At 40.5% G+C, this 143,445-nt stretch overlaps 5 protein-coding genes and 1 long non-coding RNA gene across 12 annotated transcripts; 1 reads left to right on the top strand and 5 right to left on the bottom strand.

Moving 5' to 3' along the window:
• Positions 1-34,914: 34,914 nt before the first annotated feature.
• LOC120757167 (uncharacterized) lies at positions 34,915-39,762 on the bottom strand. 2 transcript variants are annotated; one of them, XR_005702405.1, is made up of 5 exons: positions 39,657-39,762; positions 38,880-38,975; positions 36,961-37,109; positions 35,085-35,176; positions 34,915-34,988 (listed from the first exon to the last, which is right to left on the bottom strand). It is a non-coding gene; the product is annotated as an uncharacterized LOC120757167 (long non-coding RNA). The 2 variants fall into 2 exon arrangements; XR_005702404.1 differs by lacking the exon at positions 39,657-39,762 and having other exon boundaries at positions 38,880-39,007.
• A 2,316-nt stretch (positions 39,763-42,078) lies between these two features.
• MRPS22 (mitochondrial ribosomal protein S22) lies at positions 42,079-49,527 on the top strand. Of its 5 annotated transcripts, none has more exons than XM_040073859.2 (8): positions 42,079-42,099; positions 43,295-43,455; positions 44,183-44,347; positions 46,149-46,292; positions 46,745-46,828; positions 47,777-47,922; positions 48,998-49,106; positions 49,358-49,527. In XM_040073859.2, exons 2-8 carry the CDS (start codon positions 43,360-43,362, stop codon positions 49,442-49,444), a joined length of 831 nt encoding a protein of 276 aa, XP_039929793.1. In that variant the 5' UTR covers positions 42,079-42,099; positions 43,295-43,359; the 3' UTR covers positions 49,445-49,527. The 5 variants fall into 5 exon arrangements, with proteins under 5 accessions (XP_039929793.1, XP_039929790.1, XP_039929791.1 ...); XM_040073856.2 differs by lacking the exon at positions 42,079-42,099 and adding an exon at positions 42,292-42,687; XM_040073857.2 differs by lacking the exon at positions 42,079-42,099 and adding an exon at positions 42,658-42,798.
• Positions 49,528-50,022: 495 nt separating this feature from the next.
• COPB2 (COPI coat complex subunit beta 2) lies at positions 50,023-63,535 on the bottom strand. Its single transcript, XM_040073854.2, has 22 exons — positions 63,429-63,535; positions 62,141-62,278; positions 61,796-61,882; positions 60,800-60,926; positions 60,100-60,248; positions 58,862-59,008; positions 57,840-57,939; positions 57,578-57,720; positions 57,159-57,358; positions 56,757-56,867; positions 56,420-56,508; positions 56,237-56,343; positions 55,828-55,971; positions 55,037-55,167; positions 54,536-54,743; positions 54,226-54,336; positions 53,202-53,416; positions 52,840-52,932; positions 52,580-52,760; positions 52,383-52,451; positions 50,785-50,877; positions 50,023-50,383 (listed from the first exon to the last, which is right to left on the bottom strand). Exons 1-22 carry the CDS (start codon positions 63,429-63,431, stop codon positions 50,288-50,290), a joined length of 2,742 nt encoding a protein of 913 aa, XP_039929788.1. The 5' UTR covers positions 63,432-63,535; the 3' UTR covers positions 50,023-50,287.
• An 18,707-nt stretch (positions 63,536-82,242) lies between these two features.
• RBP2 (retinol binding protein 2) lies at positions 82,243-90,075 on the bottom strand. The gene is made up of 4 exons (XM_040074462.2): positions 90,003-90,075; positions 87,157-87,335; positions 84,018-84,119; positions 82,243-82,296 (listed from the first exon to the last, which is right to left on the bottom strand). Exons 1-4 carry the CDS (start codon positions 90,073-90,075, stop codon positions 82,243-82,245), a joined length of 408 nt encoding a protein of 135 aa, XP_039930396.1.
• A 16,791-nt stretch (positions 90,076-106,866) lies between these two features.
• On the bottom strand, positions 106,867-123,739 carry RBP1 (retinol binding protein 1). Its single transcript, XM_040074015.1, has 4 exons — positions 122,594-123,739; positions 121,811-121,989; positions 110,313-110,414; positions 106,867-107,139 (listed from the first exon to the last, which is right to left on the bottom strand). Exons 1-4 carry the CDS (start codon positions 122,664-122,666, stop codon positions 107,086-107,088), a joined length of 408 nt encoding a protein of 135 aa, XP_039929949.1. The 5' UTR covers positions 122,667-123,739; the 3' UTR covers positions 106,867-107,085.
• A 141-nt stretch (positions 123,740-123,880) lies between these two features.
• Positions 123,881-143,022, bottom strand: NMNAT3 (nicotinamide nucleotide adenylyltransferase 3). Of its 2 annotated transcripts, XM_040074013.2 has the most exons (7): positions 139,726-142,275; positions 138,833-138,873; positions 137,276-137,352; positions 135,184-135,320; positions 129,261-129,444; positions 125,343-125,449; positions 123,881-124,585 (listed from the first exon to the last, which is right to left on the bottom strand). In XM_040074013.2, exons 4-7 carry the CDS (start codon positions 135,290-135,292, stop codon positions 124,176-124,178), a joined length of 810 nt encoding a protein of 269 aa, XP_039929947.1. In that variant the 5' UTR covers positions 135,293-135,320; positions 137,276-137,352; positions 138,833-138,873; positions 139,726-142,275; the 3' UTR covers positions 123,881-124,175. The 2 variants fall into 2 exon arrangements, with proteins under 2 accessions (XP_039929947.1, XP_039929948.1); XM_040074014.2 differs by lacking the exons at positions 137,276-137,352; positions 138,833-138,873; positions 139,726-142,275 and adding an exon at positions 142,916-143,022.
• Positions 143,023-143,445: the final 423 nt, after the last annotated feature.

The following is a 143,445-nucleotide window of genomic DNA, read 5'->3' as shown; positions in this document are numbered from 1 at the left end:
GCAGCTTCACTTCCCATCCAGTTTCCCTGAGACTGGCCGGAGGGAGTTGAAGTTTAGCCCTTTGCTCCAGAATGCCAGTATGCAACAAGCAGTGATCCTGTCACCAATGCCCAGAGACATTGCAGACACACTGTGACTCTTTCCTGGTAATGATTCCGTCCGTGCCAATGCCAAAATAAGCTTTATTTCAGCACTGGAACTTCCTGGTGGCACTGAAAGTGTGGTGTAGGGACACGTCCAGGTCACAAGGGTTGCTGAGATCTGTGCAAGGAGGGATGATGCACGCTTTGATTTGAAGTGCACCTACCCGAGGGCACACCCACCCCAACAGGTGGGACTTATGGCATTATTTCTGCAGTAGCTGCTTAGCAGGATCCCAGCTGCAAAGCATTCCAAAGAGAGAACACTGCTGCTGTGCAGTGCAGGAACCGCTCAAGCTGACAAAAGCTTGATCCACACGGCACTGGCCCCCAGGGATCATTACTGGGCTTCCCCTAATTCCCACTGCAGACAAGCTCTTACTCAATGAAGGGTCTCTCTCCTGTCTCTCATTTCACACTCAGGGAGGTCCTTTCAATCTCTTCCACGAGCTGAGTGCCAAGGAAGGGGTCAGCCGTTTGCCAAAATGTCATCAAGCCCTGCTTTTTGGATTTGGGAGAAAGAAGGGCAGTGGGATAAGAACGAAGTGGAAAAGGAAGCAGAGTAGAACAGGAGAACAATCACTGAGCAGTTCTAGCAGGAGAGGGAACACCTGATGTGTATTACTCTCTGCAGCAAGTCATAGGAGTGGTTTTTAAATGGTGTTTATAGCCAAGGAGGCGAAAGAAGATGAAGAGAGGCTGCCAATAGACATGCACAGAATTCCTCAGTGCAGGGGCTGCAAACCTCCTCCGGTGGATGGACAGGGGGCAAGCCCTGGGAACACTTGGTATGAAAATCCGAATTAGCACAGCTTGATCATCCTGCCTTGCAAGAGATTGGAGTCTTTTCCCAGTCTGCTCTGAGAGCCGAGCCTGATGTACAACACAAAAGTGGTAAGTGCAGAGAGCAGCAGCTCTGCCTGAGAAATGATCCTGCCCAATCCTGGTAAATGGACCTTGTCAGCTCTAACACACATTGCAGCACTTTCTAACAGCTATGAAAATCTATTTATTACTAGGAGTAGCCACAAAGAAATATGCAAGTATTTTCCATGTGACAGTATTACATTTTATTTATTGATTTTCTTTTTTTTTTAATTTAAGGTTTTGGCTTTGTTTTATGGCACCTAACAATATTTTTTTTCTTTTTAAAAGGAGAACCACACCAGAGTCATGCGGATCCTCAAAGACAATTTGCATATGGTATAAAAAGCAGAAATCCTTTTATTGATTAATCATAAATTTAATATTGTAGGTTTCTGCCCAAAAAGAGCTCAACATACCCAGAGGTCAGAAAAAAAATCTGAAAAAAAGGAAAGTATGGAAAAAAGGCATACGTATATCTATATATCGATATGTCTATATGTCTATATATATATATATACACACAGATCTATAGATCTATAGATTTATTTCTATTTATCAATCAGTCTATCTATCTATCTATCTATCTATCTATCTATCTATCTATCTATCTATCTATCTATCTATCTATCTCCCCATGACCAGTTAGGGAATACAGTGGGTGTTTAAAACCAATTGTCCATTAGAAAGCCAAACGTTCATAATTCAGTAGAAAAGTCCAAAATGGATAATTGTTATGGGACCATACAATGGTATTTGATCAACTGTATTATCTCATATGACACCATCCTGAGGCTTTTAAAACAATATTTATCTGGTCATGAGCACCTTTAGGTGAAGCCCTGAAAAAGCACCAGGTTGCTACAGGGCTCATCCCATTCTGACACCAAGCAGTTCTTGTTACCTGAGCTGGTTCTTGTAACCTGTTTGTGGCTAACTCCTTAACAGAACATTTCTGTGTGATGCCAGAACTGGCTCTGCTGAGCTCCCCACGCTGCCTTATCTGCTCATGAGGTGTTGAAATGTATTTTAAAAAGAAAAATGTAAATTGCACACACCACACCGAGCCACAGCATCTCACTCGCGTTCTTTCTAGTCTCTAACTACTCTGCTGATGTTTCCTTCACGTTTTAGCTGTAAGGCCTCTGGGACTAGGAGCAGGGAATGCTTTATCATAGTGATCCTGAGCAATGAATCATGAATGCTCTGCTCCTAAAAATAATTAGCATTTCTTGTAACAAATGAGAGCTCTTCTATCGATTTCAGCAGAGCCCGTCTCTGCCTCTCCTCAGCCTCACTGTGCACTCCTGTCTGAATACCTGATTGACTGATGCTCCACATATCCCTCCCCACTGGCATTTCGTACTACAAGAAAGAAACACAGATTTTCAAACTAAAAATACGCAGATGAGAACAGCTTTGCCTCAGTCTGCTCAGATTGCTCAGGTCTCCTTTTTTTGTGGCAGCCCATATTTTTTTTTTCTGGGGAGCGTAAAGCTGCAAAACTTCTTTGCAGCACTATTGCAATAAAAACAAATAACATGACAATTGACATAGCAATTCTGGCAACAATCTCTCCTGCCCTGTTAAGTATAGAATTAAGCACTTTGTGCCACAAGTGGGACAGGCCTTCAAATAGGCAGATGGCAGAGGACCAAAATTATTCTTTCCTGCTTGACAAATTGTTTGCTTACACAGGCATCAGTTGTTGTGCTGGAAGCTCTTTAAGGGGAGTGCTGAACAAGTGTCTGCTTCTCCCCAAAGGCTGAGCAAGGCTGCATTCCACACTGGGAAAAAAGCACTTGAGTGTGTTCCCTAGTGGCACAGACAGGGACATTTCCAGCTCTGTAAGCTGTGGTTCTGAGAAAGGGTTTGCCCAAAGAAGCCTGTGGTAGCCCAGTGGACCCCTCAGGTGCATGCAAACAAGCTGAATTGCACTTCCACGTCCCCCTTGGGAGGTTCTTCGCTCACTGTGGTTGACAGAGCCCAGATTCTCTGAAAATCCCCTCCTACGCTGCGTTCAGGTAAGCTTCGTGCATAATCATAGAATGTCCTAGCAGAAACAAGTAAACCAATGAAAATACACATCCCTACTCCATCTGGGAGATTTTTATTTCAGCTCTTACAGACATGATGAAACTTGTAATTATGTACTGAATTTAGCCTATACATTTCTTTACTGAGGCAATATTTACATAATTGCTGAACAGTATTTGTATCAGTGGCACAGAAGGACAAGGGGATATTTCCACAAACTTGTATTTCTGATCGCCCAGAGCCTGCATTTCCACTGCTGATAATCATGGGATTTCACTTTGGTAATTCAATATAAGTGTAAAAGACCCTTTTTCTCTGAATGAAGCCTTATATATCTACACGAACCCTCTACAGAAGTGCTCTTGTGACTAAAATTAGGCACACACAGTGTTAGAAGCTGTTTACACATTTAGTAAATTGCTGAAATATGTTTATTTTGGAATTCTTGACTGCACAGTTCACAAGACAGGGAAAGCAGAGGATGAAAAGGGTGCTTATATCCTCTGTTTGCTCAGCTGATTTAGCAAAAAAGAATTTGGTTGTATCAAAGGTAGCTCATGACAGACATGCTTAAATTTGTTGTAATTATTACAATGAATTCTGCTGCAAAAAGTTAGATTAATATAATTATTGAAAGTAACCTCAGTGAGGATTGAATTTGATTAAAATGCATGGCTATCATTTCAATAGTCACCTTACCCATGAGAGATGGACACAAGAAAATAATTTTTGTAGCATAAATCCCATTTGTGAGGATACTTTAAGTCTTCAGGCCACTTGTGGTTGTCCGTGGGGATAGAAATCGACTTTAATGCCTGGCTCCCAGCACTGCTGAGGAATGTGGGCCAGGAAGATCTCACTGTCACAGAGCAGCCAGCTGTTCTTGGCTGAATCTGAGTTTGTGATTGAAATCTAAGCAGTTTGGAAAATGGTCTTTAGAAAAGGGAGAACTTTTAAGAGGGCTTGGTAGACAGCAATGTTCAGTCTATCTGATCAGAGATAGTCACAATCTGAAAATTTAGGCTTTTGATTGTTTGCAGTATAAAGAGGCATGGGAAGCCTGTGAAGAAGAAAAAAGTCTAAACTCCTCTCTGGAAATCCTACATCAACATCAGCCCTGTGGGATGAGGAAAGACCTCTAATCTTCACCACACCCCATGGAGATGGGGAAGTTAAGGTGTGCATGGGCTTCATTAAGTCAGTAGGAATGGATTGCAAAATACTTGGCTGTCATGGGTTGGCGCAGTTTTGTTTCTAGTCATAGAGAAATGTGGAATGTTTTTCTCTGCCATGACCTTAGAGTTGCTTTGGGGGGGAGGACAGGGACCTATCAAAAAGCTAGCCAAGGTATTGGCAGCCAGCTTAAACAGTAAAGATGCCAAATGAGACTTTGGGAAGGACACATTTAAAAAGGGTGGACCTGGATGAGACCGGGGGTGGAAGAAAAGACTTCTACCAGTTTTCCTATCGGCACAGCTTTGTATCTCTACAGCCCTGCAGCCCGGAGCAGAGAGCACATGGACACTGCAGGCCTGGGTGGATTTAACCCTTTCCTAGCAACATGGAGTTTTAAAGCACAACTCTTCCTTAAGAGAAAGAAGAAAGAAAACAGAGGGTACGTAGAACAGACACCACATGAAGTCAGTGGATTAGAAGTGAAAGAACTGATAATATTGGAATAGGATTGAAGAAGTGGACATTTTTAACTGAACTTCTCTGGGTAAACTTTGGAGAAATGGACTGTTCTTTCTAGCATCTTAGTGTTGTTGGGGAGAATGCTAATTCTGATCAAAACTGAGGACTGATGTGATTGAGATTTAATTGAGAACTTTAAAGCCCTCGCTCCTGGGTTAAAAGGAGGACTCAGCCTTTGAGACAAAGATGATTTTGGACTAGAAGAAGTATTCGTAAATAGCACCCCAGATACACTGAGAAGATTTGCTGATAGGACATCACAGTCTGCAAAAACTCTGGGTTGCAGCAGATGTGTGACATTGAGAGCACTGGACTATTTTGTCTTGCAGCAAACATCTCCATAAAACACCCTAGAGAGACTCTTCTCCTAAAATAATGAGTAATTATGTTTAAATAGCGAAACTGACTGAAAATCACAAGTTGTGTCTTTCTATGTTGTTTTATAAGAAAGTTGATAGTTTGTAGGGGGGAGGAAGAGTATTTTGAAGTTTCATTCTGTTTAAGTTTGTGTTTTCTTTCTCCCAAATTTCTTTTTTTTCCATTCTTTTAGTGTGTGTTAATAAAACTGTTTTGTTCATTTTTTAAGCTTGAGCCTGCTTTGCTTTTTCTCCTAATCTCTCTCCCACAGAAAAAAGAATTAAACACTAAATTTGGCAACCAGAATTTAGCAAATGTAAAACCACTGCATTAATTGGTGTTTCTGCCTGGTTTCATGAAATTAAAACCTTTACATTGATTTTTTTCCCTTTGAAAGGATATAAGAAAACCCCACACCAAAGGCTGTTGGTGGGAAAAAACAAACCCAGAAGTGCACATGCTGTCCCAGTTTTCTGAAGCCAAGAAGTAACAGCATATTTCCTGGTCCAGCCCCTAAACAGCACCAGCATCAGCATGGGATCCTGTTCAAAAAGGTTGCTGGAGTCCAACAAACATGAAAGTGATGATTTCCTTCACCCCAGCAGAGCAGAGCATTACAGACTCTCTTCAATGCAGACATCACATAAATTCTGAGAACATCAAAATGGAATTCTCCGTGCACTATTATGAAATGTGAGAATAGCAACAGGGAAGTGTTACATTTTTGTTGTGCAGAGCTTAAGTGAATGCTTATAAAATAAACCCTGGAGTTTCTACCGTCATATGTCTGTGTATGAACTTGTCGTTTTCATAAAGTTTCTTGTCTGAAGTTTCTGACAAACTCTGCCTCTAATGCCACTTTAGGCATAAATGTGAATATTTTTATTGAATTGCTTTCATTGCTTCTCCCCCACATCTGCTGGAATACTTTAATGGACTCATGGCTATGTGGTAATGAAAGGTCTTAAAGTTCTGTTGTATTTATTTTTAACACTTTTGCTGCCAATGTAATTATTGTAGCTGCATACCTGTGGATTTCACTGCTGGATTAAGGAGTGCTCTGTATCCACACACTGAGACAAGTTTCTTTATCAGAAATGGGGGGAATTTATGGATTTTTAAAATGCAGAGAAATATCTTTCTTCCACAAATATCCCACGTTTACTCCTTAGCCAGAACAGCTTTGGAAATGAAGCAATCATACTCAGCCATTTTTAGTCTCCAGTTCCGCTCACCTGAGGTAGGTCCTTGGACCAGATGAGTTCTCTGGCTATTTCTCTGCACTGATTGTAGGAAAACCCCAGACATAAGAGGGAAGCACAGCCAAATGGAGCAGCCCCCCACACCGCCCGCTCCTATGTCCTCACACTGCTCAGATGAGCCCCCCTCCGCAGCACATCACATCACTAATTCCACTTCTCCATGAGGTGCTGAGGGGCAGAACTCTGCGTGAGGTGGATGTGGAGCTCAGCCAGTGCTCGCAGCACAGAGGGGCTCAGGGGCAGCAATCTGACTGTGCATTCACACGTTATTGCACAGCAGACCTTGAGTGCCCAAAATTTGACTCCAAACACCCATCCTGGCTCCGGCAGGGACCTTGGGACAGTGAAGTCTGAGATTAAAATATTGATATTTTTTAAGTGTTACAGGTATATGCCACTGGTCCCATCCCTGAAGGATTTGAGATCAGATTCAGTCCTGCTGAAATTTTTTTGAGTCATTGTATTAATTACAACAGGATTTTAGGGGCAGCACCGGCAAAACCATCCAAGACATTGATTTTGTACTTTTTATGTACTAACATGGGCGTGTAAAAAATCCATGACTGAAAGAGCTTTACGTGATTTAAAAATCCATGCCCTCTGCAGTGCTTCCAGTCTGTGCTTCTTTACACTAGGTATTGCACAGCTTTAGAATTAAGACCTAGAAATAATTCAAAAGAAGAAAATTGAAAAAAAAAAACCAAACCTGGAGAGAATGGCTCCAAAAGCAGTCTGTGTGGTCTTTGCTGTCAGAGACGGGATTGCAGATACAAACACGCAGCCCAACACATTTCTGAATTACATGTTCCTGTGAATGCATTTTAAAAACACACATTTAAAAAAGCCACTCAGAATGATTCTCTTTTTCTCTTTCACAATAACTTTGCAAACAGGAGAAAGAAGTATTCATGACCAATTGTATTGCTAATTGTTCAGTGTCTAGCTGTATCTTTATTGCCCTTTGTTTCAGATCTAGTTAACTGCATGTTTTCCAAATGAGTGGGTGGATTGGATTCAAGCAAATATTTTAATGTCTTGTCACAGGTCATTTTTGCTCTCTCTTTTTTAATCCTGCATCTATTACTTTCCACAAGAAACTCTTCACAGAAAGAAAAAAATTCTTTTCAATGAAAAAGGTTTATTTTATTTACTACTTGTTATTTTATTCTGCATGGCAAGAACTGGAGATTTCGGTCCTCCAAAGAAGCCAGTTGGAGTTGCATTCCAGCTCATGAGGCAATTATGGCTAAGTGGAGAGGAAGTTAATAGCAATGTTATATTTGGGGTGGCTCCAAGCATGCTTTCACAGCTTTGAGAGCTGACACAGAGATGGTCATTTTATGCAAGACAAAATCCATTTACCACTGAAGTTCCCTTGCCAGATTTTTCACACCGTCTCTGGTAATAAGCGAATGTATAAAAGAACGCCGTTATTAACTAATAAGCCCTGATTAAATCCGTGTATTCTCCAGCAGAAAGCACATGGTTCTTGTCCTGTGCTGGTGCCTCTGAGCCAGTGTCACCCCCAAGGCCCTGTCAGGCAGAGCTGCTCCTCCCCACTCGTGCCTGGAATGCCCAGCTGAGCAGAGGGAGCATTGGGGTGCTGCTGCCAGCAGCATCGTCCTTCAAGACACTCCAACAGATTGCAGTCAAATAGGATGGACTTTGAATTAGGATCAAAAAGCTTTGTAACCTATAATACCTGGGAAAGTTGCAAGGCACCAGTCTGAGCGTTGGTTCTGGGGTCATTTTCACTGGGATGAAATCCCTCACTGCAGTGAATCCTTACATATGGTTGCCTCTACTGCTCCTACTGATCCTCTTTCCCATGCACTCACTGACCCCTCTGACTTTCTGAATAAATCTAATAGTGAGACTGTCCAAAGATATCCTTGGAAACTTACAATCTAGTGACACCAGAGGGATATGTTTCCAAATACTGAGACAGTTATCCCCAAGGATACTTCCTACTGCAGGCCTGGCAAGTGTGGAAGCTGCTGTGGTCTTATTTTATGCTCAAAAAATGGCCAAGAAGTGAAGGAACTGGGGCCAAAAATATGCCTTAGAAATCAGAGGATGACAGAGCTAATAATAAGTTTCTGAGCTGGTGAAAAAACCAGCTGAGATTCTGTTGCTCAGTGTGATGGTTAGAATGTCAATTGGTGGATCACAAGAAAATTTGAAAACACACCTGAAAGATTTTCAATGTCCGCCTAAATTCAGACTCTTGGTCACCAAGAGAACGGAGTTTGACAAACCAGGCATGAGAATCTCCCTTATTCTCTATGTAAGACTAACTCTAGGAAAAAGTAATTTTAACTGATAAGTATACACTCAAACCAAAGCAGTTTTTCTCTTCTTTCTGTCAGTTGCTAAACTTGCTCCAAACACAACGGGGGGTGGGGGGCAGATCAGTAGATGGAGAGATGAAGGGAAACTGAGGCACAGAGCAGGGATGTGATTTCTCATGAAGTCACAGGGAACCAGTGGCCAAGTACTTGAACTGACCAGTTACCCATGACGCTTAACCAGGAACATAATTTAAACTGATTTGTTATGGAAAGTTATTTTCCAAAGTTAACATCTGTGGACTTGCATGAGTTTTAACACCAGTGGGGCAAAAGACGTCAAACAAACTTGCAGCAAGATGTTGCAAGTTTAATAGAGTGTCACACTGAAAAGTGACAGAGGCTGAGATGTCTAATCTAATAATTTTTCAGGCAACTTCAAAAACAGCCCCACAAAGACACAGAGCATTTGTCTCCGAGTTCCTGTCCTATGAAATACCACACTGGAGCCAAGAATATTAAATAATTCCTAAGAACATGTCAAAAAGGATCGAGTTTTTGTGAAGGCGTGTTTCTGTAATTTGCAAGAACAGGAAGAGGATGAATCACTTTCAGACCAAAAATAAAGCTGAAGCTTTCCTGGAGTTCCACTTGTAAAAAGCTGATTTGTGTGTGGGTGCAGTCTGGGATCTCTTGGGCTGGTCAGATAGCTCTTGCCCCTCCCAGGTGTTCACCCCTGGGCCAATACCTCTCATTTTTTGGTCACAAAGTTACCTGTGAACAAGGATGTCTTCATACTGTGATGGGCAATCCTCAACACCGAGAAGCCCCTGCACAGCTGGGAACCCTGAAGGTGTTCTTGCCATGACAATGACAAGCAAAATGCATCTGCATACACTCAGTACAACTCAGATGCTGCTCCAGGGAAAAGTCTGCATATGGATACAGGATTCCCCTTAAATATAATTCCAATGGCTTTGTTTCAGAGCAGGAACATGATATATTTCCTGTGCAAAGGTAACCTCTAGTAGACATGTATCAGCTTTAGCCAGAGCCTGACCCATTATGTAATTCTAAGTTCACCCCACCACCTTTTTTTCATGTGATAGACCATGCTTGGAATCTGGTCCATGCTTAAACAGGTATTCAAGCTGGGTCAGAGCTCTAGGCTTTACCTAATCACACCACTTATAAATAAAATTTAAAAAGGAGAAATTTAATTTAAAAAAAAGGAAGGGAAAAAAAAAAGTTCATTGTGATGTCCATTGCACAAGAAAACATAATATTTGAGGAATATCTGGTACGATCTGTATTTTTAGTAATTTGACATATATAGTTTGGTCTAATAAGCCCACTTTTAAATGGCCAAGCTATGCTTCCTCTGAAAATCAGAAAATTGAAACTACCTTGCAGAAGTTTATGAAAAATAGAAACTGTTTTGACTCTGTTTCACAAGAAAAGAATTTAATGCACCAAGCTGTCAGTCACTAACATTGAGCCACTCAATTTTCCTGCAAAAAAAATGCACAAATGGCTTTCATTATATTTAGCTGCAGCTTTAAGAAAATTTAATCAACTTAAACTGTTTAGTCTTTTTCCCTGATGAGAATCATAAAGTCAAATTCACATTTCAACCTGTTTAAACTGAAGCTCCTGTCAGCACCTCTGTTTGTATTAAAACTCTCGGCATGAAATGCATTAAAATAAGAATAATGATATAATGTCTTAAGTGTATAATGTTAAAATAGGTCCCAGACAGAAAAGTGGGACAGACAGGCTGAGCATTGTAAATTAATTTTCAATGTGTTATATTTATAGCTGTCAACTTTTCTAAATGGTTGCTCTTGTAGCTTTTACACATTCTCCTTGTCCATCTATCTCTGTTACTCAGTGTCTGTCCTCTACCATCAGTATTTCGGAAAGAATTGCTATTTCCACGTTTTCAGAAGGGGCTGGTACAGCAGATATTGAGCTCTCCTGGTGCTTGCTTTCAGAAACAATAACAGTTACCCAGAAAGGGAAACCCAGGCCCTAAAAAGCAATGCCAGTGCTCCTCCAACTCCTCAATAGCTAGGGAATCTATAAAAACCCAAGGTAATAAAAAGGGGGAAACTGCTAGGCAAATACTGGAATTTGTGTCTAGTCCATTTTTCTTATGAGGTTCCATCTGACTGATTTCATGAATTTCCATCTGATCAGGAATAAACTTGGTTTTGTGTCCATATTTCATGCTCCACTAAAATACCGTAAGATTAAAACCCAGAGTCCAGAAAACTTTAACAACTCTATCTTCCCAAACTCCCACTGGTAATGTTGGGGCCATTTTTTGGGGCATTCCGGTCCCATTTTCAGTTCCTGAGTCAGTGGCTCAGGCTGTCTGGAGTGGCTCTGCCCAGCAGGTCCCAGGGTGAGCACAGTTTCTGCTGATGTGGATATTGAAACGTGCTGCTTCTGGACACTGGCTGAGAACTGGGCTTAGCATGTCACACGAAGCAACCAAAAGGGCTCTTTGTGCTTGAAAACTGAGGACAGAACAGTGGAAGTCAATTGGCCAACTACTGCATTCCAGATGTGTCCAGCTTTCGCAGTGACTTTGCAAAAAAACTGTTTTGGAAGAGCAGGAACCCAGCTTTACATCTATATCCACAGGATCACAGCGATGCTTCCTGGAATTTGGAGCCCTGAATGCTACCAAAGCTCAGTATTTTATAAACCTTGTGATAAAGGAGACTGGTTTTGAGTTAAATAATAGAGGTGCCCTGAAATCATGCTAAAGAAACCAAAAACCTATTTCCTCCCTTGCTGTACAAAGCGAGAAGGGTCAAACATCAGGATCCATGAGATAAAAGTTCATGTTTCTCACACAGTCCATTTGTGGGAGCAAAAAATGCAATCAGTTCATCTATTTCTTTTCCCAATTATTCACTGGTCACAGTAGGTTTGCTGGGTTCTGATGACTTCTCTGGTCTGAAAAGAGCTTTGCATTTCTTTCTGCAGAAGAAAAAAATACACTGGCTGTGTTTAAAGAGGGCTCTGAAGCAGACAATATAAACCTTAGTTCTTAATTTTGTTTTCAGGTCCATTCATGAGAGGTGCACTTTGAACTCCATACAGTGATACTCAGAATATCATGAATATTCTATGATTTAGCAAGGCTTGCATTTAAGTAACTTATCTCCTATAACATGAAGATTAGAGGATTTTTTTGTCAATCTTCCTAGTGTAGCAAATCAGGACAGCACTTCACACTACATTTAATAATTTCAAATTGGAAAGCAAAAGTAGGTGAGGAACTTGTGTTGTAGGATCATACTTGAGATTCCAGAAATCCTCCCATGTGAAACTGAGACAGAAATTTGAGTTATTATATGAAGATTTAAAATAATTTTGATTGAAAATATTAGCTGTGAGAACAATTTCAAGCTAAAAAGAATGCTACTGGGTTTAGGAAATATCAAAATAGGCCTTTGCGAGATCTTTTAATTGAGAAGCAAATTTACAATTTATTATTTTTGATGTCTCTGTGTAGGCACACACGCTGTTGTTGGTGTGTACACGCCAGTTTTGATCTAACATGGAAATTCACTCAAATTTCAAACACGTGAACTTCTCCATGAACTAAGACCAGTATGAAGTGTTGTTTTCTGGATACAGAGTGTTCATTATCAGACCCTGGGAAGGTACACAGTTTGTAATGAAGATTATAAAACCTCTCATATAAGATAAATTGTTCTGAAAGTGAAGCTCCCCTAGCTTTGCTTTTTGTTAAAATGCTCCCCATAAACTTCTGACTGAAAATCCAAGCTTAGATCTCTGAGGCCACATAAACTAAGAGTGGCCAAAGAATCAGTCTCAAAGAACTTTAGCATTGATGTTAAAGTGATGTATTTATGTCTCTAAACTTTTATGTTTGTTTACAAATGACTCATTATGATTGCGGCTAACAAAAATTTCATTTTGCATTCTCTATATACCTTCTGTTAACAAACGAAGCAGAAGTGAATTACACATTTGAATAATATTAAAATGCAGCAAACTTAATTCCCCAATCACTGCAAAAGGCTTTATTACTCCCATGTTATGTCAGTAACTCCACAGCTATGGAATCAGCCATCACACACTCATTTGATTGACAGTATTATCACTCTGATGGCTTTCTGTGCTACACATACTATAGTTTTCCCCTTTTTTCCAGCAAGTTTTCTATTTTGGGATTTATATTAGAAACTGGATTTGTCTTCCAACCCATGCTACTTTCTCCTCTCAATTGACAACACATTCTCTGGAAAATTCCCATTTTCTTACACAGCCTGCCAATGTGACCACTAATGTGCTTAAACTTTTTCTCTGGTCTTCAAGTAAGGTTTTTTTGTGCATGCTAAATTCCCTTCTCAATGGGACCAGATGTGATTCTTCAGTTAACTACTCCTGAAACACAGAATGCCACCTCTTGAGTGTCCTTTCCCATTTTACACTCTCCTTAGTCCCTGTGAATCTTGGATTATTTTCCTGCTCCCTTCAGTGCCTACCACCTTGGTGGACCAGGCTATCAACCAAATATACATATATTTAAATACATGTAAATCATGGGAAAAGGAGTGATTTTATCCGTGCCCCCAGATTTACAGTTCAATGTACAAGGCACTTCATTCCAGCAAAACTACAGAAAAAAGAGAGAGATAGAGAGGTGAAGCAGAACCTTACAGTATTGATTACTGTGACACAATCAATAATCTGTGATCTGCCACAGCCTGTGATTTCACACACTTGCAAAATTGTCAGCTGGTTCAGTGGGGGGTTGAAAACACAGTAGAAAGGCCCAGTTTTGAGGAATCTATTTTCTCCATTTGAACTCCCTGCTTATTTCCAAAAGAAGTAAATACTGCCCACACTACTAACTCAACCAGCTCATCTTCCACATTCTACCACAGCATCTACAATACAATTCTCAAGTCTGTTTTGTTCTCCCTTGCCTCCAGTAAATAGAAGGGAAAAAAAGATATCAAAGCAGTTCAGCTTTCTGGAAGAGACAAGGAGGCAAGTCCATGGCACATCAGTGCTATCAGAATTCCAAAGAGGAAAGTTTTTCTCTTTTTCCTGCATTATCAGTTGCTAACTCATGCCTTTTAGATTCACACAGGACTTTGGTCCAGGTTATATGCTGTGAATCTGACCTGCCCCAACTGCAATTTAGTTATCTCTTTTCAGTTTTTTATTTTTTTCTTTTTTTTTTTTTTTCTTTTTCTTTTTTCCCCCAATACAGTCTAATCTTCACTGTTTGCATTTTAATTGCCTGGCAGTGCCAAGTTGTTTTGGTTCGGCGGAATCACGGAGGCGCGACGTTTATCATCACTAGCGTTACACTGCGAGCCCAGTCCGGTTCTCACCAAAAAGAACTGTTACTCCCATCAGCGACTCTTTGTTCTGAAAACAAGGCTACTGATTTGGCTGAAGGAAACAAAACAGCCTTTCCCACCCTGAGATAGCGGCAAAACTCTCATTTCAGCAGTGCCGTGGAGGGGAGGTGCCACAGAACCAAGGATATTGTGGTTTCTGGAGGACCAGGTACTGATAGAGAGGCTAAATCACAGAGAAGGATGCTTCCTTTTTCAAGCACTCCCTGTGGATAAAAAATTCAAAGTCATTTCCATGCAGGTGTTGGCCAGACTAAGCAAGTGTGAGAGAGATACTGGTATTTTTGAGAAGGCAAAATTCCATCAGTTCTCAGATCACCCTGTACTACCTGTCCTGGTCAATGACACTGGGAGCCTCCATCAGTTTGTCTTGCTCCTTAGCACAGTCAGGCCACAGCAGTCACCACAGCTAATTAATCAAACACCTGGATTATTTCAATAAATGTCGAAGAGTTTACTTCAGTTTCCTCTCACCTTACAGGAAGGGGAAGTACAGACGCTGTGTGCCGATCCTTAGCGGTGCCTTCCAACCTGAGCTGTGCTGGGATTTGGTATGTGAAGAGCTGCAGGAGGATTTGCTCAGAGCAGCTGTGTTCTTCCCCAAGGTACGGGGACCAAAACTGAGCAATTTTGGAGCTAGAGGACTCCTTGATTAACATAATGATATGCAAAGATGTGTACCCATCTCTGAAACTCGGCTGAGCAGCAGTGAACAATGGTTTAAAGCCAGCAACTAAGAACATCAGAGGAAACAATGCTGGAGGAGGATTAAAGGGAGGTAGCATGTAATTATCCCAGTTGGAACACAGCCTAGAGCTGCATTTCAAACGGCTTTTCCTTTTTCAAGAATAATTACTATGAAAACACTTAACCAACACTGTCAAAACAGATGTCAATATTCCATTCAAAGTATGTTGGAGCTTTTCATTATTAAAAGGGAGCAATTGGGAACATCAGAAGTTACAGACTTCACGCGTCTCTTGTCTGTCAGTTTGTCAAATGCAAGAAGTAAAGGTAGTGCTCAGATTAGCTGGTTAGAAGGAAGAGGTTAAAGGCAGCTGTTAAAGAGGAAGAGGTTAAAGGCAGAAATTTAAAAAATCTGAATAATGTGTGTTTATTCCTAAACAGAGCTCTTTGGCACCACTCAAGGCCTGGCTGTGCCCTTTGACACAACTGAGGGAGCAGCAATTGTGTCATGGAACAAACTGCCAGAGGTGAAGGAATAGGAGAAATTTCACCTCTGTCACTGACAATATTGTGCTTGCCTGGACCACTTCTAGAGACTCTGAAATCCCCCACTGTGCTGAAAACCAAGGGAATGGGAGGTTACAGGTGAGGTGCTCGGTCTCTTTCAGCTCGAGAGGCGCTGACCATGCATAGCACATTATAGACAGGAGGATCTGCTGAGAAGTTAGTGTCCTCCAAGAGTTTATAGAAGCACTACAAAAGGTTTTTCATGTTCCTTTCAAGTAAAAGAGCAGCTCTGATAACATCTACTCCTATTGAACTTTTTATTCATTCCAAACTTTCTTTTGTTCTGCAGGGTTGTTTTTTTTCTTGGCAAACACAGGGAATTTATTTGGGTACAGAAGTACATCTTGACCAAGTATTTTGCAGTTAAACTATTTCTCTCTTTGTTGGACGGAATAAAAACCCCACTGTGGCATTTCGCTATCCCAAAATTATTTCTACCATTTCCAAAGTTCTTCTATGCCAGGATGGTAAATAAAACATACTGGATTTAGGGCATAGGAGGGGAGATGTATTTTATTTTATTTTATTTTATTTTATTTTATTTTATTTTATTTTATTTTATTTTATTTTATTTAGCAATGAGGTAAACATTAGTCACAGCAAATAGGAAGAAAAATTTATCATAAACATCACCAATGTCTGTGTGTCTAAAGTAACCATATAAATGTCTTTCAAGTAACCATATAAACATAATTTCTGACCCACCTACTGGTAGGCTGGCACACACAAAGTTATTTATAAAGGGATAGTTCAAAAGTTCGCTCAAATTTGCACCAGTGGAAATTTCTTGCCATCAGCAGAGCTTGCCCCAGTACAAATTTGGCTTTAGAATCCTGAGTTTTTCCCGAAATAGTTTTCCAAACAGAACTAAATGAAAGAGCTGGATGCAGAATGAACTCTTGGAAAGCCATCTTGATTGGCTGAAAGCTGAAACCAGAGAAGCAGCCTTCACAATTAATGTAATACTGATCCAAAGGCAATTAATTTTAACTTTGGATGAATGAGGACAAAATTTACAAGCTTGCCTTTTCCCATCCTGCCTGCTTTCCTCTGTGTAACTGACACCATGCAATTTGTCTCACATGAAAGCCTGGATAGATATTATGGCACATTAGAAGAACTTTTACAGTTTGCTATCTATGAAAGAAAAGAGAACAGCTCTTCTTTGGCCTCCTCTGGATGAAATATAGCTGTTTTCTACTGCTGAAATTCCATGACTCAAGAAGTCCCTAGCTCATTTGAGTGCTCAAACTGCCCACCTGTGATGAATGGATTTTTAAACCTCAAACTTCCTTTCTATGTCATTAGGAAGTTCCTTTTACATTGCCAGATGAGCCAGGTGTGAGTTCTGCATGCAAAAGAGGGAGCTGCCTTGCAAAGGAGCTGCAGGTAGCAGCAGGAACAGCTCCTGTGGGGAGCTGAGGGCAATAATGCAGTGCCCAGCCAACCTAGCAGTGCCAGCAGCACCCTCACAGCATCTCCAGAAATCAGCAATCCTAAACTCCATTTCAATGAGCAGGCATATTCTAGTTGCCCAAGCACAGGATTCACATTATACAAAGGAAAGTCATGGTTAAATGCATAAATTTCCCTCACCTCCGCTCCAAAAGCAAGATTAGCTTTATAATATCAAGGTACTTTCTTCTAGAACAAATGAAATGTCTTTATTACCCCTACCTTCACCCTGTTCTGGAGAAGGGAAAATATTATTTTGAACTATTTGATAAGCAATTTTAGGGAATCACCAAGCAGTAGTAGCCACTGGCATGGCAATGAGTATATTTGTGTGCATTCTTAAATTGCCCCAAGCTTACCTGAACGCTTCCTAAACTTTTATCTGACAACTGAAAAAAGGAGAATCAATGATCACTTCCTCTGGCTGTCGGATTAAAACATTCAGCAAGGCTTAATTCCTTTTAGTTCAATTCTAATCCAGTACAATTCAGCTGCTCTGGTGAATCTTAATTTGCCAGTTTGTAGCCTTGCAAATTGCAAGCTCAGGAACAGCTGGAGGCCAGGCAGGCTCCAGTTCTTGAAACATGGGCACAATTCCTTCCTCTTATCAGTCTGCAACTGCATCATGCAGATGAGATAATGACAATCAAAATACGGGGTGAGTCAGAGTGAGTGTTGGGAAGGGTATTTGGGGTCTTTTTACTTAAGGGTGGCAGATGTAAGAAGAATGCTCAATACCTGCTGATGAACCCTGACTTTTTCTGTACAGGTTTTTATAGATTTTTTTTTTTTTTTTTTTTTTTTTTTTACACAGAATATAAATAGAAGGGATATTGTCATATTAGTCTCATATGAGATAAACTTTTTATTATCTTCATTTGCTTAAATAATTGCCATTTTTTCATTCAACTTCCGCTTTTTTCCGCTCAGTGAGAATAGAATTCAACTGACATTAAAGTGAAAAATTGTGTGTGGAAGAATATTATAGACCAGGTTAGTGACTCTGTTCAGTGATCCTCTCTTTATATTATAGTTAGTCACTTCTGAAAAACTACACCTGCTTTCTTCTTCTTGCTCATGTGACTGTCAATATTTGCAGTTACAGAAGCTTTAAAATTTTACCTGTTTATCTGTACACCAGAAAGACATAATCCTGAAAAGTTTTTACCCTAGTATTGTCTGATGTGTTGACACTGAGTTTATATGATCTGGCATCGAACTTGCTCTCAATGAAATCTGTGGCAGACATTGTTTAAAAGTCCACCTGGGACACACAATACTTATATCCAGACTGAAAATGTGTGAGTCAGTTATTTGACTTAATCACAGTATAAGGTCTTCCTTGTTTAGTCCCTCTTACCAACTGCCAAACTAAGTAAAATTAAAAATAATGAAAATAGGAATCTTGACCAAGTAGTACTGACAAATCCAGTTACTAAATACTTAAGTACTTAGGGGTATGCTACAGGGAGTAAATATTAGGCAGGATTTCACTTTTCTCAGTTATCTGCTGAGAACTGTTCTCAGTACATTTGGTTCTCCAGTCGGCTCCTCTGCAGGCACAGAGATAGCAGTTAATTGCTTCCCTTGATTAGAATTCACAGCTGCAGCAAGAAGGGTCCTTCTGAAATTAACTGAGCTATCAATCAACAGAATAATTTGCTAGAGTGAAAAGCAACTGGTCAGCTGTGCACTTATCAACAAAAACAGCAAAGTTTCTCTGGGAAAACTCCTAATGTTTGATAAAACAATCATATGCTTCTCTCCAGCCTTAAACATAATATAAATCATTGCTTTCTGCACTTTAACTGTTCTCAACACTTTTGCCAGCTCTCTTGTCTGTGTGCTGCTGTGTTTACAGAAGAAATCCTTGCAGGTTTCTCTAATGTATTTTAACATGCAGCACCTATCATATGCAAGGCATCCAGGGGCTGATGAAATTTTCTGATCCCATTTCTCAATGACTTGCTCAACAGAACTTTATCCATGCTGATGTTCTCTTTGGGAATTAGGCAAATCCTAAGTTAACAAGAACCTTGCCATGTCTTACAGTAACTACTAACAAAGTTCATGTTCCAAAGAAAGCAAGCATAAAAAATTACCTGCTCTGAATATTTTGGAAGAAAAATTAACAACTTACTACACTAATTGTTTCAGCCATTGCAGCCCATGGTGTACTTTGAGATTTTTTAATCTCCTGCCACACAGCACAGGTAGTCATTGAGGCCAAAGTTATTTTTTAAGAGGAAAATCAAGATTTTTGCTGCTATAGGAAGCCTTGTATCTAACTACATAGGCTGTGGTAACTCCTTCTGTTCAAATCCCAGCCTTCAAATAGACGTTCATCAGTTTTGCCTTGTTTATATTTGTTAATTCTGAACTAAGCTTCTTGATGCTTAATTATGATCACTGACAGGCTCTTCCCCCCACTCGACTTGTACACAGAAAAAATGAGTGAAACTCTTTTCTGTGGAAAAGCAGGTACTCATTGCCTCTCATGCCTTTCTGACCTTGGTGCCATAAGAGTAACTGCAAGAACATTTGTCACGCTTGTGTTTCTGCTCATTTTCTAAAACCCATGCCCCTAATGGCTGCTATTCTCTGGATTATGCCCAGCAGGTAATATTTCACAGGCTCTGTTTCTGAAGTACTTTCATCTAGAGGATAGCTGACCTGTGCACCAAGATCTTTGCAGTGATGTCTGAAGCTGAGTTACTGAAACTGCTTATCAAGCTCACAAAGCTGACGAACACTTGCAACACAGAATCCCTGCCAAAAGCTCTTCTTCACATCCCAAGGTCTCAGCTTTACAGCTTTACTATCCATTTAAACCTTAAACTGGTATTATTCAAATACCTATTAAACTGCTAGATTTAGTAGTAAAAGAGCAAATATATATTCACAGATGTTTTTATCTCACTTTATGTGATGACTCAGTAGCATCACTAATGTTTTCTATTTATGCACTTTGAAGGTACCCAGGACTTTGCACAAGAAAAAACGCTGATATTCAAGCATCTAAAAAGGACTGAGTTGTGCCATCCAGTAATAATATGTCAATAATTTCTCCATGTCATACTGCATAAATATTAGGCATGGGTTCAAGCTTTTGCAGCAGAGCAGGAGTTGGCCCAACATGATGTAGTGATTTTCTGGTGTCCAGCATGTGGTTGGCAAGTGGGCAGATGAAATTCCTGCAACAGAGAACAGAGACAGAATTTTCCTAGGATATCCCCTAAGTGTCAGGAGCTCCAGGTTCAGTCACAACTTCTCTCAGCAGGAACATCACTGCCCTTCAAACTTTGGGATGGGGAGGCATTTTATTAACTGCAATTAGAAGAGAGTTAAGCCAGAGATGAGTACACTAGAAACCTCCCAAGTGTCTTCCTGTAAATAACTTAGACATTTTTATGCCCCAGTCATATTTTATACATTATTTCTTGAGGTTACAAAGCACTTCCTGCCACACAAATGAATGCATACAATGCATAGTGAGTATGCTTGTTGTAAGTCATGTCTGTCAATTAAGAACAAAATATCAGTCATCAGATTAATTTGTTTTAGCAATTACAACTTTTAGTGTGTTAGAAGTCATTGTCTCAGCAGGGACCTTCAGGGTCTTCATGGTGGAATTTAGAGTTCACAGAATAGACACTGTGCTAGAAGACTGAAATGCTGAAGTGCTTGTGCTTCAAGGAAATAGGAAAATGGAAGTGTAATTTCCTTTTTTTAGTGAAAGATTAACACTGTATTTCCAGCAGCTGAGAAGTCTGGCACCCTATAGGCCAATTTCCTTATTATCAGCTTATTCCAAGACACAGCAATAAAACCGGACTGCATTAAATGGGTTTAAGGTGGAGAGCAAGGTCAGCTTCATCGTTAAGATTATCAAGAAGCAGAACCAATCACAGAGAAAATGTCAGCTCAGTCTATTTTGTACTAATATTTGTATGTTTCAATCAAGCCCATTAATTCTTGAACAAAGTAATTGGGTGATGTTATGAAATACAAATGTATTTTAAATTTTAGTTTTCTAAATTGCTTTCTGATCTGTCTTTCCTGTCACAGGGCAGAAAATTCTGGTGCCACTATTCTCAGAAATACTTCTGTATTCCAGTTAAAGCAGATTTGGAATTACTGGATTTAAGGCAGATACTATAATTAGAAAGCTGCATGCATATAGGCTTGCATATTTTCGGACTGAAAATATACATCTCAATCTGCTCAAAATCTATTTTTAGAGGTAAGAGAACCAAAAGAAATACATGTGCTCTTTACAGGGCCACTGTAGCACCAGTAAACTGATTTTAATGTTACTGCAAACTGTGTGTGCTGTATGTTTCAACATTCCCCCAAAAGCTGGAAGAATTTCCAAGAAGCTGCTGGACACCGCAGCAGCTCGGGGCTGGCAGGACAGGAATGACTGCAGAAAACATGCTGTGCTGTGAATTTATTGTGATCAGACAGCCCACCAGGCTCTTTATGAACTTTGCAGCGCTACCAATATAAATTTTAATCCTTGGTATTTTTTAGAATCAAAAATTTTAGCGAAAATCAATTTAAAAACACAGCATTGAATAAAATATGACGTCTGCCTATAGCTCCGTCTAGATGTTCATCAGGTTAAAAGCAGTTGTTTGGGGTTTTAATTCTCATGGCTTTTATTTGCACTCATTTTTTCCTGTGTTCCTACACTAATTAAAGTTTTAGGAATGCTTTTTGGGAGCTCTGATCCAGCATCTCTGAGCACAGTACGAGAGAGCTTCCTGTAGGGTACTAACCCCTAACTGTGAACAGATGTGCTGCTTTGAGGAGAGGTTACAGATGTTCTGCTGCCAGAAGAGCAATGCTGTTATTTCAGTGAAGCAAGAGCAGCCCAGAGCACCTTGACCCATCCAAGGAACACCTTACCCTTTGCTTTACTGTGCTGCCAGGTTTTGCTTCTCCTCATACAACGTCGTGATGAAGATTTCATGTGTGGGAGACAAGGCTATTGCTGTTTATCAGGCCCTTTGAAATGTCCAAACGCATTGCCAGGACTGGGAAGCACAAGTTTTATTGAACTGACTCTGCAATGAACTCTCTACACCAGGGTATTTTTACTTCCCCCCCTCCAGCCCCTCCCCACCCTCCCCCGCCCCCAGTTGGTTTTCTAACAAAGCAGTTGACTCAGCAGATATGCCCTGCTCTTTTCATTATCATTTTAGGAAGCTTGGAGGACAGGGGTGCTGTAGAAAGCAGCTTTTCCAGTAAAGGGAAGTGATGGTTTTGGGGAAAGAATATCTTAAAAATTTACTTTTTAGTAGCTTTGACTCGCTCCTGATCTAGCTCCTCCTTCACCCTGAGAAGGCAGCAATGACAGCACCGAAGGGCAGAAGGAGGACCAAGGGGTGACCCTCTCTGTTACTCACAGCTGCAATTCCCATGGATATTCCCTGGGAATACTGATTTTTAAGCCTACACAAATTCTGAGCTGGGTTCTAGACCAAGAAACTTTCAGGAAGATCTTTAAGATGGGGTCAGTCAGCTAGAAACAACAAACCTTGCCAAGAGAAAATAGCCACGGGAACAAAACTAAAAATGCTTTTTTGTGATTCCAAAGCATCAAGGCAAGCATGACAGTATTTCCTTTAAAGCTGCAAATTAGGAAAAAGAAAAAAAAGAAAAAAAAAAAAGCCACGACTTTTTTCTTACCTATTTCAGACATGTAGTAGGGCTGCTGCTTCCACATCTGTGAAGATTAGAAAGAACTTAGGCTAAAAAGCTCTGCAAGAAAATTCATCTTCTGCTGTTGGTCTAAAGTATTTTGGGGTACACCTGGTAATCTAAGCAGTTCTACTCCATTTTTTACTGTCAAGTTCTACATTTATCTTTGCTCACCTTCTGAGAAAATAATTAAACAAAGTGGCAAAATAACAGATTATTCTAGAGGAAGAGTTATTTCCTTTCCAGAGAATACTGCACAATTGATTATCTGCATTAAAGCACTGACTATAGGTGGTTTGATAATAAATCCTTATAAAATCATTTAAGTGCAATAGTTAAAAATTCAACTTTAAGAATAATTAGACAAAATAAATAAAAATTATCAGCAACCAAGGGATGTTTGTACATGTTAGCTTTTAACTGAGTAAAACCCACTTGTTTGAGGAAAAGCAATCCTGCCCACCAGCTTTGGATGATTGCTTTGCACGGGTGCAGAACAGCCTGGATTTTTTTTGGGGGGGAAATATCACTGCACGCCCATCCTGTCCATGCCATTAAGGATGTGAGGAATCTTAAACTGCAAGTGCTGACATATGAGCAACTTTGCAAACAAGGAAGCTCAACAGGAGGTGGAATATCAAACTTTCTGACAAAGCACTGCAGCTGCACTGCCTGAGCTCCTGCCTCTTGCTGCCACCACATCAGCTCAGAACCGCATCCCCCTGCAGACAGCAGAGCCTCTCTTGGGAGCTGCTGTTCTTCCCCAAGAGTTCTGCACACAGGGAAAGCTGCTCTGGCAAAGTGGGATGCACTTAGCCACAGTGGGGCTCTGCAGCCCCTGCTCGGTTTGTAAAGCTGGTGTGGCTTTGGGTACACAGCTCCTGGGGTGAGCACTTCATTCAGCTCGGGGATGGGTTTGTACTTACTGTGGAAACCTGTTATAAACCAGCTCCTTCTTGCCTGGCATAACTGGATTTGGAAACCAGGAAGGTGTTAAAATAGGTCTGTCCTTATCCCTGAAATAGGCACTGAATGCACACAAAGGACAGACAGGAATTAGGAGGAAAAAAAGAACCATCTTAGGCAGTTAGTTGAGAATGGCTGCTGTTACCACAGCTACCCAGGTGCTGTGGTACTTTCACAGACAACTACAATAAGAATTGAAGGTGGATGTTCTTCACCACTCATATAAAATTGAAATCCTGTGCCTGTGCTAAACATCACTGTTTACGTTTTTATTGTTTTAATTGGTACTATTTTATGATACACGTGAATACTGATTTATGCCTACGCTCCATACAAAGCAGATAAGATTTGAGTTTTTCTCAAATTTGCAAAGTGCATATAGCTACATGATGGTTATTTTTTTATCTTCAATCCTGAAAATCATCTCAGTTAAATTTCATTTGGAAAATTTAAGTGAATTTTAAAAATTTATTTGCATTTCAGACCAATGTAGAATGAAACAATAGAAACCAATGACTGTGATGAGATGAAGAAAGAAAATGTGGCTGCAGAACACTCCAGATGCAGCCAGCTGTTATTAGAGATATTCTAATCCTGCAATCAATCCTTAGTCTCATAGAACTAAACAGCTTTCTGACTGCAGAACTATGAGGTTTGTTGATTATGTCTTTGAACTCATAGACCAAGTACAAAACAGCTGTTTTTCACAAAGAAATCAGACTTACTAAAAACAGCAGCATGGAGAGACCTGATGGTTTCTGCTAACACCACTACTGCATGTAGCCTCATTAACCCGGCAGAGGCATTGTAGGTAACTGGATTAAAAGAAGAGTACATTATGGGAAAGATAGCCTATTCTAACTGAAGCTGGTTTATATTCTCTTTAACTTGCCTTATTCACAATCAAAATAATTACATAATTTGCTAATCACTTCATTTTGGATTTATAAAGCATTACAAAAGTAAGAACAACTCTGCAGCGACAGAGACCCGTAACTATTTCTAAACTACAAAGATAAAAAGGAGCAGTTCAAAAACAAATTAACATGGAGCAGCTCAGCACTGTGCTGGCAATGAAAGTCCTCTGTGTGTCTGACCCTTATCCATCTAGGGTGAGCAATATGTTACCCCCTGTCATTCCTGAGTACATTACAGGGTCTAAGAAGAAGCTGGCACTAATATGTGAAGCAATTCAGTGTGAGGAAGAGTAGCCCTGTGCTGATCATGAATAAGGAGTGAAGCCATGAGTCTCAGAATTCACTATTACGGGTGAGAAAAATTTGTTGGTATCATCTAACTCTGCAGCCTTGAAAAAGCCGTATCCTCAGTCATATGGCTCAGACATATAGAGTCAGCTTGTAAATATATTTCCATATTCAAAGTCTTAAGCTAAACACAAAGCACTATGAGACCAAAAGTGCTTGCCATGTATAATTAATTATTATTTTGCTCCCATTAATCTAGCTTGTTAATTCATGGTGATATCCCATGAATACAGTAATTTAGCAACTGTTCCATTCCTTGAATATAATTACTTGATTTAGAAAAATGAATGAAAACATGGGTGTAGGCAGAGATCAATGCAAGCCCAGAGCTCTGCTGGCTGGGCTGTCCAGGCTCTCTGGGGCATCAGCAGCTGGGGGAAAAACATCTGCTGTCATTTCGGGAGCTGCTCCTGGCAAGACTGGCCTTGCAGTCCTTGCAGTCCAAGGGCTGATTTTTGCCATGTACAGAGGGCATCCTTCTGAGTCTGAACCAGATCAGCCCTCCCATGCACACAGAGCTTGTTTGGGGGAATATTCTATATTTTTCTATTTTATATATAGTATTGTAAAAATAGTTATAAATCAGGGGTGAGAGAAGAAGGAAAGTAATTAGAAGTGGCAAGGGAAGCATCTTTCCTTCTCAGTACACAGTTTCTTAGTAATTTAGCAGATATCATGTTATCATATCCCTCACCCAACTACAGCCAGGAGTGAGGCTGGAAGCTCCTCACCAGAGCTACACACAGAGTTGTAAACTCTGCCTCCTTTCAGGCCTGACTTCCTAGATGCTGAAAGGCTGAGGTGGTTATTTCCATGCCCAGTAGGATTTAGACTGGTAGCTCATGCAGACTGGCATCTCCAGCTCAGAAAATGTGGAAAAATGTTTCAGAGACTGGGTGTCAGCTCACACAAACATTATTTGAAGTCCACTGTGAGCTACCAGCCTCCTTTATACAACATGAGTATCAAATACTGGGATCAGTCTACAGCTCTCTCTAGGAGATGACAGGTGGGATATCTACAGATTTCTCTTTTTTAAAATGAAAAATTAATTAAGAACCACAACATACTCTTTCTCAAAAGCATATTCAGACTGAATTTTTACCTTTTGAGTGATAACTCTCTTAATGCTTTGTTACAGTCAAAGAATTTGATAACCACCTGGGTTAAGACCCTTCCCCTCTACACTGATTTAAGCTATCATCCTTCCTCTTAAAACTGATTTACGTTCAGTATCTGGATCTGTGCAATGTCATTGTCATGTTCATTAAAGCTCTTTGAGGGAGACAGCATCCCCCTCACCATCATCCTCCAAATCTTCATCTTCATTATCCTTCTGCCTTGCAATGGGCTCAAGTGAGTGGTGCCATTCCTTAATTCAATGGTTTCTGTTTTATTTTGCAGGGCAGTGTGTTCAGAATCAGTACAGATGTTACAGTGGTAGCACCCACCCCAAAGAGTAACTCTTCCCACAAAACAAATAACTGATCTTACATGAAAACAATTGTAATCCAGCTGGCTGTCCATTATCCACTGAAATGGGAGCCAGGACAGTAAAGGGAAACCCACAGCTGAAATGGGAATGAGGAGGGTAAAGGGAAAGCCACAGCTGAAATGGGAATGAGGAGAGTAAAGCCACCACCATGGCTGAAATGAGAACGAGGACAGTAAAGGGAGCACCATGGCTGAAATTGTTACCAGCCTGCAGAGAGCTGTGTGGGGCCAGGCAAGGCCCACCAGGATAATGGTGAATGGGAGGGAACTCATCCCTGCAGAGGAAAGGATTTCTGCACATTGGTGCTCACTGCTCTTGGCTGGAGAAGGAACCAGGAGCTGTGGCAAAGCACCAGCCCTCTTGTGGACCCACATCTGCCCCATGGAAAAAGCTTCCTGGGCCCTGGAATGCTAGGGAGAGCTCACCAGGCAGCTCTCACTGTCCCTCCGGTCAGCACTGGTTGGGTTCCACTCTGAGCAGCTTCCTGCAGACTCATGAATCAGTTTCTGTTCTAGGCTGGAAGCTGGTTTTTAAACTTTGCTTTTAAACATGTGTAGAGCACAAACATCTCTACAAGAGCACAAACATCTCTACAACCAGAAGAATCCAAAAGCGTTACTCTGCTTATGAAATTTCCCACTGAAGTCTACAAAGGTTTTGCATTCAAAATAATTACACCTTTAATGAGTGATCTAAATGTCATCCTGTAAATAAGAAGAGGATGTTCAGCAAAGCTCATTTCTGTTCAGTTATTTAGCAAGCAGAAGATAGAATGGAATTCCATAGCTGCACTGCATTAGAAATGCCGTCAAGACTGGCTGAAGATTACTGATTCTGCTTTGGTTGGAATTTGTACAAGTAATGTTATCTAAAGAAGAACCATATGACGGCAAATTGAGAAGCACAGAATGAATACTATTTAAGTTTAACCTAGCGGCAAAGTATCTTAAAAAAAAAAAAAAAAAAAGACACATTCAGCAATCCATGTGAACATCTAAGGTACCCAAAGAGCAAACCAAATTCCTCCAGCTCTTCTTCATCAAGCTCTAGTAAAAGTCATAGTATCTTCAGAGCACCTCATTAATTTATAGATCCACAAGGGGTTGCTTTACCTTGATAATGCTGCATCTATTAATTTCTAATTAATTAAAGAGGACTGATGCTTGAGAACAACAGAATGTGCCAATTTTCCAAAGTACAAAGTGGCATATGCACAAAGGAAAATTACTTATTAAAATAATTTAACTCTATCAGTATGTATTATCTTAGCACAGGCAGTTATTATTTGATATATACCAAACCTGCTTCTATCAATGCTATTTAGATTAGAAGTATGAGCAGTTTAGTTCGAAGAGGGTGTCAGACAATAAATTGCCTTCACCTGCAAATACTCCCTTTTAATTGTGTTTTGCTTGCTTAAATGCTGGAGTAGTGGTACTCAGCATTTCCACTGCTCAGTGTACAACACTCATGCATGTTCCATAAAACACAACAACAACAAAAAAGAGTCATGGGGTGAAAAGTCACAGCCTAACATATGGCAGCAACTTGTGCAGTGAACTGAAGCAACAGTGTGGTGGTGCAGAACTGTTTTATTAGATTTTTGTAAGAAGTTTGTTATGGTTCGTTTCACTGTATCCCCAATTCTGTATCCCTTTTGTGTTGTCTGTATAATAAGGTGTTTTGTGTCAATCATCCCATACCTCACATGACATGTAACATCCCCTCTGCCCCAACCCCCCTCTCTGGGGCAGCTTGCCTATCACTCCCGGGGTCCCTCCCAGATTGTGAAATCTCCGGCAGAGGGCTTCATGTGATAGGTAGCCTGGGGGAAATTCCTTTGGCTCTGGATTTTAGTGGTCTGAAGCTTGGGGGTGGGCACACCTTGTTACCCCCTGAAACCCCTGATTTGTGGTCTTTTTTGTATCCTCCCTGGGACCCTCCCCCGCTTATAGGGGGTGGGAGGGAGGAGCAAACTCTCTCAGCCGCGGGGTTCTCAGCCTGGAAGCTCCGAGCCGCTCGCCTCGGAGCTTGGAGATCTCTGCTAATAAACATCCTTTAACCTGCTAAGCTGAGAGCCAGCCTTTTCTCTTCTGCTGCTGTTGACTGTCACCTTTGGGTCCAGCTGCCAAGCCGAGAAGCCAAAACGAACTGGAAACTTTGTGTCTGTGTTGACCCGAGCTAGCTGGGGGTTAGCTCCCACCCGGAGCGGGGACGCAACCGGACATACAACAGTAAACCAGAAAGACAATATTGGACAGCACTTTCCTCAGCTAAGAAATTCTGGGCCTTGTAGTTACAGCACAAGTGGAAGAGACAGGAAATCTGGGATTTATTCTGGGATCTGTCACAGATTTCCTGCATGGCTTTGAGAAAGTCCTGTGGTGTTAACTTCAGCCATGGGGTCTTGTTCCTTTGGGAGCAGCTTGTACCCGTATCTCCACCCTCCTTTACAGTGTTAGCTAATTAACACTAAGGGAGGTGGTACTGGTGCAACTTTTGTACAGAAGAAACAGCAGAGTCAGGTCTAATGCAGGTGAAACTGTATTAGACCTGGGCAGCCTGGGCAGTAATAGTCCAAACACCAAGGCAGGCAACACCCCCCTCCCCGGGAGCTGGCAGGGAGGGAGTAATAAGGACATGCACTCCGGCCAGTGAGAGCGCAGTTGTGACACTGCTGGAATCAGGAAACAGAAATTTATCTCCACTGGAAGCCAAGACTTCATTTCCCTACTTTCTTCCAAACCTAAAAACTAGAGGGGGACATACAGGGCTTGTAATTTCTTGAATGACACCTCCTTTTCAGTTTTCACACAGAGTACATTCTCCTTGTGCAATCCAGCTGTGGGAAACCAAGGCACTCATTCCTCTAAAAGAGACCTTCACATACTCAGCTAAGTTAGCCCAGAGTTTTCAGTTGCAGAAAGCAGTATGATAATTTCAACAGGTCACTTTTATTTCTCAGGCCTGAGTGGCTTAATGTCTCAGGTCTGAGCAAAACTGAGTAAATCCTACTTGCTCCTGTTGGGAGCTCATACCCTTTTGGGTTCTTCTGGCTGTAGAGATGGTTCCACTCATTCTCTGAGGACTACCCCAAAATGAAGATAACTAATCCCCAATAAACCACTTTATGTTTTAGGTCACTTGCCTGGTGCTCCTAGATGATCCATTTTTATCCCCTGTGTTCTGAGCTATTTTGTTTCTACTCAGTGTTACTACCTTCAAGGGAATAAAATCTAGAAGACAGCTCAGTGATGCTCTTGAGTTCAGGTAACAAGGATCTGGAACCAGGCATTACCAAACTGAATTTCCTACCCTCTAGCCAATAGGGTTATTAAATCACAGCAGGTGTTTCTACTTGTTTCATGATGTTAATAGATGCTTGGATGCTAACCGAGTTTGTAATGCATTTGAAACTTTTGGTTATTTATGGAAAATGCAGTCTATAAAAGCTTTATTTTGAATTTCATCTGTGCAAGTAATTTACCAAACTTATGTGGTGATTTTAGTATGTGCATCCAATCTTCAGCTGAAGAATGACTTGTCAGAACTTTCATCTTCAGAGAAAGATAAGACTGGAATTGGACACTTGGGTCATAAAATAATATTGCATCCTAATATCTTAGATCATCCTCAAGAAGAAAAGGGTGGCAACATAAAGCTGCGCACAAATAACCCTAAATCACAACTTTTGATACAAATTGTCTTTATAGACAATTGTGGGATTAAATTTCTAGGAGACCTGAAACCACATTTTACCACTGAAAATGAGGCACCTGGTTTCTCAAAGATATCCAGATCAACTGGATCTGGATTGTGAAAAACCAACCACTGGAAACAAGTGACTAGCGATCTTATTCAGTCCCACAGGCAGCACAGCTCTAGAAATAAAACAGGAAGCAGGATAACAGCTTCAGGCTCAGCTTTGAATTCAATTTGATTAGAGATGGAAATGCAAACCTTAAAATCAAAGCTGTAAAATAGAACAAAATGTTCAGGATACAGGGCCACAGGTTGTTTTTATCCACTGTATGTCTTCCCCTGGTGTGGAGGCAAATCCCATCCCTACAAACTCTTGCCCTGCATTGAAATGGTAGTGCCTGTCTGCTCAGACTCATCCTCTTCCTCCTCAGCCCCATGTGCAGCTTCACCTTCCAAGCAGTGTGCAGGAAGCAGAGTCACTGAGCAGATTCCAAATCAACATTCTCTTGATTTAGGGCCACTTATCAGCCCTCTTCTTCCTCACTAGCTCCTACAGAGACCTACAGGGATATTCCCAGTAACAGCTCTAATTATCCATCACAAGACATTAAGCATTCCACAGATCCCAAAGAGGTACAGCATTATATCACACCAAAGTAACTGACAGTGGGCTTTCCCCTTCCTAAGGGCTCTAAGGACACTAGAACAAAAATATTCTGGACATAATTTTTCTGTTTAAATCCACAGAGACTCTAAAGAGGTTGACAATGAAAAGATTTCTGTCCCGGGGTATAAAACCAACATCTTCCTAAAGTCTACAGGTTTAAGTTCTATGACTCTTGGACATAGCACAGGCCATGCAAATATCTGTCCTAGTAAAATGTATCTGATTGCTGCTTAACTGTTGCAATTATTTTTTTCCCCTGATGCTGTATCAGAATCTTAAGAATCTTCTCAGAAAGTTGAAAATTTAAGTTTATGGTAAAAATCTCTTCTGTGCTGAAGTTTAAGATGCAAGACAGTCAAATCTGCAGAAAAATTAAAGATTATGAAATATTTCTTCTGTATGAGATGCATTTTGTGTAAGTTTTTATATTCTCCTTTCCAGTATTTAAATCCATCTATCTACACAAACCCTGCTCACTTATATCAACATTTCCCAGTATGAGTTTTGCTCCTTGTCCCTATTTTGAGTGTGTGTTAAATGCAGTTATAATTACCTGGGGCTGCTCCTAATGGCCTACAAGTGGAATTCTCACAGTCACACAGCTTCAGGGCTCAGCTATTGCAGGTGATGGGGCACCACAGTGCTCCTCCTTCAGAGAAAACACTCCTCGCCCACACTCCATTATTTCCCAGGAACACCAAAACCAGGTTCCAATTTGGAAATACAAAATGAGAGAGACTTTTCACATCTTCATTTGAGATTAGAAAAACAAAAAGTCTTTACATTAGGGTAGTTCTAAGAATGACTCAAACTTTTGAAACAAAACCTTGAGTGCTGTTCTTTGATAGCCTTGGTCTGTCTAAAGCATCTTGGGAAGGCTTCTCCACACTGTGCTAACAGAAACAACAGAAAAGCCTGCCAGTTATGACTGCATCAAATTTGGGGCATGTCTTTTTCTCTGTGTTTGTGGGCTCTAATGCTGACAAATTTCTGAGAATACAGGACAACAAAAACATGAAAGAGAGGCTGAAGGTGATGCTGCAATTACGGTTGGGTCACCCTAAGCATGGGTCTGCTAATCCAGAAGGGATTAGCAGACCAGATTGTTTACCATATAAGAAAAAATGCAGAGAGTTTTTAATAAATATTTTTCATGCTGTTACTGCATTTTGACAACAATGTAATTTTGTTAAAATGTCTTAAGAACATGTCTTAAGAATGCTCTTCAGAGTATTCCTTCAAAATCGAAACTGAGTTCCACAGAATAGATCCAGATAAGTGACATCATAACAGTGCCCATCTGTTGTTCTTCCTAGAAAACTGGTACCTCAGAAATGAACTGAAATTAACAATCACAAACATCAAAAATAAAAAATCTTCTTCAAAAGAGGAAAATGTGTGAGCTAAAGACAACACAGTCAATGACTGGATAATACGTTATTACAGTCCTGTCTAAATTACAGTATTGTAACTGTTTTGTTCTCTTATATGTTACATTTCCAGATATTTTTATGTTATAGCAGACAGTACCTTTAAAATAAGTTTAATTTATTTTTTTTTTTCCCCATTTACTATGTCTTTATTGCCAGGAAGCAGGCCCTCAGCCAGAGTAGATTCTTGGAGATCATAAGCTTTAACATGGGTTTGTCTTTTTTTTGCTAGCATCTTACACTATACATTTAGGAAATTACTGAAAATCTTACATAGCTCTTCTGGGAAGCAGAGGAAAGCATAATTATCCATTTCCAATTATTGCACTTTGGCTTCCTTGGATTATTTGTTTAGCATGAAGATTTGTTTATGTTCACTGATACTTTGGTTAAGTTTATTCTTCATTTATTTTAATTTGATGTTCCAAGGATATTTTACTGTACACTACCTGTAAGACCTTCAGTTGTGGCCACCCACATCCTGAAATTTTCTCTCCACCTAATCCTGCCTTATGTCATAACACAGTTAATAAATATATATATACCTATATACAAAACTAATTTCTTCCAGCAAAACATACCAAGTATTTTGTATGTATTTTAGAAAGCTTGTGTAACATTGCACAGTGTGTGTGTGTGTACATAAATATGTGCACTTGCTAACCCCCCTAAGAACATGCACAGATCTATTGTTGAAAATTTTCATTAGAACTGTGTAAAGGAAGTCCATCTGCCACAGCTCAGGATGTCCTGTTTCTCTGAGGGGCTTCAGCTATTGCTTGGCCATTTTCTCACCGAAAACCTAAGTAGGAGACTTGAGGGCATTTAATCTGCTAATAAAACAAACTGATTTGGAAAGGGTGCTTTGAAGAGTTTTCCCTCAGCAGCTGAGAACCCTGAGACATGAAACACTCAGTTTTGTGTCCTCTGCACTGGTGTCATCAGTGGGAAGGATGGGAGGGAAAATTCCTTCTCTTTAGGAGGGGGTATAATCTGGTCATGGTGATAACCTCAAAGGACAGTTTTGTTCTCAAGCACTATCTGTGCCCTGCTTGTCTTTCAAGGCAAACCACAGCAGGGCCAGCCAGGCTCTGGGGGCTCCTGGCAATGGGGTGGGCTGCAGTTCCTGCCCTGCCCCAGCCCCTCAGCTCAGGTGGCCTCCCTGGCAGAGGGAAGGCATGGAGACCTTTAGCTTTTACACAATTTGGAGTCAGTATGTGCTCATGGCTATATAGCTGCTTGCTTTGAGACTGACTGCTTTGCAAGAGGATGGGGACAGCTCTGTGGCCAGTTTGGATGCCAATTTTATTTTGAATCTTTGAAAGAAAACCCCAAAAGTTCAAACCTCAGGAAAATTCTTTCATGATTCATTGGGTGTATCTTGTTTTACTTTTACTTTCCTCCTCTCCAAAATGTTCAGCTTTAATTTTACAGTTGATCAGTCCGCAGGAAGTCCCGAATCTCATTTCCACTAAACAAGGGCTTTCCTTGTTTGTGTTCCTCATTGAGAAATAAAAGATTGTAGCCATGAGAAGTTTACACTTACACACAGCAGTTATGAGTACCCAAACCAAAATGTTTTCAGTGGGGACTGGTGTCAGTCCCAGCCACCCAAAACCCAATGCCACAGGGATATGCCCTGTTATCAGGAAAAGAAGAGGAGGACAGAAAGAGACAATGGGTGGAAAAAAAGGAAGTGCATGAGCGGTCAAAAATGTCAAAATAAAGCATCAGTGGGGAACATGGAGCAGAGAGACCAACAGCATAAAAGAGACTGGAGGCAGAGAAGGGTCATTAATAAAGGCCATAAAGTCCTTAGTTTTCCCATTCAAGCTTCCTTTCCCAATGGAATGACTGCTGGTGTTTAGCATAAGACAGCATTGGATGCTGCACTAGGATGGAGAAGGCAACAGGGAGAAACTGGAAATGTCTGCTCTGGCCTCTGCCTTCCCTTTTGGGCACAGAAAGCATTTTTGCCTCTGAGAAAAGAAAGAAGGAGAGTGCTCCCTTCATACGACAATCCAACAGGAACCACAGGCCATGGATGGCCCTCCAATTCCATCAGAGCACAGCTGAAACAGCCTTTTCACACTCTTGTCCCAGAGGCAGACACGCCTGCAGACACAAACCCTTCCTGCCTTACAGAGAGCACTCCAGTGGCAGGAGCAATAGAACATTCTGGGGTGCCTTAGGCAGAATGCCCACCACTAACAGCCTTGGTGGGCCCTCACCATTCCATATTTCCCTCTGGTCGGAGCAGCAATAATACACTCCATGCAAAATTCCTCGAGAAATTATTTCTGCCTGCCTGTCTGCAAAGTGAGATCATTAAGCCTGACAAACATAGGGCATCAGTTTATCTGGATAAAAAGTGACCCACGCAGGCTGGTCACAAGAGGTAGACCTAAAGTAGTGGGACAGAGGTAGGATATGACATGGAAAAGGGGAAACACACCACGAGGGGTTCAGCTTCATTCCCAAAACACACACAGTCTTCCAGAGATCCTGTGCAGGATCAGGCCCTTCAACAATTTTCAGTCATGTAAAGTCAGTGGTTTTGAAGCCACTTCTTTCAAAGTCGTCCAAAAGCATTCAGACACTGACAGAATAACAGATGTTGTAGAGGTTGTCTTCAGGATGGCTCTGTAGCTTGAAACAGGGGTAATAAGGTGGCTGTTGCTACCTAACAACTTTGGCTTTTACCTGAGTTTTAAAATGTCCATTCTCATCATTGCCGTGACACCAAGTAAAAAGTTATTTGAGGAGAGAGGGGAGGGCAACATTCTATCATTCCTCCTTACTCTTTCATGGTAAGAAACACACTGATGATGCCAGGAACTGAAAATTCTACCTTTTGATAGATTGATCGAATTGAGAGCTTTACAGCAGACCAAAAAACCCATAAATGTTGTACTCACCACTCTAACTCATTAAGAAATGTTCCACGTGTAGTCATAATGCAGGAAAAAGAAAGTTTGTAAAGCTTTTAGACTGAAAAAAAAAAAATGGAGCATTTACACATTATAATTGTTTTCATAATAAAAAGGCAATATTACAAATATTTTTGAAACATGAGGATTCTCTCACGTGTTGAGACTTTTGCTACTGCCGTTCCCTGGATGTCACACAGCCACATTGCCATCTAGCGCCGGAGGCCACACCCGCAGCGACAAGGGGAACTTGGAAAGGATATTCCAAATTAGTTCACAATAACAAACACGGATCGCTTTTGTTTTTCACAAGTGAAGTACTATTTGATAAAACAATCGCATCTAAAAGACGATAAGGAAGATTTATTTTTTTTTTTCTTTGAGTAGGACTGAGGAAATTATGAGGAGAAAGCAACAGAATGTTTGGCTATAAGCAATGTTGAGCTATCATTAGTAGGAAATATAATTATGTTTAGAGAATATTGTACATTGTATGTATTGTATCAGCGTTTAGAAGAATTTTTATTGGGTCTACAATGAAAAAAAGAGAGAGGAAAGGAGCAGGGAAAAGAGTGAACAACTGATTCAAATGATGCTCTGCTTTAAGGGCAAATATTCAGTCCTTCAGGCAGAAGTGTGCATAAAAATTGCACAATTAATTTTGGAGTCTGTTACACAAAACCCTCCAAGCAATACCCTGCTAATTTTGTATGTATCAATCAAAACCTCCCCTGTGTCCTCACAAAATGAATGGTACTTGGTTGGAAGCAATTCTGCTGCAGTGGAGCACCCAGGAAAAGTGAAATTATCTCGGTGCTGCCAAACTCTCCGTAAGATACCCTTGGATTGGCTGCATCTCAGTAATACCTTGTAAGGTTTAGGAGAGGTCTGTGCTGCTGCAAAGGCTCAAGAGGGATGAAATCCAGTTTGCTTTTCCATGCAACATTTAAGCTCCCTTTCAGAGCCAGATCCTGAATTTCTGTGTCACAAACTACCATGCCTTTAACCAAAATTCACAAGAAAATTATCAATTCTGCTTAGTGACTGTTAAGGAGAACAAAATGTTTTTAGGGACATCTGGAACAGAGGGAACAGGAAAGTCTTAGATCAGTTTTGGGCAGATATAAAACTGCAACTTGAGGCTGCAATTACCTGAAAAGCTGTGACAATCTGGAGGTTTGCTGCTAACAAACTGGGAAGATTCTGCTTCCGTTTTTTCCTTCAGAGGGTCTGGAACTCAGTGAGTCCCTCTGTGACTTGACTCAGCTCAATAACCAAAAAGAAAATGGATTCATTGTTTCCACTTAGATAATGTACTGAAGGTGCTTATGAAAAGATAGAATGTGTGTATTTGGAGTGGGTATAAGGGGAGGAATCAGAGACAAGCCTGCCCAGAAAAGGGTAAATAAAAGGAAAGACCAAGACATTCCCTTTTCCTGTACTGTTGTAAAAAAAATTTAAATAATTAAATAATAATAATAAAATCTAACCAGACAAAAAACACTTGGACTTCAAGCAATTTTCACTTTTTACTTTAATCTTCAGTCTACTTGCTTGCTGTAGAGTTGTTTCTTATCCCCTTTCCCAACAATTAATGAATTCCCTGCTCTGTGTGCCACACTCATCCCTCTGACAATGGGGACACCATGCACCGGGCAGAGTGAAGCCTGTGTTTTATATTTTTGTCACTAATATTTCCCCTGCCATTCTAGGCTGTCTGCTGGCTTTTTTTTTTTTTTTTTTTTTTGGCATTAAGTAAAACCACAGCTAGATCCCTCCAGCTGCCCAGCTACATTGTTTATTAAGATATATGTCCCTTCACAAAATGCCACACTTGTTCTACCCCAGTGTACAAACCCTGACATCTGTTAGTGCCCATTCCATTTCTGCAGAATACCATGGGCAGCATGCAGGGCATGCAGCAGAAAGCCCAGGGTTCTGCCCATAAACACTCTCTGAAAACCCACAGAGGTATAAATGCAATTGCTTGCTCAGTGCACATGTTTAAAACAATTTATGAAAAATATACATACATATTTTGCCCCAAATACAGCAGGGATAGCACCAGCTGAATCATTCTTTATCGTGGCTCTTCTGGAGATCATCTGGTGAGTTCTTGTTCTCCAATCAGGCAGTTTGTCCAAAATGGATGGGAGCCTTCCTATTAGCTCCAGTGAGAAATCTAATAAATGTCAAGAGGTTTACTTGGAAATAAATGGGGAAAATAATCTGGTAACTATTTGACCAGATTAATTATATTTCTGTTTTGGTTTCTAGAATTTTCTTGTTTCCTTTCTACTTCAGCAAATCAGCTAGAACAAACACAACTGGAAAGTGTTCTTGTGAGATTGGCTGTTCACTAAAGAGCTGAATAACCATTTTTTCTTTGGACCTAAAGACAATCTTCATATCAAACAGATAAATAAAGCTGTTTGGTTAGCAAATGAAAATGCTTCTGCTTAAAATGAAAATGAAAAAAATGTTGGATTTTACAAGACTAACAGGAATGGCTAATATTTTAACTGACATGAAATTCTTTTGGCTCTGTTTCTGTGAGAGAAAAATATCTTTTACTTTCTGAGGCTCTTCTTTCACTTATTTGATCCTGAAGAAAAGATACTGTAGATTTACGTGTTGTTTGTCCTGGAGAGCACAGCTGGTTTAGCTTTTCTGTCAGACCCCCAGGATCCCGTTTTTAAAATGAGTTTTTAAATGCACAGTGGGTTTGCCTAAGCAAATTTAATTTGTATTACAGTCTGGATCCAAAGGAAAAAATAAGAAAAGACAGAAGGAAAAAACCAAACACACAAACACATTTCCCATTCCACCTTTAAAAGAGAGAGGATTCTGTTTTAAATAGTGCGATATTGGTATGAAATAGTTTAAAAAGTTGGCCTTATCATGCAGGCTATTTATATACATGATAGCAAGCCAAAGGTACACATTGCCTTTATCAACAACAACAAAGGAAAATAGAAAGTGCCGGCTGTTTAATAGCAAACTACAGGAGCTATTTCCACAAAAAAATTAATCTGGGGAAAGACAAAAGAAGAATCAAGGTGACAAAACAAATCCTAATAAATCCAGATGAATTCAAAAGAACATGAAGACAGGAAGGCTTAGGGGTACTATGAAGAACAATTAGGAGACTTAAAGAAAAATAATTGCATGAAAGGAGAAGTGCAATTGTAAAAGAATCCCAGACAGATGAGTCTCAGAGGGAAAAAGAACTTGAGAAGGGAATGGCATGCAGATAAGAGTGATTTCTTGGCATCACTAAGCAACACAATTGGTTGGTGTGAAGTTAACTGCTCTTTAAACTGGAAAAAAAATAAACAAACAAAATTACAAAAATGGGACCAGTTTTGGGGGAAAAATTAATGTATTTAACTGTCACAAGTCACAAGAAGACAAATATATTCACTTTCTGAAGCAATTGAAGAGTGAAGTGGCTGCCTGTTAATAAAATCAACTCTTATGAGAACAGGCTGGAAGAAACAAAACTTGGCAGTTACCATTGAGTGGTATTAAAACTGTTTATAACTAGGAGGATGTGCTTCTTTGACAGATAAATTAAATCATAAAAGAATTATATTAAAAAACAGAAAATGAGACAATAGCCCAAATGAAACTTGGATTAAAAAAAGCAGGAAAACCAGACCTCCAGGCTTCTTTGTGAAGATGACAAAACATGACAAAGTATAACTAGTGGACACATGGGATTTTGATTTTTATGAAACCTTTGATAACAGGCCATGCAATACACACAACACACATCTAGGTTTAATTTGGACAGTGTTGGTTTCAGAAGATTTTCTCAGGTGTCAGATAAAAGATAAAACAGATAAAAGTATAATTATGAGGACAAGGTATTGACTACTTGTGCTAGTAACAGGAGAGAAGGAAAATATTATAAATAATATTTATATAATTATAAAATATTATAACTAACCTTTGAATTGGTGGCTGCCATCTTCTCCTAATTTTCCTGTGCCTGAAGAACAAAATAAACCAAGAGTTCTGCCAGAATCATTGCTCTGTCCTTTTCCTGTGGAAACAAAGCGATCAGACACATCCCACCTGCCCACTCACAACAGTTTGTGCTGCACACCAGATTTAGTTCACGCCCTGGCAAATGCTTGGATTCAGAAGGACAGGACTTGAAATAGAGATGGAATGTGGGGGAGGTTAAAAATGATTAAGAATGCGAAAAATAACAGTTACTGAAACCATACATTACTTTGAATATTACTGAATGTGTATTTCTTTCCTTGATAACTATTTTTAAAAGATAAGTATTACAGGAGGAGAAAGGAATAATAATATTAACTTGAAAATAATTTTAAAATAAAATTAATTTTAAATAAATATTATATAAATAATAAATAATAAATAATAAATAATAAATAATAAATAATAAATAATAAATAAATTTAAAATTAATTTAAAATAAAATTATTTTGAAAAATAGGGACTCGTCATTCAGAGCCCACAGAAGTTAGGAAAGGACTTTAATGGGCTTTGGCTCAAGCCCTTAAAGTGTAGCAAAGAAAACAATATAAACTGAAGCGGGATTTATATCCCCACTATAAATAATGTATGTAATCTCAACTACTGGAGACAGTGTTTGTGTGTATCTAATTTATCATTATTAAAGTGAGATTATGGCAGCTTTATGCGAGACAGAGGCAAATGTGGGTCATTAATGAGCAGAGTTTATTTACATTACCCGCTGCAGCTCCTCAGGCACTTTCCTTGCTCTAAGCCCTCGCTCCTGCCCCGCCGTGGCCACAAAACACAGCACATGAGCTCAGGGCAAGCGTGGCTGAAAAACAAGACTGAAAACTGAAAATAAAGAGCAGGGATAACCCTTCCTGCTTTGTCATTTCCCCTTCGAATTGGAAACACAGATATAATAAGGTTTGTGTCATCTCTCTTATGTCAACACTCTATGCCTTCTCTGGAAAAAAAATAATTTATCTTTGGACTAATCATGCAGGTTTAGTAAAAAGAGCTTCTAACCTGGTCCATCTTGTCCTTCAGAAAAAATTTCCTCAGGATTGCCAGATTTTTTATTATCAGGAACAAGGGAACCAACCATTCATTTTAAAAAGATCTCATCATCAACTGCGAATACATGCACAGCCTAGCTGGATTCACTCTGTGCACTTCACATAAAAATTGGATGCACAGTTACCAAACCTGACATTCTGTATTTTTCTGTGTATTTTTCCAAGAAAGAATTCTTCCTTCCAAACAACTTCTCGCTACTAATTTGACATATTTATGGCTCAGGAAGTCTAGTAAACTACAGCCCCTTATTTTATCAATCAAATAGGCAAAGCAACAACACAAGCTCCTCATTTGTCTCCTCTTTCCCTGGGATATCAACCAAGGGGTGCATTCTCAGCAGCCATCTGATCCTTTCGCTCTCCTGAAACTGCCAATGAAAAGGAAATCAATGCCAACTGTACAAGTGATTTTGTATTGACACCTTCCCAATAGAATCCAGACTTCGACAACCAATGTGTTTCACTGGGGACATGCACCCATCATCAGATGTTGTAATTCTCCAAAAGCAGCTGTCCCAGGATGCATTGAAAATAATAACAAAAGCTCTGAAATATTCTTTATTTCGTTTTGATTTTTACACCACCGATGCATCAAGCTGGCGTTATGTTTTTAACTACATCAATATAAAATGTCCTACTTAAAGCTGTTACTTCAGTATAAATTTAAGCCACAATAAAATATAACCAACCTACCCATTATAAATGATCCTACTTTATAAATTATGTTAACCTGCTATACTTCCATCTACAGTTTAGTTAGTTAATATTTCCTTTCATCCCACCAGCCAAAAAGGTTAATCCTCACAGCAGCTGTTACTACTCCAGTACAGACTGAATGTGAATTTAACCTCTCCTGGATATTGCCCAATAAATTCTGTTGTTTTTCTAAGCACTTCTGTGAATTAAAATGGATGTTGGCTTGCCATCCAAACTCATGAACAGGTCTGAAGTGGCTTTTAGGCACATCGCCAAATAGCTTCCCAATTCCCTTATAGGGTATAGCTCTCACCCCAGAGATCTTCCATGCAAGAATTGAAAAACAACACCTTCTCCATTTAATCAAAATTATTTTTTCATTTTCTTAGCATTATTTAAATAATTTCTGCACAAAATTACATTAAAATAATATTAAGGGTTTCATTTACTCTCTGCAATACTCAGTAATTTCAACTTAGTTGTAGCAAGGTAAATATGAGAAGAACATATCCTCCTGCAACCTTCCTGACAAGGCCAGGATATTGAAAAGCCTGAATATTAAATTCAACCCAGACCATGTGTTTGGATATAAGGTTGAGAAAAACGAGTACTCCCCAGTACAAAAAAAGATCAAGTATAAGAAACAAATACATTTTTTAGTTGATACTTAACTTTATTCTAACTAAAACCAATATATGCTAAAAAGCCTTCATTTTCTCCCATACTTCAACCATCATTTTCAAAAGTAGAATAACTTAGACTTTGATCTGGCAAAGCAATGAACAACCCTCTAAAGTTTAAAACAACTGGAAATCTACAGAACATAAGCGCACTGCTTGTGTCGCCCCTCCTGGAGATGAAAACTCTCCTGTTTCAATGGGAAGTCATGAGCCAGCTTGCACTGATGGATGGCTTTGGACATTCTGGAACCTGAGGCATTCCGGGCTTTCGGACAGAGACTTGCCTGCTGATAAGAGAATCATAGAATAATCAAGATTGGAAGAGATCTTTAAGATCAAATTCTGTTTCACACCCCCCTAAGCACAGTCTGTACGATTGAAATTCACAACACAAGAGATACAGACCAAGTAGAATAAATAAACTTCAAGTCATAATAAACTTTCAACCTCCTGAAACATGCCCAGTTATAAGAAGTCAATACCCCCTCTTCACAGACATTAGAGCCGATACGTCGCAATTATTGAGTATAAAGCTAATTTTGGTTTTATAGTTACGTGCAGCTGTATACTTTCCTTCCTTTGCAAAAGCGTTAAAGCACCCCGAACACAAGGGCAGCAATTCCTCACCACCCGCGGCAGAGAAGCCGCTGACGAGGCCAGTGTCCCGCCCAGCACAGGTGCCTCGGGGCACCACGCAGGGCCGGAGTAGCACAGACAGAGACAGGTGGGGTTTAACCTGCGAATTCCCAGCGCGTTTCTCCCTCTGGGGAGGGGCCGGGAGCCGCCCCTCTCTGCGGGCAGCCGCCGGTGCGGCGCGCCCGCTGCCGCCCGCTGCCGCCCGCGCTTCTCCGGACTCGCGGCGCTCGCAGGTCAACGGCGCTTCAGTCCCGCACGGCGGCCTCAGTTCCCCCGTTTCCCCTGCTACGGAGACTCCCCGCTAAGGAAGGGAACCCGCAGCCCTGCTCCGTGCCCTGGGTGGCTGAGGGAGCCGGGCACCCCGCGCTCCTGCCGGAGCTGTGCCACAGCCGCAGAATGGGCTCCAGGCCCTCAGCAGCGCTTTAAAGGCATGAACGCGCTGGGAGCGCTTCGAGCAGCAGTGTTCTTGCCCTTTCCCTCGGGGAAAGTGACGGGTTACGGCGTGACTCCCCTACGCCGGGAGGAGGCTCAGCGGAGACCTCACAACAATCTACAGCTTCCTCATGACGGGAAGCGAGGGGCAGGCACTGATCTCTGGTCTCTGGCGACCGGCGACAGGACCCGAGGGAACGGCCTGAAGCTGTCAGGGGAGATTTAGGTTGGATGTCAAGAAAAGGTTTGTCACGCAGAGTGACTGGGTCCTGGAACAGGCTCCTGTAGGACAGTGTTCACAGCACCAAGCCCGAATGAGTTCAAGAAGTATTTGGACAACGCTTTCAGGCCCAGGGTGCGACTCTTGGCCCACGGTGTGACTCTCGGCACAGGGTGTGACTGCCGTGCAGGGCCGGGAGGAGTGGGACTGGCTGGTCCCGGCGGCTCCCTGCCCGCTCGGGCCATCCCGCGGCTCCGTGACTCCGTTTCCCGGCGCGCCGCGGGGCGGGAAGGGGCGGGAGGGAAGATGGCGGCGCTGGGGGCGCGGGGCTCGGCGGCGCTGCCCGCGCGGCTGCGGGCGCTGTGGGCGCTCCCCGCGCGGCGGGCGCTGGCGGCGGACGCGGGCGGTACGCGAGGGGGCGAGGGGGGACCCCAGAGCGCTCCCGGCTGCCCCGGCCTCGGCGTTCAGCCGCCCCGCGTGGCGGTGGTGGTGGGCGGCTGCGGTCCCCGTGGGGAGGGGTGCGGGTGTGGGGCGGCGGAGGGCCCGGCCGGGCGGGAGGAGCCGTGAGGGCAAGGGGTGACGGCGGCCGTCCCCGCAGCCCCCGGGTAACAGCGTGTGCCCCCTCCCGCAGAGGGAAAGGCCGCCCAGCCCAAGCCCGCCTTCACGGACGAAGCGGTTCAGACGCTGCTTTACAAAATGACGGGACTCGACCTGCACAAGGTGTTCCGGCCTGTGAAAAAGGGCCTCAAGCCGCCCCAATACAAGCTGATGACTGAAGCTCAGCTGGAAGAGGTAGGCTGCTCTGCTTCCTTTGGAAGTAAGTGTTGGATTTAGCAAAATGCCTGTAATAGCCCATATTTCTGCCTTCCTTACTGCTGCGTTTGAAAACATTCTGGTTTCTTTACTTCGTTTCAGATTATTCCCTAAATCAGTGTTTCTTCACTTGGAATAGCTTGGTTTGTCCAGTTTTGTGCGATTTTGATGGAATATGGAAGGAAATATGATCTCTTAAGTGACTGTTTCTCTTTATTGAAATGTTACGCTTTCTAACTCTGTCAAATACCTTAATCTGATACTAAGTTATAGCCCTGGGAATCCTTTGAGTACTTTTTTTTCCTCCTCTCCCCTCTGGTCTGAGTTCATTCAGGATGACAGAGGGACCTGACTTAAGCCAGTTCTGCTGTAGCCACAATTAAAGCTATATACAAAGTGCTGGTTGTGGTTTATGCTTTGGGGGAAATTTACCATGGAAAAACACCTGAAATAAACTTGGTGTTTGCAATAATTTGTCCGTTGTAGTTTTGTAACTTCCTCCAACATTTTGTCCAGGTTTTAGTAGTGGTAAATTGTTTATGTGAAATGCACCTACCAGTGGAACTGGTGTCTCATTTTTTCTCAGCCGTGGAAGGAAAAAAAAAGGCTTCTCTAAATGAAAATAGTTGTCCCCAGATTGTATGTTATTTTTCCAGTAGGATGTTTTTAATTGTAAAATTAAACTACTTTTTTTTTCCCCTACAAGGCCACAAGAAAAGCCATTGAGGAAGCTAAAACAAAACTAATCATGCCCCCTGTTTTGAATGAACGAGAGCCAATTGATGATGTCTTAGCAGAAGACAAAGTCCTTGAAGGAACTGAAACTGCAAAATATGTGTTTACAGATTTAAGTTATTCCATTCCACATCGTGTAAGTAACGTGATCAGCAGTTTTAATTTGCTCTCAAAATAAACTTTAATGAAAATGTAGATGGATCAGTTTGCAAAAGGGCTGAGGAGCTGAAAATTCAGTCTGGTACAAAGCAGTAGAGAAAAAATGTATTTCTAAGTACTTGCTTCCAGCTGATAATCATCAATTACATTCTGCTACTCAAGAGCAGGCACAGGGAAAGCTGTGTGGTAGGTAGTTAATTCTTTTATAAGCAGGTGCTTTTGATATGCTAGGAGTGCTGAGTTCTTCCATGCTCCTAGAAGCTTTCTGTAGGATTGGATTCTTTTGTAAGATGGAACTACTCCATACTCGCAAAGATCTGGTAGAAAGTTGTGGAAATGATGAGTGAATTCCCAGGAAAGCTATAAAGAAATAGTTGTCTTATGAAATTGGAAAGTATAGGGATAAAGTTTCTTTTGCATAATGAAAAAATCTTGACTTTACCAGTAAAAAGAGGTGAGAAGAATTCTTAACAAAGTTATGATTCCGAGAAGCCTTCATGGTTCAAACGTGCATATAGTGATGATCCTATGACGAACTGCCCAGTCTTCCATCTGTTACTCTATCTGAGAGCTTTCTCCAGGAAACCTGCATTATTCTCCTGCTGCACCATATTGAAAACTTCCTTGTTAAATAACCTTTCCCATTTGCCACTCTAAAGCAATTATGCTTGTGAACAGATCTGAGTATACTGTTTAATTTGTTGTATTTTTTGCCTTGCACTTGCCCTTACTCGATTCTAGTACCTACCTCTGGGGAGAAGGTACAAAAGTGCATGACATGTGCATTCCTAATGTAATAAATACGATAGACCAAATTCTATAAATCAAAATTTTAGAATTTTATTGAGAGACAAAATAACAGTCTCTGATAGCCACAATTAAAAGGACAGCGTCGAGCCGGGGATCGGCGCTGGGTGAACGCGGTAACACACTCAGTCAGTGTGTCACCCCCCAAGTTCACATTTCCGGCTTGGAGCTGTCTCTTTTTATACACTGGATTGCTGAGAGAAAATTGGGACTCCAAGGTTCCCTCTTCTGAGGCAGCTTCATTAGATAATCATGTTTGGGTTCTGATGTTTTGAATAGATTCTCCCGGGAAGACAATGTCTTTGATTGTTGTGTCCAGGTGCTGTGTAGAGATGTTAATGTCGAGAGGAGACGGATGAGATATCGATCTGATGTAATCATTTGGTTCTCCGGGTTCTCCATCTCCCTTTTCCGTTGTCTTTGTTCTCCTTTTAACGATTCCCGGCAGATATCCTCGTGTCCCTTTTTGTGTAATTCTTAGCATAGTTTCTTGTGTCCCTCTTGTGTAATTTCTGGCAAAAGAAATTCCTTGTACCCCTCTCCGTGCAGCTTTCGTCTCAGTTAACCTGTAGTATATTTGATTAGAAGTAAAACTTATCTTTACAGGGGGTGAATTACATCTTATATCTTTTAACACGAATTAACTTTAGGACATATATCACACTAATTTTGTATGGGTTATCAAATGATAAAATCAGGTTAACTCCCTGTTTGGGTGTGAGTTATGTTATCTTTGAACTTCCTAGAGCTGTAGTTTTCAGTGCAGGCACGTGCACAGCTGTCAGACAGTAAAACTGAGGTGCAAAAGCAGCACTTATTCAGCAGGAAGCAAGGCAGAACTGGTAGATCTGGCACGTGGTAACAGTCAGTTAGGAGTAGAAGGACTTTTACAAATGAGGGTTGTTTCAGGATGGTTCTGGCTATGAAGAGAAAAGGCTTTAGACAATGTTTGGTTTTTACCTCCTTTCCAGGAACGTTTCATTGTAGTTAGAGAACCAAATGGGGTGTTACGCAAAGCCACCTGGGAGGAACGAGACAGGATGATCCAGATATTCTTCCCAAAGGAAGGGCGCAGGGTGATTCCCCCCACGTTATTCAAGGATGAGAACCTTGGGGTAAGCTCTTCCTGACTTTGAAACTGAGCACTTTTACTTCATTGCAGTCTGATAGTGAAACTCTGCTCTTTGGGCAGAGTAACTTGGAATAAGCCGTTCTGCATGGGTGTGTTTAGGTGCTTGAATTCTGTTGTAACTTTGTTAAAATACTTGAAACAAAGTTCCAGGTTAGGGCCAGGTAAATCCTGGGTAGGTGTAAATATTGTCATACTAGAAACAATTGTACATTTAATCTGGAAATGTGAACTGGTGTTTCAGAATCAAAAATCAAGAAACATTAATATAATGTCATCAAGGCAATTACAGTACTTCTGTCTATTTTGTCTTTTCATGAAGGGGATATTCATTTTAAGTGTTGTCCGGAACAGCATTTTGTGGCTGCTGTTTTGATTTTGGAGATTTGGGATGGTGTGATTACACAATCTGCCCCTGAATCTGAACTGTTGTTTCAGACTGTATTTCAGCAAGATCGTCATGAAGATGTCCTGAACATGTGCATTGCTCAGTTTGAGCCAGATTCACCTGACTATATCAGAGTGAGTTCACTTTCCGTTTTTCTAATTAAAAAAAAAATATATATACTAGTGGAGAATTGTAGGGTTTATTTTGTACACATAAATATTTATCTAGGGAGCAGAGGTATTGGTCATATGTGCTCTAATATTCCCATATAGATTATCCTTGTGATGAGTTTGGGGGTTTATTTTTATGCAGAACAGTGAAATAGGATTTTGCACAAGTAATTTTCACCAGCCTAGAAAGATGCTGCACATACAAAAATAGTCTTTATTCAGGTACTTTTGGCATCAAAGCAGAATTGATGGTAACACCTATCAGGGGCTCTGAACAGAGTTGTGCTGCTGAAATCACACTGACTGCTGGCTTAGGAGCTGGCAGGACCAGCTAGAGAAGTGACAGAGGGCATTTTGAGAAACAGCACTCTGCACAAAGTATTATTTTTGACAAAGACCAGCTACAAAAGTGTAGTTCTAGCAGAATAAAATTAGTAGCTATAGCTGCTGGTAAATGTTAGTCTACACTTACTTTTAAAATGTTTACTTCTCTTTAAACTGTAATCTCAGTGATTTGAGAAATTTGAACTTGTATTAGGTGACTTCTCAAGTAGCTTTTTTTTCTAAGTTAAGTTTCACCTCTTTGCTCTAGCATTTTTCTCCTGAAAGAACAGATGCAGCTTGACAGCAGTGCAGTGAAGGTTCAGAGCTTATGTCCCTCCCTCCCCTACTCCCCACAAGTTCAGGACAGAGACAGGATTTAGCTTCCCTTTTCCATACGGATGTCTATGGCCAAGTACCAAGGACTGGGCTAGCCCAGTGTTACCCTGAATTATAACAGGTATATGGTTCAGCATGTGGCTTACTCCTGCACCTTATGGAAATGAAAAGGATTAAAAACTCTGGGAGGTACAGGGGGAAAGCTGTCACCAGGCTCCATTTCTGCAATGAAACAAACCCCTGCGTGTGCAGGTTCACCACCGCGCCTATGAGGACATTGAGAAGCACGCCAAGTATGACCTGCTGCGCTCAACCAGGCACTTTGGGGGCATGGTGTGGTACCTGGTCAGCAGGAAGAAGACAGATGGCTTACTCATAGACATGATCAACAGAGACCTGTAAGTCTGTCACTTGGTAATCCTGCTTAGTCTTAGAACAAGTACTGCTGTTTGACAATAAAAACAGTATTTCTGTCAGATACAGGAAAGTTTTCATTTGCATGATGTTTTAGCTTTACTACAGCTTTAACTGTTAGCTGTATAGGTACTGTTAGCTGTACAGGAGCACTAGTAACAGTCCATGAAGTTGTAGGGTATATAAAGGTTTCTGCAGAATTTAGCAGAAATTCTGTATTTTTGGAGTTTTTATTTTTGTTTCCCATGTAATTGTCAGAACACTTCCAGCTCTGAGCACTGCTGATTTTAAAGCCTGACATTTCCATAGTGAGCTCAGTTTTGGCTTATAAGGTTGATACACTCTGGGCTTTAGAGCAATTCTTAAGTAGTTTAGGAACACGTAGATAAGGTTTCATTTTAAATGAGTGCATTTCTATAAAATATGGCGCTAAATTTATTCTAAGTTCCCTGAAGTGAACAATATTCAGTAGTTCAAAATGTCACTAGAGCTGGGAAAAATTTGTACAATCAGAACTCCAAGTTGCAGTGATGGTGGCATTTATTTCCTGCTGTTTCAGTTAGAAACTTGGAACAGGTAGTCAGATCTTGCTTTTAAACCTGAGCATATGGAGAAATCAGGAAGGTTCCTGGTTTAGAATCAGATTGGTAAAGGGAAAATTCATGTATCTGGCCAATTTAAATGAGCAGAATTTGGAATGTCTTTCCCTGCCACACACTTCAGTAGTTTTGAATTCAGCTGAGAGCTGTGTGCCACAGGATTTCTAATGCTACTTCTGTAAAACATACTGGTCATTGCAGTCTGTGTTAGAAAGTACCACTAAACACTCATTATTAGAAATTAATTGTATTTTCAGAGGGATGTTGGCTGTATTACTGCTGAGCAGGCCAGCAGGAGGGATAGATGCACGTACTTGCCTGTGTATTCTGGGGACTGGATAACCAGTGGAACCAGCAGTTTGACAGCCTGTGGTGTGCAAAGGACATCACAAAATACACTCTCTGTAAATAAATACTCTGAAGAGAAAGGAATTGCTCATATGAGTTTTTGTTTCTTTAGGCTGGAGGATGCTACAAGTTTAATTACACTGTATCATATGCTTCACCCTGAATGTCAGTCAGCAAAGAAAGCTAAAGAAGGAAAACTTCAAGGAGTTGATCTGATCAAGGTAAGCTTTTCTGCTTTAAACTACTTAACCTGCAGGAGAGCTTCTAACCAGCAGAACCCCATCTAGCAGTTGAATTTCTCCTTACCTTAGGAAGCAGACACTTAACCAGAACTGTTGTACATGCCACGCTGGGGTTTTTGTTAAATTGTTTGTATGTATAGCTGCAGCAGGATTTCAGTTGTGGGTGGCTGATTTGGCACTGCCATGATGGCTCTACTGTTACATTAACCTCTCTCCTGCCATGGCTGCAGGTATTTGTGAAAACTGAATCGCAGAGAGAAGGTTATATCCAGCTGGCCCTGCAGGCTTATGAAGAAGCAATGGCTTCAGCTTCATGAAGTAAACCTCAGCTCATCAGAAGTTTTAAGCCTGTTTATAAACTTTTTCTGTACAGAATTCCACAATAAATACTTGAAAATGATTGCTATAGAATGTATTTTTCTTACTGAAATACATTATGAATCACTACAGCAGTTTGTTTTGAAAAGCTCTCTAAGTGAACTTAAAACAACCATAATTGTTTTTGCTGACACTGTACCTCGAGTTCAGGTTTTTTATTGTTACATCTTGAATCTAAGGAATTGCCCACAATTCATCTGGACAGCTTCATTTAGGAAGGGGTGTAACAAACACCACCTCTAACCCTTAAGCTGTATCACCGGTTGGAACTTTTAGCTAGAAGTGGTGTCTGAACGAGTAACTGAGCTGATGCTGATGGTTACTAGTGCTAGATGGCAGCACAGTGAAAACATAACCATATACCTCACTGTAGGTGCTGAGAAAAATCAGGTTAAAATACTGTTTTTCAGCTACTGTACTCCTGTTTAGTAGATTTGGAATATGCACTACGGAAGCTGGGTTATTCTTAAGAATTCTAGTCTTACTAAATATTACTAGTAAATGGAGAACTGAGGAGCAGAATGTTTAAAAGGATTTATTGAATTGCTTGATAAATGAAAACATTTTTTAGTATGTTCTGGAGCAGGCCTACATCTTGAATTTCAACACATTGGAAGCTGATTCTCTTTGTACAGTTGCTGGCTCTATACTTCCTTCCACATGTACATGGTCCACTTGTGATATAAAAATCAAAATAACTTGGAGCACGTAGTCCACAGAACTTTATTCCTCTGGGTTTTGACCCACTTATTTCCTGATTTGGTCATCTAAAAATAGGATGTTCATTCATCTAAGATCTCTTCATCCAGATTGATATCTGTGGTATCAATATCCTCCAGATCCAAGTTATCTAAGTCATCTTCCAAGTCCAGCAGTGTCTAGGGAGAGAAAAGACTGGATGAGTGGGATACCACTGTGGTTACACGTGAGGCAGCTTATGGGATGGAACTGCGCTCTGGCCCCAGCCAAGGCCTCATGAGGAACATGAGTGCTAAAGGAAGCTGGAGAGCAGCTGCCTGCTTGCTGAGGAAACCTCTTCCACCACTCCAGCTTTTTACTATGTTCTGAGCAGCTGGGTTTGAACTCCCCCGTCACCCCCCAACCTGCTGAACTGGGCCGTTACTGTGCAGTGTCTGCACTCATGAGGCAGGGCTCTGAAAACTGTTCTGGGACTCCCAAAGTCAGGTTTGCAGTAGCTTGGTTAAATCACACTCAATAAAGTCTTTAATGTAAAATGAATTGAATGCTTGTACTTCCCCTCATAAAACTGTTTGGGTACCTTTTGATCTCTTGCTGGAAGGTTATCAGAATTCTGCACAACTGTCTTCATGACTTCTTGCTTAGGAGAGGGAACTGGTTCTTCAGCCTTTTTCTAATGTCAAAAAAAATTCCTTTAGGTTTTTTTTCCAATTTAAATTTGTTCAACAAAAGCAGGTAGACAACAGCAGACCTCTAATGCCCCTTTCCCAGTGGTTCTTTCAGCTTCCCTCAGTTTTTCTTGAGCCACATCTTCACTGTCAGAAAGGATTCTAGTCCTCACTCCACTGGTGACTATTTCCCTCCCCAGTATATTTGAAACATATATATTTGAACCCCCTCAGCAGGAGAGACTAAGTTAGTTGAGACTGACAGCAAATATTAGTAAATTTTAGTAAGTTACTAGTAAGTCTTAAGTAAGTTTAGTAGTTGCTGGGCTTGTATTCTTTAACTCTTCATCTTGTTTCACTGTTGCACAAGTTTTACATTAAGGTAACTCATCAGTCAGTACTATTACTGAAGCAATGGTACTATTCAATTAACTGTATTTAATTACAAATCAATCTCTCCTACAAAATGTCCCATATTCAGCCTCAGCTGTAAGAGATAACTGGGGTTTAGGGCTTCTATGCAATCACAAGCTGAATGCAGAGATGCTGAGGTCTTGTTTTCAGCTTCTGTGGCAAGCTAGTTCTCATTTGTTTCCATAGGTAGCCCCGACAGTGTTGTTTATCATCTTTAACAAATGTGCAGACATGTTTGATCTTGCTTTAATGGTATTTCATTTGATGCACTAGAGGCAAAGAGTACCTACAGAGTCTTGAAAGTAACCTAAATTCTCTGCATTGTCAGGGATGTTCAAAACTGTTTTGTAGTGCATCTCCTATGAGGAAAAATGTACAGAGAATAGAGAGTTGTAGCTTTTCTGTTTCTCCTTCAGTTTCCAGTATGGATTTTAGATGTTTATAGCCTCAAAGAGTTGTGCCAGCATCACTGCCTTTAAGAAACGCTCGCATAATTTTCACATACAAATGTAAAGTGTATTGGATTTGTGCAAAATTATAAGTTGTCACCTTCTCATAAGGCTCTGAAAAGCTTCAAGTGTTTGTTTCAATCTGTATGCTTATACTTTGTACTTGCCCTATTTTCTGTCCCTTAAGAATCTATGTTCAAGTACCCGAATCACATTCCAGTTAGTTATGTTAGTTACAGAGCAGCACACCAGCAAAGAACACAGAGCTTTTAGCACTGCTCTAAGAGGCAAGGGTTTCTATTTCCAGCTACTGAGCTTTTAGATAACCAGCTGCAGTCGAGGCAGTGTTTGTAAATACAACTGGAGCTGTTTTTCTGTAGGACCAATTCAGTGGAAAGACTCTACAATTACAGTACAAAGGGTGACCCAAGGTAAGGAAGCACACAAATAATTTCACAGTCAAGAAGCTGTTAGTAGGTACAGATGTAGGTTAAGAAGAATCTGAGGCAAAAGCACATGAAGCCAACTGCAGCACTTCCAGTCAAGGTAATAAAAGCAATAATTTGTCCATTACTGGTGAAATATTTTCCATGGTAGATGTTACTGTAAGATAGCAAAGTTCTCCCTTAGATTCATCATTCACTGACCTGAGATGTTACAATTCCAGAGGGCTCAAATCCTTTTGCTTCTTCAAGTAAATTTCTTTCTTCATTTGGCTAAAAGTAAAAAAACAAAAAACCCCACAAAAACCAGACACATTTAAGTACTGCACTGAGTTGCTTAGAGCTGATTTTACACAGCACCAAATGTTTTTCTCCTACAGACAGTAAAACCTTCTACTTACAGTGACAAGGGGGTATTCCCTGGCTGGCCTCAAGTCAGCAAGACTTTGCTTAACGTACTCTTCAGCAACAAAAGCTTCCTTTAATCCAGGGAAAAGATTTTCATATTCTGTAGGATCAGCAAGGGACTCAGCAGCTTTTTGATTGACTTTAGAGAGGTTCTCTCGCCAGAGTTTAACAACCCTGAAGATGCAAACCAAATTTGTTACAGACAGCTCATTCAGAAAACACAACTCATGCTCTGCATATGCTTCGAAATTACCTTGAAACTTGGCTTGGCAAATACGTCCGTGCAAGGAAAGCAGCTTCAGGGAGACGCCCAGTTTTGATCAGGAGTTCCAAACATGAATCAAGCCTAAAAGATTTCAAGATGTGATTTTAACCAGTAAACTTAATAAATTATGGTATTAGAATAGCTGTTTATTCTACTCCATTAATTTAAGGTGCTTTCATTTCAGATTTTAAATCTAGCAGCCATCACAGAATGAGCTTTTCTGAGAAGCACTGATGCCCATCTTTCTCCATGAAGTTTTCAGTTAGCTGTAGTTAACCATTTGAAGAACCTGAGGGTCTCAGCACTTGAGAAAACAGAGCAGAACAATCAGAAGCTCCTTTGCCACTTACTTTCCCTGCAGGAAGTAGCTCATAAATGCCACATTATTCTTGCCATCCTTTTCTGCACCTTCAGCCAACTTGTTCACCATGCTGGCATTCCCTGAAGCTGTGGCTAGGAGCAGCAGCCCTCCATAGTCCTGGGCATGGTGGAGACACTCCTGGGCTAAGCCAAACTGGCATTTACTGATGGCAAGCTCTGCAAGCTGCTTCCACTTCTGTTCTGACTGATTGTACAAAAAGGGGAGAGGGAGGGAAAGAAAAAAACCAAACCACTCACATTTCTGAACAGCATTTAAAAGTTTTTCAGAGCACTCAGTATAAAAATCTAAGTTGACTTGTGAAGGTGCTGTATCCCCTGACTACTCTTGTCTTCCCTTTGAGGTACTGTGATTATTGCAGATTTGCAGCATGACACTGAGTGTTAAGAGATCCATACCCAGCTGTAACATTACATAAAATAAACAGTTTCTCAGTAAACATAGAGGGGAGAAGCAGGCATGCCTCTGGAAATTTAACAATCTGTTCAAGCTCCCAAGTTAACTCTCAGAACGCTGAAAGGCATTTGTGTCTGTGACTAAGTTAACACTCCTTCTAAATAACTTGATTATTTTACAGATTTAATGAGATCAATTCTCTGCATGATAATGATGGGACAAATCACTGCCTGTCAGATTTTTTAGTGCAGCAGTCCAAGTTTGCCAAGGCTGGAACAAAGGTCGGAACAAAGGTCTGAAAGCTTCAGCCCTGTCTTTCCTCCTCATTGTTAAGTACTGAAGATTAAGGCTTGGTTCTGGGCTCAAGTTTTTTATTCTCCAGTTGTTCCTGTAGCTTTCTGAGCAGACACCATTCTTTGTCCCCATCCCACAGCTTAGATTCCTTTGAATTACAGGCAGAAGAATTTCATCAACGGAGTTGGAGGCATTTCAGTTGTGTTTAGGGAGTTGTACTGCATCCCCGCATACCACTGCCTTTTCTTACAGACTCCTACTAATACTCAGAATCCAGGATGAATCACCCAAATTTATATACTTACCTCTGCTTCTACTGCAAGCTGATAGGCTATTTTTAATTCTCCAAGTTGAAGAGCAAGTTCAAAACGATGCTCTGGATCTGTAGATACTGCAAGAGCTTGTTGTTTGAAGCCCTAAAATAAAAATCTGACAGTGAAGCTAGGACTTGTCAGGTCAGACGTAATCCTAAATACTTTTAACAAAAGCAGAAGGTTACTGCTCACAGATAATACTGCTCACAATACTGCTCACTGGGTTTTGTTTAGCACACTCAATTAACCATGTGAATAAACTGGTTTATTTAGTTGGATAACTAAGAAGTAGTTTTCTTGCCTGTTTTTCAAGAAAATGTGCGACCCTGGTTCTCTGTTCTTTCGGGATTGTGGGAAGAACTTTGTCAGCCATGCCGAAATCTCTCCTCATCACAGCAGTTTGATATTCGAGCACCGAGACCAGCAAAGAGTAACTAACAATGTTTAGCTCTTTATCTCCCAAATACAGCCTGTTGTCTTTGGGGATATACCCCAGGAGATACATTGTTCTGAAACAAAACAAAGAGCACTCAGCTTCAACAGATCCACACAAACAGTCAGTACAAAAACATTCCAGTAGTTCTTCTGCTAGCAAGAATACTCCCACCAAATACTCTGCTTTTCCTGGATGTACTCTTTCACACAGCACTGTTCATCCCTCAGAACTGCACTGCTGCCTCACAACACCCAACTTGTTCCCACCTCTGGTGCTAAAGCAGGGCACAGCAGCAGCTGCCAGGGTTCACCTTGAACCCCCTTCTCTGAGACAACCTTGAACACTTTAAGTGAAGCAGCAGCTCACCTGTCCAGATGGGCAATGGTGACAATCTCTCCTCCAACGTAGTAGTTGAGCCTGTTCACAGAACTGGTGTAAATAAAGCAGTCACCCACCCACAGACCGGTTTTCACAATCTCCTGGATCTCACCAAGAACCTGCAAAGCAAATTTTACTTAATTAGATACACAAAAAGGTACCTAGAAGGTAGCAGGAAGACTACTGCAATTTAAAATATAATTCCATACGCTATACTTAAATAGTTGGGCAAGTTGCAAATATAAGTTTAGATATAGATTAGACGTACATAAATGATAATTTAGTTTTACACACATGCTGCCCTAATTCTTAACTAAGCCAATTACAGATCTAGAAAACAAGCACCAAACTTAAGCATTAAGCAAGACAATCAAAGGTAACTTTCCTTCTGAAATTTTGATTTCTGACATTTCACTGCAGGACATTTTTTCACTTCTCAAACTTGAATAACATTTTAAAATTTGAAAATTATAGGGAAAAAAAATTAAGCAATGACCCCGAAGTGTGTTTTAAAAATAATCTCTGTAACTCTCTGATAACAGTGAACAGATGAAGAGAAATGCAGGCATCAAGGTCTGTTGTGCTGGGATTCAGACAGCGATACACTCCTCAGGAATCCCAAAAAAATGAGTAAGTGATCCTCAGGCAGATGCACAATGTGTGATACTAAAAATGGTCTGGAAACGAACATTTAAACTGGTCTGTGTTAAGGACTAAGTTTGCTGCACACTCCTGCTTCTACCATCCATAATCTTACTCCACTTTTTAAATAGAAGTACCTCAAAGGCATCTTCAATTCCATCTTCAGTGACACCTTCATGTGTTTCTTGGGCTGCTGCCACTTTTTCTGACAGGTACTTGAGAATGAAGAATGACTCTTCTGTAGCAATGCACACAAGCTCACCCGAGTCAGACCAGAAAATCTGTGACAGCAGAATTGACAGTGGCACAGGCTAAGGACTGTGTGGGAATTAAGGGTAAAACACACAAACTCTATAAGCTTTAGGACAGAGAAGCCAACACATACAGGAATTTTTCTGCCCTTTCTGCTATATGACTGAGGTAAATTATTACTTTATTATTGATAGCTTTGCTTCATGCAAGAAAATCAGTTTAGTAAAAATATGTATGTATATAAATCAGTAAACCCAGACAGATAAATATCTTCAGTCCCATGCAGAAACTCACATGTTTGGGCTGGATTTCAATCCTGCGAATCAGCTCAGTGTTGTCCCAGTCATAGAATGCCAGGCCATTAACAGATCTGACTCCCAACAGAAAGCCACCATAAATGCCTGCAAGAAAATAAAGGTGGAGGAAGTCCACATTGTGCAAAAACCACACCAACATATCTATTTTTGAAGTACTTACCTTCTGCTCCAAAATCAGGCTTGAACGACTTCTTCTCTTTGAAATTTTTAAATATCTTTACAACACTGTTGCTCTCCCTGATTGCATACCTAAATAGAGATAAAATTGTAAATAAACAAAACCATTATTCAGTTTCTGAAGTAGTGAATTACTGAACCATAAGCTGCTACAAAACAACTGCATTTGAGTTATCTTCTAAAACCAGTAGAGTGCTAAAACTTTTCAAGCAGGACAACTATTGAAAGTTTATTTTATGTGCATGTTTTGGTCTTCATGGCCTGAAAACTAAAGTAGCAGCAGCAAATGTAATACAAAGGAAAAAACTTTCAAGACTTACTCTGAAGAGTCATGTGCCCAAACGAACTCCTGTGCAGAACCAAAGCTCTTGTTCCTCAGAGCCATGGCTGTGTAGATGATGTATTCACCATCACCACACACCACCACGAACCTGGGGCAGGAGAGAGAGGCACTTGTCAGGTATCAGTGTTCAGTCCCACAGGCAGGAGCAAGAAGGCAAGTTATCTGTAAAGGTCAAGGCTCCCATGCCCAAGATAATCACTGCAAACACAAAGCATGAGCTTTATATATTCCTAAAATGTCATGGAACTCAATTTCCTTCCTGAATCATGCTCCTTCTGGTCCCCACTGAGCAGCTCATGTACCTTGGATCCCTTTCCTTGGAGCCTGCTAACAAAAATACCCCAACCAGTTCAAGAGAAGTGATAAAGGAATGTGTTACCGTCCATTAGGGTTGTGCTGGATTGTCTGAGGATAGATTTCACAGCTGCCCATATCCTTCACAGCCAGTGGCAACCTCTCTCCATCTTTGATTTCAGCATCTCCCATCGCTTTCAAGTTAGCTTGTTGGACTTCAGAATGTTTAGCCCAAATAATTTTTCCATTTGCATCCATGGACATGGCAGGTTCTTCACGACCAAGCTAGAAAGTAAGTAAGAAGTTAGGCTATGAAAAAAAATACATCACTGATTTTCTTTTCAGTTGAAAATATCAAGTGAAATAGCCAATCTCTATCAAAAAATGCCAATTAAAATGCTAAAATTTCAGTATTTTACTTATTATCCCAAATCCAAAAACCAGTTGTTCTGCACACAGGACAGCGATGAATCACAATTTCTCACTTCAAACCATGAATTATACCTTAACAATAATGCTGCCTTCATCATATCCCAAAGCCACGTTGTTGGAGCCCCTCAGGCTGGCCACACACCACACCCTCTCCATGCCGTAGTTCAGGGTGCTCTCCAGGCGGTAAGTGCTGGAGTGCCAGATCCGCACCGTGCCTGGGGAGAAACAGGGAGAGATCCTTTCATCCCAGTGTGAGGGGGGCAGCCCCACCACCGCAAGAGCTCTCCCCTCAGTTCTTTTCCTGTCCTTTCTACACCAGAAAACCCAAAGTTACCATCTTCAGAGCCAGTGATGATGATGGGCAGCTCTGGATGGAAGCTGACACATGACACGTTCTGAGCGTGGCCTTCCAGTGTCTGGACACAGGTTTTATTCTGAAAGCAAGAACACAATGCCACACTTTAACCCTTATTTCTTAAAAAAAATCTCCCCCGTATCCAAAATAGAGCTGAAAATTCTCTAGATTTCTTACATTTGCAAGGCGTTCAAACAACAGCACCAAGCTATTAAAAACTGTTGATTATATTCTATTGTACCTCCTGCACAGAAGAAAATATTTATTTCCTTTGACAGAGGCATTTCCCTCTTTTCAGATGTGTTTATGACTAGAAAATATGCTTTCTCAGAGCTGCATAGCACAGCAGATTAAAGCAAGATAGAAAGCTGAGTTCACTGCAAAAAAAATAATAACCAAACACTGCACTACAGGTGAAAACAGATCTAATTTAGGTCTTTGGAAAGCATGTTCATTCACACAGTTGTGAAAGAGAGGCTACCCTGCTTGAGGTAACTAAGACTGGAGCATGTATAGTGTCTCCAGCTCCACATGGTAGCAAAATCTCAAGCCCTGTTGTGTAATCTTCATGATTGCGTCGAGTGCTTAAATTAACAGTGCCAGCTTCAACTTCTGTCTTGCCCTTCTGGCCATTCAGACACTTGCACACAGGAAGAACTCAGGAGTCTAGGCTCCAGCACCGTAACCGAAGCCCTGGATTAGATCTCACTTTCTGAGGAGCATTTAAGGAGGGCACCTCATTGTTCCTACCCTCTTTAGGGGTAGAAACATTGCATGTGTGTGCATGCAACATATGGGACTGTGACAACGTGCACAGATGAAAAAGGAGGGGGGTGAAGCTATAAAGAATGAAGAAAAAAACAAGAGGAACAGGTTAATCCAAAAACATGAGGTCTAAAAAGGCAGGGAATCAATTTATCACAGGAAAATAATCTAACAACAGAGCCTTTATAGCGAATGTGGCAGCCAGCACAAAGGCTCCTGAAGAGCTGAGCACACACCTGGTAGTCCCAGATCTTCACCAGGCGGTCATCTGCCCCAGAAATGAGGTATGGCTTGTCCCCACCACTGTAATAGTCAATGCAGTTCACTCCTTTCTCGTGGCCTTCCAAGGTGAAGTTGGGAGAGGATGACCCAAGCTGCCACACCTGACCAACAAAACACAACCACCTGTACTCAGCAACCTTCTGTGGCCAGGTCACCCTTGGCAAACACAACAGGTATGCAGACGTACTTGACAAGTCCAAAGAGAAATAACACAGAATTCCAAAGACACAGTTATTTTCTTAGGTGAAAAACCTCACCAACTGCTCAGCAAACTACCAGTCCTTCCCCCAATAAACGCAAATAACATGCTGAATTGCCCATGCTCTGCTCATAACTCTAAGCAATTAAATCGATTGCTTTAAACTTTAAGGACATGAAACCATATGAAGCACTGCTTTTAAGACGTAGTATCTGTTTATAAAATTAACTAGTAATTAATTGTTATTATACATGAGTTTCCTCCATGTCCTAAATTTTAATTTTCCCAGCTACACTAAAAAATATCAAATCTCATGTTAAATGAGGATACAAAATGAAACAAGTCAAGTGTAGATATACCAATGTTCTCCCCTGTTTATCATACCAAATCAACATTTACATATACCCGATCTCAACATTTGTGGCCATATGAAATCAGTACTGGCTTTTTACAGCCAATATACTGATAATGTTCAGGAAATGTGAGGAGGCGTCACTGCTCAGTGGCTGCAAATATGTAGTCACAGATATTTAGTAGCAGCTGCACAGCAAATGAGACCATGAGAAGGCTGAAGGCATCTCTGGAAACAATTGCATGCACAGACAGCCAAGGACATGAAAGTAATGGGAGAGACATCTTTACCAGGGTTGAGTTTTTTTCTTTTTAATGCACAGTTAGTCTTTATCCACTATACAGTTTCAATACTCCCAAACCACTCATTGACAATAAAACCATTACTCCTCTCCCATATTTCTGTGCAGTCCAAATGGAGATACAGCACTTAAAAGAGTTTAAAGAACTACAACAGGTAATCTGGTAAATTTACTGAATTACTTAGTGGGTGCCTGGACCGCTGTCCAGGTCTTTGTTCAATCAAAATTCTACTACTGCACCTGCTTTTAAGAATACTGACCCATCATCCATACAGGGTTGTTGGTTTGTGTACACTGATAAACATTTAATGACTAAAAACCCCAAATATAGTTTCTATACCTTAATTGTCCTATCCAAAGAGGCACTGGCAAACTGGTTATTGTCTTTTGGGTTTATGACAATCTGCATGACGTAATGGGTGTGTCCTTCAAACACCTGAGAACAAGACCATTTCTTATCCCAGTCCCAGAGTTTGATCAGCATGTCATCTGGAAAAAAACACAAACAACCAAGCTTCAGTGGGTGATAACTACCTCCTTAAACTGCATAATCCTCCAGAACATCATGTTACATGCTGGAAAGGAGGCACTGCTAATAATCTATTTGCATCTATAGGATTAAGAGTCCTTGCAGAAGGACCACAGGGAGATGAAAGTTGTCTGTTGCTTTCAAGTCAGATTCCCAGCTAAAAACAGTCCAAACCACGATGAAATTTTTTAAAAAACGTAACTTGAGCTGTTATTTGAGAGTTTGCCACACTAATTAGCACACATATGAATGTTTCCTCTGGCAGATATTAAGAGAGAAGGCTCTCTGCTCTTCTTTGGCAAGAACACAAGCCATTATATTTTAAATTCTAAGTGCAGTTGATATTACATTAAAAAAAACATGAATACATCTACCAAGAAACAACAAAATGATAACTGTCACACTGACTACTTGCTCAAGGAATCTTGAGTCTTGCCAAGGAGAACTGCAAGCCCTCACTGCTCAGAAAACAGGAGCCTGAAAACAGCTAAACATCCCAAAGGACTCTCACCACTGCTTGTGAGGATGAAGGGCTGCGTGGGGTGCACTGCAATGCATCGGATGTAGTCGGAATGGGCCTCAAACATGTGAACTCTTTCCAGGGTGTTGTAATTAAAAACTCTGATCTGCATGTCATCCTGGGAAAGGGAGGAAAAGCCACATGAAAATAAGTCTCCTGTGCAGTGCAACTTCTATGGAATGCAGAGGAGCTAGGAAAAAAATATTTCACCATTGAAGACAATAAAATGTTTAAGGAATTTTGCTTGCTAACAAAACAAATTATGCTTGGATTCAGAAGGCTACAAATTACACACTGCTGTTCCAAGTCATTTATGAAATGGAAAAAACTTTGACCAAATTTTCATGTTTTAACAAGTAACTGAGTCATGGCAGCATAAGGTAATGAAATGAAAATAAATTTTTACTCTGTGTACAGGGCAGAAGACTAGGAAATGAAAGTTGAGACAAAAATATTTAGGCATTAACTTAATTCAGGCAAAAAATATTCACTCCATTAAGAATAATGTGTTACCAAAATCAGAATTCAACTATTCCTCTCAAGGTAGATCCACCGAATTAAAGCAGACATTTTTTCTAGTGATGAGCAAAACTAAAAAATTATTTTTAATATAACCAAGAACAAAAGTAGAAAGCAACTTCTAATTCACCTTACCTAGGATTGTCAATAGTTTCATCTTAGCTAAAGTAGCACCTGTGTTACTGAGTCAGAACTGTGAGTATGTTCCAGCTAGCAGTAAAAGCTAAACTCCATCTACCTGGCATTACCCGCAGAGTCAGTCACCTTAGCAGCTTGCACTCTTTTGAAAAGAAAAGTTTAAGCTTCTAAGCTTCCTTAAAGGAGAAAACTTCTGGGAAACTGTAGTGTAGTATTCCCTTCTCTACAAATTCATATCAGATCAGATTATTACATGATGCACAAAGTAACGGCATGAAAATTAGTCAGAGAAAGTGCAGCTGCATAGGAAATCACAAGAGAACAGCTTACAGCTCCAGTAACAACCCAGTTCTTCCTCGCCACGAACTTGGCAGCTCTCACGGGCAGGTCACATACTTCGAAATTCTTCACCAGAGTCTGAAAATAAAACCAGTCAAGTTTATGGCACCATAGAGAAAAATACCGATTTTGAAACTAGCTCTTTCTACTTTCTTAACAGCAACCAATATGTCACTTCCTTGTCTACTGATACAGTGACTCTTGTACTCAGCCAGAGGAGAGCACAGTCAGTTAGCAGCAGAGATTGAAGGTTCTGTACAAATTCAGTTTTCCAACACCAGACACACACGTGTCAGTTAGGAACATTCCACAGTAAGGCAGAGCCAAAGCCATCACCTGTGTTTCGTGGTTCCAGACACAGACACTGCCGTTGTAGAGGCTGGCCAGCATCCATGGCTCTGTGGGATGCAGGTCCACGCTCTTCACCCGGTCAGAGCGGGCGGTCAGCTTCCGCTTGATATCCAGTCGGAGAGGCTGGGGGAAACAATTGGGAATACCAGGTGACTTAACAGCAAACTGGCACACAAAAGGGGAAAGGAAAGCTGCAGTTTACTCTTAGAATAAAAGGATCTGATCCTGCTGTTCAGGCAGACAGAAGGTTACTACTCTTTTCTATCCATCCATGTATCTGTTTTTGTAGGAAGCATCACATCCCCACCAATGGCAATGGCTCTGTTTAATTTAATTCTGTGAAATTCAGGATTTCTTTATACTGTAAAAAGTATCTCCAGCAGAGTCAAAAGAGAAAAAAAAAAAAAAAAAAAAGCACTGCACATCTTCCTGGTGCCCCTGAACTACAAAAGCAAAGCAAAGAGAACATGCTCCTAATACAAATGTTACAAAATTAATCTTCCTGCTACTTCACCTGACAAACCATGAAGAAAAGTCAGTTACCACAAGAGAGCATAACATTTGCCCATTATAAATTTACTTCCATTCATAATTCCAAAATTACGTTTTAAAATGGAACACTGTCTTGTAGCAACTGAGATAAAAGGAAAAGTCTTTCCCTTAGAAAGAAGGGTCTGACCTTCCACTTTCATCACTGGCAATGTAAAGCCAGAGTATATAAAAAGCATGAAGTCCAACAAAGTGATTTTTCTAATATATTCGAGGCATTATGGATTTATCTAGACACTCATTTGAGATCATTTAATGCAGCTTTTATCTCAGAGAATTTAGTGCACAACGGCTGATCAAAGAACACTGCACGTATTAATAAAACCTGCAGTTACCTATGTTAGACACCGCGAGGAGAAAAAAAAAACCTGGTTATCATGCAGCACCTGTACCACAGACATGACACGGGATGTAGAGATGAATTTGGGGCTCATTTCTCCTGCTACAAACACCACGAAGGCGAGCACAGCTACACTCGATTCCGTGCTTATCCCTGCCACCTCTGGGATCTGCAGCTCCCGAGGGCCGGGAATGGCCTGTCCGAGGGGTGAGTGCGACACGCACCTCGACCCCCGCTACAGCCGCTCGGGGGGCTGAGGAACAGCCGCGCACAGCACCGCGCCCGGCCCCGGCCCCTCCAGCCCTCGGTCCGCTGGGGCCGGCTGGGACGGTCACCCTCCTGCAGCGGGAGCGAGGGGCCCCCCGGACCCCGCCTGTCGCTTACCATGGCCCCGCTGTGCCGAGGTGCCGCCCCGGTGTCCCCGGTTCTGCCCCGACGCCGCCGCCCGGGCCCGGTCCGATCTCCGACGTGGAGCTTCCGGGCCCGCCGCTCTCGCGACAGCGCCGCCGGGCGCCCCTCACTCTCGCGAGAGCGAGACGTCCCCGTGGAATGCCGGGATATGTAGTCAGGGCGGGGGGGGGGAGTTGTAGTCGGCCCGCGCTGCCTCAGGAGCGGAGGAGGCTCGGAGCCGTGGACTAGGACGGGACCTAGGGAGCTCATGGAACCCAGCTCCAGCCCCGCACACCACACCGTGTGTCTGAGAGCGTACCCAGCTCCCGGCAATCCACACTGCACCCCGAGCATCACTCCGTGTGTCTGAGAGCGTTTTCCAAACGCTTCCTGAACCCTCTTTGTCTTGGTGCTGTGCGGTGCTGTGCCCATTGCCCTGCGGAGCCTGTTCAGTGCCCACCCTCTGTGTGAACAACTTTTTCCCGATAACCAGCCTCAGCCTGTCCTGACTCGGCTCTCTGCCGTTCCCTCAGGTCCTGTCACTGTCACCACGGAGCACTGATCGGCGCTGGCCCCTCGTTTCCCCTCATGAGGTTGCTGGAGATTGCTATGAGCTCTCCCCAGAGTCTCCTGCGGGCTGAACAGACCAAGTGTCCTAAACCACTCATTCACCACTCACTCACTCACTCATCCCCCTCATTCACCACCCTCGTGGCCTCCTTTGGACACTCTCGAATAGCTGAATGTCTTGTTTTAATACTGTGGTGCCCCAAACTGTGTCCCCTCGATGTCCCCAGCCAGAGTCCCCCGTGTGACCCCTCACAGAGAGGACGTGGTGACGATCTCCAGGTGTGCCCCGGTGTGCCCCGGTGTGCCCCGGTGTGCCCAGGTGTGCCGTGTGTCCCCTCAGTGCAGACTCGGTGTGCACCATGGTGACCCTGCTGAGGGGACAGGACTCTGGTGACAGCACTCCGGGGTGAGCTGGCAGGGAGCTCAGTGTGTCCATCTCTCCCAAAGAAACACGTGAGCCTGGTCAGTCCTGCAGACCCTGAGACTGGCAATGCGACACTTTTCCTTATCATTTTGTCAGCTAAAATTGCTGCAACTCCAAACAGCATCTAATGGAAACATGTGGAATATGAGGAAGCACCACAGCACGAGGAACCACTCTTGAGGGAATTTCTCCTACCCCTGCTGCCAGATTGAAGTTCCATCTCTAAAAATTGCATCCCCTGCATTTCGTTGTGTAAAAGAGAGGAATAACACAGAGGCTATTTATATTCATTGGGATCCAGTTAAAGAAAATTCTCCTCTCCATATAAGTGCTCTTCTGGGGATTAGAAGCCCTGTGTCCTCTATCCCACAACACTGCAAGAAGGATTACACCGGCCTGGAGTGTTTACAGTCTGAAGGACATAAACAAACAAAAAATGAGAGAGACAGAACAGTTACTGCAATTCTTGTCATTTTCACTCCGAGGGAGAAAAGATCGATAATTAAATCTTTAAAAAACCCCCACAAGTTTGATGAAAAGTGAGAAGATAAATGCCTGAAGCAAGAAAAGGGGCACAATATTGTCAGCTGCTATGGATGAGTTTAGACTTTCAGATTTAAGTCTTGCTTTCTGCTTTGAATTCATTACAGTAATGATACTACAGTGTGATGAATAACACTTCAAATGTTTGAGTACAGAATTTGGGATGCAGAATCTGAATACCCCAGCCTAAAAGGAATTATTTGAGTAAAATTTAAGAATTTTGAGTGTAGTTCATTATTTTTAGATGGCTGAGGTGGAAGACTGAAAGAAGAGATGTAGAGGAAAGTGACCATAATAGAGAATGTTGGTAGTGGGGGGATATACAGCACAGACTGTGTGTTTTTTCCTTGAAAAACTCAATGAAGTCATGTCCAGAGAGGGATGAGACTATTACAGGACAATTAAAGATGATCAGCAAAGTAAGGGAAAGATGAAGGTGTAGAGCGTGTTGGTCAAGAAAATAACAGCAGAGAAAGGAAGAAATTATTTTGCTGTTAGCTTCTCCTGGGCAGTTGTATTAATCAAAAAGCTAAGGGGGACTGAAAAAGTGCAGGGCATAAGCCAAGACTGACCTTACAGGAGAAAAGAAGAAATGAAAAAAACCAATTAAATTCAAAATAAGAAATATCCCTCACAAGCTGTTAGAGGCAAGTTTACCAGCTGGGTATGAGTTCTGAGTCCAAACTATGATCCGTTGTGGAAATTAAATGGGTATACAGAAGGAATACATTATATATTTGTTTGCCTTTCACGTGGTTTCCTGTGTATGCTGTACTGGCCACTGTTTCACCAGGGGCTGCACACAAAACAGCTGGAACTGTGGTGTGTCTCTGAGAAGCCTTTCAGTGCAGCGATTCCATGAGAACAAAATCTCTGCTTCAGGATTTTTGTGTAACTCAACAGCTGTTCTTATGCTTGTTTACTGAAAGATATTTTTCAGGTAAAAAAAACCCCCAACCCAGAGTTTTATTGCAGAGCAGTGAAAGAGAGGTAACTGTTCCTTATGGGCATTGCCCTGAAGTTCCCTTGTTCCCCTTCCCCTCTGCCTGCTTGGCTCTGCACTAGCACCTGCTGCAGCTTACCTGGAGCAGCACACCTGGGCTGGGCATTCAGCTCTTTCTTCCCAGGCCTGGAAGAAATCTGGCATTTTCTTTACTCTGGAGGAAGGGCACAGACCTGAGCTGGCCTGTCTCCTGTAGCTACCAGATGTCTTAGAGACCACAGATGGGGAAAGGGGAGGGAAGAGGATGATGCAGGGAAATGATGAGATGGCTGCAGATGAGAAGAGTGCAACCACAGGCCTGTCTTCCTTCAAAAAGCAGAATAAAGCTGTACAGAACATTTTCAGTGCAGTGTGAATGGCCATTCCACAACTGCCTTCTCGTTAGGAGCACAGCCAGCATTTCTGTAAGTGTGGATATAGGTGTGTCTATAAGTGTATAATAGAGGAACTGGTGAGAGGGTGTTGCAGGACACATTTCCTGTAGGTGCAAAGCTACTTTTAAATCTCTTGAAATTTCTCAATGCAAAGCATTAAAAAAGACCTTTTTTTAATTACCAAAATAATTGTCTCTCAGGAGAGCCAATCTACTCAACCTTACTTTTCTGAGATTTCAGCTTCAGTTCTTTTGGCAATAAAATTATTGGCAGGTTTTGTTTGGCAATAAAACATTTTTTTGGAAGTAGGATATAGCATTTTATGGTTAAAAAAAAAGAAGTACAGCATCATTATTTCAGAGAAAAATATTAAAGTAGTTTGGGATATCAATCACAAGCACCTATAGTTTATTCTTAGTGTGCCAAGTAAATTTTACCTAGTGTTTTAACAATAAAATACAAGTCCAGTTTCTTTTTCTCTCAAGTAAAGACCAGAGGTCTGGAAGTAAGAGTCATATCTATGTGGCACATCGCATATGTGTGAAAATTCCTGTTAAGCTGTGGAATGCTGTCAGGTAGAGCCATACCTAAAAATAAATAATAAACTTAATTTATTATTACTATAATACCAGATATAATAAGTAGAGGATAATGTATATACATTACATGTATTAATTATATGCAATAAATATAACATGTGCTGCTGCTTGCTGCAGGAGACAGCTCAGTCCTGGGGTCCAGGGTTTCTTTGCCCTGATTGATCTACCCAGGAGCCAAATTCTTTCTCCAGGCTTCAGGCACTGCTGGTTCTCCTCATGGGGTTCTGGGGCAGCTGCTGGGATCTCTGCATTTCACCTGGGGCTCAGCTCCCCGGTGCCTCAGGACTTGGCTAACTGAGCTGCTTTTGATGGCTTACCAATTCCCAGTGTCTGTGAGCCTGAAGTGCTGGATTGTTTTCATAAGGTCCTTGCTTTTAGGAGAAACAGAGGCACTTACCTCTTCATGTCAGCTCTCCAGTATTGTGAAGTGTTTATTTTACATGTGAAATTAATGTGCTGTGCTGCTGATTGCCAGGAGTTAATACTTGCAGTGCAGTGAACCGAAGTGAAACTCTTTGCAGCCTTAACTTGGCAGACAGTGAAGATTGATGGAACACGGTGGGTTTAAAGGGAAGGTGTTATTGATATGTAGGTGGCAGAGCTGAGACAAAAGGCACTGTAAATCTGAATTAAAGCCTCCCTTGATATGATTTCACTCTGTGGTGGCTCAGGGACACAGCAGTGATGTGGAATGCACTTTGTCTCCTTTAGTCTGAGGTGCCCAGCCTGTCTCTTATTCTCTTGGAAACATCCCAGCCTTGGATACAGTCCTGACCCATGTACCAAACATTAACCTGATTAGAATAATGAGGAATTAAAATGCCAGTAAAGAAACAAGAACTGTCAAAAGGCTAGATTTCAGATTATAAAAAATATAATCCCATCCAAAACCTGCAATCTGCCAGTGGCAGCCTGATAAAATGATTGTTTCCAAAAATGGTTGTTCCTTCAAATACAAGCATGTATGTGGTGCATGCAGAAGAACGAGTTACTGCAATAAGTAAAGGAGGGATTGGAAATTTTGTATTTGGTGTCATCTAAAATAGTATTGCCTGACACTTTTGTCACAGACCTGCCTTTTCAACTCACAATTCTGCCAAACTTCAGCCACATGGACGTGGATGTTTTGTGTTGGGTGTCTTCATCTCAACAAGATAACCTATTTCAGACTGTTTTCAAATTTCAGTTTTACTATTACAGATTTCAGGTTTACTATTTTTTAAAGGGTTTTAAGTGAGCACAACTACCATCTTCTTTAAAATCAGCAACAGGATAATCAGCAATACTTTCAGCAGCATCTGATTGCTTAATTTAAAGAGAAAATATAAAGTATTTATTGTGGTAGCATCATAATATATGATACCCACATGCTAATAACAAGAAGAGAGATGTCTTTAAACAGAAAACTCTGAGAAAAAAAAAGGTTGTCAGTGAGAGAAACCAAAGTTTTGTACATAATATAAAGACTCCCGTTCTTGACCACCTGTGCTACGGCTTCTTTGGGCACATTTGATTCATTAGATAAGTGCTATCTTTGTGTTATTCATGTAATCACATAGTAAGAACCATCCTGATTGACCCATTAGTGCTCCTGATTTATTAACACTTGCTTCTTGTTTTATTTCCTGGAGGCCACAGTTCAAATTCTGGCATGATTCCATTTCCATTAAGATAGGTGGCAAAAGGCCTTAAACCACCGAAGTGATTCAGAAGGCAGCAGTTTATATCCTCCCAGGTATTCCAAGTTTAGAGCTTGTAATTTCTTCCTTTATCAGATTTACCGTGCCTTCCGCTATAGTGGAAAGTTGGTGCTAATGTTCTTTTGTGGGGTTTTGAGGCTTCAGATAAATTTATTCCATTTTCGCTGCTCATCTTCAAACCTGCCAAACTGTTCCTAAGATCTGATTCAGTGAGCAGTTTCGTTTGCCCTGAATATAGTCTTGAGATAACACGAACTAGAAAACCTATAAAATTATTTCTTCTTGTCTGAGGATTATCAGTCCAGTAGCTATATAAAAATTTCTGTAATGACATTGATTTCAGGACAGAGGGATTCTGTGATTTCCATTTTTATTTGCTAGTGTATATTATTAACTTACCGCTGCTGACTACAAAGTTGGAACATTCTTGGGCAATGATTCAGCATCAGATTTGCCATAAACTTGCAAGAATTGCTTATTGAATAGCAGGGGTTGCCAGCACCCTGGAAAACTGAGAACACTGTGTTTGTTTTCTACTAAAATTAGACAAAATTGGTGTTTTTTATTCAGATACAAAGTGGTAATAAAAGGAAATTTAAGACCAGCACTGTGGACACTGAGTCAACATGAAAAGTTCCTGGCCAGACTTTGATAATTGACTCTGGCTTGTGAAAGAAAGAAGTTGGTTGTTTTCTCTTGATCTGGTAGTTTTGCATTTTCCAGATGCAGAGGTGAGGCTTCAGCTCCCACTGCAATGTCTGTTCAGTGTCCAGAACAATCCAGAATCCGAGTATCTCAATATCCTGTCCAAACAGCCTACACACCAGTATCTGTCTCAAAGGAACAGCTATGATGTTAAACTGCTTTTGTGGCAGTGCAGTGATACCCGACAATACCTTCCACTTGTGCATTTCATCAACAAAGGAAAGGGGATTGGGTTTAAAGCACAGATGTCACTGTTGTCCCTAAGATCCCACTGCTTAGGCACAAAGTTGTTTGTCTTTATAATTTGATAGCAGTTGTTTCCCCACGGGCTCAAATGCAGGTCAGCCTTGTGGTGTGCTAGGCACAGAAAACCAAACCCTGCTGCTGTGTCTTGGTTTCAGGGTAGGGTAATTTACACAGGGTGTCAGAAGAACCTTCTAGAAACCCCAAATGTGACCATAATCCAACACTATTTTCTTATGATATGCCTGTCAAATGTATTGAAGGTGGCTTTGTCAACCAGTTTGGAACTTTTTTCTAAAAATCTATTATTATTTTTAAATTTGTTTGCAGCAGTGTAATATGTAGGTGTTTTTCTGGGAAAGGTCAAACCCCTCTGTATTTATGATTGGAGGTGCATAGTTACATGGTTCATGAGTTTGCACTGTGTTCAGAAAACCAGAAGCACACAGGATTCTGTGGCATTTCTGCAGCACTGAACGTGTGACTGTATAGAAAGCTTTTTCTTGACAATAACCCAGTAATAAGTTGTTTATGTAGGAGAGTAGGCCATGATGAAAGCTATATTAAATTTTATCTTTGCTCTTTTACAATAATCACACATAAATAACATACTGCCAGAGGCAAATGTTACAATATATTTATATGTACAAATCTTATACAAACACTGTTTCTTTTGTTTTCCCATTTCTACTAGAACCTGAATCATTAATTTTTTCAGAGATACAGTCATATATATGTAATGAAATAATATTGGTGTGTGCTGTGTACCTTCTTTGTGTAGTCTGAAGACTGCAAGTTATCTCAAAAATCTCTGTCCATTGTTTGAATTTCTAAACTCAGACTGTAGCAATTAATTCTTTTAGCTTTGAATATCTCCTTTTCAATCCTTGGTATATTACATAAATGGAACCTGACATAGGATTTGCAGCATTCAGATCTTCTGGACAAATTCATTCCCAAAGATGAAGTATAAAATCTGTTGATGAATGAGGATCAGTATAGAATCTCAGTTTAGACTAAAAAAGTTCAGGCTTTTAATCCTAGAGGTTTCTGGTTTAACTCTTATGCTGAAAGTCTTGCCATTCTGTAATACAGTCAGCTTCCCCCTTCCTCCAAGGAGATATAATAACCATCACCCACACACAGTTTTATATCCTTTATGAGTTCTTACATTGAAAAGGGAGATGGATTGTTTTTCTATGGCTTTCCAAATTAAAACTGAGGAGTTTTAACAACATGTAGCCAGTATGTTGTTGGAATTTCATTCCCCCAAAGTAAAAGTACTTGGAAAGCTGTGATGAGTTATGAGTACCCAAACTATGTAAACAGTTTTGTTCTTAAAAAGAAATGGCAAGGATGTTATTCAATTTACCACAGAGGTATGAAATGACAAATAATAACTATTTTTGGTTTGAGGGAAGAGGGCAGTGTGAGTACAAGATTCACCACTCGATGGCGCCTTGATTCTGTTCATCTCCATTTCTTTTTCTTCTCTGATATCTGGACATAAATTCCCAAAACTGGTTTTGTAGTAAATCTGTCTGGGAAAGAATATTTATCACATATTTCTAAACGATAGTTTTTAATGTCTTCTGCAGAAGTAAATAAAATTATTTCAATTTTCAGTGATGCCTTTTAACACCAGTCGAAAAATGAGAAATTCCCTCAATTTTGATTAAGTAGTTCTTCAACATAAATATTTGTGGGTGGACAATGGCATGGGAACAGTTCCTGGCATCAAATCGACCAACAAGGCCTTTTCCCTTTGTGATACCTTTTTTTGTGTCAAAGGGCTGCACTACACCCATTACAAAATCCCCAAATATAACAGATTTTAGGAATTTGCTCTGTTCTGTGCATACTTGTTGTTTTGCTGACAAAATCCAGGCTCATTGGATGGATTTGTAACTGAAGAGATGCCATCCAGTGTTTGAAACTTTTTAAAATTAGTTACAAAAGTACTTGAATGAAGGTGCTGTCTGATTTTCAATGTGAACTCTTCCATGACAACAGATTCTTTTCGCTATATTCAATGTATTAGAAATCAGTGATGGAGTTGTTTAAAAGCTCCTTTGAGATGGGATTCAGAAGATTGACTCTGGTTGCAAATAGAAGCTGGAAATGTTTATAAAATAACACAGGAGACGATGTCATTCTGTCACTAGGATATTTAGTGAGTGTGTGTTGGCTGAGAGAATTCTGTTGTTTGGGAAAGTAGATTTGATTTGGACAAGACAAAAACTGGGCTTTGCTGGCTGTCATTATGCTTGTGTTATAGATCTGTGACAAAAGGAGGTTTCTGGCAATAAGCCTTTGCAGTGTAGACCAGACTTTGAGGAAATGTTTCTATGCTGAAGGTAATAGCATAGGGAAAAAAGTGCGTATTGTACCACTCATATAAGTGTTCTTAAAAAAACATCACTAAGTTAAAGCCTTTATCTCCAGAGAAAATCCTGCAAATTCTTCTATGGCTCCAAGTAACTTCTGAAAGTTACAACCTGACACTTTCCAGGACACTACATAAACTGAGATTTACTTTTTTTTTTTTTTTCTCTAAATACAGCCAGATAAGAAGACCTGATATTGAACTTGATATAGAAGTTCTAACATGAAATCTTCTACCTAAAGATGATGTTCTCTGGTGCCTTTTTTTTTTTTTTTTTTTTTGGCTATATAATCATTATAATGCAGAGGGGAAATGGTGATAAAAGCACCTTTATGCTCCTCAGTCAGTGGAGATTAATTACTGCTGAGGGAGCTGGCACAGAAAGATAGGATAGTAATGGTTTAATGGTTTCATTACCAAAACCTAATGGAGTGGTCAGGGAAGAAGGATAAGTTATAACCTTTTAACAAAGTGAGATAAATTGATAGAAATATTTTCATATTTTGGTCCTTAAGTCCAAGTGGAATCCTGAAAAAAACCCAAAACATGTCCATCAAATGCTCTAGCACTGACCTAATATTTGAGAAAACTATTTGGCCTGTAAATTATTGAAGGGGAAACTGGCTGCTGGGTGTGAGGCTGTGAACATACTTGGCTGCAGAATTCTATCCAGAGTGGATGGACTGAGAAGTCTTGCTTGTTCTATTGTTGGCCATCAAGGCAGAGTACTGCATATATTTGGGATAAATTGCAGGCCCAGATTATTAGATGAATTGTTGCACTTTTATTATACCTACCAGAGTGTCATGGGTTAGCACAGTTTGGTTTTTTAGTTATAGAAAAATGTAAAATAATTCTCCAGGTCAGGACCTGGGAATTGCTTTAGAAGAGACAGAAACCTATCAGAGAGTTAGTTGGAATATTGGCATCTATTCTGACTACTGAAATTGTTAGCTGCAACTTTGTTAAGTACCATATAAAACCCTATGAATTTCCTGTAAGTGGGTCCTTTTTCTTTTTTCCTTTGGCCAGAGAGAGACAGGTAACATCGAGCTGGGCCTGCTGCTCCCCCCTTTTTGGGGAGGAAGCTGGCCTGAGGCCTGGCCGGATTCCATCGGCTCCCGGGTGAAGTGGGGGGGAAGGAGAGGTTGCTGTTTTGCAACAGCTACTTTCTTCAGACTTCCCTAGAGCAGGGAGAGATCTCTGCTGGGCCCTGATAAGAGCTATGGGCACCATTTAGGCTGAGACCACCCCGATTTACACCGAGGGGTGGGCTGAGAAGGCATTTATGATCCTGTCTGTTGTTTTTGTGATTCTGGACTGGCCGGGTGCTTCGATCTCTGATGTTTCTGTGAGCTCTTCCTCCCTCACCAGCGCGGCCTTGAACATCTAACACCAGGAGCCACAGAGGGAGAAACAAAGACTCTGGGCAGATTTAACCCTTTCCTGGCAACAAGAAGCTTGCAGAGCTTGGCCCTTCTCTGAGAGAGTAAGAAAGGACAGAGTGAACATAAAGACCAACAGCAAGAAGTCAGTAGCAAGAGTAAAATTACTATTAGGACAGAGGGTTGAGGAGTTGGTTGTTCTATTCGTACTTAAGCCATGGAAATGAACTCTATATTTAGGTCATTCCTTTAAATCATGGGAAAGATATGCATTTGGGGAGATGATTGTTTTAATTTGTGTGTAGATTTAAGCAAAAGTGTTTGTGATGAACTAAGTAATATCCTATAAGATGCTTGAACAGAGATAAAGATGAGAAGCCCCCTGCGCCAGTGAAGAAGTGAGAAGATATCTTTGTGCCTTGAGGTGAAGAATCTTTTGCTTTGGAGTTATTCATCTTTAAAAGGTGACACCCCAGTATGCAAAAATCTAAGACCCATGACCCATCAGCAGCTTGGGAAACTGCTCCTGGGAGGGTCACAAAGGCAGGTTTCTCCAGGCAGTTTTTTTGTTACAGTTTAAAACCCACAAGAGAACTGTACTAAGTTGTCAGTGGGATCCATGACTCTAAGAGAGACTCTTCTCCTAATGAATTGATGAAAGACTATTGTCAGATAGTGAAACTGACTGAAAATTACAAGTTTTGTCTCTTTACGTTGTTTTGAAAGAAAGTGAACAGTTTGTAAGGGGAAGGAAAAGTGTTTTTGAAGTTTCATGCCATTTTAGTTTTTTTCCAACTTTCTGTTTTTCTATTCTTTTAGTGTATGTTAATAAACTATTTGTTAATTTTAAGGTTGAGCCTGCTTTGTTTTTCTCCTAGTCTCTCTCTCACAAAAAGAGTAAGTACCAAGACCAAAATTTAGTGAACGTAAAACCACTACACAGAGTGATACTGATTTATTCCATGAAAGAGTTTTAATCTGTGTCACTTCCATTAGGAAACAAATTTGCAGGGTGAGGTGAACTATTTGGAACTTATTTAATCCATTCCAAGGTGCCAAAATAGGTTCTATTTTTCACTGGAAGATTCCAAATGTTCTGAGTCTCTTTTTATTTAAATTATTTGCAGGACAAATAATAGGACAGCAGGACAAATAGTAGGACAGCTACAGTGTTCTGTCACATACTTTATAAATAAAACCTGAGATCTGAGAAGCTGTGATGGTGTTTTCATGCACAGCCTTGCTTGTTTATACTGAGATACACAGTAAGCAAAACAGATCTTTTTTTCTTGTGAGTTTGTGAAGGATTGCCTTTCTTATTTGAAACAAATGACAAACACAAACTGTATCAACAGCATCTAGAGATTTATCCTTGTGAAGAAGCAAATTATGAAAACCTGGGAAGCCAAGCTCAGGCAAAGCCTGCAGCTGCCTGGACTTCCCCAGGGACACGCTGATCCTGCCAAGGGTTCAGCTCCTCCTGCCACAGTGCAATCAGCATGGCCAGAGAAAACCTGGGGCTGCTTCTTGTTTTAGATGACATTTAGATGACATTTCTGGTTCCCCTAAACCAGAAATCCTTCAGTTCTGATCATCCAAAACCTTCCTCTGGCAAACAGTTATTTTCCTTTAGTGACTCTGGATGTGCTAACGTTTTAACTAAGTGCTCGTGTTTGCTGTGTATTCAGTTTATGTCATCAAGGAAAGCAATTTGCTCTAATGCTACACAAGGCACTCATTAGTAGCAAACAGCAATCTGTGTTTTTAGAGAACCAAGGCTGTTATTTCACAAAGGGAGCAATTCAGCTCTGCCTTAATCCTCTAATCAGTAAGGCTCATCTTCCAGGTGTTTTTCCTGACTATTTGACTGCTTTTGGCTTCTCAAAAGCATTTAGAAAATGAAAGTCTAATTTAAATTAAGCTGTATGTGATTATTAAAAAAAATACAATATAAATATGTGTCTATACAATTAAGTATAAATTCTCCTTACTTAAAAAAAGTCAGAAAAAATGCCATCTATCACATGCCTTTATTTTTAGTTGCTTATTTTCAATATCTAAGGAAAAAATATATAAATAAATATAATATATATTTATAAAATATATTTATATTGATATAAATATATAAATATATATTTTTATAAATATATAAATATATACATATATATATTTTTCTATATAAATATATATAAACTATATATAAAATATAAAATTTATAAATATATAAATATATTTTATATATTTATAAAAATAAATAATATGTATTGTCTCTAAACATTCAGGAACTTCATTACATTTATTCTGTCAACAACAGTGAATAACAATACACATTTTTCTGACCCTGACACTTTGAATGCATTGAATTCTGCAGCTTCAGAGCCTGTTTTCAGCAGAGGCCTGATCAGGATCTGATCTGGCTGAACTGAATAAATGACTCCCTGGAAGTGCTCTGACTTAAGTAGAACTACTTACAAAACAAGCTCCAATATCTAGTTTGACACCCTTATACTTATTTCAAAAGCTGAAAATTAACTAAAACCATATCAAGAAAAGATAAAATTATATATTTTGAGAACCTACTGTTGTCTCAATTGTTACACCGACTGACTTTTTATATGACTTTACTCACTTTTGTCCCAAAGCTCAATAACCTTTCTCTGCTCAAGCTGGGAGGCATGACCATGTAGTGGGTGGATTTTCAGGCAATGTGTAGAAAAAGCACACTACACTCTTCAGTTTGCCTTTAGGACTGCTGCCCTGTTGGAAGAGCACTGCTTAGTCTGATCATCAGGAAATTTAAGCAATCTTTGGCTCTATGACACCTCCAAGAAAAACCTATACTTTCGTTATTAAAGGTTTTTTTCCCCCCTACACATGTGTAAGAAAAGGTGAGGAAATTTTGAAAAGATGAATCAGTTCCTAGTGAGACAGCCAGAAAAAGACAAGTCAGATAATTTAGTAAATAGAAAAAATATTAACTATTGTAAAGTAGACAATGAAACAAGTATTGCTGTGAGCAGCAGAACTACCAAAGCTTGGTTTCTAGGGGATTTTATCTCATGGTTGAGTTCACTGGCATCCAGCTGAACGTTTTCCATGGTTATAGGCATTTATTCCAAATGATTTTCTGGAACTTGATAAACATTAATGCACCCTTAGCCTTTCTTTTACTGGAAGTATTCTATCAGGCTATTACTTTTCACATAATATTGTAGAAATATTATATTTAGAGACTTTATCTTTTACAGTCAGGTTTGCTTGGCAATCTACCCTGGGCAACTGGTTCAAGAGCTGTGGGGGTGTGGGCCAACAAATATTGTGGGCACCTAGGAACCCTTCTACCCTGGATGTAAATACATGTGTGTGTAAAGTTGCATATGTGTGTGTGTGTGTGTGTGTGTATATGTATATATATATATATATATATGTGGCTATGGTACATGTGTCTATCCCAAAGTGAATGAAATAGAGGGGATGGGGGAAGACAAGTAAGAAATTACAGGGAAACAATTAACTTTGGGTGCAGTGACAAAGGCAGCAAGAGCACTACACATTAAAAAGCAGTTCAAAGGATGCCTGTTGCAGCTTTCACAGGGAGCCATCCCATTTAACTTTCATGCCATGCTTTAATTCTGAAGTCATAATTATGTTTACAGGAAAAGCCTTTGTGAAGGGTTTATCAGATCTTCAGGAAGCTTTTCTTTGAAAGACTGTACCCTAAACCAAACCCAGCAGAAATCCAAAGTACAGTAGCATGAAAACAGGTAAAGAGAACTTCCAATAGTTCCTGTTTCTGGGTCTTGCTGTACATCAGTAGCTTTTCTCTTACTAAAGGAACTCTACTTGACCTTTTCCCTCCCATAAAACCAGTCAGAATTATAATATCTTTGGGATCTTTTTGCCAGCCGTTAGGGCAGGTACAATGGTAGGTTTGCTGTTGGAAGAAAGTGGATTCTCCAGTGGGACCACAGAGACTCCTCAGGCTCATCTGCCAGTCTCTGCCAGCCCTTCAGCTCTTTGGAGAGCAGAGGCACTGCCTGATGTCACCTGCAGTTTCCATGCTGCAGTTCCAGGCTGCCCCTTCTTGTCCTGTCGATCTTTTCCTGTCCTGGAGCGTGGAGGAGTGTGCGCCTCTATACCTTCCATGTTTGTATTCTTTCTCCAAGTGAAGTATGTTTGCTCTCATATGAGACAAAGCTCCTTATCTTTCCACGGATTCCTCCACCTCAAAGAACTCTGGAATATCTATTGTCATCTATTGCATTCCCATTTCTATTTAATGGTGGCTGAAGCACTGCAGCATGAGATATAATTAAAGAAAATGGGATACTTAGAGAATAACTGACAATTTTTTTGCAGCTATTGAAACTCTTGTCTCATTTATATTATTTTTAAATCTAATTTTCACAAAATGATTTCTTCTAATCCTCACAATCTGCATAAGGAGTGTAATCAGCAAGCTGAAATTAAAGTATCCGCAACCTCTGTCCTTTAAATCAGTCACAAATTAAAAAAAAAGAATGTCTTCTAGTGGGAAAAAAATTTCTAAAGAAATCCTTTCTATCAATCTCTCCCCACTAAAGCAAAATATATATCCCTTCTTAAAAGAATACAAATGAATCTTATTAAGCAACTTTTTTTTGGTAAAATTTTGTCTTCATCAGATCTTGAAGTAAATTCTGATTTAAAAACCATCTTGCCAGATGGCAGTGGAGTATCTTTCACAAGCAGCAGAGCTTTCAGCATATCCATGGAAATTTGGAAGGCATTCTGTGCATATCTGTGACCCTCCAGAGCTCCAAAGAAAGACAGCACTGTAGGGCCTTGCCACAGAACCTGAGCAATAGGAGCAATAACAACATTTTTCTACAGCCTCTGCCTGCAGTGTTGCTCTCTTCTTTTAGAGCTGGCAATAAAATGCTTAACTTTTTGGAAGAAAAATTGGCTTAATGCAGAGCCAGTTGGCTCAATGCAGAGATTTTTAGAAATACCACCATAAACATTTGTTCCGCACAGCTTTGTCACGGTCATTTGAAAAGCCCGGTGACAGATAATGCCCCCGGTTCTTTCCCCGGTACTGCACTCATGAGGAAGTGCATTTTTATTGTTCAGGCTTTTCTATTCTGGATTTTTTGGCTTTGCATGGCCAAGTTTTGGCAGGGCAGGGGCTGCAGGGGTGGCCTGTGAGCAGCTGCTGGAAGCTTCCTCCATGTCCAGCAGAGCCAGTCCTGGCAGCTCCAAAGACAGATGTGCTGCTGGCCAGGGCAGAAAAGTGGCAACATCTCTGGGAGAACAGATTTGAGAAGAGAGAAAAAAGTAATTGTGCATTTGTGGCCAGAGAACAGTGGGGCGAGAACGTGTGAGAGGAACAGCTCTGCAGCCAGCAAGGGCACTGCAGCAGTTTTGGGAGGACTGTTGCCCATGGGACGGACTCACATTGGAGGTTTTGGGAGGACTGTTGCCATGGGATGAACTCACATTGGAGATGTTCATGGAGAACTGTCTCCTGTGGGAGGAACCCCACGTGCAGCAAGGGAGTGACTCCTCTTCCTGAAGAGCAGGAGAAGCCATGGGTGAGGACCTGACCATAACCCCCACTCCCTGTCTCCCTGGGGGCAGAAGGTAGAGCTGGGGAGGAAGGGATGAGAGGGAGGTGTTTAAGGTTTAATTTTACTTCTCACCATCCTGCTCTGTTTTGTTAGTAGCAAAGTGAATTAATATCCCTAATTAGATCCTGTTTTGCCCATGATGGTATCTGGCGAGGGATCTCTCTCCCAGTCCTCATCTCAACCCATGAACTCTTTTTTGTTGTTTCTCTCCCGTGTACAGCTGCAGAGGGGAGTGAGAGAGGGGCTTTGGTGAATTCCTAGAATCAACCCACTACACTGGATCAGAAGGTTGCTGATAAATTCCCTTCCTAGGGCTGTATTTGAGCAATATTCTCTGTGAGGAAAAGAATCCATGTAAATGGTAATCCTCCAAATCAGCTGAGACAGCACTGTGTGCCAGAGGGCTGAAAAAATGTGAATGAACATTCCTTTGATTTACCAGCAAGGTCCATTCCTCCAGCACAAGTACTTAATCTGCTGACAAAGAGATAAGGGAGTTAGAACAGCTTAGAGACCAGCCTAACATCACAAATATGATACAAACAAGGATACCTTTGGAAGTAATTAGAATGCAACAGGATGAATATCTCCTCTGTCTCTAGCACTGTGCGTGCACCTGTAAAGGAGGCTGCAACTCCTTGCGTATCAGTATGTGCAAAAACAAGATGTTGTTCAGGAGAGTCAAAAAGCTTGCATATTTCCTCAGTTCCTGTTAATATCTGAAGTTTTAATTTCCGAGATAGGAAAAAAATAGGGTCAGATCCAGTTTTTGCCTAATCAAAGTTTACTTGTGCTTGATTGCCTACTTCCTTTACTTCTGAACCATAACCATTAGCTAGAACTAATGAGCTTAATAAGAAACCAGTTGAAGAATGTTTGCTTTCCCTCTTCAAACTCATCATTAGTGAATTGATGATAGTTCCTTGTGATATATGAAAGGTTTTCTTTGGGTTTATGATTTGGTGTGAATTTACAAACAGGGTTACTCTTGGCAAGAACCAACTAGGAGAAATGTCACTGATTAAAACATGCACATTTTGTTTCATACTGATTACATGCTGATAATATTTTGAAAACATAATGAGCTGTAGTACTTTTTTAACCTTGTAACTAGCAGAGACTTAGAAATATGAATTAAATACATTTCTACTAGAAAGTCCAGATCAGGGCTGAATAAGACAAAATAAGGATAAGGACTTTACTAACTTCAAGTGCAGTTTTCTTCTGTGCAAACTAACATGAAAGCATTGCTCAGGTAAAGGACGCAGGAAGTTTGATACCAAGACAACTTTTATCAGGAGAAGTAAAGTCCAATTAAAAAAAAAAATCCTGGCATATGCACTTCTATGCCCATTAGGATTTAACTCCAGCTAGCAACTAAGCACCACACAGCCATTCCCTGAGAAAACTCCTGGGCTGAGCTAAAGACAGATTAATGGGTGAAGAAAAAGCCACGTGCACAAGCAAAGCAGAACAAGGAGTTCATTCACTGCTTCCTGAACACCTGGGTGTTCAGCCATGTCCAGGGCAGTGGGGTCCGTCACGTGTAACAGCTCCTTGGAAAGACCAAGGAATTAGCGGGGAATGCCATCCCAAACACAACAGATCTCCCTCTTCCTTATTGCAGCTTTATATGCTCAGCATGATATTTTGTGGTGTGGAATATCCCTTTGGCCAGTTTGGGTCAGCTGTCCTGGTTTTGCTCCCTCCCAGCTTCTTGTGCACTTCCTTACAGGCAGAACGGAACAAGTCCTGGACTTGGAGGAAGCACGAGTTAGCAACAACTAAACCATCAGTGTGATATCAACATTATTCTCATACTAAATCCAAAACACAGCTCTGTACCGGCTACTAAAACGAAAATTTGCTCAATCCCAGCTGGAACCAGGATAATGGCCATAGCCATAGGAGTATTGGCAGTATATTAATCAGATTTTTGCAGATGTAACCTAGTTGCCAGCTGAGAGCCTCGCTCCTTTCCTACCCTGAGCTATTGACAGTGAGTGGGCTGAGGAGCAGGTGGAGAAGAGGAGAAAGCATATGCTCCTCCATTTCTGCCAAAGTTTTTTCACATATTTTCTGTACTTCCCTACCACCAATCTCTTAGTGGATTTTCACTCCTCCCATAACGGAGGATGGGGGCCTATGGACAAGAGGGAACTTAACAGTGCTAAAGCTGATGTGCAAGTTTTTATATCTGAAAGGCAAGGTTGTAGGAAAGATGGGGTATTTTTTTAGAATAATTCATGACTTTGGGAAAAAACAGATGAGCTTTTGGGCATACGAGCTCTTCTAGGGAAGGTGTGCACACATTTTGTTGAATAACAAAAGTTTCTATCTACTGAAGTAGTGTTCATCATCCATGGTTAACTTAAACTTGCCTTTAGCAAAGAACATGAATTCTTTTGAAAAACCCTGAATAAAACTGAGAAGAATTGCATGGAAAAGACTTTTCTTTTTACAGTCTCTGAAAGGCAGTACAAGGTGAAGATTGCAGCATACTGGACACTTTCTGCTCAAGATACACACAGAAAACTTAGGACTTTCATCTCACAGTCCCAAGTGTGCCTTAGTTTTCACACACGGAGCAACTCTTCAATGCAGAGTTTGCTTGAAACAGCAGATTTCTCCACTGGGATGGTTATTAGGCTGCCAGTTCTACCTGGAAGTTACAGCATTGTCATTTATCCATGTTAGGATCATAGTGAGGAGCTGCAGCACTCCACAAAGGATATTTGTCAGGTGATAACCAGCAGCAGCTTTAGACCTGGGCCAAGATGTCCAGATGTGAAGGGACATGTATTGTGCTCAGTGAAGCATTCTGTTGCCTGAAACTGTGGACTTAGTCATCCAGGACTAAACTGAATAGAAACAGTCCAGTGAATATCCAGTGTTGCTCAGTCACCCAAAGACATTATGATAATACAGCACTATGGAGACACAGACTGTGATCGAAATAACTGTGACTGTTAATTTTCAGTCTTGTTGCTAACAGACATTCCTCTGGAAGTCATTATAAAGATGTAGGGAAACATTATTTGAAAGACAATTACTTTTATTTAACTCCAGACTGAAAGGCAAAGGAACTTAAGAGGTTTGCAACTGTTTGATGTTATTTCTATAAAATGTGTTTGTTTCCATAAACAGGCACATAACATATTCACATGGAAATGTCAAAAGAATTAAAATCTGGCTTCATTTTTCTTTTTAGACAAAACATAACAGCATAACATTGTGATGAAGATCTGGCAGGCTTTCTGCTTCATTTTAGTTCTTCTTCTTAAATGTCTGATGGCACACCTGGTCTTCACATGTCAGTTCCTACAGTATTAAAACAATTCGTAAGTATACAGTAGTAGAAGTTTTATTTTGCATATATATCGGATCCCACCAGTAATTGCTACAGCTGAGCCACGGCATTAAAAACTTATGTTTATGAAACAGAACAGTGCATTATATGTAACCAAACAGCAGGCATGCACCTCATGTTGCAGTAATTAGTTTTTGATACATGAATTGAACTCTAAGAAGAATAAACATGAAAAATGCATTACAATTGTGCTTTAATTCAAGGCTTTTTCATGTTCTGTTATTAAAACAATATACTGTAATAGTTTATAATTCACATGACCTCAAAATTCACAAGATGCACTGAAATGAGGAAATAAATAAAAAAAGCAGAATGCTTTAAAAAGCTGATTTGCTTCAGAGGTGTGCCCAGCCATTTCTCAGGGGCCAGAGCAATGCACCCTTGCTGCCCAGGGCTGCAGTGACCTCTTGAAGGCTGGCACGTTGCAATGCAGCCAATTTGGCTGGTGCCATCAGGCAGCATTCCTGTGCCCAACAGGGCATTGAAGGGACTGAAGCTGCCTTTGTGGCCAGCAATGGGCTAAACCTGAAGGACACTTTCTGAACACTGCTGGAAGGATCTGCTTGGTTATGTTTCCACCGCCTCAGCCTAAATCTTGGTGCCAGCATGTAGAACCTTTTAGGTCAGCTTTTGAATATGTGTTCAGACAGAGCTGGAGAAGTGCCCTGGACAGATGATTTTAGCTGGGTGGCACACTGTGGTTTTGAATTCCCGTCTTTGACATTTCAGGCACAGAGATGGGAGCCACTGTGACTGTCCCTGCCACGTATGTGCAAAGCAAACTTGTGCAGGAGCAGATGGCTCGGAGCAAAGCAGGACAGAACAGTGAGCTCTTCTCAGGAATCTCTCTCCATCCACCTACTGTGCCATCCAGTACTGTCATGCCCATTTCTTGATTGCTTTCCCAGGAAAGTCTGCAATGATTGTCACTATGAGAAATGTTCAAAAAATGAGTAGATGTGGCACTCTGTGATATGGTTTAATGTGCACGGGGGTGTTCAGTCGAAGTTGGAACTTCATGATCTTAGAGGACTTTTCCAACCTTAATGATTCTGTGATTCTGCAATACTGTTATTTTGAAATCTTTCTGCACATCACTGATTGCTGATTTCCTGCACAGGCTTTTCTGGCCTCTCTTGGACTCACCACATCTGTCTTTGGGCTACAGCTTGCTACTTTAGATGTTTGAATTTATTATTGAACTAGGGAAAAAAAAATGCAGTATAGGCTGTCTGTGGGATCCTCTTGAATATCTAAAGGTTTCTGTATTACAGCACAGCGTGCTAGAATTTCATATTGCTTTGCTCAGACTGAAGAATAACATTTTTCTTGCTATCTGATTAGGGTTTTTTTCCTTCTTTTTTTCCCTACCAGTGGTTATATAAGAATGAGATTATGTTAGAGGTGCAATGTAACAGGAAGGGTTAAGGGCTGCAGGGAAGTGGACTGGAGCAAAAAAACACTGCAGGTTTATGACTTAATTGAGAGCAGGTGGAAAGAAATTGAGCATTCCTGAGTTGAAGCAGAGGGGGAATTTACTTAAGAGTTCAGAGATCAGAACTGTCCAAAGACCTTTCTAACTAAAAAAAAATAATGAATCCTTTGAAATGGAAAACCTGAGCCTAAGCTGCAGCCTCAGTGATGTGCTGTGGATCTGTGGAGCAGCCCTTACCAGGTGCAGGATGTCTCCTTCAATCCAGTGCTTCCAGCCCCTGTTGTTCTTTTCACCGTTCTGAACACAGACCAGTTTGTCACCATCCCAGGTCACCAGGGTCTGCATGAATCAGATGATTATCTCAGTTACATTAACCAGAAATTTATGAACATATAAAAATAAGTTCAAACAATGTGAATACACAATTACAGTTGCTTCCTATCATTCTCCATCTTCCTTATTAAAAAAAAAATACAAACCTCAAAGCATTTAAACAAAACCCAAATGCATTCAGGACGACAACAGTGTGATGAAGGGAAGGTTTTGCAGTGCTTTATTGTTATTTCCTTGTGTTTCTTCATACACATGAGTATCAAGTGTTCACACTAACAGGTGAATTGTTGACTGTTTATATACTATACACAGCTACTTGTGCAATATATGCAAAGTGCATTTTCCCCTTGTTTAAAGCCATTAATGGAAAAAATTTAGGGTTTCATGAGTGAAGACTTGAGGGCTTCTACTGAAAAATGCAGTGCAAACATCTTTTCCAGCTCTGCATAAAGTAACAAGAAGAAGAGTATGTCGATATTGTCTCATACACTAAATTTGTTTGTATATTTTCATGTACTTTCACAAAGAAATTTAGAGAGATGTGATCACAAGCTGGACAATGTGCTGTAGCTGACCCTGCTTGAGCAGACAGGTTGGACCTGGTGTTCTCAGGAGATCCCTTCCATCCTAAACCATCTCCTGGTCTGGTGTGATTCAGTCTAGCAGCAGCCGATAAGGTACGGGGCATGCTGATTCTTGTCCATGAGCAGGACAAGCCTCAGTAAGGAAAAGTTCTCTTTACAGGCTAAATTGTCTGTCTACAGATGTGGCAGGGTACATCCAAAGCAACTTTGTGGGAATTGTTCTGCCTTTGAACCCTTGTCCTTTGGGGACATATGTATCAGACAACTCCTAATTAGACACCAGTTACAGTCCATGAAAGCTCAGTTATTATAAAGCTCCAAGTGTATTGGGAGCTTAATTCATTTTCTAGTTCAGCACTGGATGATATATTTCTCTTATGAGGGAGCTTTCCATTAATAATGAGACAAAACTAATTCCATTTCAGTTAATTTCTTTCTTATTTATGGAATTTTCAAGCTACATGCTCTTTAAATTATCCATGCCCTCTTTACATTAAATGGTGCCTACCAATTTTATTACCTTCATATAACTTTAATGTGTTTGAGGCATTGTTTTGTTAGTAAAATGACCAGAAAATACTTTTAGAGCAACTCAGAGAATAATGGCATGACATGCATCCTTTTTCCTTCTCCTCTCTAGAAACAAATAACATGATTTGTTTAAAAGTGAATAGTAGGCAAAAGTAATTAAATCGGGTAGGGTTGTAAATGCACAATTCCTTCCTTCCTTCCTTCCTTCCTTCCTTCCTTCCTTCCTTCCTTCCTTCCTTCCTTCCTTCCTTCCTTCCTTCCTTCCTTCCTTCCTTCCTTCCTTCCTTCCTTCCTTCCTTCCTTCCTTCCTTCCTTCCTTCCTTCCTTCCTTCCTTCCTTCCTTCCTTCCTTCCTTCCTTCCTTCCTTCCTTCCGATTTTGCAGAGCAAGGCTTTGATAGTGGTGATGAGCACCAGAGGAGCACTAATTGATGGATTTAAGGAGTGATGAAATTAATGAGTCCTTGGATTCTTAGCAATGCCTTCCACTGATCTGAAGAGTTGTGGGAGCAGTGTTTTTAACCATAGACTTTGTCACAGGAATTTGTTCCACTCAGTGCCCACTGGAGAAGGAGACGGAAAGAAAATTTAGATATAGGGATATTCAGGATAGTGAAAAAAATGGGTCTTACTCTTTGATTGCTTGCAGTGCTGTGAATAAAAAAATATTTTGGAAGAAATCATAGGAATTACACTGCACAAATTTAGTTTGAGAATTAAAAGTGATCCATGGTGAACAAACACCGTCTTCTGTTAAATTTGTGTCCCTCCAGTGAAGAATGATGTGAGTTCCAATGTAAACATGTCGTTTATGCTGCCACTTTTCCTGTGGCAATTGCCAAAACAAACAGGTATTGTTGACAGAGAGTTTTGATCTCAGCTTCTCAGAGGTTGGCAACTGCGAGCTGAGTGGCAGAATACGGGTGTGGACATCGGCAGAGCTGGTAAGGGAGATCTGTGAATGATGACCAAAGGAGGAAGTGGATGCTGGATCAGCAAGGCTCCAACAGGGACAGCCAATGGAAACATAAGATCTACTGTCCTTTCTACATTTGAAAGTGTTGCTTAAGCATTTTAGGGTGAGAAGAAAGTAAAACAGAGGCAGCATTGATACAGAAACATGAAACTGAATTCAGAGAGTGAATCAGTGCTCATGTGTATTTGTTTCCTCCCTGACTTCTTGGGGAGAGCCCTGTGTGAATGCCTCAGGAACTGACTGTGCCACAGGAGGCAGGCAGGGGCTACAACCTGTCCCTTAATAAAGGTGCTGTCCACAAATTGTTGTCTGAACAAATGGCCACGGGTTCCTGGGGGAGTTCTGAGCTCAGGTTACTCCAGTTACCCAAAGGTAGTAAAGCACCCACTGCTGGGTCTCCTTGCCCCTCTGCCCTGCCACCTGGACAGCTCCAAGCCTTGCCTCACATTTTTCTCTTGCCCCTTCCCAAAGCTCCCCTAACATTTAAAGCTAAGTGCAAGTTAACTTTTAACGATGTCCAACTGTTAAACTGCCCAGCTGAGACTGATCAGTGCAAACCCAGCCATCCCAAAATGAAAAGTTATATTGACACAGTCCTAAATTCACAGGGACGAACCCACAGGTTCATTAAGGAGGACGCAGAGGTAAAAATACAATTTTGCTACTTTCTAGATACGTAAGGTGTATCGGAAAAGCTGGAAAAATCCCCCACTAGAAAAACCCAATTAATGATTGTCCTCACGCCTCTCAGTAGCCATCCTGATTTGCATTTCTAATAAAAGCTTGTAGCAGGAAAGAAAACTGTCTCAGGGTGCAAGTTATTTCTGCTTTATAAAAATCCTCTGATGTCTGTAAAACATTGGGGTTTCACTTAAGATATTCAGCTGATTTTGGGAACTGCCGGCCCCAGGTGCTGACTGCAGTATAAACAGATACCAGCTATGAGGTTTTTACCTTTACCACTCGGTTATCCAGTCCTTTGGTGTGCTCTTCAAACTCCACTCCCACAGTGTAGTCCAGATCATAGTTTCTGAAAGTACTGAGTGTTTTGGTTTTAAAATTGTCTCCATTTTGAACAATCTCCTTTGTTTGTTTCAAATGTTTTGCAATCTTACGAGTTGCAAAATCAATACCTGTCAAAGACCAGAAAAGAGACCGAAAATTCTAGTATTTGCTGACAAAAATAAAGCCCCACAGCAATTATATTTACACATTAAAAAATAAATAAAATGAGGGAAACATAATTTCACAAATGGTGCTTTTGCCTGTAACATTTTTCAGAAAAAGATTATTTCAAATAAAAATCATCATGTGTTTACAAGTACACTTGCAACCTGAGGATCTTCCACTGATAATAAATTTATTTTTTAATGGGATATCTGTGGGAAATGTTAGTGAGCATACAGCACCTAAAATGCAACTAGGAGGGAATAGATGCTGATGTGTTAAATCACCTGAATTATTTTGAGAATGTACAAGAGGGAAATATTAAGCCTGATAGTGCCTTTTTGGCCTCACTAAAGAAGGATCTCAGAATAATATCCCTTATCAGAGATTTAGCATGTTACAGTGGATATGTAATCAAGGGAGAATGAGTGTAATCAAGAGGACCTGGGCATGTTACTTTGATGATGAACCTATAGTCTGTGTGAGTATACAAGGGGTTGATTAATTAGCTCAAAAGAATGAAAATTATATTAATGAAAAAAGAAGCAATTAAATAAAAACCTGAAATCCATTATTGTTTGATAGCAGGCACACGCATAAATTGCAATTCAAAAGGAGATAAATTCAAAGTCAAAAGTCAAAAAAGTATCCATGTAGAGAATTTGACAGTTTCTGTTTAATATTCTGTCAACATTTTCTGCAGCACTGATCTCCTTAACACCCTTATTTTGTTCATGATGAGGGCTAATATGATGATGCACACAACTGCTTGGGACTGAAAGCACTGCCAGTCACCAAAGGGAGAATATCCAGGACCACGAACCCAGTCTGCCCAGCCAACCCCGCTAATGCCAGCAGCATCACCATCTGCAATAAATACTCCTGACCAGCTGCCAGGGAATCTTATTCTGGTGCTGTATGCAAATGAAATCACCTCCCATGCTTCTGCAAGAGATTGAAAAAGGGGTTTGGTTTGCTGGCCATCCTTTGGTGGTTTCATGTGGGTATTAATCACTGTCAGCTCAGCAATGCCACTTGCTAATGGAGCCCTTTTTCTTCTGCTAGATTCATTATCCTACTTGTGAAGTATTAATCGAATTGAGTAAGAGGATAGGCTTGAAAAAAATGTGACTTTTAAACATGGGGAATAATTGTTCAGTATTTATAGTCAAGACTTCTTGGGTATATTTTATCTGCTGTGGTGGATTAAAGGTATCTCTGGGGCTGATTTATAGCCAGGCAACATAAAATTTAGTTCTCTCTGAGGGAAAAAATGTCTAGACCTCTAAAGAAATGCTATTTCTGACTAATATATTGGTCATGTTACTCCTGGAGAAAAATCAGGGAGGTTTTATTAAAGCATGGTTTTCATAACTGCATTTTGAACAATATAAGCAATAAAAATGATATGTAGTTCTATTATAGTAGATTTAAATACTTTGTAGCATGTTTATGATAAAATAAAACTTTCTGACTTAAAGGGCAAAACTAATCTTTAATTAAAGCATAGAAATGTGTATGCATTAATTAAAAGGACAGATGAATTAAAAAAAAACCTCAAAACCTCAGTGTGCTTTGAATCTGAGCACATTAATACTTAACATATCAACAAAATGTAAAATGGTGAGGAAAAAAGCAGAAGAATATCTTTTCACCCTTGCCCTGCCATTTCTTTCTGAGAATCACCTACAGCATATACATATTTGCAGTGGTTTTGGTGTTGGGTTTTTTGCTTATTCGTTGGCAGTTTTAAATTACTATAACTCATAGTGTATATGTAACTTACAGTTTATATATGGACATATGCACAAAAATAATTCAATTATTGTTCATCTTTCTCCTGAAATTCCTGACATTGTCGTTATAATTCTTATTGTCCTAGTCATTTTCATTTTCAAGCACTCTCTCTTTTTGTCCCTCACAGCTGTATATGCATATTATTTACAGAAGTTATTGAGTTTTTTCCACAAAACTATGAATAGTGAAACTTGCCTTTCTCTCTTAAGAGAGTTAAAGCTTTGAGAAAATCTCAACTTTGCAGCTTTGAGAAATTGTTGATTCTCAAAAAAAATTTTAAATTCTTGATGAATAAAGATGAGAGTTTATTTTTATGTATATATGTATTTCTTCTATTTCAGTCAGAATAGGTCAATAAATTTGGATTAAGGATCTTTGATAAAACTAGTAGAAAATCAGTCAATGCATCAAAATTGTCATCTCTGTACATAATTAGTTCAAAGCATTAATTAAATAATGGCATTATTGTTACTTTAGTGGTATAGAATATCTTATTTCTCTTTAACCAGATTGTGGCTCCGCTGTTACAGTAAGAATATACCAGGACTAAAAAAGAGCTTCTAGATCCAAAAACCTGTTGGTTTGGGGCTTTTTTCCCCACCTGTATCTGTTTTTTCATTCATCTAAGTAAAGAAGAACATCTTTGGCTGCAAGTCTTCATTTGCTTATATATTTAGATCATTGCAATTTTAAGAACAATTACTTGATTTGTAATGTGATTGTTAGAAACCCTTATGCCACAATGTACATTACAGAAAAAGCTCATTAATTTTTAGAAGAATTTGACTTAGAATTGAACCATTTTCTCTTGGTATAATTAATATTTTGTCATTTACCTAAAGCAACCATGTAGCCTTCAAAGTTTTCATTGGTTACCATTTCCCAGGTCCCAGTGTAATCGGCAGGCATGGTGGCGAGAGCCCAAAGCCAACTTCAGCTCAGGAGGTGAGACTGGGAACAGCCTCTACTCAGAGAATGTTTTATAAACCTTTCCATATCTTTTTTTTCCACTCAGGTTTATGGTTTTGTAGATAATGCAGTTGAAGGGGCAGAGTGATAACCCTGGAAACTTTGCTTTCATTGACAAAGTTCAGTTGAACAGCTGGCAGATGAGGAACATTTTCCGAAATATGGAGTAATACAGGATATCATTTTACAGTGACCTTTGTAAAGAACTGCTGGCTATTATGGGACACCTTTGAAATACATAAAACACTGTGGCAAATTGTACAACCCAGTTAAAGTTTCCAAGGTGAATTGGTTTTTAGCTCTTTACAACGTGTCACTTTTCCCTGCGAAGTGGAGTCTTACAGAGCTGACCAATCCAGAACTCTCATTTAAAGCTTATGGGAGTCTTGGATGTGAAACAAATGTTAGGGCAGAAAAGAGAATATTCCTGTTCAAAATATTTTTGGTTTTGTTTGATTCTCAATATATCTGCCATATACCAATAGCTGTACTTACACCAACTACACTTTAATATTTTTGTTTTGGTTTAAGAGCAAGTTTAGCAAATGTAAAGTAAATCAAAATCAATCATAATTAGTATCAATCCTGCCCTGAGAATGATTTCTTAATTCCTCTGAAACATGTCAGTTTGCATTGGAAAGCTATTTTTTACATTGTTGTATAGAAAAACACAGTTTTTCAGCTGCACAGATAAGCACATTCAGAATGTGTCAGAATGGAGAATGTGCAGTCAAACTTTATTGGTATTTAAAGTAAGTACTAAAAGCAAATTAATTTAAGATAAGGTTTTATGGTATGTGGCTTTAATCAGTTAAGAAAACTTATGGATGTCTCTATAGAGACAATAATTGAAGTGACCAAAAGTCAAAAACTTCTTGAGCTCCTTGCCTTCCTCTCCTTTTCTTTTTTAATGGGAGTATTATTTAAAAATTTGCTAGAAAACGTATTAAGGTCTAGATCTTCAACTCAGAAATAAGTACAGGGAAGAGTTACTGATCATACTGTTTCTTTTCTATGCCGTTACTTTGTTAAAATGTAATGCAAAATTCCACAAATGGTGAAAATTTGTACAGGTATTTAAAAAAGCTCCAAAGAAACCTAAAGAAAGTTGAAAGTTTCTGGGAGCTGAGTTCTTAAAATGCAGCAACTTAAAGAGCTGATTTAAGACATGGAGAAGAAGTATCTTGATCTGTACTGGTAGGAGCCATGGAGAGGGTTTCCAATGAGGCATCAAGCAAAGGCCCAGGGAACTCGGTGACTGAAGGCTGGAGTGAGGTGCATTCCTGTGGGAATGCCCCCAGGAATGACCTACATCCCTGGCTGTGGGGTGCAGTTTGTCTGCAGAGCAGTTTATCCAGGGAACTTGGTGGTCACTGACACCTTTACAGAGGATGAGAACAGCTTTCTGAGACGTGTCCCATTTCAAGGACAATTTATTGGGCTGATCATATCTACTACTGAATATGTTTGTTTCTATGCTAAGAAATTCCAGGTGAAACTCTATGAACGATGTCACATTGAAAGTGAGAATTAAACCCCTTTTGTTCTGTAGTGACAGTATGAAATACTTATGCAACTGTTTGATTTTGCACATCTTTGTGTACTTTCTTAGCCTCCATGTTGCATCAATGTCAATAACACATTATTACTATTTACACATTTCATATATATATATGAAAAGGTCCTGTAAAATTAAGAATACATCAGACCAAATGTCTACAATCACCTCCTTGAATCAGGGTATGTGCTAGAAGATCAAGGTGGGATATTTTAGATGCTCACTGATTTCAGTTCTGACACAGTTTACTTCCTATAGAACACTCATTTTGATGAGATGCAGAAGAGACTGAAGCTCTATTGTGTGACCATCAGCAATTAATGTCCATTAACAACTAATAGAGTGACAGAAGGTTCCATTGCTGTAGATATGCAGAGTTAGGCACATTCTGAGAGAATTAATTATGACATGAATACATCCTTTGTATAAAACACCCTAACTAGTTAACAGCATAGACATACACTTGTAGAGCTTTTCCCCACAGTGTTTTGGTAATGCTCATCTCTTTTTTTTTTTTTACATTTTTTTCTCCAGTATGTGTATTTTCTAAGCACGTGTTTATCCATCAAACTCAATTAGCATTTTGAGCCTTTTCAGGTAAAAATACAACTAAGAGGTTTACAGACACTATATTTAACTAATCAGAGAACTGGCTAAGTAGGGGATTAATAAAACATGAAATATTGACTTGAAAGAGTTCTGTGATACTTCATTGAGCTTCTAAAGAGTGTTGCACTAAGGTCCACTGAGAGAATATTCAGTTTATAAATCAATATCTCGAGAGACAGCACAACCTCTACCACAGTCAAATGCCTGCCTAAAGCACAGGGCGCCAAGGCACAGCACAGGTGCTGCTTACACTATTGCTTGAAAGCCCTGGGTGGAGAGTTCTGGGTCTAAGGTCTGCCTTGTCAGTTACATTGACCTGCGTCCCAACAAAATTTTAAAAATTGGACTCATTATCCACTTGAGATCTTAGAAATTATTCTTTGTGCTCTGTATTTATTGTTTATATATTGCATACACAGACACAAACTTTCAAAATGGCAAAACAGTATTTCCTTCCCATGGAAAATGTCTGCACTTGGAGAAATGAAGATAAAGGTGCCCTCTCCTAATTGTCATGACTGTTTTGTTCTCAGCATCCTTTTCTTGCAAAACCACTTGCTAGAAATGAAATGCTGAGCTCATATCCTTTTTTTTTTTTTTTTTTTTCCCCCCAACACAGTGCTAAGCTTTATGTCTGGATATTGAGGCCTTGGAAATAAAGCAAAGTCACAAAAAATCACCTTACTTCTGCTAAAATCCTAGGTAACTTTTCCAGTCTTTATTTGTGTGTGAAGAAACAAAGATGGCATTGCCTGCCTTGTTCCTAGGAGTCAGAATTGATTAGAGGCAGTTTGAAAAGAAAAGAAAGCACTTGGAAAACACCCAAATGCTGTCTGTGTGGAAGAGTCAGCAGTCAGGGCTGCTGCTTCCAAGACTTGCCTCCAGTTCCTCCCATTGTGTCTGAGACCTGTCCAAGAGAGAAATTCTGTCTGGGCAGGTGAATGAAGCCTTTCTTGATGTCTGATAGAGCTGCAAGTGCATTCCCCTTGGAAAAGTTCTTCTGTAAAGCACTGTCAGAGCTCTATATAAAGCACAGAAGGACCAGTCAAATGGAATTTTCCCTGTAAACTTTTGAGGATGGTGTTTTGAAGAGATGGTAACATGCTTCCCACTCTGTCCTTGCCTCATTTAATTTTCCTGTTAAATTATCCAATATGCAGATATAACACGGGAGAGAAATGCCTGGTACTCCCCCGAGCAGCCCCTACACTCCTCATGCCTGACAGCTGGGACTTTTGCCTGTAGTTATTTGGTTGTTGTTTAACACTTAAGAACATGGCAAACTGCGTTAAGTTGTTCTTAGCAACTGAATCCCCCTGAAGGATTCAGACAGAAGCATCATGGTCACAGACACCTATTATTATTTTTAACTTGTTAGCACATGTGCACTCACTAGGTTTATTTTTATTTTTTAGAAAACTAATCACTTGCAATGTATTCAGTGATGGCTGCTCCTGCACAAGCTGTTAGAGGTGCTGTCTCACAGGCTGGGAGCTCTGTTCTGCACAAACACCAGCAGTCACATTCTGAACACCAGAAGTGCTCTGGAAAGAGGCAATGGGCTCCTTGTCCATGTGTGATGTCCTGCAGGCCTCAGCTGCTGCCCAGGGGCCTCACCAGGATGTGGCAGGAGGGGACAGAGCTCAAAGGTGGTATTTGCAAGAGGGGCTCAGCAATACCCTTTGCTGGCCCACGTGGGGGTCGCCTTCCCCCAGCACTGAGTGGCACTGCTCTGCCTTGCACAGCCCTGCCTGATCCCAGGCTTTCTCACGGCGTCAGGTACACCCAGCATGAGCAAGGACACCTCAGTGCCTCGGGGCTGGAGTTTGGCTGCGACTCCTGGGCTTTATTGCTTTGTTCAGCCCTCCAGAGAAGGAATGGAAGGATTTGGGCCAGCTGTACATAAGAGTTCTTGGTGCCCAAACACTTATTATTTGGTGTCAGTTCTTAGCTGATTGTGCAAGAACAGACACCTGCAGGGACAAACCTGGTGTTGACACCTAAGAGAAGAGGGAATTCCCGCATTCCAATCTCAGAGCAGGAACTTGTCTGACACCTCGTTGACAAACCAGGGACGGGTGCAGATGCTGTGGGAGGATGAGGGTGTTGATGCCGGTTTGGGTTTTGCCTTTTTTTCTTTTCTATGTTCTCTGTATCCTTTGCACATATATTTGTAGCTCTGTAGCCTGTTGTATTAGTGGCTGGTTTTTTCTCGCAGAAAGACAGAACAAATTCCAGAGCTCCAAGCCCCAGAAGGTGCAGGGCCCCCGTTCTGTCTTAGTTCTTCCTAGGAACCAAGGCCAAGAACAACTCTTGGAGATCCATTCTCATGAACAGAGCACAGCCAGTGCTGAAGGGGGGCTCCAGAGAAGAGGCTTGACCTGGGAGGGAATTGCATCCATCACCACTTGTCCTCCTAATTGGTGCTTTTTATCATTTATGCTAGTTTCCTAAAACCTATAGAGATGTACTCAATCCTCTTGGGGTGGGCTTTTGTGGACATCTTTCCATAACTGCCCCCCAAGGCCTTCAAATAAAGATCCACTCTTTTATTTCCTCCTTACTAAAATTATCTCAAGTTTAATTTCCAGGTTGGGAAAAAAGGCAACAGTGTACACAGGGCAGAGAGCTCACAGTTATGTCAGCTCAGCACATTTTGTGTGTACCTTCAACTTCAGCAAAGATGCACAAAATATGCTTTAAATCACTCTTAGAAATAAAATAATTGGGTTTCAGCCATTGAGGTTTTGTCTTTTTTTCAGTCATTTCCATCTCTCTTACTCCATCTGATTTGCTGATGGAGTTGGATGCAGATGTTGCACACATTATTAATCAAAAGCCTCCCTCCTTTCTTAATTAAGGACTTTAACTTAGCTCTTAGAGACTTCACAATGTCACTTGTGATTGTGTAACTGCATTTGATAACATTAAAAATATAAACCAGTGGACTCTGTCATCTTGAGAACTCATTTTTATTAAGGTGGTTTACATTATGAAATATTAAGCTCTAGGGAACTAGTAGCCAGTGGGTAAAACTGACTGACCTTGATTTTCAAAATAAATGGGAAATACTGAATTTATTCATTTATTAGTTCTCCTGAGCACTTATTCAAAGCTCTTTATTCAGGCTTTGAGGAAGCAGAAAAAAATCATCATTTGTGAAATCAGAAAAACTGAGGAGACAACACGGTTTTGCCAAGTCATGAAAGAAGCCACCAGACAGAGCAATCAGTGAGCAGAACCCTTTATATTCTTCACTAAAGCCTGCTTCCTTCTGGGCTGACTCAAATGTGGATGGAAGAGCTGAACGCAGTTCAAGTGCTTTGTCATTGCCGTTAAGGCTGCCCAAATTGATTTTTTCTGGACGTGAATTCCCTGCATAGGCTATGCATTAATATCTCTAACTGTAATCTATAACTTAATTGTATTTATTCTGTGGCAAAGTTCTGTAATTGCAACTGCCACTTCTTATCTTTATCAGATAAAGGTTGTATTACTTAGACATTGAACTGGAATACTGATGGATGGATTTTGAATTAAAAGAATCTATAAAAAGAAGTCTGGGTTTTTTTCTTTGGTACTTCTACAATGAGCACAATTTAGCTAAGAAAATATGTATCTCCTTTGCCTTGTTCATGTCTGACCATAAAAGCTGAAATGCCATTTTAATGCAGGGTCTCATCCATTAGAAGAATATTTTAAAGAATCAGTTCTGTCAGGGAGAAACAATCCTCTTTACCGCATCTGAATGACACTTCATAGAGGTACTTTCAAATATCTTAGACCTCAAGTTTCCACATAACTCATAAGTGATAGAATTCAATGATAGAAAGATTTTGCTTCCAATTCCAGAATCCCAATGAAGAGAAAAAGTTGTATCAGCTGTTGCAATTAGTGCACAATTTTCAGTTCACTGTAGCCATTTAAAAAAAGGTTGGAACCATTCTTGTGATGACCTCGAGGACTTAAGGCCAGTGTCCCAGAAGGGCTGTAAACTGGGTCTAGAGCACTTGATGGAAATCCGCACTAACACTCAGCCTGTTTTCCTTCACTGTGCTGCCATCAGTGCCGAGCAGCTCCAGAATTGTTATCCCACCCCAGGAAAACCCCTGGATAGGTGAGTGTACCTATTTCCTGACAGCTTTCTTTTTGCCATAAATCACTTCTACTGCTTCAGATAGAAAAAAAATACCAGCTCAGAAAGCCAGCAGCAAATCAGGGTAAATGAGTACCCTCATCCTGTGCTGCTGCATCTCTCTTAGAACGTCAGGTCATTATTTCCTGTTGATTAAGGGATGCTCAGTGCAGTAAATCTCATGAATTCCCTCCTCTGACAGTGCTGTATGGTTAATTCTCTTCTGTCTTCATCTCCAGCTCCATAGCAGCATCCGTCCTGTGGGAAAGGCTCATTCTACCACACCCTGTTTGAGGAATGAATCAGTGTTTAACTCTCCAAAGCATCCTGGAACACCGGAAAATAATTTGTTGTAGTAACGGTGGCATTTAGACATCCATCTGATCTTTTGGTGAATTCCTGGCTCTAAGTCGGCAATTATTTGATAAAAAATAGCACTTAGGTTGAAAATTTAAAGTAATCTTTGACAAAAATCTAAGTTGAAATATCCCAGTACTGTCTGCTGCAGTTCAAGGAGTTTGTCCACTCAGTGCTGTTAAAATGCAGCACACCCTGCAAGCTGGCTCCTAAGGCGTGTGCACAATCAATCATTTGTTGGGCACGGGCCAAGCGAGATAATCCAGGACACATTGCTGAAGTTAAGACTTCCCCCAGACACATGACAGGTTTGGTTCTCAGCAGCAGCGATGCCACATGGTTTCAGCTACTGGATACATGTGCATGCAAAGCGGGGGAAGGAGCATTTATATCTGTTTTATTGACACTGCCACTGGAAAACTGAATTGAAATAAGGGATTGATAAATACGGGAACTTCAGTCAAATGTACCAAGTACATTTAATAGAGAAGAAGATAAAAGAGAAAATAAAGTTTCTTAAATTCAGTATTTTAGATGAAAATTTATAGATTTAGATAGAGATCTACCTGTACCTATATCTATCTATATATAATATAAGAGAATGGCCAGCTGTGTTTCACTAGAAGGGTAAAAGAAAAGAGAAAAATTATTGAAACTTGAAAACCTGAGACCTAAATATAATCTCAGATTAGAAAAGGATTCCCCAGAAGTTCAGAGTCATATTCATGATGATGTGTTTCTCCAGTTTAGATGTGAAATAAAATTAATCAATTGATAAGGAGAGTTACTTTCAACAGAGCATTGAAAATTACTTTTCCAAATTTACATTAAAAGCTTCCTAGTAACTGGTGAACTACATAAGTGCATTTTTTATATACCAACTGGGTTTAATAAGGGAAGGAAGGAAGGAAGGAAGGAAGGAAGGAAGGAAGGAAGGAAGGAAGGAAGGAAGGAAGGAAGGAAGGAAGGAAGGAAGGAAGGAAGGAAGGAAGGAAGGAAGGAAGGAAGCTTGCCTAGAATAGATTTTTCCCACCTGCCCCTTTTAGACTGTATTTCAATTTATAGTTACCATAGTTTTTCGGCTTTATCATGGTTTTATGGAAATTTCCAGGTGATCTGAGGTTTGATCAGAGCAAAACCCAGTATGGATACACGTGTCTCCTGTTTAAGAACACGGACATAGGCTGCCAGGGCTGTAGGAGCAGCACAAGTGAAGTGTCAGACCTGACTTCTGCAATAACAGCCATGAAAAAGGAATTTGTGCTGGAAGTATTTCTTCAGCACCATTAGATTCCTTATGAGGAGTGTCCCTTCACAACAGTGGGAAAACAAAGTCCTGTGCTGAAATGAAATGTGTTACTTGTAAAAATACAGATTACTGGGCAGCTCTTTCTAGCTTGCCTAACATAAAGAAAAGTTGTTGCAGTATCTGTTAGAATGATGTTCATCATGGCCTTTGTTGCTGGTAAAAGGCAATCCTGTCAGGGAAAAGAGGAGTCTTGCTTCTTAGGGTATTGTGCTCCATTGCTTGCCAGGTGAAAGATGGGGAGAACTTTTGGGAAGAGCACTGCTGCATGAATTAGCTCTGCTATCAGGAGATTGAAACCAGGGGACATTTTAAGGTAGAAAAAATGTCTGTCTGTCTGTCTGAACAATATTCAGTATGAGGGGAAAATATTCCTGTCCCTCCTTGTGACCATTACAGCTCCATCTTCACCCAGCAGTGCTCAGGATTCAAAGAGCACCACGTTGTAAGAGTGGCGGTGACAAAGTACAGCGTGGCTGGAAGGGCTGGGAGCCCTGTGAACACACAGCTGGGAAATTGCCTCATGCCTGCCATCCCTTGGAACGTGCTCATGGCCTTCCAAGGCCGTGATTTGCCTTCTCTGTCCCACAGATCCTCCACTCACAACTCAAGGTGTTGCCCTGAGATTTTCAGCCTTCTGATTGTTTGCATTTTTGTAGTGGAGCTTCTCATGGATTGTAACATAAACAAAGTGATTGTTTTTGCATTCCTCTGTGAAGGAGGGACAATTGATGGACTTCTAGTTTGACCAGTGGGGTTGGAGAGGTGGAAACCTCTTTCTCCAGTCTGTGGTCATTGTCCAGAATCGAGGTTGAGAAATAAACACGCTTTTTTTGCTCTTTTTGCTCTGATAACCCAACTGCGTGAGTGTCGTTCTTTTTGTGTTTGTCTAGCAACACAAGGTTCTATTGCTGAGTGGCAATCAGGTGTAGCTAAGTTTCAAAGAAGACATCACATCATCATTATCACCTTTCTCTCATGGCTCTTTCACACACAGTCACCAGGCTGAGTCTCTAATTGGATGCCTTGGAAGTTTAGATTTATCAAAAGCAGCCCAAGACTGTTCCTTTCTCCTCCATTAATACATTTTCATTAGTGTCTGACCCAGCAGCTGCTGGCTAATCTCCCTCTTATCTCCTCAGCACATCAACATAACTTTTTTCTTTCTGTCAGTGATAGCATTGTGCTTTAATAACTCCCACAGCAGGGCAGAGATCTCAGTCCTTGCAGAATCCCATTCAAAGGCATTCGCAATGCAGACAGAAGGTTGAATTTAGACACTTAAATACAACAAGGAAACATACTTGCATTAATCTTAACACAGAATTTAATTAATTAATCTTAAACATGGAAATACCTACTTCTGAAATCCTTGGCAAAATTACAGGTAGTTTTGTTGTCTTGCCAAAAGATAAAAAAGAAATTAAAAAGTGTCATTTCAGCAAGAACTTTCATTGTGAAAAGACCAAATTATAAGCAAGTAAGCACCAAAATGACCCATGGTACATCTTTAAAAAATGAAATTTTCTAAAATTTAGGAATACTTACACTATAAAGAAAGGGAGTATGAAAAAAAAGGGAAAAATCTTCTTGTTCTGCCCAGCCGTTTAATCAACAATTATTTTTTGTCTGGTGGTATGCACCTGCTGCACAACAAAACAAAATGCATTCAGAAAAAAGTTGTAGTGGGCTCAGGAAGAGCTTTATTTCACAAAGAAATATCTCGTATGAAAAGGGCCCTTTTCTGTGCTTACCTAGTACATTTATTTTGTCTCTCATGATCCAGTGTCTTGAGGTTTGATTCTTCAGAGAGGAACTGCAATGAACTGTTGGTCAGCTCTGTGACTGAAAGTGGTGCTTATTTTGCTATTGATGATTTTGCTGTTGTGGGGCCTTTTATTCCTTTTCATTGTGCAGGGGGGACTTAAAAGAAGAACAATATTGTTTATTTGGGGATATTTTCTACATTTACCTTCACTTGACTAAGACTTGGGCATTCCCTTTTCAAATTTTTGGTGTCTAATGGGTACTGAAAACCAATCACTTCAGGGGAATATGTGACTGAGATGGTACCTAAATGTCCCTGAAGTTATACAAGCTGCAGTGGGATGTACTGTGTGACATTAATCAGACTTTCAAAGCATTTTTGTGGATGAAGAGAGATAAAGGCTCCCCTAAAAACATCCACAGGATGTTCAAGAAAATTAGGTACTTTTTAAGTGTTAATTTTAACTCCAGGTTACCTCCTTGTTTCTTTTGTTCCCAAAATACTTTGGAAAGACAGTCAAAAATAGATGCTTCCATGCTGAGAGGTGGAACCAGAATTGGAATTTTGTGTAATGAGATAATTCAAATGTCTACAAGGTGGACTTGCTGTGAGAGAAAAAGACATTATAAAGCATTGAACATACAGTGAAAAAAAAAATTATCTGAAATAATTCTCCATCTGCATTTGGGAGTCATTTTCCTTGTGTTCAATTGCACAAAAGATGACAAGAAAAGTTTCTAGTGGAAATCTGGGGCTTTTTAGTCCTTAAGGAGCTGGAACCAGACTGTTTACTGGTTATTTTGCTAGGGAACTCTGATGTTCTACTTCTTTTTTGCTTGGTTTGGTAGGGAATGATTCATCAGTTTCTGCATCATTTTGGAGTGTGAAATCTCATGTGCAGCTCTTGTTTGTCTGGCTCCTGTCAGCCCCCGTGTCTCAGACCGGCTGAAGCCAAGCTTAGGCAAAGCTGGGATGAGGTGTTACTGCTGCAGAGCATTGGGAAAGTCTGCTCTGTGCTTTTGGCTGCTTTTTAAAGTATAATAGGTCTAAAACTCCCAAGTAATTCTTTCAGAGTTAGAATTTATTGCCAGTTCCAAAGAGGAACTGAGAGAGTATCTGTGTGTATAGCTAAAATAGGAAACGTGTCGGAATGAAGGAGGAGTGATAGCTTGGCTTTCCACCTCGGGCTACTTTAGGCCATATGCTGCCCTTAAAGATCATCCTGAGTAATTTAGTGTTTCTGATGAGCATTGGCATCAGTGTGGCAGAGACTGCATTACATTGTTGTACCCAAAGCTGGGTGTGTGGAGGAGCTGCCCAGTGCTGTGTCTGAGTAAGTTCTTTCTGTGTTGCTGTAACACACATAAAATGGCACCTTTCTCTCATTTTCCTCTACAAAAATAACCTTGGAAATGTCAGCATCAAGAATGGCAACATGTTTCTTAACAGGATGAGTGAAACATCACACAGTCATTTCACAGAAGTTCAATTGAGTTGTGTTAACTTCCTCTGCATGCCCTTAGCTGAAGAGAAGCTGGAAATTGGAATGGTTATGGATGACGAGCATCAATGCCTTGGTAAGAAAATCTAAGTCAAACCACGCTGATTGCAAATTAGAAAAGGGGAGCAAGGAACTACTGTGAGTCCTGTTGCACTTGATGGAATGTTAAATTCCAGTGAGCTCCCCAATATGCTGTGGTTCTAAGCCTCACCAATTTTAATGGTGACTGCACTGCATTATAAACACTTCATTTTTGTAGTAAATCCACTGACTCGCACGAAAGAAAAATTCAGTGGGAACATCAGGATGGAGAGGAACTTTTCTGCCTAATTCCAAATTTCAGCACAATTTTGCATTAAGTCTTCATCACTCCTTGTGTTTCACACTCTGCTCTTCTGCACTGTTGTCTCGTGTAGCTGGAGTGGGACGGGAAATAAAGGCCAGTCAAACAGACACAAGAAAGCTCTGGAAGTGAGCCTAAAAATATTTAAAGGACTGGCTATTTTTGCAGTGTGCTGCTGATAATCATGTTCTATGTTTCTGCACATGCACACACAAGTTTTAAATGTTAGCTACTCTATAATGCTGATGAAATCATAAATAACTGCTCATGCTTCTACTCCAATCTGGAAATGCCAAATAGCTGAACATTTAAATAAAATATTTTAAAATTGGAATGTTCTTATCACATTATTGACCTTTTATTTGCTCAGCACCAGGATAGTGGTGTACCACAAGACAAATGGTCTCTTGTTATGTAAATAAGTGTAGAGTCAATAACCACAGATTGTTTTCTATCCTTCTTTCTTCCCTTCCTTTAATAGGAATGTTGCCATTGAAAGAGGGAATTTTATTTTGCCTCCATGGTGCAGAAACTTAATTGTCAGGCATTCTTATTGAAGGATTTGGTGAAGAACTGCAATGCCATTTTGCTTAAGTGTTCAGTGTGGATTCTTATTATCTGTTATTAATATAGAGAAGGTGCTTGCCCTGGTAATGAAATACATGGTACTGAAGGGACTCTACTTTTATGTGCACTTTTGCTAGAAAGGAGCAAATGATTTAAATAAACATTTACTTTGAAGTAAAAAAACTTCTTAAAACAGAAGTGGTTGTAGCACCCAGGTAATAATCCAAGACAAATGTGTTACTGATAGAGGGTGAAAGGATGAATAACCAGGAATCTGTTCAGTGATTACAGATGAGGCTGTCCAAAAGAGAATATAATATAAAATGATACATGCTAGGAAGTTTTATTAATGTTGCAATGGTGAACTCTTGCTTTTTACTGTCAAGTTTCATAGAGTAGAGCCAAGCAAATGACAGACGTTGATGGAAGTGGATGTACCCAGGGGAGCACATCCATTCCATGCCAGGACTCTGGTGTGCTCCAGTGCTCAGTTCCGTGGGAGACTCTTTGGGAATCTGATGCTCCTTGTTCTGAGGAATTTGCCATTCAGCCCCTGTTTATTTTACAATAAAACTGTTACACACATCATACCAAGGAACTCCTCCCCATCCTTCACAGCTGGACCGCTGCATAAATGTAGACAGTAACCCCAACTCTTATTTCAATTCTGGTTTCCATGGCTCAGATTGTAAGAGATGAAAGTAACTGAATTTATAAACTGGAAGGGGTAAAGAAAACCTGAGTGGCATGGACAAAACAGGGAATGGCTGTTTGGTGGGAGCAATTACATTATACCTGTAGGTTGTTCAAGTAAACAAATAAGTGTTTTCTCAACAATGGGAAAAGCCTGTTTTGTTTACACTTTCCATCCACACTGCTTCTGTGGGCACTGGTCTTTTCTAACAAAATACAAAATGTCTGTTTTCTGAAGGTATTGCAGTTCTGTAGAAATACAGAGTATCAAATCATGGCTGAAATTCCATTGAAGATCACGAAATAAAGTTTGATTCCTGAGTAGCAAGCAAATCTGGATATGAATTCCCTGTGAAAGTCTCGGTTACTAAGCAGTTATAAAATAGTCAGAGAGGCAGATGTTTGTCAAAAAATTGTTGAATGTTATACATTCTGTAAGCATCTATTTTATGGAGAAAGTTTTGAATTACATTTCATGTAACAGTTGTAAAAGGTTCATGGAAACAGCATGGTTAATATTGCAGGCATTAATTGGAAAGCATCATCGTGGAAGCAATGAATGAACATAATTTCCTTTTCCAAGGGAAAAGGTTGCTGCAGTTTGGTAAGAGGTTACAATTACAATGACAAGCAGTTCAAGCAAATCTATTTAAAGTTAAACATTTCTGAAGTTTCTGTATTTTCCATCCAAGACCTGTGGAAGAGCTTTGAGAGTTTGCCTTTCCTCCATAATTAGCAGCAGGTTACATTGCTCCTGCTTGATAAGCCATTAGTTATTAGTATGGTGCTAAATTTGCCCTTGTACCAAATGACCCAAAGGGGAAAAGCTGTCTGTTTGATTACAATAATAATAGCTTTTAACAATTGGATTTACTTAGCTAGATCTTAATTGATCCACTTACAACCTTCTGCAAAAAGAGTTTGTGAATGTTACACAAGACTGGAGAGAGCTGCAGGCAGAAATTAGAAGACAGCTGGTGAATTAAGGGTTATGAACTGCCAAGTTCTATTGAAGGAAAACTACATTTCAAAAAAGGTCTCAGTCGGTGCTAAGCATTAAAAAAAAAATCCTGCCAAGTTTATCTGGGGATAGTGATGTGAGCCATCACTTTATTAGTTACTTGTTTGGTTTTTTTGCTCTCCTTGGGGCTGAAGAGTAGAATGATACCTGAAGGGTGTCCATGATTATGAAATCAATAATTAGAAACTTGAAGGAAAAAAGTTTCTGTGTCCAATAATCTTTCAAGAAAAACAAATGGCTGATGCACTGAAATTTGGTAACTGGGATATCCTTGACCTTGTAGGAGATGATAAACAGCATTTTAAATAGGCAAGTGTTTGTATTTTCCCTTAAGCAGAACAGCATTTTAGCCCAAGATCCCACAGGTTTCTGATCCTTTCACTCTCCTACAACCTTTCTACCTTTTTTAATTGTAACCAGTTTTGACCTCTCCTGTTCCAAGTATCAGAAAACTCAATCCCCATGAGCCGGTGGTCTGCCTGTCTGTCAGGATATCCATTCAGCTGTGGACACACTCTTCCAGGAGAGAAAAGCAGCTTCTGCACAGACCTAGCTGCTCAGACGAAAGTATATTTCCCAGAGACTTCTTTAGCCATAAGTATTGCCAAGAAAACAAAGTTATGGGAGAATTAAAGTATTCTGTATTGCACGTCTGTAATTCTGAGTGGTATCATCCACAGATGTTGCAATGGTAACACAAGAATTTGCATGGAGAGGGAGTATTATTTACCTGTTTATGGTATTGGGATGCTTAAGTCTTCATGGATAATATCTTCTGGATACTTTCTGAAGTAAAGCAAACCCCAAAACTTTAGAAAATTGAATTAGATGTCCATTACAGCACTTCTGATGCTACACTCACAAGATACAGTACCATTGAAATACCACAGTTCATGAAGTCTACCATCCCAGCTGCGCTAACTTTAGACCTTACAATGGCTGTTTCTGAAGCTCCTTTTCTCCATGCTGTGTCCCTGCCCAAGGCAGGCAGGTTGGAACTGTGGGATCTTTGACATCCCTTCCAACCCAGGCCATTCTGTGAGTCTGATTCCATGAGTTTGTGATTCCACGTTAGATCAGGCTCACAGGTTTCCTAAACAGGTTTAATAACAGTGCATGTTTTCAAACAGTCTCTGGTTAGTGGAGGATGGCAGCATTTGTTCCATTAACATGTCTAAAATGTCTCAGTCAGCACTGAGTCCCCGGGGAAGGCAAAAGCAGGGCCAAGCACTGGAGCTGCTGCAGAGCAGGGAAGGGATGTTCCCATTTCAGAGCAGGGAAGAGGTGTTCCCATTTCAGAGCTGGGAAAGGATGTTCCCATTTCAGAGCCGGAAAGGGATATTACCATTTCAGAGCTGGGAAGGGATGTTCCCATTTCAGAGCAGGGAAAGGGATGTTCCCATTTCAGAGCTGGGAAAGGGATGTTCCCATTTCAGAGCTGGGAAAGGGATGTTCCCATTTCAGAGCAGGGAAGGGATGTTCCCATTTCAGAGCTGGGAAGGGATGTTCCCATTTCAGAGCTGGGAAGGGATATTCCCGTTTCAGAGCTGGGATGGGATGTTCCCGTTTCAGAGCTGGGATGGGATGTTTCCATTTCAGAGCTGGGAAGGGATGTTCCCATTTCAGAGCTGGAAAGGGATATTCCCGTTTCAGAGCTGGGATGGGATGTTCCCATTTCAGAGCTGGAAAGGGATATTCCCGTTTCAGAGCTGGGAAGGGATGTTCCCATTTCAGAGCTGGGAAGGGATATTCCCGTTTCAGAGCTGGGATGGGATGTTTCCATTTCAGAGCTGGAAAGGGATGTTCCCATTTCAGAGCTGGGAAGGGATATTCCCGTTTCAGAGCTGGGATGGGATGTTTCCATTTCAGAGCTGGGAAGGGATGTTCCCATTTCAGAGCTGGAAAGGGATATTCCCGTTTCAGAGCTGGGATGGGATGTTCCCATTTCAGAGCTGGAAAGGGATATTCCCGTTTCAGAGCTGGGAAGGGATGTTCCCATTTCAGAGCTGGAAAGGGATGTTCCCACTGGAGAGCAGGCTCTGCCATGGTGATTTCCCCAGTGACTGAGTCCCTGAGAATTGCTGATAACAGCTATTATAGGAGACACACAGAATTCTGGGTTACATGCTAAGGCTTTGTGAATTCAAACCTTTTTCAATTTGATGTGACCTGGTGGTGCTCACTGTACCCAGTGAATAGGTGGACGGAAATCTGGTAGTATTATTCCCCTCACTAATGTTTAATCCGTGTTCTGATTTCAACTGCCAGGCCAAGGCTCTCCTACACTCATTCTGCATGAGAACACAGGAATATGATGCGCATATAAACATCTGCAAATGATACTGTACAAAGCAATGCTGGTCTCATCTTCTTTGTGGTGTGTGTAGAGTTATAGTTTCTAGTTATGATCTTAGTGTCCCCAGAACAAGGGGGGAAAAAAAAAAAAAAAAAAAAAAAAAAAGCATGGGCAGATATTGGCTAAAGCATTTGGGAAAGGATTGCCCCTTAGCCATGCTTTTGTAGGCATTGTTTTTTATTGTTTCTTCCAAAGTATTGATCCATAGATTTACTTGTTATGAGAAATCAGCTTTTTATTTTTGATGGAACACTTCCAGTATAGAGCTACTCCACCAGAGATAATGGTAACATTCTTACTGGCTGCAGTGAATTCAGGATTTAAGTGCAAGCTGCTTCCTACAGCTCTCATTTGCTTTCCTACAACTGCAGCTCACCATCTGAAAACAAGGCTAATGCTCTGTAAGGGTGATGTCTATTGAGAGTAAAAAAATATCTTACAAGGTCTAAACCTACAGTATCTTGTTTTATACCTAACAGTCCTTTATGACATAGTCAAGAATTATGGTATGCACACATTTAGAGAGTTTAGTATCTTTAATTGGTATTTCTAAAAATAGTATTATTTGCAGTCTTTTTTAAATTTCCTAAAAATATTTTATTCCAACTATGCAGTTCTAATGTGATCTTCATTTCTGTGTTTGCTCTTGTTGCTGCGGATGCTCAGCACTAGCATTTGGAGAGTTGGTGGCAAGTCTGTAAATTCTATTGTTCTTCACTCCTGTAGTAGCAGTAGCTCACTGCACCTTCTTAAAGACCTGCTTACAGGTGACTCCACACACTCTTATTTCCTAGGAAGAGAAAATAATTAAAAACCACAGCTTTTACTTAGGACACAAACATTATAGATTCACGTGTACATTCAGCTTAATTTGAATCCACAATTTTCTACTAAATTAGGTTGGGAGGCTTGAATGTATTTTAGCCTATTTTTTGTCGTAAAAGAAACCATCTGGTTTGGGTTTGTTTTCCGCTAAAAGGTGGAGCAAGGGAAGTTATTTTGGGATCTCAGATCTCAAAGGGCCAAATACATTCCTGGTGTATTATTTTCTATTTGCGGTGAATAGTATGCAACTGCTTTAGGCCTTTGGAATGGGCGTTCTCTATTTTGGATACATAAAGAAGTGGGGTTGGATCTCCCTCACCAGCTCTGAATCTGTGTGGTGATGACTGGTAGCTCGAGAGTACAAATTCAGAAAGGAGGGTCCACTTTAGCAGCACAGAGCTCATGGCTACAAAAGGCAGGTGACTACAGAAGATTTGCTCCAGGCTTGTCAACCAGCACAGCAGTGAGGTTTGACATTAGCCTGAGCACCCTGGATGCATAAAGCTGTTCCTGTGAGCTCCACAAGAGGTTTTCAACCCCCCCGTGCTGATCTCTGGATCTCTGTGAGCTGGGCATGAGTAGGGGCAGTTTCCATCCTGGGCTGGGATTAGTGAGGCTGCTGCTCTTTGTCTGTTCACCCATCCCTGCTCCTGAAACTCCTCAAGTCTGACCTGAGAAGTTTCAGGTGTGTGGCTGGGGCAAGGTTTAGGTGCAAGAAAAAGAAAAAAAAAAAAGAGAACTGAAGCTCTTAAGAGACATAAAGACTTATGCACAACCTAGCAAAAGAGTCATTTTCATAGAACACTTTCCAGTCAAGAGGAGACTTTTAATAAAGCTCCTGGAATATTTTGAGGAAGTTATGCACATTTCTTATGGGGGACTTTGATAAAATGACTTTAAAAAACCTTCAAGGTCAATAACCTTAACTGGCACATGTTGCTTGACCCCAATAAGAGAAAGTGCTTGATGCTGAGTTGGTGGAAGAACAGACTGATGCAGTGACTTTAGGACCTGCTCTGTTCACTCCTGCAGAGGTAACCCAGAAGAAGGAGTGTGCAATAAGGGCTGAGAGATCTGCTGACAGTGACAGAAACTCCAGGATTGCAGAAGCAATCAAAACAATAGGAAAGGGCAATGAAACTCAAAAGGAAATGGGGAATGGGCAAATAAGTCACTCACATATAAAATAAAATCTAAAAAGAACTACAAAGTACAGACCACAGAATGAAATGAAGAAAATAGGAAGTGATAAACTACTAAAGGATGTGCTCCTTCTCTCTGCAGAACTTTGAAAAGAGTAAATTAACACTTGGCTTTTTGGGTAACGTTCAACAGGATCATAAAGCTGTTGAAGTATCAATTCTTTAAAGCTAACTGCGCATTGTATCAAAGCACTCTCAGAAGGACAGGACCTAGTAATCTTAGCTGGTCAAAAATAAGATACTAAAGGGGACTCTACTGTACTTTTAATGGAGAAACCTGTATTAAAGAGGATTAGAGAAATGAAGAGGACATCTTTTGAAACTAATGAAATACAAGTGAGAAAATTAAAATATTGAGCAGTGGGCTCCAAAATACTTGGTTACTTCCTTTGCAGGCATTCTGACCTCTGCATACATGGGAGACAGATTGTGGTAAAATTTCCAAGTGCCAGTGAGTGAATGCATGAGCTGGGAGGTATGATCCAGAATTCTTCTCAGCCTTCTGAAAAGCAGCATCAGAGCAGTCAGGTTATGCTGGGCTACCTAAACTGGCACTAGATACAAGTATTTGAGCAACTGAATCTGAGTTTCTGGCTTCTAAAATCAACCTCCTGACAGGGACAAGTCTAGAAAGTGCTCTAGGCACGGAGTTCCATGGCCAGGCTGTGTGGCTAGAGCAGGAATTAGAGTAAGGACAGCAGAAAGCAGGGCTGAAGGAATTGGTGCTGGGGACAGAATATGGAAAGAGATAATGCCTGGGAGCTGGCAAAGGCCAGAAAGCAAGCTGCCAGTCCAGAGAAATCCAAGAGCAACTGGTGCTATTGTTTGTGCAGGAGAATGTCCAGATGTGCAGGACTGAGGGCAGCCAGGAATGAGCTGAACTTTGGGCCAGGAATTGAGACAGGCAACTGGGAGCTGGCTGCCAGCAGAGAAGCTGGAAGGGCTGGAACCTGCTGTCATGGCCCTGCCTGCTGTGCAGCTGGGAGGAGTATGGAAATACTGAAAGGTGCCTCTTGGAGGGAGTGTGCATGCACAGGAAATTTCGGCATCTCCTTTTCATCGCTGCCTCCCCTCCTCTAGGTGAGCCCATGGCCTCGGCTACAAAGCCCTCACTTACACAGCAACCTTCTCCCTGCCTGTGCTGCACCAAGGCCAGGTGGGAAGATCTGTCATATCCATTTCTCTCCTAAACTGGATTCTGTGACCGCCAATACTTCCTCCAAATTATGTTTAGTAGTAAGGGGCTTGGGGTACTTCTGCAAAGATTTCATAACTCTGCTACTGATTTGAACATTTAGAAGATATCCATTTAGCTTGCCGAATGCTAATAGTACTGCACAGTGAGGAGAAATGGAGGTTGTAGTTTATTATCCCAGCAGGAACACTGCCTTTTACCCACACTAATGAGAGAGTGAGGATGCTATGAAGAGTTATAGGACAAAAGAACAGGCATCTTCTTTCAGGTCCTGTTAATTTAGAAAGATAAAAATCATGATCTGAGAAAAACATCCGTTTCAAAAGCTTAATTGCTGTTTTAGTTCTCTAGGCTATAATGTAGCGTGGCCTGTAATTATTTTAAAAGAACAATGGTGTATTTTTCCCTTACTGGTGAGTGCACAGTTTCACAGCTCCCATACTGAGTATTTTACAGACTGTGAGGGACATTCTGGTAAATGTCTTCCTCGTGTGAACATTTCAGTGTGGTGAGTCTGGACAGACACTGAGCACAAAAATAGCATTTGAAATTGTCAGGGACAATTTCAGGGACATAAAAACATAATGACAGCAAATGAAATTGTTGCTTTAGAGACAAGTTGAATGCTGCACCAATACACAATTATGTCAAAGTAAGCCAAAATGACATAGCACATTCCTTGCTGTGTTATATCTAACCATTTTAATGGAGGGGCATTCAAAACCTCTTACATGATCTTACCAGGTGCATTTCATCTCCTTCAATCCACTGGGTCCAACCACGGCCTTCCTTCTCTCCATTCTGTACACAAAGCAGCTTATCTCCATCCCAAGACACAGTGGTCTAACAAAACAGACATGTTTGGTATTACCGTAATATTCTCTGATATTATGATTAGTTTCTGTGAAGCAAAACTTATCTCTAATGATAAGTGTATCTCACAAAAAGAATGATTGGAGAGCATTGTACCACTTAGGATAATTACCAAAGAAATGAGCTTGAAAGTTGCTGCCCAATTGCCTGCCAAAAATTGGAGGGATGAGATTAAGAAAAAAAAATCATCAAAACCATTGTGTAAGAACAGACTCCTCTCTCCCTGCTGAAAAATGCAGCAGACAAAGGGTCCTGCAGCCCAATGCTGTATTTGCAAAAGGAGCTGAAAACTTAAGATCCAGTTTGTTTTTTTCACCCTAAGAACAACTCCCCAGCTGCTCTACCTGAAAACAAGTCCCATTTCCTGGCACTATGGCTCTATGAATACTGAGCTGGATTTCCTCACATCTCAGCCTGCCTTCCTTCACCAAGCAGAATGGTTTGGAAGCATCAGCAAGTTGGTAACTTTGCCAGCATCCTGCTTTTTACAGCTGAGGCTGGGGAACTACCAGGACTCACTGAGTAAGTCAAGAGTCAGGTCCAGTAATCAATACTGCATTTCTGTGAATATTGGCGCTGTCCTGAGGGGTTCAGTAAAACCTGATTTCATAAAACTCCTTCACTGTGTGACAGTGCATCCTGCAGCCTATTCCTCTGGTTAGCATTTACTGACAATTTGCCTTTCCTGTGTCCCTAAGACAAAGAGAAGCAATGCTCCGTAAAATACTTAACAAGGGAAGAGTGGTGACAGTTTGTGCTCCGTGAGGATAGTTTAACATTAATATTAGCACATGGCCTGTAAATCAGCTTGTTTGAAGGCGCTCTGAGGACTAAACATGGAATTTACTGTCTACCTTGTAAAAGTCTTCAGCCACTGCTTGCGTGAGCAGTCAGATATGGAGAGATGATGAATTCTGATGTCATTAAGGGACACTTACTTCATCTATCCTGTGTAGTTCCTAAGAGAAGAAGTCAACCTACATTCTTCCTTCTGGTAACTAACACTCAAACACTCAAAACCTATCCAGTCTTATTTATTTCGTCTGTGTATGTCACCAACAATTAGTTCTTAAATAAACATGACAGCCACTATCTTTGAATGAGTGCAGGCAGCAGTCTCCTCCCGTGGGAAGCTTTAGACTAAACCAGCATGGAAAATTAATCACTCCAAGAGTGCCAGGATAGATAATCATGGGCAAGGCAATGCGATTGATCCTATCAGTCTCTCTGCACCACATGGGGGCTCTAAGAGACAAACTCACATGTCCTTGCTAAAAATCTCTCTAATTTAGAAAATGCATTCACAAATTCTTCAGTTATCTTTTGTAAAGTGATATATTTAAACCGAGCAGTAGATAACATTTTATGAAACCGTACCCTTTTAATGAAAAAAAATGCTAATGCAGGAAGGAACAACACATTTCGGTAAAGCTGTAGTTAATGTGATCACCATAACCTAAATGCTCTCCCATATCTGAATCTGCACACATCCACCAAAGAGATAGAAGACAACAAATAATAGGAATCAAAGTGAATAATGTTTAATTTTAAAGTCAATATATCTAAAAATTTCTGATTCTAAAAAATGAATATAACAGAAAATGAATGATGATCTGTAGATGTGAGAGATATACTGTGGAATGAAGTATTTGTATGTGGAACTTTGCTTAGTAACTGCATTTATGTATATCCATTGAGTATTCACTCAGCATAGATTAATCTTTACTCTAGCTTAACAGTTAAATTTGGTGGGTTTATATGTGAATTCAGAGGCAATACACCATGATAAAGTAGGATCCAATTTTGAACATTAGTAGGACTAATAAAGTCAGTTGCGAGTGTTATACTGACAGTACACTTGGGGGAAATTGAGAAATATTTGTAGCAGCACAAGGAAATGTTAACTTTTTAGCCTCCAAGGGTGATTGAAATTGTTCCATCTCAGAAAACAACACGCTTTTTTCTCAGGATTTTTTGTTTTTCCAGTCAAGATTAGAAATTGCTTTTTGCAAGCTGGTGATAACCACAAAGAGTCCAAACCCACAGACATTAACCAAGCTGTCTCATAGACAATATTCTCAGGTATCCTCTGCCTTCCCTTTGAGAAATAAAAATACTGAGGGGATATGAGCAAACCACACAATTCCTGATTTCTGTATGTAGCTGTTTTGCTCCAAAGGTTATAAAGGGCAGAGTACATTGCAAGAGAACATAATGTCATTTTCTTTGTTAGCAGTAACAACCACTTTGTGATGGTAAGATTAATCACTGGCATCTCTATCCTTTCTTCAGGTCAAACTGTAATGTCTCAATGTCTCTTTTATTAAACTAATACACTAAATAAGAAATTCTCTTTTTGCTCAGATTTAAGCATGTCCTTCCACCCCAAATATCTCTACTGAGACACACAGTGAGTGTTAGCTGAGGTTGAAGTCACTCTGGCTGTTAACGTGCACTGGCTGCTGCCAACCTTCTCCCTTCTAAAACACCTAAATCAGAGCAACACTTGCTTTACAACATTCCCAAATATTGGAATCAGGACATAAAACCAATACTGCAGAAATACTGTAGGGCAAACGCTGTATATGTAATCTCTCTTGCTGTATACAAGAACAAGGATTTATTTTTGAGGACTGGATCAGGATATTACCATGGCACGTATAATCAGGAGCCAAGCACTTGCAGACTGCTAAGGCAGCTCTGTGTAACCTTTTGGTTCTTCCTGGCACACTCTCAAGATAAACACTTTTACGTAAAGCTACTTTTCTTTGAAAAGTATGCCTTTGTAAAGAACCTTGTTTGCCCCCATTTTGGTAATAACATTACCTAAGGGCTGCCTGATTACAGAGCTGCTGCCACCTGCCCAGAATGACTTAAAATCCTTGCCAAGGTTTGGGGGACACGGCAGCCCAGGCACACAGCTCCTGCTCCTTATCCTCTTCCACAAGAGGGGGAAGAGGCTGACAAACTTGAGGGCCACTGGAAAGCTGCAGTTTCTAGTAACAGAACCAGCCAGCTGAACATGGAGCATTTCTCTAAAACGGAACTCTGCCTTTTTGAGCATCTTGTACTACTTGATAAAAAATGGAAGGCGTTTATTCCTTTCAACAACATAGTGCACAATCTAGTTCACCATAAGTGAGCTTAAATCTTGCTCACTTATCACCTGCTCATATTTAACCCTAAGCTGAACACTTCCTAGGTCATGTGCATGTAATTCTGTAGGAAACTTCAACAGAGAATGGTGATGGGTGCAATTAGTCAGGAGTACTACCAATAATACTAAAGGAACACCAGAAATGGTGACCAAGAGAGTCTTGCCTCAATTTAACTCTTCCCAAAAAATCCAACCACCAATATTGCACATTTTTCAGATTATGTACACTTTGTTCTTGAGATGTAGTACTAGAGAATGGAGATCATCTGGGAAGTGAAAAAGCCTTTGAAGCCTGAGGACACAAAAAATGTTCAAATTTTCTTTAGTTTTATGGTATGGTTTCTGTAGCATTTTTTTTTTTGGTGTACTTTGATATTCTCCTTGCATTACTTAGGCATCTGCATACTTTTGTTAGTGATTTAATCTCTTTTTGTTATGAAGTTTTAAATTCATACACATAGCACTGAATATTAAAGTTGGAGGAAATTATAATTATTGTCATTACTGTTTCCAGTTACGAGACAAGGTAGATTATTAAATGAAATATTTACTAACTGCTGAAAAAATTGACTAAGTTATCTGCTTTTTCTTTAGCAGTAGCAACTGTAGCGAAATGTACAATTTCAGCTTTCAGTGGCAAATCATCCTGACCCACAGGCAGAAGACAGCGACTTTTGTAATTTACTGAAATAGTCATCAAACACGTTATCAGAGTACTTTGCATTTGCCAGTGAGGTCTAAGTGCAAAGACATTTGGTGCTGGCTCTATTTCTCATTCCCCTGCTGGCAATTCCCGCGTGCCTGCCTGGGTCAGGGCTTGACAGCTGAGGGTACAGAATGGATTTTACAGATGAATGGAAGAAAATAACTTTTTTTTCAAGCAGTTAATGAACATTTTTTGTTAGTGCTACATAGATTTTTGACACATTGTCTTTACAAGTATGAATTGCAGCTCCCACCTTTCATCAAAAATATGTTATTGATTTCCTATCTGCAGCAGAAACACAGCAGCATCAGTTTCTATTTTTCTCCTGCCTGCCTCTGAGTGTTGTCTATATATGGACAAGCTATATATTGTCTATATATGCAAAGCTAGGTGTGCACCACACTCCCTGCTCCATCTCCATCCTGTAATTCTCTGCTTGGGAGAACGACAGCCCATTTTACAACCATAACTATGATCTAAGAAGGATTAAAAAATGGAAAGTATTTTTTTTTTTTAGGTCAGATGAAACTGAAAAATCCATTTTGAACTGTGTCTTGTAAATAACACCAAAGAAAGCATCCTAGAACTTTTGGTCAAACACAGCAATATCTCCAACAAGGTAACAACTTCTCAAGATAAACCATTTCATCTCTACTAAGTATCAAAGTGATACAAAACCCTCTTGGAAGCAGGTTTTGGGGGGAAAAATTGAAATGCTGACAGAAAAGACTCATGTTGATGTCCCAGATAAAGTCCAATATAACTCTGAGGGGGAATTCTGCCAGGTGGTCACTCCCTATGGCCTCTGTGCAGGAGGCTGCTCCAGGGGGTACAGCCACAGGCACCTCTCTCCCTGAAATTCCTTTTGTCTCATCATGTCTGCATCTGGAAGTTCAGAAACAGAAACTACTGAGAAAATGACAACAAACCCAACAGAAGAATTGCTGGAAGGATTCCCGGCCTTTATCTCCAGATTCTGGTGCTGGCCAAAGGCTGAACCTATTTAGCCATACTGCAGCTCAGTCACAGCAAAGTCTCCTTTGCTTCAGTCATTGTCAGCATCTCCAGGGGTAGCACTGCTAGAAAAGGGGCTTAGGATTGGATTGAAAAATTTTAGATGAAAGGTAAACTGTTGTCAGATAGGATCAGATCCTAAATGCTCCAATTCCTCATTTTGAATCCTTGCTCACAAGAGCAACAGAGCAAAGCAAAGACGAGATATGTTCCAGGGAGTAGGAAAGTGAAGCTGCAAAGCTCTGGGCTATGCAGCTGACAATATGTGAGGGGAGGAGGAGAATCAGTATTTTGGACAGTGCATATTCTTCTATTTCTTAGGAATGGTGGCTTTTTTTTCTTACTGGAATAAAATTGTATACAAATAATACAAAAATAGGAAAACTTGTGTATATCCCAAGCCAGAAAAAAGAGTAAAACCCATCACATCCAATTCACTCTGTGCAAAGATCAGAATCGATTCTAAGACACTTTACGTTTAAATTAATGGCTAAAACTGATTTATCCCCTGTGTAATTTTAGGAAGATGCAATTGTACATAACACTAATGATTTTTCATTCAAAATCGGAATTTTTAAGCCTGGTTCTCAGCTTTTCAGCTGATTCTGATTGCACTTTCTGCATTTGTAATTCTCAGAGCCTTTTAGAGTTCACAAAAAGCTGATGTGCTAAACCTATCCAAACCCACTTTCGCTGCAGAGCTTCAGTATGGCAGCAGCAGTTCTGTGAATAACAAGCTCCAAAGCTTCTACCCAGCCTTGTGTTTTAGGCATGAATCCAGCCCTGAAAAATGTGAAGTTTATGACATTTATATGACTAAAGATTCCAATCATCATCTAACTTGCTATTACCATGCAAATGTGCTGAGCACATCACTGCCAGGCAGTAACTAATGCCCAAGCAGCAAGCAGCATGGGACAAGGCAGGAAAAAGGAAACTGCTTCTCCTCATTGAGGCACAGACAGAAGGGACCAGAGTCCATCCTGACAGAGCCTGAGACAGACCCAGGATGGACTTCTGCTCTTTGGAGCCTCAGAGGGGTTGACTGGAAGATTTTTCTTCATCACTTGTTGAGAGCAGTTTGTGAAGCGCCAGAAATACCAACAGAAAACTATCATAAAGTCTACCTCCCCTCCCTCCCCCCAATAAAAAATTCAGGGTTATGCCAATGAGGAACTGGGGGAAATTACGGCAAAGAGACAGGAGGCACTAAATCTGAGAGAAGACCAGCCACAGCAACAGTGATTCTAGAATAATGCTTGTTCCACCGAAGTACAGGAGAAAATACTTACAAGTCCAAAAGGGCAGCACTGGAAGAGTAAAGAAATAAAACAGCTAAATCAGAGGGATCGAGTAAAGACATATTGCTGATCTTGCATCTTACTAGACAGGCACCATTTATTTTGAATCTTCTCACCCTGTGGGAGATCTCTCCTGCAATTCCATCTACTGGAATGTTGTTTGTTGTTGTTTTTCTGGCAGCAAAGTCTTAATTCCCAAACCTGCTCAGAACTGGATTAACAGCTGTGAATTCCATTTGTGGAACAGAGGAATCTGCCTAAATAGTTAAATAAGCTTCATGAACCATGTGATTTTGTAACAGGGCTTTATTCTGACCTTGCAGTGGTATAAATCAAATTATGGCCAGAACAACAACCTCCACTGCAGTTTTCCTGAATACAAACCTGAGTGGAATCAGTGTCACATTAGGCACGTTTATTAATTAAAACAGAGCCATGATCAGTCCTTGTGCGGCTGTTTTCAACACTAAATGACATTTCTCATGGTAAGATGTATTCCAGATCTGATGAGGGAAATCCATAACTCCCAAATCCTCCTCACCCTACCACACCCCAGCAAGTCTTAACTAGGACTACAAGTTCTGTTAGTTCCAATAAAGGAACTCTGAACACCCACTTGATAATTTATTCACGGTCATATCCCATTTTTATGCAGGTTTATATGTCTAAATGGTTAAGATGTATTATTTCCCATGTTCAGTTTAAAATTCTTGCAGTTTTCTCTGTTTCCCAGTTCCCTGCCTTTGTCATTTCATTTCCTGCTTCAACAGAAGAAGAAAATCACCGTATCAGAAAGCACAAGGTTCTGAGCTACCAAAGCACCTCTCATATGCTGGGACAAATATTCAGTTATAACACAACTCTTCTCAGTTATCCAAGAAATTCCTCTTCTTTTAGAATTCTGCTCCTCTTCTATTTAGAAGATAAAATCTTTCTTGAGTTTTTAACAGATCACTTGCCCTTAGTCTCTGTCATAAGAGATTAATTCTGCATAGTGTAAGATAAAGCAATTCAGTCTTTCAAATGCCTGAACAGCAGAGAATAATTATAATGCAAAAGTTTCTTTTGAGTTTAGCAGCAGAATCATTAGAAAACTAAAAATTTTAAGAAAGTGATTTTTGCATCTGAGCTATCCAATTTTCAATCTGCTTTGATTCATTGGATGCAAAGACTTGCAATCTGAAACTTCAGCCTTTGTTTCAGCATTTTAAGGTTTTTCAGTAAACTTTTTCATAATATCGTTACTAAACACTAAGTAAGTTACACTGAAGGAACAGGAGGCTTATGTGCCTTGTTCCTATGTGCTGGTACATATTTGACACTGTAGATGTTTCACCAGCTTGCACTGGTTATGACTGACAGTGAGAAAGGGAAGCACAGCTCTGTGCTGATGAATGAGACATACTTTCAGAGATGGTTTTGGATTGTTTCAATAAGGTCTTCCTCTTGCCCACACAGTAAGTTTTTGACAGTAATGTTTATATACATGAAACAAAGTTTCATACTAGAGCAACACCTGAGACACTAAATTAATAACAACGTGAGATTGTAGAAATTCTCTTTAAAATTGAGACGATTTCATGAAGAGACTGGAGCTTCACTGAGAATTAGGATATCAGGATCAAAGACTTGGTGTGAGAAATACCAAAGCCAGAGCTCTCCATTTAACTTTAAATTTGTCTCAGAACACTCTCCATCTCCAATCTGTGGCCAATTAAACTATGAACAAACTCTTCAAAGCAGTAGAAACTTGACTACATGCTCCAATTTACATCATGTGAGAAAAAATACCACACAAATTAATGTTCTAGACTTCTTTCTACACTATCTAATGTACACCTTGGAACATTAGCAAAGAATGAAAGATGCTCCTGAAAATGCAAACTTTCATTTTACGTTTGTACTTGAAACTGTGGGCCTAACATTTCTAAGTCTGAAGAGATTTTAGCCTGCTAGCAGTGCTAACTGTTTCCCAACGGAAAAGTTCTCGAGAAAACCTCTTCTCAAACCATCTTGGCAAAACAACTATCTTTCCCAAAACAATCTTTCTCCAGGTGTTGTTTTGCTGTTTCTCTAGTTTCACCAATGGGATTGAGAGGTGTTGTTCCTATTCACCAATCATGGTAAGTCTGTATCAGAACACCTTATAAAAGGTAGTAAGAATTAGACAATAAAGGATTCTATACTCTTTGCTTTCTGAAATACTTTCATCTTTCTTTTGTGTCCTACAGCGACATGAAACTGCCAAGTTTTTAACAACTCTGGATAGTTAAGTATGTCTGAAGTTGCAGAAGGATCTCTTTCACAAAATTGCCAAGTGGATAGATTTAACTTTTATCTAGGAGATCTGATCCCAGTGGAAAGCCCAAGGAGCATTGATACCAACTGTCATTTGTGATCTCCCCTGTGGTCAACTATCCCATCTTTGGTTTTGCTGAACACAGAAACAGCATCTTTAACTAAACTGCAGGGCATTAGAATTTCCAAAGCAGCAAATTTTCACTTCCCAACAGAAACCACATCCTAAAGGACCTTATGTCACCAGCTGCTGCTCCCTCTATCCCTCAGAGAACAGTCACCCAAAAACATGTGCATGCAAGAAGGCCAGGGTGAGGGTCAGAAGAAGGACGAACTGAAATTGTTAAGGTTTATCCTTCTCAATTAACACCCTGATCCAGAAAGTTCAGACAGGCTCCCAGGGGTGACCAATAAAAATGAAAAAACCTAACTGCAAAGGAGGAGAGGGCTTGTACTATCACAAGACTATCAAGTTCCTAATGTTAAACTTCTAAATTATCAGCAAAACTTTTTAGCCTTTCCTCCTCACGGAGGTATTGATTTGGAATTACTGTAATTACTCTCTACCCTGACTGGCTCAAGGGTGTGTTTTATAACTGAAAGGTGAACACAATTTCAGTGAATTATACACAGGATCTAACCCTTTCACTGTGCTGATATTATTTTTACAGATATGTTAACTCTAGCTAGATGATATATTCTCCATTAAAAGAAAAAACAATCTATACTTCTAGTAAGAATTACTTCTAAGGTTATTTTTACTAGTCTCCTGATGATTGCTCTGCTGTATAGATTAATGTTTAATGTGTAATTTGTCTTATCCATGTTCCTTTGTACTGCTCATACATCGAGCTCCTTGGATAAAACTTGCCCAGTGGTCTGCTCAGCCCACAATATAAATAACAATAATTGATTCACAACCTCTCCCATTACACAGGCTGACTATTAATGATTAAGCCATTTATGGCATGCATTTCCACAGGCTCTACATGAACAAATGGAACACTTAAGAATTATAATCAACCTTTGCTTTCATGGTGGTTTTCTTGGTAACACCACTCAGGGAGTGGTTCAGTATCTCTTATTACCTCCATAACTCTTCTCTCACAAGACTCCTTCTGCACTGTTGGAGTAATTTTGCTGCTTAAAAACTGCAAATTTTGCCTGACATCATGGTTATCAGAGTTGGACTGAAGTCACTTCAGAAAGACAGCCTCTTGTACTGTTTTACAAAACAGAGGTCTTATGTAGAAAAGAATTCTTTAATAAGAAACTTGAACTATAAAGCGTGATGTGCTGCTACAAGCAAATGGAGCACCAGTGGCCAGTGACCTGTAAGTGTCCAGCTACAGCTGGAAACCACAAAGAAACACAGAGATCTCTGGAGGGTTGTGTGGAATTACATCCTTAAGTCCTTCTGAAAAAAACCTGAGTCAGAGTCCGTGACTAACCCTGGTTGTTTGGGGTTTTTGTTTTTTTTTTTTTTGTTTGTTTGTAACAGGCAGGAAGCTGCTGATACTTTCTGCCTCCAAGGCTGAACTAGGTTCTACTCCAAATCATCAGCTGTTGTAGTGACTGAAATTATCTCTCTCTAGTTTCTTCTTTCTGGTTTAACATTTTGAATCCTTCCCTTATCACTCAATTTAGCAAAATAGGGTAGAGAATTTTGGCTTGTTAAAAATTATAAAATAGTACTTCTTTCCACCATGCAGAGGATGGTTTAGTTCTCCTTCAGATGGGAGTTTAATGGTATTCAAGTACAGACAATGCTTACACAGGGATAGTTCTGTGCAAACACAAACCTTAGTAGCAGATGTTTCGAACACTGCTATCTTCGATGGTAATTTAATCACCTGAGTCTTAATCTTTTCTTGCGCTCATAACTGTTCAGTGAATCTGGACCTCAATATCCGGATTAAGAGCATTTCAGGAGCCAAAATCACATGATACCATTGGGGCACTTTCCTAAACACAAATGTACCTGCTCCTCCCTTCCATGAATGTTGTATTCTGCACTCTCATCAAACTTGTACCCTCTGTAACAAGGACTACAGAGGGATTTGCTGAGGCACTCAGTAGCCAACCATTCTTTTTCTCTGGTCTTCGTAATTTTTCCTTTTCCTGCCATGATCAGAGCAAAAGCAAACCTCCAAATCTTCGTGTGAGAGAAAAGCATTGGTTTTAAACAGCACTATCTTTCTCAGAATGGAAACATATTCTCTTTTATGAGATTTCTCCTCTAGAGTCCCTCCTGAGATAATTTTCTTTTATTTGTCATCTTCCTCACTGCAGAATATTGCCAGTGTCGTGCTGCCAAACAAATAGGTGAGACCTGGTATTCTCAACCTTTCCCCCTGTAAATAGATATTTATTAGTCCTAAGTTAAAAAGCAAAAAGAGCTCATAAAATAGAGCTTTTGTAAAACAAAGTCCTCAGTGTTTGCTTATTCATTTCAGTAAGATTTGTTCCAGTGGGCTAATTAATTGTGTGCTCTAATAAATACACCCAGGCAATCTTTAAGCACTTGGCTATTCTCACACTTTGACCTTGTGATCAGTGGATTTTCTCTACTGTGAAATCTTACTCATTAAAAGAGGTTCTAGAAGTGACCCTAGATGTCTTTCTGACTAACAAACATTCCATTATAAATGAGCATGGCTTCACTAAGGTTATTATTCACTGATTGATAAAATTACTTTGTGCTCCTGATTAAAATTAGCATTCCTCTAATCTACAGGCATGCCCAAAACCGTAGGTACATTGTGGCAAACTGAGAAGTACAGAAATAATTTCAGGAATAGCCAGCCAGGATGGTTAAAAGATGTGTTCTGCAAAAATCCTCAGGTTATCAATATTCCTTTCTGTCCATTTTTAAAGTTCTACTTCTTACCATGCACTTGCGATCGTCCACCCCAGACAAATCCTCCAAAAACTCCTTTCCTATATCAAATTCCATGATGTAGTTTCTAAAAGTGCTTAGCGTTTTAATGATCATATGATTCCCATTCTGAAGGATTTCTTTGTCAGGCTTTAGCAGATTTGCTATTTTTCTTACAGCAACATTTACATCTGAAAAAGAAAAAGAGTCATTTTTATCCAGAAAAGTCTTCCACAAGAAGAAGCCTGTAACTTCTAGGGAGAATTGAAATTAACAAAGATAAACAGATGTCCAAATCTTTCAAACCAGCCTCCCCATGCAGAAAAAGTCTGTAACCTAATTCTTTAAAATAACTTAATGTTTCAATTTTTTTATTATGGGGAATCTTTAAAAAATACCATTTGAATTTGACAGTTAGTAAGACCTCCAATATTTCTAGAGAGATACTAACACAACATCAAATACAAACAAAATTGCATTAAGTACTGCATGGAATCTTTATTAAATATAAAAATTTTACTGCTTTTCAAATTATAGGGAGTTTTTTTATGTTTGGAATCCACCACCTACCTCTTCAAGCTATGTAGTTTAATGTCTGTTAATGTAAGCTTCAAGATGGTAAAAAGTAGAGGCTGCTTAAGGCAAAACAGTTTTGCTATAGGCAATTCTTAAAGTGCATTTCTGAAAAAAAAATACTTCTCACAAAAGACTGTACAAAAAAACCAGATTCATGTAAAGAGTAAGACAGGTAGCATTTACTGATTATTCATTCAAGAAGTTTGAAAGGAACCTTACCCAGTGCTTTCAGATACTCCTCAAAATTGTCATTGCTGACCATTTTCCAGTACCCATTGAAGTCTGCAGGCATCCCTGCTTCAGGTGATTGTCAAAATCACAGGCTCAGAGCTGTGGGTTGATTCTGCACCACACAACTCACTGCCTTGCTTTGTGGCAAGTTTGAACCCTGGTTTCTTGTATCTCTTTTGTAGACCATGGAGCTATGCAAGTCCTTCTAATCCGATTATTGCTAAAGTGCTGCCTTAAGATCCTTCCACAAGGCTGAACCTCTGAGATTTCTAATGACAGCAGGATGACTTGATTTAAAAAGAATTAAAAATTCACTTTTCATATCACTTGTGTAAGGGAAATCCATTTTAACCATATTACCCTTCATTCTTCATGCCACTCAGAAAAAAAATGCCTTTCAAATAGCTTTAGTTTAGGATATTAGCCAAAGCTATGAATGTGTTTATCTCGTGTTTTTTGAGTTAAATTCTTCTTTTTTGAATAGTTTCACTACTTTATGCTTTCTTTCAAGAACACAGTCATACAGACCCCTTCAGTCAAAGCCATTTGTGTCTGGTATTCCCTTAACTTGTTCCACAAGCACCTGAATCCTAGAGAGCCACCAGTGGAAGCTGCTTGGCCAGCTGGGGGCTCAGAAGGACCAGTTAGGTGGAAACTTGTATTGGGAAGCAGCGGTTACTCTGCACAGTGATAAATGCTACATCACTGCTGCATTAATGCTTTCAGTTAAGGAACTCTGAAACATAGAGGGAGCACTTTATAGAGTTCTGTATTCTCTGAAAGTGACTCCTGTCAGAAATGAGAGACACTGAACCAGCATAACAGGCAGCCAGCACAGAGGAGCATGGATTTTCCCTGCTAACATCAGAGCTCAAGTACTGAGCCTCTCAGATGTTTTTGCATATGGTACAACTCAAGCCCCTATTGGATATTTTATCTACTCTGGGGCTTTGGCAAGTGCTTGCTCTTAAGAACACTCTATATCAGAGAAGAAAAGAAACCCACTTTAAATGTGGGCATGAGGACTGTTATTTGAGAACCTGAAGCCTTAGAAGTGGCAGAAATAGTATGTGCATTTTTTAAGTGCTTACGTGAAAGAAAGATTGATTTCCATCTCTTGGCCAAATTGCCAAAAATCAAAAAAGTTATTCAGGGTCCTATAAAGTCAAAGTTTAGAAGTAATATATATTGAAACATATCACTCTCTCAAGTTATGGTTCATTGTAATTCGCTGTTTTAGAACAGTAAGAATTGCAGAATTACAAGCTAGGAAAGTACTGTGTTTGACCCCTGAGTCATATTTATTGACTTACTGAAATTATTGAAATACTAGGAATATTTATTATAAAGATATGCTTTCTTTTAGTTTTAAAAGGAAGCTGTTCTTCGTGTATTTAAGCAATACAGCTGAGCATCCCAATTTTCTTGAGCACTACCACACACGGATGCATGGATTTAAAACCCCACGATTTCAAGAAATTTTGGACTTTCCCTTCATTAATAAGAAACAACTTTCTCAAGAAATCTACATGACAAAGCTCCTGGTCTGACACGGCACACAGTGCAGAAATCAGTCCCTCAGAGGGTTTATTGTTGTGTTTAGCAGCCTGAGAGGCTGCAGCAGGTGCCCTTCGTTCCTGCGTTCGCTCTCTGCTGTGTAGACGTTGTGCTGCGCTATGTAGGCAATGACCGAGTCTGGGATGAGATATTTCACACTCAGCCCCCTGCACAGGGCAGAGCGGATCTGTGTCGCACTGATTTCATTCTGGATCCACTCTCTCACTAGAAAAATATTGTGCTGAAATTCAGATAAAATGTCTGATTCCTGGATGAATTGAGATGGATCAGAGCCAGCCCGGCTAATGCAGACCAAACCAAACTTTTCCACTATTTCTTTGATGTCTTCTCCCTTCCAGAGATTGGGTGTCTTAAATGTCTGTAGAAAATCAGCCCCACAGAGCAGCTTTAATTCTGGAAGAACTGGAAAGACAAAAGCAAATAACAGATGTCTTATCCTTTTTCAGTCTTCTGGGAAGTTTATACTTAAAATTGGTTTTAACTTGTCACTTTAAATTCTTTTAAAATTTATTTTTAAAATCATTTACCTTTACTCCAGGCTTTTTTTCAGAAGGTTGCAAGAAAAATTCAGTTTCAGTTTTTATTTGTCTGGTAACAATTACTTTATCACCTACTTCATCATCACTCAAAGCATATTGAATATTATCTGTACACAGCTAAAGGAGAATTTTTATTCCACTCAAGCAATCAAAAAAGGGGAAGAAGCAAATAAGAGAAATACTTTAACACAAAGATTAGACTTGTTTGAATCTGGCTACTCCACACCATCCATCAACATGGCAGCATTACTCTTGTGCTAGTCATACACTTTGTCCATTGTCTAACACTAGAAGTAGAATTCTAAGTAATCCCTGTATTTTTCATATTTTTTATTAATGTATTCTTTGCAAAATAAGCAGGGCCACAACGTACATTCCCGACAGAGCTAAAGAGATGCTTATAAAACCAAGAATTAATACAATTCCAGGGTCTTATATCTGTGTGGGAGCTAGTACAAAGCAGGTGCCCCAGCAGTTATGTTGGCATTTGGCATGGCTTGGTTTGGGAACACAGCTCCAACCCTCAAAACTCACCAGCTACTATGTCCAATTTTCTCACTACTTATCTGGTAAAGCTGTACCGTTTTTAATGCTAAACACAGCATCATGTTTATACCAACCTGGTTGCTGGCAAGAAAGGGAATCCTCCGTAGAGCTTTCTGTGGGATGTTTGTTTCTCACGAGCTCCTTGGACTGGAACCCTCTGAGTACTTCATTATAATGGTGCCTGCATTTAAAATAAAGGCTTCTGTGTGAGGTAATCCTCTCAGAGATGCAACAAAGTGATTACCTGGCACTTTCCCATTCCAGAACAGGGTCTGCCCTTATGCCCTTTGGATTTGAATACCATTTGTTAAGAATTTGGTACATTCATTCTAACATGAGATTAGTATCAATGTAGTTACATTTTGTGGAATTCACAAGCTTAATGGCATCTTGGCTTGTAAATCCTTTTTGAAATTCTACCATTATGGCAATTTTGGTAGCTACTGCATTTAAAACATAGAGGAGGTTTTTTGTTTGAAACAGGAATAAATCTCACTTTAATCACTAGCTGCAATTTCTTGATTAAATACAACCCCTCATGATAGCGTTTTTATAATGTGTGCTCTGTTTTGAGGAGGAGACATTCTTGCTCTCTCTCCTCCTCTTCTCCATAAAAATATGTTCCCTGAGTTTGTACCTTGCTGTTCTCCCGTTCATTTTAATTAAAAGAATCACAATTCCGAGAAACTAAAAATTCTCGTTAAGATTTTTGACATCTGCTGTGCTTCTAATTTTACTGAGTTCAGGTCCAGGAAAGCAGGCAAGGATCCCTTTGCAGGTTTTTCCAGGTTTCTGCTGCTTTATCGTTCCACCACTCCTGATCCATAGTGCCCCCTTGCAATACTGGTACGGCGACCTCAAGGCAGTGGCCTTTTCCCTCCAAATCAGCACAGCTTTGCTTGTTTAGAACAGTCCCTGCCTTGCACCATCCTGAGCCAGGCCTAAGCACTACTCATATTTGCACAAGCCAACATTGTTTCAGGCAGGACAAGCAGACACAGAATCAAGGCTGTGTCCAATTTCTGTGTAGCACATATAGAGCCACAGTGACTATCAGCTCTTATGCAACTGCAGCAACACAAAGGTTCTGAGTTCCAAGGAACAGTCTCAATCCAGTGCGTGAAAAAAGCCCCAGCTGACCCTTGGAATGTCAGCTGTAAGGAAGGAATTCACGTCAGTGATTTAAAAGTACACCCTTCAAATCATGCAGGAATAAGCTGCATATGTGTCAAGAACCTACACCAGGCCGCAAAGCAGCCTCCAGTGATTTCTGATGCTTAGCCACTGGCCAAAGAAACTGCACAGCCAAGAGGTGAGGCACATAAGGCAGCAGAGAGTGGATGCCAGGAGCTTGGTCTGTGCCTTCCCGCACGTCTAATTTTAACCCTGCCTCGCAGTAAACAGGTTGGTGCTATGTATAGCCAAGCACACCGGCTGTGTGTCATGCTCTGACATTCTTGGGCCAGGATTCAAAAACAAGAACGCTTGGCAAAGAGTTCCCTGCAGGACCAACGTTACAAACACTGCAAAATCTGAGCTGCCCAGGGTCTGCTCAGCAGATCAAGGGCTGTAGCCAAGTGGGGTTACATTACTTTAGGTACAGCAAAAAGGACAAACCAATCTGCCAGCTTCTTAAGCGTTTTCTGAACTGTGTATGAAGCTTTGAGTAACTATAGAGCTAAATCACAAGCACAACTCAATAGAAGTTGGGTAATGCAGGTCTTTGCCAATTTTTAATTACTCTGTATTATAGCTGCATGCCAATCAAATCCACAGGAGCAACGAATGCAGCCCTTTGCCTACTGACAATACTGTTTCCTTGTCTAGGAATACTCACCAACAGCAGCTAAGTGGGAAACAGCTCTATTATGTTCCCTCCTCCTCTCTAAGGAAAGCCTTGTGGTGGTCTCCAAGATTTCCATACTCATTTAATAGCACTGCAATAACTAGGATTTGAGCTTTGCTGCTTAAAATTCTTTTATGTCAAAACTACTTGGGATCCTCTGCAAAATCCACAGGTTTTGATGAAACGTGACATTTTTAGTGTACTCAGTTAAAACAAGTACTGTAAGAAAAGGCCATTCATGTGTTTCAGCACTAAATGTTCTACTGCAGTTAAGCGTACAACCCAAACTACTGATAAGAAGAGACACTTAGGTACAATACTGACTTCCTCTGCCTTGCAATAGAAACATCTCTTTCTATTGGTACTGAAGTTTCCTACCTGAGAGAGTTTATAGTAAAGGCAGCAGTTAGTACTTGGTTTTTTGAGGAGTGAAGAACCTATAGATTAGCTTTGGAAGCATGTGAAGAACAAAATAAACCACTGCCTGTTTATACTTAGTAAGGATCTACTAAAGCCAGCTCTTCTTTGTTGTTTTTTTTTTCACCTGACACTTAAAATACAGTGTAAAGCAGAAACACCTGCATTTCTTCAGAATTCTGCCTCCTCATTCAAGGGACAAGGTTCAGCACTCTATGGCACTGGTTCAGCTCATTAATACACATCAACATTTGTGGACAAAACAAGATTTAAACTCATTTCTCTCCTTAACAAGCAGCCATTTTAACGTTTTGTGGATTTACTAATAAAACTAGAGGTTCACTTTCTAAGCAGGTGGGAAGTTTGGCTGTTCACACTGCATTGCCTGACCAGAAAATTATACATTTAGGTTTTACTTACTGGATCTCTCATCCTGAAGAACTCTGAAGTGGGTTTGTAATTTACAAACCCAATCTTGCAACAAGTACTTATTTCAGTTGGAGCTGCACAAGACCAAAGTAGGATCACCTGATCTGTAAGATTTGGGACTGCTTGTCCAGAGGAAATTGTTTTGACTGAACTGAAGTTTAGGACAAAAGCCCCATACCCAGGCAATACTGTAGGACAGCACTTGGTGATTTCTCACACTGGTTAGTTATGATTAGAGAAAGAAGAGTTTCCTGCAAAGATAGAAAACCTCCCACCCTGATCCTGCTCTGCTGCCTGGAGGGAAGGGGCAAAAGAAGCAACTGGATGTCTGTATTCCCTCAGGGAAGCAAATAAAATATGATCTAAAAGGCTCTACTTTGTCTTGTAAGTTTGTAGTGAATTCTTATGGATGCTTTTGTAAAGTAACAGGTCTGGTTTTTAACTGCTTTCACACAGAGCCACAAGAGCTTTTGGGACAGCTGTTGGAGGGCACAGTTTAGAGCCCTGAACACCTGCTTCCACTTAGAAAGTAACCTAGAAAATGGGGATAAAAATGAAGAATCAGTGATAGGTCTTACAGCACATTTGCTATAGACTTTCATGAAGGCTTTCAGTTTAATGGTATCTGTTACCTTTTGCAGCACCTTTTCCAAAGAGCACTTAGGACAAGAAGTTTGTGTTTCCACACCCTGTCCCATTTATGCATTTACTACCATATGTAAGAGACATGTTTCAAGGTTCTTGCATCAAGTTTTGGACAACTTGTTTAATTCCTTCTCGCAGCACAAAACTACAGCAAATTCCAAGATTTTGAAGAAAACATCAGCCGTTAGGGGCTTAGGCTTAATTACTATTAGAGTTAATAAGAAAACTTTACAAAGATGTGTGAACAGATAAACCTGAAGGCATAATACTGCTACCATAGCTAATCTGGAACAGAGATGCTCCTGAAGAACAGAATCATTTGTGAGAGCTCTTATTTTCTGATGACAATCTATTACCTGCTTAGAGACTTACGCCGAAGAAAGGCAAGTTGAGCGGCAGGAACTTTTCCTGCAGAACCCAGCAGTGGCCATCATTTTGCAGAGGCTTTCCGCAGGCAGCCAACTACTTGAACGACACCAGGGCAGTACTGTGGTTATTGCACAGGTCTGGGGAAAGCAAAGGAAAGATGCCTGCTGGGGAATCCTGACTTCCCTAGGTGTTTTAGAGGAGCAAGTTCTGTGCATTGACATGGCAGCCTGGCAGACTTTTGGCAGTCAGTAATTTCATTAAGACAGGAAGAAGATAATGTAATCACCTTAATACTTTCACTGTCTCTGTCCACGTGTCCTGCTCGCTCTCCCAGGGATCCACCCGGATCCAGTCTGATGTCTCTAGGGCCAGTTTGGCCATGGCCACCCGGTGCCTTGCTGACACCAAGCCTTTCTTCCCATACTTATCATTGACCGGAGACATTATGCCTTCAATCACCTGATATCTTCCTGTAGGGAAAAAATAAAAGGAAAAGAAAATTAAGACCTCTTCACAGAATCTTGAAAATTTAGGGTGGATAGAGTCTTGGGAGCTCACCTAGTCCAGCCTCTTCAAAGGATAACTTCCATGGTTAACTTCAAAGTTTAAAAACGCTATGAACAACTTGATTTGGGTTTTGTTTTTAATCCATTCCCAGCAAGCACAAAATTAAAATGAAAACATGTTGGTCCTCCATGAACTGCACACAATTTCTATGATTTTTATCCTAATAAATGACCCAAAAAGGAAATCTGGGTGAACAAGCAATTTTAAACCACCTGGACATAGTCATAATTAATGTTGCAAGCTATCAAAATTGTTGGATAGAATTAAGTTTCATAGTCCAGTTAGTACAGCTTTAATATAGCCAGAGCAAAGCATGACTTAACTGACCACTACTTTGTTCTTAAAGATCTGATCATTGCTATTTATTAGAATAACTGTGCCTTTCTTTGTGTTAAAGCAAGAATTACTGCATATTACTGCAGCTGTGATTGATGTGATTCAGACAAATCAGAAGATTCAAGCACAAAGATGGGGCCAGTGGAGTCTAAGATGAGATGCGGAGCACTGTGCTCCACACATCAGCTCAGCAGCCACCAAATGCCTTTCTATCTGGCTGACCATGTTAAATACATTTGACAATATGCCCCTGATTTTCTACCCCTGTAACACAACATAATCATTAACATAAGAGACTGGTTAGATTTTGCAGTTCTGGCCCCAAATCTGGAAACAAAAATTAAGCACGACCATAAACTGCAAGCCTTGAGAAACTGAGAGGAGAGGAAGAATGTTTCAACTGAACAGAAATTAATGAAATTATTTCTAATGTAACCCATGCATTTTAAATAACTATGATAAATATGACACTGAAGAGGAAAAAAATCCTCTTCCTTTTTTCTAATTCAATTATTTTAACAAATAAACTTCAATGCAGCATGCTACCTTTATTGCTTTGTAAGGAAAACAATACCCCTGACATTTCTGATACTGGCACATGACAATTTAACATTCTTACAAGATGCCCTAGCAATGTCGCATTTATTTTGATGTAATAAAATTTTCAAAAGAACTTCAACGAATTGGGCTTAAAAAAACAGCATTAAGATTCAATAAGATTTACCTCCTCTTAAGATGTCAGTTCAAACCATCCTCTGTTTTAAAATATTCTCATTGCAGGGAAAATGAGCAAGATAAAATTTTCCAGAATCGTGCAAAGATGTGTATATAATTAAGTCCATCCCTTGATTTGAAATAATTCCACTTGATTTATGAAGAACAATTATTCTCTCGTACACTGGTATTATACAGTGCTATAACAAGTTGTCATTTAAAGGGAAAGAAATTACAGTTTAAATTAATTTCTCATTTAAAGGGAAAGAAACTGCAGTTTTCTTCAGTTCTACTACTTCAATTCACTACTAAGTTAACCTTATTAAAAGGTTTTTCCTATATGATGATTTTATTTTCCACATTTCAATTTCTTCAGGTTTCTACAGATATAAATTGTTCCCTTCTACCTTAGAAGAATAAATTAAATGAAAAAATCGTATTTCTGTGAGCTCATGCTAACCAAGAATGATATGGGTCTGCCAGATCCCTGCGAGACAGAAAGATTTAAGTCTCTAGTCTGCCCTAGAGCTGCATAAATGGGATGAGATAAGAGCTTCTGATGCCATATCAGCTTGTTCCAAAGCAGAAATGAAACCAACTGGAAGAGAAAAATCAAGGTTGGTAACACTTTAGAGAGTCAAACACAGGAATGGCCTAAGATTCACAACTGAGTAACCCAGCACTGTGCAAACAGGATGCACAAGGGCCTTCCACATAGAAACACAAGCTTTAGCTGTCAAAATATATGAAAAGGTTTTATTACTGGCTCTAAATAACTTCTTTCCTATTCAGAAATTTAAAAGATCACCTGTTCAAATATGTCCCTCAGTTTTGGCAGGCATGCAAAGAGGAAATCATTAAATTCTGTCACCTTGGGGTTTTCTTAATGTCCACTGCAATTATCTTTTCTCTCTATTCATAAATTATTACAGGATGCTTCAAATCATCCTTGGCCCAGGATTATCTTCAAATTCTATTTCTCTGGAATTCTATTTGTTTTCATCATGTAGTACATTATTATTGCTTGTCCTAAATATGTGTAAAAGCCCTCCAGGCCCTCAGGTGCCTTTGTTTTTCAAAATGTACCTACCAAAAGCTGCAAAAAAAGTTCTTCTTTCTATGAAATTACATCCTCTAAGAACTGTTTAGGAGAAATGGCTAGTGCTCAGAAAACGAAACAAAAGTAATGAAACAAAGACTGTCCCTCAAACATGCTAAAGTAGATTATTAAGCAAAATTGGTATTCAGTTTTCTGTTATCAAGGTGTCACTGTAAATTGTCACAAACACTAAAACAAATTGTAATGCTTAATTAGCTTATTAATACTAAAGCAAATTTATCAAATGCCAATTTCATACAAAATTGTTTGTGCATTTTGGTGGGTCTTCTAAAGATTAATTTCTTCTGATACTGAGTATGGAATTCACCGGGAGACACTGTGCCAGAAGTAAATAATAAAGGTAAATAACCACTACAGGAAAGCAAATAAATGAAACACTTCCATACATTTAACTCTTGCTGACTACTCATTTTCCTCTAAGTGTCAAAGGAAAATTCCCCAAGAGAAGCTCTGCAGCTTCCTGGTGTTACCCTACCCAGTGAACACGAATGTATTTGACAGGACCCATTAACGGTGTCACATTTTCCCAAGTTTTCATAAGATAATAACTCTTCATCCTTCACCTTCCCCTTGCATTTGTCTTGCCACAGATAAAACCTCTTGTCTTTCACACCCTCCTCTTTGCCCTCCATCCCTTTTGGTCTCACCTGGAAACTTGGAGATGTAAACATCCTCCACTGGAAACACTTGGGAAACAGGATTAAAAATATCTCAGATAGATTGATTCTAGTACTAATTCTTTGGTCTTTATGGTCAAATGAGGAATACGTCACTGAGAAGTAAAAGTGCCTGACATTAGGTATTAATAGACACTGAAGGCATCTGCCACAGTCACTGCGAGTTTCAAAAAACAAATTTAAAACAAGGGATGGAATCTCAGAAAATTTTAGGTGTGTCTGAGGATGTGTAAAGTGCCAAGTTCAAATGAGCAGACAGAAAATCCAGATAAAGAGGATGATTTGAGTCATTCAGGCACACACAGCTATGTGTGTTGTATTTAAAAGGCAGCATGACAAGATTTATTGGCTGCTATTAACAGGAATAGGATGAATTACTTGACATGTTGCAATGAAACTGCACTTAAAGTATCAGAAACCAAATAAAATGTCTTACTTAAAATAGGGACATATGAAAAATAGGATTAGGCAGCATTAGAAACTGACATGATGTACAAAAAGCTGGCAGACAGAATTACTGGAGATGTCAGTCAGGATGCTCATCAGGGATAGTCATGTCATTCGTGGCCTCAGAAGTCACAGAATCCTGGAACTGTTAAAGTTGGAAAAGCCCTCTAAGACCCCTGAGTCCAACCAGTAACCCAGTAACAGAAAATGCCCCCAGGTGCCACATCCACACGACCTCTGAACACTTCCAAGGTTGGTGACTGGACTCCAGCCAAGCTATGGTCCAACTCTCATTTCAGCCTGATTTGTGATGGAGCCGCCCTACTGAAGCATCAGGAGGATGAAGCCATTCCCAAGCCTAGGAAACATATCCCTCACACTAACTAATTAATTAATTCCTCACTCATTGCAGGCATCCAGTGTGGATGTCAGCTCCAAGGTGCACTGTTCCCTCTGAGAAGGGAATCACTGCTGCCTCAAGTCAGACAACCCCTGTTCTCCAGCCCCTCCATCAACTCCCAGGCTGCAGCTGCTGCTTCTTCTCAGCAAATAAGCTCCAATTTCTCCTCTCCTTCCCTGCATAAGCCCAGAAGTGGAAACAGGACTAAAACCAGGAGAGAATAACCAATTAATTTCCTGGGTAGGAATGGTTCTGCCATAAAATCGGCATCCAGAATCAGTAATTTTTACAGCATGCTGCCAACCCCTTCTGCTGAAGAAACTACATTCCCTGTCAAAGGAAGGGCCATAGATGGGATTTGTGTACCCACACATCCAAACACTTACACCTGCTCTTGGAGTTCCTGCAGACACAGATATCACATACAGTGCAGATACAGCCACCTCTTCTCAGGATGGGTAAAGCCTCTGGAGGCAAACTGAGAATTCTGACTTTGCTGCCATGCTGGGTTAAGCTTTCAGAAAGTGCAAAGACAACACTGTAGGAAACCCAGACATCAAAGAATGATTCTTTAATGCAGAAAGCCCTCGTACTCCAAAGGCTTTAATAAGAAACCAAAAGGCAATTCACACTCTGCCCAGAGCTAGGCATTGACATCAGGTGTAATATAATGCATAGTTTCCATTTTAACCTTTCAAAATTTCATTTTTAATGTGATTTTTATTAAACTTTAAGCAAACTGCCCTGAGTAAGGGGTGGAGTCTTTCTAAACTGACCCTGAAGCAAACCAGACATTAAATTGTTTCAGACAGAATAATTATTCATTTCCCAGTTCAGTCCTTCTTTAAAGGCAAAGAGAAATGTTACTGGAATATAATTTATGACTTAAACAGAATTATCAGTTGGTCTCATATTACCTTTTCTACTCTTTTACCCTTCTACCTGAGCAGCAGAATCAGTTATAAGACTACAGTGAAAAAAAGTCCATTAAAATATCTTTTTAATGCTTTATTTCCAGTCCTGTAGGAGCAACAAAATAATTTTACTTCTAGGAAAACAGAGACTTGTAGAGGCTGCCATCAGAGCAGCTCTGTAATTCCTCCTCATGACAGTCTATCCTCACAGGATAGTCTGAGTATGCAGCTGCTGCTTTTACTGCACAGTGTTATCAGTGGGTTCCCAGGTTCTCTCCCCCTGCTCAACTTGACAGCCAAATTCCTTTTCCTATTATTGGCTGTTCAGGCTCCTACTGAACCTCCTCCCTAGGAACTTCTCTGTCCAATTCCAACAAATAATGATTTCCTCCCAACCACTTCCAGAAATATTTTAGCTGCCAGATGAAAAAAAAAAAAAATAAATTCCTGAGAAACTAAGGAGCTGCTCAAGCTTAGAGTTTAGAGTTCAAGGCTTTTCAGTAACATTTCTGATTCTTTTTTAAATTCCTGATGTTACCACCTGCTCTTTTGTTGCCAAAACATTCTAGCCTGATAGCATCTCGCTTTTCTGATCTTTTTCTAGGACAGATAAAGTGTCTCTTAGTGAAGACAGATAATGAATAATTAACATTTCATCTTTTCTCCAGTTTCCCCTGGCTGTCAAAACTGCTACCTGGAACTCTTCTTCATATTAAAACACACTGTATCATAAAAGCATGAAATTGGAACATAAATTATTTTCCTAAGTTTCAAAATTATTAACCATATCAATTCACAAGGTTCAGCCAGTGTCATGAACAGGATCCTCAAACTGCTGATAAAACTTTTCCTCTCTTTGCATGAACACTCATTATACTTGCTTATACACCGAGATAATGCCAGACTTTCTATACTGAATACCCATGAAAGCTTTATATTAATATCAGTAAAGAATATTAAAATGAACCCAGCTGTAAAGTAAGAGCTGATCTGAATATTAAAACTCTTTCTTGCCCTTCCCAGCCTTCACTGACCTGTCTGGTGCAGGTGGTCTCTGGCCAGCTCAAACAAACGCATGTGCATGTTGGTGGTGGGGTTAAAGGAGCCACAGGCCAGGAGGACGACAGGGATCCTGCTCCTCATCCTGCCAGCAAAACATCACACCTCCTCCCTGAAGAAAAAGGAAATGAAAACAAAAGACAAAGTTGAGCAAGAGCAGTCTGCCCTTGGTTCCTGAACTAAAAGGAGCTGTTTCCATAACTGGGTGTTCCTGGAGCACCAGTGCAGTGTCCAGAGATCAGTTCTGTCCCAGCATTCAGCACCTGCCTGATCAGAAACACAGCTGTTCGTGGATATTAATGAGAACACCAACACATTCTGCTTCCCCACACACAGAGATGGCTAGAACACACTTCTAGAAATTTACACTCTTCTTATTAAAACCTGACAATGTTTTACTTCTTTTTAATAGAGAGAAAGGTTTTGTTCTGTCTTCGTGGTCACTGATGATGCTGGATACCACAGGCCTGCTACAAAATCTGATTCTTTTTTTTTTAAATAACTTATTCCAGTGAACCTTTGCAACGTGTGACAAAACCTCACATGCAACACCCAGTCAGTCCTAAGGTGTGACTTCCTTGGAGCTGGGCAGGCAGCACTGGGGGTCAGCCAGTTGGCAAAGACTTCCAGCCAGGTTATTAGCACTGGCCTGTGTGGTTTCTTTGTTGTTCTGCACAGCAATGCACAGTGCACCAACAACAGGGAACAGCAGGGACGAGGAAGCACAGCTGTGTCAGGAAATCCCAGGGCATTAAAAAGCTGTGATCAAGGGAAATGGATAGGGAGCAATGCTGTGAGGAGTCTTGCAGGGGTGTTTACAAACAACACTGATATAATTTGGTTAAACTGTCAGTCATCTACTGAAAATGTAGCAAAAATCAGTTTCAATCCACTGTGCTTGAAGCTATTTACTTGCATAACTCTTTTTAAAATTAATCCAGAAGACAACTGGCATGATAAAAACAATTGTGTCCCATATCCATGTCTGCAAATCCAAAGTCTTTTCCTAGAATTTGAAATCTCTACATTACTCACACCTGTGTATCATACAAACACCACTCTCTTGCCTTCCCTGGCCTCCAGCCGACCCCATCAAACAGAACAGGTTTCCTGCAGGAGACACCTGCATCCTAAACTTCAGAACTCAGTCTTGAGGTAACAGACCAAACCCAGCACAGATTGTATATTCTGATCAGCCAGATCTCATTCTCCATTTGCACTGTGGCTCAGAGCCCACCTCTTTTTGTTCCCAGTTCTTACAGTCCCTTCTTTCCCCCCCCCTTTCTCTGACTTAGAAAAAATTAATAATAATGGTTAAATCCATGTCAAGTTGCTGTTTTATAGCTGACAATATGATCAGTTCATTTATGGAGGATTTACAACTTGAAGACTGGGACTGTACCATGGAACAGCACTCAGTCCACCAAGCAACAAGTGTTAATATTGTAATTTGTGACTTTTTGAACCTTTGACATTGAACCTTTTTACTGAGAAAATTACTTGAAGCATTGAGTGCTATCTGTACCTCCAGCATCCAGTACTGAATACAATTGTTTTATAGTATTTTTATTCTACTTTCCTCATTTCTTATACCTTCCATCATGCTAGGGGAAACATTCTGGGGAGAAAAGACTTGCTGGCTGTAGAGCCACTGAAAATTAGCAACAGTTTTATGGTCTGTGATGAGAGCAGCTGGAGGAAGCTCCTTTCACTGCACCCTGCTCTCTCCTCTGGTTTACTGTCCCTGTGCAGACACAAAAACTCACATGTGAAAACTGTATGCAAAACGTATAGCTTCTTCATTCAGGAAAAAACCAAAAAATGTTCTTTTGTTCAGTATCAGCAATTCTGTAAATATATCTCCATTGTATGGGGGAGGGTGTTTCTGCCCTGAAACTGCATCAGCATCTGAATGGAGCTCTCATTGCTGGCTCAGAGCTCTCCTGTGCTCCCTCCTGTTCTGACTAAGTGCAGTTTATATTTCCATAGCTGTTCCTTTATTTGCCATTTCAACTGAATGATTTCTTTTGCTTTGCTTTTAATTCTAATGACTACTCTATTTCTCACCTGAAACAAAGGTGTTGAACAATTTCGTCCCAGCTCTTACTCATTTGTACCCGGAAACTCCAAGGAAAGACTTCAACCTGTGATATTTAGTGATAATTTGACAGTACTGATAATGTAAACTCAAAAATCAAACCAGCACCACCACCAAACAAACAAAGAAACAAACAAACAACAAAATCAAAAAAAGAAAAAAGGAAAAAACCCAAACCAAACCAAGATTGTACTAATAGTAAATAAACGTGTAATGAAAAAGCATCTCACAAGGTAATATACATCTATAAACTCACAAACACCCCATACATACATATATATATACACACACACACACACACACACACACACACACACACATATATATATATATATATATACACACACTTGTTATATATATATATTTTTTTTTTAAAATCAGTGTTTTTATTTTTACTATCCCCAAACATAGTGCACCCTACAGCTATTCAACAGATCTAGGACAACTTTTAGTACTTGAAACAAAACTTTCTGATTCAGTTGCTGTCTCAGCTGGTATTAATTACCTGAGGGGTTTTAAATCATTAGGACACCATTCAAAGTGACAGAAAAAAAAAAAAAAAAAAAAAGAGAGTTAACTGATTTTTCAGCTAAGCTCTCTTGAGAAATCAAACACTGGGGAAAGTTTAAACACAGAGTCTGTGTGCCCCACTGTGGGCCTGTGTTCCAGCAGCCCTGGGCAAGCTGTGAATTCCTAGAAATGCTAGTCTACATTTTGGGGAGCTTCCAACAACAGGGACATCATGTGGCAATGCAGAAAAGGGCAGTCACCTTCAGATAGGGAGGCCACACTCAAGTTATATAAAAAAGGTTTAATGATGGACAAAGCATGATTTTCATTAGATAATTCCTGCAAGTTCTTTTTCTGGTGCCTATATTCCTAGAAATGTCAATAAAAGATGACTTTACAGATGACCACAGTTAAGTTCTGCTGAAAGTCAGTAATTAGAGCCATATCTGATTAATTACCAGCAGCAGAATGGAGTGCTGAGCAGCACAGTCTGGTTCATGAGCTGTTGAATTAGTAAATGGGGGAACAAGACACTGACATGTGCACACTATGAGGCACTCACCCTTGAACGAATGTTTCTGCAAAAAGCAGAAATAGACCAAACCCTAGGACAGGATTAAAGTGTTATTTCCTCCTGTGAGGGTGAATCTAGATTAATTAGATGAAATTTAGATTTGAACAAGTTCAGCTGCCCAATTCCATTCTTTTACGGGGCCCCATATTACCTCATCTAAATTCATGCAGATGCACTGGGACCAGCTGTGTTACACCAAGTGACAGTAAGAATATTAGAGAGACAGATTTTGAAAGTTAGGAAATAAAAGTACATTTAGTAGTTGACCCAAATCATAGCAAGCCACAGTACACAAATATCCCTTAAAAATATGACTGGATAAGAGAGTTTCTAATGCTTTTAATAATAGGAGCTGCTGCCATAGAGAAGTAACTCCAGTCAATACGTTCCCAGCATCTACTGTCACCAAAACCAATCCTTCACAACAGTGACAAATATTTACCTGTATATCCCCACCTTCCCTTCAATAATGAACATATGTACCTGGGTGAGGAAAAATGGAAAATGTATAATCTGGGGCAGTATTTTAGTTACTCATCAAAAAAGTTACTCACTCCAGCCACAAAGGATTTTGCAAGGAGCACATATCTATTACATACAGCCCAACATGATGCTGCAGCCCTCCAAAACAGCTTTTTCAGGGCCACATGGTGAGTCATATTATTATTAAATTCCAGTGATTTCAGGTGAGCCCCATTTATTTGACCTTCACTGAAAACCATGACAGGGTACATTATTTCCTACCAGATTCACCTTATCAGAACTATGAAGCTGCTCCTTCCAATCCCCACAGCAGACTTTTAGTCAGAGAACACAAGTCTCATTGCAGTTTCAGAGAAATCCCACGATCTGCTCCCCTCCTCACTGCAGTATTCACTAGAGCAGCAATTTATCCAAGCCTATAAAAATCATCTGGGCTTTTTCACGTGTAACACTGAAGATGACTCAAAACCCAACAAAAGCTGCCTTTAACAATGCACAGGGGGTTTTGCCTGAGCTCATTTGGGGATATTCACTATTTCTTCCTCCTCTCTGTCCAGGCAGCAATTTTCCCAGCAAAACAAAAAGTTCTCTGTTAACAAGTCACCTCACAGAATACTGCCTGTGGCCTAAATTCCAAGTGCCCTGGTGGCAACCAGAGAAAGTAGCCTCAGCAGAAGTGTCTCCTCCTCTTCTGAGACTATAATCCTTCAAATCACAGCACACCACCTCACTCTTGCCATTCCTTTATTTCAGGCTGTATCAGTGGGGAAATTCCCTTTCACAGAAGAATCAACAAAAGCACTCAGTTACATCTCTAAAATCAATCTAAACATGACTTATGGTTGCATTTACTTGAAATGATGTTTTCTCCTTCTGAATGCAAGTAGTTTTCTGTTTTCAACTTCCAATCCCAACTCTTCCCGCTCCACTGCTACAGAGAATTGGCAGTTGAAAGGGGCGAAAGAAGAACATACACCACAAAAAGTACACACTCACAAAGCACAACAAATACAAATAATAAATTGAGAAGACTCATGCAGCCTGAAATACATGCAAATATTGAATCTTCAGCTAATAATGAACACAGCAATGCCTTCAACAATTTTGAACTCTGGAAAATCTGAGCAGAATTATTGCTTAGCACAAGGCTACAAATATATTCTCAACACACATAAAAGAGCGCCGGTGAATTCAAGTCAGCAACACATTATTTTAAGGTTGTGAGTTGCTGCAAGTTTATAACTAGAATTCCACAGTGGGGCACAAGAATGTCTGGTCCCAGAGTCCAGCCAATAAATTATTCACATTACTCCCATGATAATATCCTATATGATATATTTTTCTTAGTAATCTTAAGAATATTATATGTTATTAATATTCTTAATCACCCTGCAAAATAATCACACTTACAGGCTGCCCATTGCCCGAATAACAAGGAATACAACAACTTAGCAACACAGAATTCAGAAGCCACCATTCGTGCACATCAACAGTAAATTCCCATATTTTTAACATCCCTATTTTTTGCATTTACTAAATATTATGAGGTTATTTCAGATTTTCTCCTGCCCTTAAACAGCAAACATTAAAGACAACCACAGCATAACCCCAAAATGCTCTTTTTCTGTATTAGGAAAAATAATCCCGTTCTGTGCAAAAGGCATTAATTACATTCTAACTGCTCATAAAACACTTGACAACACTCAAGACATTGAGCTCTGTAGCAATTTCATCTGGTTACAAGGCCAGTGATACTCCACTAACCCAGAACCATGCAGACAATAAGTAAAAAAGGACCACACTGGCCAATACCTCGTACTCAGGGTTTGCTGGGTAGTGCAGGATCTCACTGGCCTCACACAACACCAGTCCCTCCACAACTTTGCAGCATTTCCACAACTCAAGAGAATACAATCATCTCCTGGTATCTTGTATTTCCCACAGTATGATCTTTATAATTACTGCTCCAATAATCCCTAGTGATCACTCAGCATCTGACACTCAACTCCCTTCCTATTCTTTGTGCCCATATCACACTAATAAATAAGCTTTTCCTTCTTCTACAGTTGTCTAAACCATTCTAAGTAATGCCAGTAGTCCTCCTTCTGTTTGCATGTACGAGTCAGTCACTCACAACACACAATATATTGATTTACAGAAAAAGAGGATTCACGCAGAACTGCTACTCTTGGAGCCTATTTTTAAGCAAACTGCTGATTTAGTGAAAGCACCAACTTGTCTGTCAAAACAAATTCTTGCTGAAACTTTAAGAGTTCCTGTTGAGAAGCCATTCAGAGTGGTTTTTTGTCTATCAACATCTCTGTAATTTTCTTTCAACTAGCAAAACACACTTAGCATATCCTAAGGCAAATCTCAGAAACTGAGCTTGCACACAAATGGAAGATAAATTTAAGTGGTAAAGAAAACATCTTCGATCACAAAAATCTGCTCTTATAAAGCTGGTTTTAGAAGGCAGCAAGCTAATGAGACTCCTAGTAGTACTACTGCAGAACACTCAGACGCAAAATAATCATATACAGTACCCACAGCATAAGGCAGGATTTCCAGCACACAGAGCAAGACCTGCCTGTACCAGATTACAGAGCTGGATGGCATTTCTTATGCGTTTGAAGTTCTCCATTATACTTTGTGACACTGCATGGCTAATTTCTTAATTTCTGCTAGTTATTGTTCATAAAAATGCACAGTGCTTGGCGAGCAGAGTGACATTCACACAACTATTTGAGTGGTAATTGCACCGAAGCAGCAATGTGGTGTGAAAAGATACAGATGTGAAGCTGCCTGGTGAGACTGAGGCAGCTCTCCAGTGGCACCTGCTAGGCCAGGCTAGGCAGGTGGGGTTTGACAGCTTCACCCGGCCAACTCCACCTGCTCCAGGTGCAGCAGCAGCAACTGAAACGTTATATGAATTAAACCATTGGAAATCATCCCTGCTATGAAATCCAGTTTGTTTCATTAAATTATTTTAAAAGGCACAAGCTCGAATTCCCCTTTGACAGGACCGTCACCTATTGTGTCCTCAGTGCTGCCCACTCGCATCTCTGGACTCCTCAAAGGTCTTTGAAATCATCTGAACGCTAATTAGGTTGTCACAGATAGGCGAAATTCTAAAATTCGCATTTCTGAAGTTAAAGGCGTGAAGGCAGTTTACTGGTACAATCACACAATGGAACCAGACTGCAGTAGCAAATCACGCCTGGAAAACAAACCGCTCAGTGGATTGTATTGCTACAAAGCTTAAAGGAAACAAACATCCTGCACTGCTTATAAAATCAAACAGCAGCTTGAAATAAACAAAAAGTAACCATATCTGCTGTTGTCCTCTTTAACTCTCACTGCACTGGCCTAGGTGTGAAGGGAAGAACGAGAGAGAAGGGGAAAAAAGCTTTCTGTTTTAAACACGCGCACACGCACACACATATATCATCTATATCTATGTAGGTCGATATGGTGGTGGATATGGATATCGAGTGCGTGGTCAGCCCTGCAGCCCTGGCCGGCGGTTTGAGGCCTGCTCACGGTGCCCGCAGGGTTCGCAGCGCCCGCAGTGACTCCAGTGCCCGCAGTGCTCGCAGTGACCCCAGTGCCCGCAGTGACCCCCGTGCCCGCAGTGCCCGCGGCCCACAGTGACCCCTGTGCCCGCAGTGACCCCTGTGCCCACAGTGACCCCCGTGCCCGCAGTGACCCCCGTGCCCGCAGTGCCCGCGGCCCACAGTGACCCCAGTGCCCGCAGTGTCCTCAGGGCCTGCAGTGACTCCAGAGCCCGCAGAGCCCGCAGAGCCCGCAGTGCCCGCAGTGCCCGCAGTGACTCCAGTGCCTGCAGTGTCCTCAGGGCCTGCAGTGACTCCAGAGCCCGCAGAGCCCGCAGTGACCCCAGAGCCCGCAGTCCCCGCAGAGCCTTCAGCGGCCGCTCCGCTCTGCGCCCCCGCCCGGGCCCGCAGCCGCTCCCGGCGGGATCCGGCCGGCTCCTCCCCTTCTCCTGTCAGCCCGTCCGTCCGTCCGTCCTCCCTTCTGTGCTTACCGCAGGAAAAGCGGCGGCCCCGGCGGTTGGCGGCGGTTGGCAGCGCTGCCCGGGCCGTGCTCGGGCCTCCCCCCGCGCCGCTGCACGGCGGCGGCTTTGCCTCCTTCCACAGGAGGCGTGTTTTTATCGTGTCACCTGAAGGTGACATCCCAAAGCTTCGGCTTCCTGCTGTTGCTAAGGTCGGGCCCTGCGGCAGCAGAGCAGCGTGCTGACAGCGTGGGGAAGGTATGCTTGGGAGGCCTGGAGTATAATGGATGTGTTGGAAAATTCACAGCGCTGGAGGTTTCGTTGAAATAAAGGGAGAGGCCAGTGGGGCATTTCCCATGGGATCTTTCATATGCTTGGGGGACACAGCCCTGTTTTTGTCCTAATTTCCCATCCACATCACCCTCTTGCTTTCCCTATCAGCCGAGGTTCTCTCAAGGGAAGTCTGTCCCTCTCTACTATGTACCCTCTCCCCCCCTGCCTTTTTCTTTTTCTTTTATGTAACAAAACACCGTTCATACTTCTATTAAGTCCTTTTTCTTTCT

The sequence above is a fragment of the Hirundo rustica genome, chromosome 10 (genome assembly GCF_015227805.2).
Source record: "Hirundo rustica isolate bHirRus1 chromosome 10, bHirRus1.pri.v3, whole genome shotgun sequence".
NCBI lineage: Eukaryota > Metazoa > Chordata > Aves > Passeriformes > Hirundinidae > Hirundo > Hirundo rustica.
This window is presented reverse-complemented; position numbering and strand designations above follow the sequence as displayed.

Coding starts and splice junctions, on each gene's coding strand:
- MRPS22 (XM_040073855.1), top strand. CDS start 42,970: ATGGCGGCGCTGGGGGCGCGGGGCTCGGCGGCGCTGCCCGCGCGGCTG. Junction 43,070..43,294: donor GCTGGCGGCGGACGCGGGCG/GTACGCGAGGGG, acceptor CCCCTCCCGCAG/AGGGAAAGGCCGCCCAGCCC. Junction 49,107..49,357: donor AAGGAGTTGATCTGATCAAG/GTAAGCTTTTCT, acceptor CCATGGCTGCAG/GTATTTGTGAAAACTGAATC.
- COPB2 (XM_040073854.2), bottom strand. Junction 56,509..56,756: donor TGGGCACATGACTCTTCAGA/GTAAGTCTTGAA, acceptor ATCTCTATTTAG/GTATGCAATCAGGGAGAGCA. Junction 52,761..52,839: donor TTGCCAAGCCAAGTTTCAAG/GTAATTTCGAAG, acceptor TTGCATCTTCAG/GGTTGTTAAACTCTGGCGAG.
- RBP2 (XM_040074462.2), bottom strand. CDS start 90,075: ATGCCTGCCGATTACACTGGGACCTGGGAAATGGTAACCAATGAAAAC. Junction 84,120..87,156: donor TGGATAACCGAGTGGTAAAG/GTAAAAACCTCA, acceptor TGATTCATGCAG/ACCCTGGTGACCTGGGATGG. Junction 82,297..84,017: donor AAGGAGACATCCTGCACCTG/GTAAGGGCTGCT, acceptor TTAATACTGTAG/GAACTGACATGTGAAGACCA.
- RBP1 (XM_040074015.1), bottom strand. CDS start 122,666: ATGCCTGCAGACTTCAATGGGTACTGGAAAATGGTCAGCAATGACAAT. Junction 110,415..121,810: donor TGGACGATCGCAAGTGCATG/GTAAGAAGTAGA, acceptor CTGTTTTGTTAG/ACCACTGTGTCTTGGGATGG. Junction 107,140..110,312: donor AAGGAGATGAAATGCACCTG/GTAAGATCATGT, acceptor TTCTCTTCCTAG/GAAATAAGAGTGTGTGGAGT.
- NMNAT3 (XM_040074014.2), bottom strand. CDS start 135,292: ATGAGGAGCAGGATCCCTGTCGTCCTCCTGGCCTGTGGCTCCTTTAAC. Junction 129,445..135,183: donor AGACCACCTGCACCAGACAG/GTCAGTGAAGGC, acceptor TTTTCCCTACAG/GAAGATATCAGGTGATTGAA. Junction 124,586..125,342: donor CCTTTCTTGCCAGCAACCAG/GTTGGTATAAAC, acceptor TTGTCTTTCCAG/TTCTTCCAGAATTAAAGCTG.